The sequence below is a fragment of the Bufo bufo genome, chromosome 1, assembly GCF_905171765.1.
Source record: "Bufo bufo chromosome 1, aBufBuf1.1, whole genome shotgun sequence".
In the NCBI taxonomy this organism is placed as follows: domain Eukaryota; kingdom Metazoa; phylum Chordata; class Amphibia; order Anura; family Bufonidae; genus Bufo; species Bufo bufo.
The window spans coordinates 770,751,678-770,869,435 of NC_053389.1; the positions used below are offsets into that span (position 1 = coordinate 770,751,678).

Here is a 117,758-nt window from a genome sequence, read left to right on the forward strand (position 1 = left end):
TGTGGTCGGGCACTGCTCCTGTGCAGTCAGGCAGTACCCCCTGTGTGGTAGGGCACTGCTCCTGTGTGGTTGGGCAGTACTCCTGTGTGGGCAGGCAGTGTGCCCCCTGTGTGGTTAGGCAGTACCCCTGTGTGGTCGGTAGTGCCCCCTGTGTGGTAGGGCAGTACCCCTGTGTGGTAGGGCAGTACCCCTGTGTGGTCGAGCAGTACCCCTGTGTGGTCGGTTGTGTGGTCAGGCAGTACCCCTGTATGGTCGGGCACTGCTCCTGTGCGGTCAGGCAGTACCCCCTGTGTGGTAGGGCACTGCTCCTGTGTGGTTGGGCAGTACCCCTGTGTGGTCGGTAGTGCCCCCTGTGTTGTAGGGCACTGCTCCTGTGTGGTTAGTCAGTACTCCTGTGTGGTCAGGTAGTACCCCTGTGTGGTCAGGCAGTACCCCTGTGTGGTCAGGCAGTACCCCTGTGTGGTCAGGCAGTACCCCTGTGTGGTTAGGCAGTACGCCTGTGTGGTTAGGCAGAACCCCTGTGTGGTCGGTTGTGTGGTCAGGCAGTACCCGTGTGTGGTCGGGCAGTACCCCTGTGTGGTCAGGCAGTACTCCTGTGTGGTCAGGCAGTACCCCTGTGTGGTTAGGCAGAACCCCTGTGTGGTAAGGCAGTACCCCTGTGTGGTCGGGCAGTACCCCTGTGTGGTCGGTTGTGTGGTCAGGCAGTACCCCTGTGTGGTTGGGCAGAACCCCTGTGTGGTCGGGTGTGTGGTCAGGCAGTACCCCTGTGTGGTTAGGCAGAACTCCTGTGTGGTAAGGCAGTACCCCTGTGTGGTCGGTTGTGTGGTCAGGCAGTACCCCTGTGTGGTTAGGCAGAACTCCTGTGTGGTAAGGCAGTACCCCTGTGTGGTCGGTTGTGTGGTCAGGCAGTACCCCTGTGTGGTCAGGCAGTACCCCTGTGTGGTTGGGCAGAACCCCTGTGTGGTAATGCAGTAATGCTTGGGTTGAATAGTGAAATAGTTACACCTACTGCTTACCCTGTATATGAGTGTGTGAACAGGTAACATGCGGCAGAGACATCATGTATCCACAACGTAACAGTCCTACACATACGTCCTAGCGGGCACCAAAACTTCTGCCTATGAGATTATTAGATACAGAAGTAGCTCGTCTGCTTAGATACAATGTCATATGCTTCTTATTAGATATATCACTAGCTGCTTTAGATACAGCAGAAGCAGTTCACTTACTTGTTCTTAGATACATTTTCATCTTTCTTATTTGATACATCATCAGTAGCTCACCTACTTATGCTTAGATACATTTTCATCTATTTCCTACTAGGTACATCACTAGCTGTTTTAGATACAGCAGTAGCTGATCTAAATAAATCACTAGCTCGACCAGTTGTGCTTAGATACATTATCTATTTCTGATTAGATACATCAGCTATCTCCTTAAAATACATCAGTAAGCTCAACTATGTGTGCTTAGATACATTTTCATCTATTTCTGATTAGATAGGTTACTATCTCCTTAAGATACAGCAGTAGCTCATCTACCTGTGCTTAGATACATCAGTAGGTCAACTACTTGCCCTGAGATACATTTTGATCTGTTTCCTATTAGGTACATCACTAGCTGATTTAGACACCTCGGTAGTTCATCTACCTGGACTTAGATACATCAGTAGCTCATCTATTTCTGCTTAGATACATTTTTTATCTGTTCCTTGTTAGGTACATCACTAACTGATTTAGATGCCTTAGTAGTTCATCTACCTGTGCTTAGATACATCAGTAGCTCATCTACTTGTGCTGAGAATACATTTTCATCAATTTCCTATTAGGTCCATCACTAGCCGATTTAGATACCTGGGTAGGTCAATCAGCCTGGACTTAGATACATAAATAGCTAATCTACTTCTGCTTAGATACATTTTCTACATCACTAGCCGATTTAGATACCTCGGTAGTTCATCTACCTGGACTTAGATACATCAGTAGCTCATCTACTTGTGCTGAGATACATATTAGGTCCATCATTAACTGCTTCACATCCACCAGTAGCTGATCTAGCTGTGCTTAGATACATTCTCCTCTGCACCCGATAGACGGTGCCCCCCATGCCCCCCACTCACCTGCAGACATGGCGGAGTAATGCTGCTCGCTGCCCCCACCAGGGTAGATGGCCAGGGCTCCGGTCAGGTCCTGCCCCTCCTCCGGGTACAGAGTCTCCGGTAGAAGAGATGTCATATTCACGGGGAGTTTCTCCAGCAGCTTCCCGGTCATAGGGAGAGAAGTGGTGCCCACCTGGGATCTGAGCTCTGCCTTATTATCAGCCCCCGACAGGAACGAGAGGGGGTCTAACTGTGCTCCATGGCGGAGATCTCAGAGGTCTCACAGGTGCCCCGTGCCCACAGCTGCCAGCCTCCTCCACCAAGCCCCTGGCAGAGGCATAGAAGGGGGGGGGGGGGGGGGGGGGGCTGGGAGACGGTGAATGGATAAAATCAGGATCTAAGACGCTACCCCATAAGATGGTGGAACAGGTCTCACCAGAAAGATGCACTAAGAAGGGGCAAGCAAGGTGTCTGGCATCTGGAGGAGGCGGGTAACAGGTGTCCTGAATGGATGATGAGGGCACCTACCCTGGAAAGTGGCCAGCGGGGTGTATTATGGTGGCATTTATGGGGTGTGGTTATTTGAGGTGCCCCCTAAGATCCGGTGTAGAAGTGGCAGCTGAGGGGTTAACTGACCTCCCCTCCTGGGAGATGCTCTAAGAATTATCTCTTCTGTCCTCTCTGAATCCCGATGCTCTGTCCGGGGACTCCGGCTGCTTTTTATCCCCGCCTGGGGAAGCTCCAGTGACGTAACTGTCCATATATGGACACACCGTGCTGTGACGTCACAATGGAACCTCCTCATAATGGAACTGTGAGAGAATGCAGGAAGCTGCTGCTCGCTGGATCCACGTTCCGTTCTACCTATAACCACATATATGTACTGTATATACTGTATGTTATACCTATAACCACATATATGTACTATATATACTGTATGTTATACCTATAACCACATATATGTACTATATATACTGTATATTATACCTATAACCACATATATGTATTGTATATACTGTATGTTATACCTATAACCACATATATGTACTGTATATACTGTATGTTATACCTATAACCACATATATGTACTATATATACTGTATATTATACCTATAACCACATATATGTACTATATATACTGTATATTATACCTATAACCACATATATGTACTATATATACTGTATATTATACCTATAACCACATATATGTACTATATATACTGTATATTATACCTATAGCCACATATATACTATATATACTGTATTATACTTATAACCACATATATGCACTATATATACTGTATATTATACCTATAGCCACATATATATAATATATACTGTATATTATATCTATAACCACATATATATATAAAATATATATACTGTATATTATATCTATAACCACATATATGTACTGTATATACTGTATGTTATACCTATAACCACATATATGTACTGTATATTATACCTATAACCACATATATGTACTGTATATTATACCTATAACCACATATATGTACTGTATATACTGTATGTTATACCTATAGCCACATATATACTATATATACTGTATTATACTTATAACCACATATATGCACTATATATACTGTATATTATACCTATAGCCACATATATATAATATATACTGTATATTATATCTATAACCACATATATATATATAAAATATATATACTGTATATTATATCTATAACCACATATATGTACTGTATATACTGTATGTTATACCTATAACCACATATATGTACTGTATATTATACCTATAACCACATATATGTACTGTATATACTGTATGTTATACCTATAACCACATATATGTACTATAGATATATATATATACTGTATGTTATACCTATAACCACATATATATGTAATATATATATTATATTTTACCTTTAACCGCACATATATGTACTATATATACTGTATATTATACGTATAACCACATATATGTACTATATATACTGTATATTATATGTATAACCACACATATATGTTATACTGTATATTATACCTATAACCACATATATATGTAATATATATATATTATATTTTACCTTTAACCGCACATATATGTACTATATATACTGTATATTATACGTATAACCACATATATGTACTATATATACTGTATATTATATGTATAACCACACATATATGTTATACTGTATATTATACCTATAACCACATATATATGTAATATATATATATGTATATTATACCTATAACCACACATATATGTACTATATATACTGTATATTATACCTATAACCACATATATGTACTATATATACTGTATATTATACCTATAACCACATATATGTACTATATATACTGTATATTATACCTATAACTACACATATATGTACTATATATACTGTATATTATACCTATAACCACATATATGTACTATATATACTGCATATTATACCTATAACCACACATATATGTAGTATATATACTGTATATTATACTTATAACCACTGTGACACAGTGAGAGGTTTGGGCTGGGGAAAACAGGTATTTTCCTCCCAGCATGTGCTGCTGGGCTGATTTACAGCCAGGTGAGGTCAAATACCGGACGGGATTTTAAGTACCGATCCAGGTTTTGGCAGCACCTGGCTGTCCTTAAATAGGCAGCTGGGCTCAGATTTGTGTTGGGATCTGGGAGCCTTGTGTCTGGATGAAGGCTGCTACCTGTTTGGCGTGAAAACAGGTTGGTGCTGCTATGCTCAAGGACTCTTTGAGGCAGAATTGCCGGATGGTGTGAATTACCACCAACACCGCAAGGTGACTTTTTGCTTGTTTGAATAAAACACTGAACTGTTTGATCCAAAGAACTTGTTGTTGCCTCTATACTGCGTCCGTTAATCCTGTCTACCAGAGCGAGTCCCCACAATTGGTGGAGGATGCGGGCAAGAGCAGTGAGGCTGGCGTGAACGCTGATATTTTTGAGACACTGTTGTATGTCGTACATTAAACCAGCTGTATTAAAACCAGTGCCCCACGACAAAATGGAGGCTGTTGTTAAGGCCCTCATGGAGGCTAATCTGCAGCAGCGAGAGACAAACCTGCAGCAATGCAAGGCTAATAAGCAGCAGCAAGAGACCAACCAGTTGCTGCTACAACACGTGATGGCTTTGCAGACAGCAGGAGCAACCCCGAGCGTCCACGATGCCCAAAAAGCAGTCCATGCCGTGATTTCTAAGATGACCCCCGCGGGTGTATTTCGACTTTCCGGACGATCAAGCGGCCGACTACCAGAAAGTCAAGTCTGAGATTCTGGCAAGACTGGGGGTAAATGTGTTGATCCGGGCCCAGCGGATTATAGTCAATGGGGACAAAGCGGCAGTCCGGGGGCACACCTGAACTAGCGGCTGGACGGATCCGACATGCTGTTCATCCGCCGGAACAGCCTGCCGGAGTCTCAAACAGACGGTCTGGTAGAACGGTTTAACCATACATTAAAAAATATGTTGAAAAAGGTAGTGTCTAAAGATGGGAAGGACTGGGACCTCCTTCTGCCCTATCTCATGTTCGCAGTGCGAGAGGTACCCCAGGCCTCTACTGGGTTCTCACCCTTCGAACTGCTATATGGCAGACGCCCTCGTGGTCTCTTGGACGTGGTCAAAGAGGTGTGGGAACAACAACCCACTCCACATAAAAGTGTCATTGAGTATGTTACCCAGATGCAAGATCGGATAGAGACAGTGTTGCCTCTTGTTAGGGAGCATATGGAGGCAGCTCAGTGAGCCCAGAGTCGGGTCTATAATCAGCAGGCTCGGGTCCAGATCTTTAACCCGGGTGATCAGGTTTTGGTTCTGGTGCCAACCGTGAACAGTAAGTTCCTGGCTAGGTGGCAGGGGCCCTACGAAGTACTCAAGAAAATTGGAGATTTAAACTACAAGGTACACCAGCCAGGGCGGCGAAAGCCGGAGCAGGTTTACCATGTAAATTTACTCAAACCGTGGAAAGATAGGGAAACCTGTACAGAAGACAGCCCGCGGCCGGGTTTTCTAGGAGAAGAGGTACCGGGCCCTCTGTCTGATGCAAGAGAGGCGGCTGCCACAGTAGAAATTGCTGACAGCCTCTCCTCTAAACAGACTCAGGAGGCCAGGGAGTTCGTTAGTCGAAACACGGACGTGTTCTCAGACCTCCCTGGACACACATCCATAATCCAGCATGACATTGTCACTGAGCCTCAGGCAAAAGTCAGATTAAAACCATACTGGGAACCCGAGGCTCGGCGACAGGCCATATTGGAGGAGGAGGAGCTAATGTTGCAGCTAGACATCATTGAGGATTTAAAAAGTGAGTGGGCCAGTCCTATAGTATTGATAGCTGGACGGGACATTGCGGTTTAGTAATGAATTTCGAAAACTTAATGAGGTTTGCAAGTTCGATACGTATCCCATGCCCCGGGTGGATGAGCTCATCGAGAGGTTAGGACAAGCCCAGTATTTTTCTGTTTTGGACCTCATGAAAGGGCACTGGCAGGTGCCCTTAACGGAGGCTGCCAAAGAGAAAACTGCCTTCATCACGCCTGAGGGGCTTTATCAATATAAGGTCTTACCCTTTGGTCTGCATGGCGCCCTTGCCACTTTTCACCGACTAATGGACATTGTGCTTCGTCCACATCGTCGGTACGCTTCCGCTTACCTGAACGATATTGTCATCCACAGTACCAACTGGGAAAGTCACCTGCCCAAAGTGCAGGCTGTAGTGGACTCCCTTCGGAAAGCTGGTCTAACCGCTAACCCCAAAAAATGTGCAATAGAGTTAGAAGAGACTAAGTACCTGGGGTATGTAATTGGGCGCAGAGTCATCAAACCCCAAATGAACAAAATAGAGGCAATATGGAATTGGCCCGACCTGTCACCACTAGGCAAATAAAGTAATTCCTGGGAATGGTGGTGGGCTATTACATGAGGTTTGTTCCCCACTTTGCTACTCCAGCCACGCCCTTGACAGGACTCTTGAAGGGACACAAGTCAATGATGGTTCGCTGGGATGATTGGGCGGAAGAGGCTTTCTCTGCTTTGAAGTCGGCCCTGTGCGGGTCTCCGGTTTTGGTGACGCCCGACTTTAAAAGGGAGTTTATAGTATAGACCGATGCCTCCGAAGTAGGCCTCGGTGCTGTACTGTCTCAGGAAGTCAACGGGGAGGAGCATCCCATTGTCTTCCTCAGCCGTTAGCTCACCCCAGCCGAGACCCGGTATAGTATAGTGGAGAGAGAGTGCCTGGCTATCAAGTGGGCACTGGAATCTCTCCGCTATTATTTATTGGGGAAAAAATTCCGCCTGGTGACTGACCACTCTCCTCTCAAGTGGATGAGCCAGGCCAAGGACAGAAATGCCCCAGTCACCTCATGGTTTCTCTCCCTACAAAACTTTAAGTTTTTGGTCAAACACAGGGCAGGCCGGTTACAGGGAAACGCAGATGCCCTGTCCCGGGAACACTGGCGTGTTTTCACCCCCTCAGGGTTGAACAAGAGGAGAGGGGGGGGGGGGGGGGATGTGACACAGTGAGAGGTTTTGTCTGGGAAAACAGGTATTTTCTTCCCAGCATGTGCTGCTGGGCTGATTTATAGCCAGGTGAGGGCAAATACCGGACCGGATTTTAAGTGCCGGTCCGGGTTTTGGCAGCACCTGGCTGTTCTTAAATAGGCAGCTGGGCTCAGAAGCGAGGTCTCTGTGTTGGGATCTGGGAGCCTTGTGTCTGGATGAAGGCTTGCTACCTGTTTGGCGTGAAAACAGGTTGGTGCTGCTATGAGCAAGGATTCTTTGAGGCAGAATTGCCGCATGGTGTGAATTACCACCAACACCGCAAGGTGACTTTTTGTTTGAATATGACTGCTTGTTTTGTCACTTGCCTAAAGTGTGAATAAAACACTGAACGGTTTGATCCAAAGAACTTGTTGTTGCCTCTATACTGCGTCCGCTAATCCTGTCTACCAGAGCGAAACCCCACGCCACACATATACAGTACAGACCAAAAGTTTGGACACACCTTCTCATTCAAAGAGTTTTCTTTATTTTCATGACTATGAAGGCATCAAAACTATGAATTAACACATGTGGAATTATATACATAACAAACAAGTGTGAAACAATTGAAAATATGTCATATTCTAGGTTCTTCAAAGTAGCCACCTTTTGCTTTGATTACTGCTTTGCACATTCTTGGCATTCTCTTGATGAGCTTCAAGAGGTAGTCCCCTGAAATGGTCTTCCAACAGTCTTGAAGGAGTTCCCAGAGATGCTTAGCACTTGTTGGCCCTTTTGCCTTCACTCTGCGGTCCAGCTCACCCCAAACCATCTCGATTGGGTTCAGGTCCAGTGACTGTGGAGGCCAGGTCATCTGACTCAGCACCCCATCACTCTCCTTCATGGTCAAATAGCCCTTACTTTCAAAGTTTTCCCAATTTTTCGGCTGACTGACTGACCTTCATTTCTTAAAGTAATGATGGCCACTCGTTTTTCTTTACTTAGCTGCTTTTTTCTTGCCATAATACAAATTCTAACAGTCTATTCAGTAGGACTATCAGCTGTGTATCCACCTGACTTCTCCTCAACGCAACTGATGGTCCCAACCCCATTTATAAGGCAAGAAATCCCACTTATTAAACCTGACAGGGCACACCTATGAAGTGAAAACCATTTCAGGGGACGACCTCTTGAAGCTCATCAAGAGAATGCCAAGAGTGTGCAAAGCAGTAATCAAAGCAAAAGGTGGCTACTTTGAAGAACCTAGAATATGACATATTTTCTGTTGTTTCACACTTGTTTGTTATGTATATAATTCCACATGTGTTAATTCATAGTTTTGATGCCTTCAGTGTGAATCTACAATTTTCATAGTCATGAAAATAAAGAAAACTCTTTGAATGAGAAGGTGTGTTCAAACTTTTGGTCTGTACTGTATATGTACTATATATACTGTATATTATACCTATAACCACATATATATGTACTATAGATATATATATACTGTATATTATACCTATAACCACATATAAGTGTACTATATATATACTGTATATTATACCTATAACCACATATACGTGTACTATATATTCTATATCATATTGTATATTATACCTGTAACCACACATATATGTGTACTATATATTATACATATAACCACATATATGTACTATATATACTGTATATTATACCTACAACCACATATATGTGTAGTATATATACTATATCATACTGTATATCTATAACCTCACATATATTTACTATATCATACTGTATATTATATCTATAACCTCACATATATGTACTATATCATACTGTATATTATATATATATATATATATATATATAACCTCACATATATATATATATATATATATATATATACTATATCATACTGTATGTATACCTATAACCACTTATATATGTACTATATCATATTGTACACTGCTCAAAAAAATGGGATAGACAACAGGTGGATATTATAGGCAATTAGCAAGACACCCCCAATAAAGGAGTGGTTCTGCAGGTGGTGACGACAGACCACTTCTCAGTTCCTATGCTTCCTGGCTGATGTTTTGGTCACTTTTGAATGCTGGCGGTGCTTTCACTCTAGTGGTAGCATGAGACGGAGTCTACAACCCACACAAGTGGCTCAGGTAGTGCAGCTTATCCAGGATGGCACATCAATGCGAGCTGTGGCAAGAAGGTTTGCTGTGTCTGTCAGCGTAGTGTCCAGAGCATGGAGGCGCTACCAGGAGACAGGCCAGTATATCAGGAGACGTGGAGGAGGCCGTAGGAGGGCAACAACCCAGCAGCAGGACTGCTACCTTCACCTTTGTGCAAGGAGGAACACTGCCAGAGCCCTGCAAAATGACCTCCAGCAGGCCACAAATGTGCATGTGTCTGCTCAAACGGTCAGAAACGGACTCCATGAGGGTGATATGAGGGCCTGACGTCCACAGGTGGGGGTTGGGCTTACAGCCCAACACCGTGCAGGAGGTTTGGCATTTGCCAGAGAACACCAAGATTGGCAAATTCGCCACTGGCGCCCTGTGCTCTTCACAGATAAAGCAGGTTCACACTGAGCACATGTGACAGACGTGACAGAGTCTTGAGACGCCGTGGAGAACGTTCTGCTGCCTGCAACATTCTCCAGCATGACCGGTTTGGCATTGGGTCAGTAATGGTGTGGGGTGGCATTTCTTTGGAGGGCCGCACAGCCCTCCATGTGCTCGCCAGAGGTAGCCTGACTGCCATTAGGTACCGAGATGAGATCCTCAGACCCCTTGTGAGACCATATGCTGGTGCGGTTGGCCCTGGGTTCCTCCTAATGCAAGACAATGCTAGACCTCATGTGGCTGGAGTGTGTCAGCAGTTCCTGCAAGACGAATGCATTGATGCTATGGACTGGCCCGCCCGTTCCCCAGACCTGAATCCAATTGAGCACATCTGGGACATCATGTCTCACTCTATCCACCAACGTCACGTTGCACCACAGACTGTCCAGGAGTTGGCAGATGCTTTAGTCCAGGTCTGGGAGGAGATCCCTCAGGAGACCGTCCGCCACCTCATCAGGAGCATGCACAGGCGTTGTAGGGAGGTCATACAGGCACGTGGAGGCCACACACACTACTGAGCCTCATTTTGACTTGTTTTAAGGACATTACATCAAAGTTGGATCAGCCTGTAGTGTGTTTTTCCACTTTAATTTTGAGTGTGACTCCAAATCCAGACCTCCATGGGTTGAAAAATTTGATTTCCATTTTTTAATTTTTGTGTGATTTTGTTGTCAGCACATTCAACTATGTAAAGAACAAAGTATTTCAGAAGAATATTTAATTAATTCAGCTCTAGGATGTGTTATTTTTGTGTTCCCTTTATTTTTTTGAGCAGTGTATATTATACCTATAACATATATATGTACTATATATACTGTATATTATACCTGAAAGTAATGGCTTTCTTCTGGCCACTCTGGCATAAAGCCCAACTCTATGGAGCGTACGGCTTATTGATGTCCTATGTACAGAGACTCCAGTCTCTGCTGTGGAACTCTGCAGCTCCTCCAGGGTTAACTTAGGTCTCTCTGCTGCCTCTCTGATTAATGTCCTCCTTGCCCGATCCATAAGTTTTGGTGGGCGGCCGTCTCTAGGCAGGTTTACTGTTGTGCCATGTTCTTTCCATTTGGTTATGATAGATTTGATGGTGCTCCTGGGGATAATCAAAGATTTGGATATTATTATTTTTTTTATCTAACCCTGACTTATACTTCTCAACAACATTGTCCCTTACTTGTTTGGAGAGTTCCTTGGTCTTCATGGCAGTGTTTGGTTAGTGATGCCTCTTGCTTAGGTCTTGCAGCCTCTGGGGCCTTTCAAAAAAGGTGTGTATATCTAATGACAGATCATGTGACACTTAGATTGCACACAGGCGGACATCATTTCACTAATTACGTGACTTATGAAGGTAATTGGTGGCACAAAAAAAGTCAAGAGGGGGGGAAAATACTTTTGCAAGGAGCTGTAATATACCTAGAAGCACACATATATGTACTATATTACTATATCATACTGTATATTATATCTAGAAGCACATCTATAGGTACTATATCATAACCACACACACATGTATTCTATATCATAGTTTATACAGTGCCACACTGTCCTTTAATATAATTATTACTTGATCATTTGTATATGATAGTTTTAGGCTCACTCCTTGTGGATTTTTATCATGTTTTTGGCTCTTTTGTTTGGTACATGTGTTTTAATGTGTTTCTTCACAAAAATTGATTATTTAACCCCTTAGGGACCAGGCCATTTTTTGCAAATCTGACCAGTGTCACTTTATGTGGTGATAACTTTAAAACGCTTTGACTTATCCAAGCCATTCTGATATTGTTTTTTCATCACATATTGTACTTCATGACACTGGTAAAATGGAGTAAAAAAAAAATTCATTTTTATTTATAAAAAAATATCAAATTTACCAAATTTTTTTAAAAAGTTTCAATTTCTCTACTTCTATAATACATAGTAATACCTATCAAAATAGTTATTACTTTACATTCCCCATATGTCTACTTCATGTTAGGATCATTTTGGGAATTACATTTTATTTTTGGGGGACGTTACAAGGCTTAGAAGTTTAGAAGCAAATCTTGAAATTTTTCAGAAATTTTCAAAAAGCCACTTTTTAAGGACCAGTTCAGGTCTGAAGTTACTTTGTGAGGCTTACATAATAGAAACCACCCAAAAATGACCCCATTCTAGAAACTACACCCCTCCAGGTATTTAAAACTGATTTTACAAACGTCGTTAACCCTTTAAGTGTTCCACAACAGTTAATGGCAAATGGAGATAAAATTTCAGAATTTAGATTTTTGGGCAAATATTAGATTTTAATCAATTTTTTTTCCAGTAACAAAGCAAGGGTTAACAGCCAAACAAAACTCAATATTTATTGCCCTGATTCTGTAGTTTGCAGAAACACCCCATATGTGGCCATAAACTACTGTACGGGCACACGGTAGGGCGTAGAGGGAAAGGTGTGCCGTGTGGTTTTTGGAAGGCAGATTTTGCTGGACTGGTTTATTTACATCATGTCCCATTTGAAGCCCCCCTAGAGTAGAAACTCCATAAAAGTGACCCCATCTAAGAAACTACACCCCTCAAGGTATTTAAAACTGATTTTACAAACGTTGTTAATCCTTTAGGTGTTCCACAACAGTTAATGGCAAATGGAGATGAAATTTCTGAATTTCGATTGTTTGGCAAATTTTCCATTTTAATCCATTTTTTCCAGTAACAAAGCAAGGGTTAACAGCCAAAAAAAACTCAATATTTATTGCCCTGATTCTGTAGTTTATAGAAACACCCCATATGTGGTCGTAAACTGCTGTATGGGCACACAGCAGGGCGCAGAAGGAAAGGAACGCCATTTGGTTTTTGGAAGGCAGATTTTGCTGGATTGGTTTTTAGACACCATGTCCAATTTGAAGCCCCCTGATGCACCCCTAGAGGAGAAATTCCATAAAAAATGACCACATCTAAGAAACCACACCCCTCAAGGTATTCAAAACTGATTTTAAAAGCTTTATTAACCCTTCAGGCGTTCCATAAGATTTAATGGAAAATGGAGATAACATTTCAGAATTTCACTTTTTTGGAAGATTTTCCATTTTAATAATTTTTTTCCAGTAACAAGGCAAGGGTTAACAGCCAAACAAAACTCAACATTTATTATTCTGATTCTGCAGTTTACAGAAACACCCCATATGTGGTCGTAAACTGCTGTACGGGCACACAGCAGGGCGCAGAAGGAAAGGAACGCCATTTGGTTTTTGGAAGGCAGATTTTGCTGGATTGTTTTTTTTTTTTTTAAATCAGATCATTTTTATTGTAAAAATGTACAACAGTAGAACATTGTTACAAATACAAGCATATTATATCTCATATTTTGATATACAAAGTCAGTTCCACTGGTGAGTATAATACAACAGGTATCTATATAAATTATAATACTACCGCAACATACCCTTCCCACCCCTCCAACCCCCCAACTCCCACTTTAGCACTTTATGGACCTCTCCGATTTAGACTCGGTGCTAAACCTCCAGCAGCCCCACAATTTTTTTAATTTTTGCGGGCATCCTCTCTTCTTAAACACCATTTTCTCATAAACTAACATCGTGTTTACTTTCCTTCTAAATTCTTCAATGACTGGAGGGCATGACTGAATCCAATGTAGGGCAATCAACTTCCTTGCCACATATAATAGTCTGCTAGCTACAATCCTATCTGTCTCCTCTTTCCCAATATCTGACACATAACCCAGGACACATACTTTTGGTTCCCGAGGTATCTGCAGTGAAAAGATATTTTGAATCATTGCCAACACGTCCGACCAGAAGCCATCTAATTGTGAACATTGCCACAGCATATGCAATAAATCCGCCGATTCTGCTTGGCATCGTGGACACTTTGCATCCGCTCTGATGCCAATGCGGTGTAAAAAGACCAGAGTTTTATAGACTCTGTGTACAATGAAAAGTTGAGACAACTTCCCACCTTCGCTCAATGATGCTGGATTGGTTTTTAGACACCATGTCCCATTTGAAGCCCCCTGATGCACCCCTAGAGGAGAAACTCCAAAAAAGTGACTCCATTTTGGAAACTACGGGATAAGGTGGCAGTTTTGTTGGTACTATTTTAGGGTACATATGATTTTTGGTTGCTCTATATTACATTTTTTGTGAGGCAAAGTAACAAAAAATAGAAATTCTGAAATTTCATCTCCATTTGCCATTAACTCTTGTGGAACACTTAAAGGGTTAACAAAGTTTGTAAAATCAGTTTTGAATACCTTGAGGGGTGTAAATGGGGTCACTTCTTGGAGTTTCTACTCTAGGGGTGCATCAGGTTGGCTTCAAATGGGACATGGTGTCAAAAAACCAGTCTAGCAAAAACTGCCTTCCAAAAACCATATGGCGTTCCTTTCCTTCTGCGCCCTGCCGTGTCTCCGTACAGCAGTTTACGACCACATATGGGGCATTTCTGTAAACTACAGAATCAGGGCAATAAATATTAAGTTTTGTTTGGCTGTTAACCCTTGCTTTGTTATGGGAAAAAAAGGATTAAAATGAAAAATGTGCCAAAAAATAGCTGTTTTGGCACCGTTTTAATTTTTTATTATTTACAACGTTCCTCTGACAGGTTATATCATGTGCTATTTTTTATAGAGCAGGTTCTTACGGATGCAGCGATACCTAATATGTAAAATCTTTTTTATTTATTTAGGTTTTACACAATAATATCATTTTTGAAACAAAAAAAATCATGTTTTAGTGTCTCCATAGTCTGAGAGCCATAGTTTTTTCAGTTTTTAGGCGATTGTCTCAGGTTGGGTATCATTTTTGCTGGATGTGATGACGTTTAGATTAGCACTATTTTGGGGTGCATATGACTTTTTGATCGCTTGCTATTACACTTTTTGTGATGTAAGGTAACAAAAAAATAGCTTTTTTGACACAATAATATCATTTTTGAAACAAAAAAAAAACATGTTTTAGTGTCTCCATAGTCTGAGAGCCATATTTATTTATTTTTTTGGGCGATTGTCTTATGTAGGGTATCATTTTTTGCGGGATGAGGTGACGGTTAGATTGGCACCAATGTGGGGGGCATACGCCTTTATCGCTTGGTGTTGCACTTTTAGTGACGTAAGGTGACAAATCAAATGTTTTTTTAGCACAGTTTTTATTTAATTTTTTCGACAGTGTTCACCTGAGGGGTTATGTCATATGATATTTTTATAGAGCCGGTCGTTACGGACGTGGCGATACCCAATATGTATACTTTCTTTTATTTTTTTAAGTTTTACACAATATCATCATTTTTTTAACAAAAAAAATCATGTTTTAGTGTCTCCATAGTCTGAGAGTCATAGTTTTTTCAGTTTTTGGGCGATTGTCTTAGGTAGGGTATCATTTTTGTGGGATGAGATGACGGTTAGATTGGCACTATTTTGGGGGGCATACGAGTTTCTGATCGCTTGCTATTACACTTTTAGTGATGTAAGGTGACAAAAAATGTTTTTTTTGACACTTTTTTTTTACGGTGTTCACCTCAGGGTTTAGGTCATGTGGTATTTTTATAGAGCAGGTTCTTATGGACGCGGCGATACCTAATATGTCTACTTTTTTTTTTTTTACGTTTAACATAAAAAAGCTTTTTTGAAACCAAAACAATCATGTTTTAGTCTGAGAGCCAGTTTTTTTTATTTTTTGGGCCATTGTCTCATGTAGGGGCTCATTTTTAGCTGGATGAGGTGACGGTTTGATTTGTACTATTTTGGCGTACATATGACTTTTTTGATCACTTTTATTACCTTTTTTGGAAAGTAAGGTGGGCAAAATTTCAATTTCATCATAGTTTTTATTTTTTATTTTATTTGGCGTTCACAGTGCGGGGAAAGTAACATGACCGTTATATAGATCAGGTCGTTACGGACACGGTGATATCAAACATGTATGGGGAATTTTTTTTTTTATTTTTAATCAGTGATAAATGTATTTTCTTATAAAAAAAAAAAAATTGACCCAGACCCACTTGGTTCTTGAAGATCCTGTGGGTCTGATGTCTGTATAATACAGTACAGTACAATATATAGTGTACTGTACTGTATTTTCACTTTACAAAGTCTGATCACACTTCTGCCTTTAGCAGAAGTCTAATCAGCACTATGGACTGTGAAGCCTGTGAAGGCTTCCGGTTGCCATGGTAACCATCACTCGCTGCCACAACAGAGCAGCGGGTGATGGGGACGGAGGGGGGCCCCCCTCCCTCTCCCATCGGGGGCTGAAAAGGCACACCAGCCCCCCGATGGGAGAGGGAGGGAGCTCCCTCCCTATTAACCTCTTCCATACAGCGGTCCCTACGGACTGCGGCATGGAAGGGGTTAAACGGCTGACATCTGTGCCAGCACAGATGTCAGCAGTTTAAAGCAGAGTGTCAGCAATGTGCTGACACTCTGCTAAAACTGTTCGGCCATCCTGAGAGAGGGGGCGGGCAGATGATCGCGCGCCTGCCCGCCCACCCTTAGCACTGCCCGCACCCCCCCTTCCCAAACAAAGAGGGCAGCAGGGGGGGTTAAACAGAAAATCAAAGTATTTTTAAGTTTCTGATCCCCGTGGTCTGTGACCGCGGGGATCAGAAACTTCCGAAAGCGCTGCAAACCGCAGGTCTGAATTGACCTGCGGTTTGCAGCGATCGCCGATACAGGGGGTCACAGGACCCCCCTTGGCATTGACCCAGGGTGCCTGCTGATTGATTTCAGCAGGCACCCAGTTCCGATCACAGGAACTACGTACCTGTACGCCCTGTGTCCTTAAGTACTGGAACATCAGGGCGTACAGGTACGCCCTGTGTCCCCAACAGGTTAAATCTTAGAATTGCAGGGCCCAGCACCTTTTTTGCTTTGGTTGCATATTATCGTTTGCTGCGTTGTGACCTGTATTTACTTAGGTCCCGTTCACAGTTGCGTTGAAAATTTTCGGATACAACCATATCTCCAGATCCCCTTTGACTATAATGGGATCCGACGGAGACTTAGCCACTTTCTGGCAAAAGTTCAGGGAATTTGCTGGGCAAAAAACATTGCATGCAGCGTTTTTTGTCCGGCCAAATCCCGGCATACTTGCCGGGTAGCTCCCGGACCCCACGGCTGTAGACAGCTGTGAGCTCTGGTACCCTGATCCTTAGCCAGATTCCAAACACAACTGTGAACGTATCAGGATTTGCAATATGTAATATCTTACATAGAATTGAGGTTCAGCCACAGTAGTAAATGTGGGGACAATCAATATGCAGGGGTGCACCTGGCCTTTCTGCTGCCTGAGGCGAAAACTGAAACGGCGCCCCAAACTCTCAATGCCAATTTCTTAACCTAATCCCTTTTCTCCAGTCCTACTGTTAAAGACATACTTAAAAACCATTACATGCAGAGCTACAAAACATACAGGATAATAGTGTCACATACTGTGCTTCCCAATACTATACTGCAGAAACAGATAATCCCCCTTCTGCTGCCCCCCTCTTGCCCCTACCTGGCGTTACCTGAGGCAATCACCTCGCCTCATTGGTGATGCACCTCTGCCAATATGTGTCTATTGTGGGGACAGTGTGTCATGAGCTGTATCTCTGGAAAAACTTCTGACATCATTGGTATGACTAGGACTGGGACGACTTAGCATCCAGTGCTGGTTTTGGTAGGAGGGGGCTGTGGTGGAACCTAAAAGGTATGGCCCATGTATCTGTGGTTCCACGTGGGAGTCTGCTGGACAGCAGCTTGTCACTCATTATTTGTCTAGTAATAGTCACACATTACAAGATGCCAAAGTGACGCCGACTTCCACTACTAGCAACTTCCCTTTAAATAATGAAAGTGAAATAAGACCACGCAAATAGTGGAATTTCTAGAGTCCGTTCAGCCTGCCAGCTGTTATGTACTATTGTAAGCAATATAGTTTTGTAAAAATGATGGCTACAGGGAAGGAAAACAGTTACTAGGCAATTTGATTTCATGTCTTACCTTTGGTCGTGTGTTTTCACTTTGTTGTTCTTGTGTTATCTTCTTTGTTAAAGGGATCGGTCAGCAGGAACTTCACTGATAAACCGGGCAGAATACCTTGCAGGACAACTAAGCTGAATGTAATGTTGTCTTTTACTTAGAGATCCATTGATTCATATGCAAATGAGCAGTTAAGTGCTCCAAAGTCAGGCCCAAGGCAGGCACCCTTGCTCCTTCTGCTTCCTCTGCCTGCCCCTCCCTCTCCTTCTTGATTGAGAGGATCAGGATTCTGCAGTAATCTTGCCTGGCCGTGTCAATAGCAGAGGAAATAGGAAGAGCAAGGGTGCCCGCAGTGTCTTGGCCCCACCTTTAGTGCACTTAAGGGGGTTATCCCATGACTAATGTAAAAAATAAAAATCAGACATAATCTAGTTCATGACAGTCTCTTTCTAACAAAGCTAGAACCAGCCCTGTACCTCACATGGATCCAGAGATCTCCTCATTCATTAATCTGCTAGATTTATATAAAGCTGACAGCTCAAGGGGAAGGTCTATTCTGCTGCAGTCTATGATCTCCCTATCACAGCTCAGGAGGCGTGTCTCAGCTCTCCCTATCAGAGCTCAGGAGGCAGTTAAAGGATGGAACTGAGCATGTGCGGCCTTCTCAGTGAGCAGGTCAAAGAAATAAGAAAAAGAACAAACAGCAGGTGGCGCTATGCAGATACATTTTATTGAATAACTCGGTGGCTATACAAAATTTTTAATTACATGCAATTACAAAAGTATTCAGATCCAGGTGCGAGTTTGAAAACTGTAGAATATTTTTCATGGGACAAACCCTTTAAACGGGTTTTCCCGAGACATTAATACTGATGACCTATTCTCAGGTTAGGTAATCAGTACCTGATCAGTGTCTGAAACCCGGGACCCCCACCTTTCAGCTGTTCGAGAAGGCAGCTCATGATTTTACTATGACATGTGACGACACGTTCATCAGTCACATCGCCTAGGCGCAACTCAGCCTCATAGAAAGTGAATGGGGCTGAGCGCGATACCAAACATAGCCGCTATACAATGTATGGAGCTGTACTTGTTAAATTGTGATAAGTTCACGGTGCTCACAGGAGTACCAGCGCCTTCTCAAACAACTGATTGGTGGGGGGTCCCGGATGTCAGATCCCCACCAATCAGATACTGATGACCTATCCAGATGATCTTTGAAAACCATTTTAACTGCTCTTTTGCATATGGATTAAAAAAAAAAAAATCTCCAGAATTAAGGCTAAGTGAAAGGTATCATTACATTCAGCTGAGCTGGACCTACAAGGCATTGTGCCTAGTTTATCCGTGAATTTCCTCTTGACAGATTCCTTTTAAAGGGAACCGGTCATCATGAAAATGCATTGTAAGGTACAGGCAGCATGTTATAGAGCAGGATTTGCTGAGCAGATTGATATATAGTTTTCTGGAAAAAGATTCAGTAAAACCTATTCTGAGCTATGAAGTCACAGAGGCGGTCCTATCAGTGACTGACAGCCTTCCCTCTATGAATGTGTATACAGAGAGAGCTGTCAGTCACTGATAGGACCGCCTCTGTGACTTCATAGCTACGAATAGGTTTTACTGAACAAAATACAAGTTTTACTGAAGGTTTTCCCATAAAACTATATATCAATCTGCTCAGCTCCTCCAGCTCAGACACCATGTTCAATGTAACAGGTTCCCTTTAAGGCATCTTTCACACAAGCGATACGGATTGTGTTAGGATCTGTTCAGGGGAAAAAAAGATTCAATCAGTTTTTTTTTTGCGATTGCATTCAGTGTGAGCATTGTTTCCAGTCCGGATTGCACGTGTTTTTCATGAGCGTGAAGAAAAACAGAAGAATTACAAGCTACATCTTGCAACAGTAGCTTGTACCCAAGCTACTTCCATTTTTCATGCAGCTCCATTCACTTCAATGGAGCCAGAGCTGCGTGGAAAACGCACAATATAGAACTTGCTACGGTTTTTCCTGAAAGCAAAGATGATGTGTGCACATTAGATCTCCTCTGAATTCAGTTTCAGACAAGTGTGTTCACTGCAGGAAACATGATCCATGTGGGAGCGTGAATTCCCATAGTGGACTATGCTCTTTTGACTGGACTGCACAGCATTATCATGATTTCTAATGCTGTGTGTCTCTGCCCGACCTCAACTTAATGATTTGTAGTGACATAATTACAGTTAAGGGCGGGCGGAGACACACAGCCTTATAAATCATTATATGCAGAAAATCCCACAGGATTCTACATAATGTTCTGACAATACGCTGTATTTATTCCTCATGGTGGTAGTAGTGTAAGATATAGATCGCGGGGTGTTCACGATGCTGGTGTTACTGCCTCCCTTAGTGCTCCAACAAGTGTTTGGTCTCTCATATACTCCATCTTGAAAACCAAAGGAACCAGATACCTTCTAGCCTTTGGCATCAGTAGCCCTTCATTGATTTGGCTTGTATAGACAGGTAGTAGTGCTGTGAGTAGTGGAGTGCAGGAGGATGTGTATACAGGTAGTAGTGCTGTGAGTACTGGAGTACTGGAGGATGTGTATACAGGTAGTAGTGCTGTGAGTAGTGGAGTGCTGGTGGATGTGTATACAGGTAGTAGTGCTGTGAGTAGTGGAGTGCTGGTGGATGTGTATACAGGTAGTAGTGCTGTGAGTAGTGGAGTGCTGGTGGATGTGTATACAGGTAGTAGTGCTGTGAGTAGTGGAGTGCAGGAGGATGTGTATACAGGTAGTAATGCTGTGAGTAGTGGAGTGCTGGAGGATGTGTATACAGGTAGTAGTGCTGTGAGTAGTGGAGTGCAGGAGGATGTGTATACAGGTAGTAGTGCTGTGAGTACTGGAGTACTGGAGGATGTGTATACAGGTAGTAGTGCTGTGAGTAGTGGAGTGCTGGTGGATGTGTATACAGGTAGTAGTGCTGTGAGTAGTGGAGTGCTGGTGGATGTGTATACAGGTAGTAGTGCTGTGAGTAGTGGAGTGCTGGTGGATGTGTATACAGGTAGTAATGCTGTGAGTAGTGGAGTGCAGGAGGATGTGTATACAGGTAGTAATGCTGTGAGTAGTGGAGCGCTGGTGGATGTGTATACAGGTAGTAGTGCTGTGAGTAGTGGAGTGCAGGAGGATGTGTATACAGGTAGTAGTGCTGTGAGTAGTGGAGTGCTGGAGGATGTGTATACAGGTAGTAGTGCTGTGAGTAGTGGAGTGCAGGAGGATGTGTATACAGGTAGTAGTGCTGTGAGTAGTGGAGTGCTGGTGGATGTGTATACAGGTAGTAGTGCTGTGAGTAGTGGAGTGCTGGTGGATGTGTATACAGGTAGTAGTGCTGTGAGTAGTGGAGTGCTGGTGGATGTGTATACAGGTAGTAGTGCTGTGAGTAGTGGAGTGCGGGTGGATGTGTATACAGGTAGTAGTGCTGTGAGTACTGGAGTGCTGGTGGATGTGTATACAGGTAGTAGTGGAGTGCTGGTGGATGTGTATACAGGTAGTAGTGCTGTGAGTGGTGGAGTGCTGGTGGATGTGTATACAGGTAGTAGTGCTGTGAGTAGTGGAGTGCTGGAGGATGTATATACAGGTAGTAGTGCTGTGAGTAGTGGAGTGCTGGTGGATGTGGATACAGGTAGTAGTGCTGTGAGTAGTGGAGTGCTGGTGGATGTGTATACAGGTAGTAGTGCTGTGAGTAGTGGAGTGCAGGAGGACGTGTATACAGGTAGTAATGCTGTGAGTAGTGGAGTGCTGGAGGATGTGTATACAGGTAGTAGTGCTGTGAGTAGTGGAGTGCTGGAGGATGTGTATACAGGTAGTAGTGCTGTGAGTAGTGGAGTGCTGGTGGATGTGGATACAGGTAGTAGTGCTGTGAGTAGTGGAGTGCTGGAGGATGTGTATACAGGTAGTAGTGCTGTGAGTACTGGAGTGCTGGAGGATGTGTATACAGGTAGTAGTGCTGTGAGTAGTGGAGTGCTGGAGGATGTGTATACAGGTAGTAGTGCTGTGAGTAGTGGAGTGCTGGAGGATGTGTATACAGGTAGTAGTGCTGTGAGTAGTGGAGTGCTGGTGGATGTGTATACAGGTAGTAGTGCTGTGAGTACTGGAGTGCTGGTGGATGTGGATACAGGTAGTAGTGCTGTGAGTAGTGGAGTGCTGGAGGATGTGTATACAGGTAGTAATGCTGTGAGTAGTGGAGTGCTGGTGGATGTGTATACAGGTAGTAGTGCTGTGAGTACTGGAGTGCTGGTGGATGTGGATACAGGTAGTAGTGCTGTGAGTACTGGAGTGCTGGTGGATGTGTATACAGTACAGGTAGTAGTGGTGTGAGTAGTGGAGTGCAGGAGGATGTGTATACAGGTAGTAATGCTGTGAGTAGTGGAGTGCTGGAGGATGTGTATACAGGTAGTAGTGCTGTGAGTAGTGGAGTGCTGGAGGATGTGTATACAGGTAGTAGTGCTGTGAGTAGTGGAGTGCTGGTGGATGTGTATACAGGTAGTAGTGCTGTGAGTAGTGGAGTGCTGGTGGATGTGGATACAGGTAGTAGTGCTGTGAGTAGTGGAGTGCAGGAGGATGTGTATACAGGTAGTAATGCTGTGAGTAGTGGAGTGCAGGAGGATGTGTATACAGGTAGTAATGCTGTGAGTAGTGGAGTGCTGGTGGATGTGTATACAGGTAGTAGTGCTGTGAGTAGTGGAGTGCTGGTGGATGTGTATACAGGTAGTAGTGCTGTGAGTAGTGGAGTGCTGGAGGATGTGTATACAGGTAGTAGTGCTGTGAGTAGTGGAGTGCTGGTGGATGTGGATACAGGTAGTAGTGCTGTGAGTAGTGGAGTGCAGGAGGATGTGTATACAGGTAGTAATGCTGTGAGTAGTGGAGTGCAGGAGGATGTGTATACAGGTAGTAATGCTGTGAGTAGTGGAGTGCTGGAGGATGTGTATACAGGTAGTAGTGCTGTGAGTACTGGAGTGCTGGTGGATGTGGATACAGGTAGTAGTGCTGTGAGTAGTGGAGTGCTGGTGGATGTGTATACAGGTAGTAGTGCTGTGAGTACTGGAGTGCTGGAGGATGTGTATACAGGTAGTAGTGCTGTGAGTAGTGGAGTACTGGTGGATGTGTATACAGGTAGTAATGCTGTGAGTAGTGGAGTGCAGGAGGATGTGTATACAGGTAGTAATGCTGTGAGTAGTGGAGTGCAGGAGGATGTGTATACAGGTAGTAATGCTGTGAGTAGTGGAGTGCAGGAGGATGTGTATACAGGTAGTAATGCTGTGAGTAGTGGAGTGCTGGAGGATGTGTATACAGGTAGTAGTGCTGTGAGTACTGGAGTGCTGGTGGATGTGGATACAGGTAGTAGTGCTGTGAGTACTGGAGTACTGGAGGATGTGTATACAGGTAGTAGTGCTGTGAGTAGTGGAGTGCTGGTGGATGTGTATACAGGTAGTAGTGCTGTGAGTAGTGGAGTGCTGGTGGATGTGTATACAGGTAGTAGTGCTGTGAGTAGTGGAGTGCTGGTGGATGTGGATACAGGTAGTAGTGCTGTGAGTAGTGGAGTGCAGGAGGATGTGTATACAGGTAGTAATGCTGTGAGTAGTGGAGTGCAGGAGGATGTGTATACAGGTAGTAATGCTGTGAGTAGTGGAGTGCTGGTGGATGTGTATACAGGTAGTAGTGCTGTGAGTAGTGGAGTGCTGGTGGATGTGTATACAGGTAGTAGTGCTGTGAGTAGTGGAGTGCTGGAGGATGTGTATACAGGTAGTAGTGCTGTGAGTAGTGGAGTGCTGGTGGATGTGGATACAGGTAGTAGTGCTGTGAGTAGTGGAGTGCAGGAGGATGTGTATACAGGTAGTAATGCTGTGAGTAGTGGAGTGCAGGAGGATGTGTATACAGGTAGTAATGCTGTGAGTAGTGGAGTGCTGGAGGATGTGTATACAGGTAGTAGTGCTGTGAGTACTGGAGTGCTGGTGGATGTGGATACAGGTAGTAGTGCTGTGAGTAGTGGAGTGCTGGTGGATGTGTATACAGGTAGTAGTGCTGTGAGTACTGGAGTGCTGGAGGATGTGTATACAGGTAGTAGTGCTGTGAGTAGTGGAGTACTGGTGGATGTGTATACAGGTAGTAATGCTGTGAGTAGTGGAGTGCAGGAGGATGTGTATACAGGTAGTAATGCTGTGAGTAGTGGAGTGCAGGAGGATGTGTATACAGGTAGTAATGCTGTGAGTAGTGGAGTGCAGGAGGATGTGTATACAGGTAGTAATGCTGTGAGTAGTGGAGTGCTGGAGGATGTGTATACAGGTAGTAGTGCTGTGAGTACTGGAGTGCTGGTGGATGTGGATACAGGTAGTAGTGCTGTGAGTAGTGGAGTGCTGGAGGATGTGTATACAGGTAGTAGTGCTGTGAGTACTGGAGTGCTGGTGGATGTATATACAGGTAGTAGTGCTGTGAGTACTGGAGTGCTGGTGGATGTGAATACAGGTAGTAGTGCTGTGAGTAGTGGAGTGCTGGAGGATGTGTATACAGGTAGTAGTGCTGTGAGTACTGGAGTGCTGGTGGATGTGGATACAGGTAGTAGTGCTGTGAGTAGTGGAGTGCTGGAGGATGTGTATACAGGTAGTAGTGCTGTGAGTAGTGGAGTGCTGGAGGATGTGTATACAGGTAGTAGTGGTGTGAGTAGTGGAGTGCAGGAGGATGTGTATACAGGTAGTAATGCTGTGAGTAGTGGAGTGCTGGAGGATGTGTATACAGGTAGTAGTGCTGTGAGTAGTGGAGTGCTGGTGGATGTGTATACAGGTAGTAGTGCTGTGAGTAGTGGAGTGCTGGAGGATGTGTATACAGGTAGTAGTGCTGTGAGTAGTGGAGTGCTGGTGGATGTGTATACAGGTAGTAGTGCTGTGAGTACTGGAGTGCTGGTGGATGTGGATACAGGTAGTAGTGCTGTGAGTACTGGAGGATGTGTATACAGGTAGTAGTGCTGTGAGTAGTGGAGTGCTGGTGGATGTGGATACAGGTAGTAGTGCTGTGAGTAGTGGAGTGCAGGAGGATGTGTATACAGGTAGTAATGCTGTGAGTAGTGGAGTGCAGGAGGATGTGTATACAGGTAGTAATGCTGTGAGTAGTGGAGTGCTGGAGGATGTGTATACAGGTAGTAGTGCTGTGAGTACTGGAGTGCTGGTGGATGTGGATACAGGTAGTAGTGCTGTGAGTAGTGGAGTGCTGGTGGATGTGTATACAGGTAGTAGTGCTGTGAGTACTGGAGTGCTGGAGGATGTGTATACAGGTAGTAATGCTGTGAGTAGTGGAGTGCAGGAGGATGTGTATACAGGTAGTAATGCTGTGAGTAGTGGAGTGCAGGAGGATGTGTATACAGGTAGTAATGCTGTGAGTAGTGGAGTGCTGGAGGATGTGTATACAGGTAGTAGTGCTGTGAGTACTGGAGTGCTGGTGGATGTGGATACAGGTAGTAGTGCTGTGAGTAGTGGAGTGCTGGAGGATGTGTATACAGGTAGTAGTGCTGTGAGTAGTGGAGTGCAGGAGGATGTGTATACAGGTAGTAATGCTGTGAGTAGTGGAGTGCAGGAGGATGTGTATACAGGTAGTAATGCTGTGAGTAGTGGAGTGCAGGAGGATGTGTATACAGGTAGTAATGCTGTGAGTAGTGGAGTGCTGGAGGATGTGTATACAGGTAGTAGTGCTGTGAGTACTGGAGTGCTGGTGGATGTGGATACAGGTAGTAGTGCTGTGAGTAGTGGAGTGCTGGAGGATGTGTATACAGGTAGTAGTGGTGTGAGTAGTGGAGTGCTGGAGGATGTGTATACAGGTAGTAGTGCTGTGAGTAGTGGAGTGCTGGAGGATGTGTATACAGGTAGTAGTGCTGTGAGTACTGGAGTGCTGGTGGATGTATATACAGGTAGTAGTGCTGTGAGTACTGGAGTGCTGGTGGATGTGGATACAGGTAGTAGTGCTGTGAGTAGTGGAGTGCTGGAGGATGTGTATACAGGTAGTAGTGCTGTGAGTAGTGGAGTGCTGGTGGATGTGTATACAGGTAGTAGTGCTGTGAGTACTGGAGTGCTGGTGGATGTGGATACAGGTAGTAGTGCTGTGAGTAGTGGAGTGCTGGAGGATGTGTATACAGGTAGTAGTGCTGTGAGTAGTGGAGTGCTGGAGGATGTGTATACAGGTAGTAATGCTGTGAGTAGTGGAGTGCTGGAGGATGTGTATACAGGTAGTAGTGGTGTGAGTAGTGGAGTGCAGGAGGATGTGTATACAGGTAGTAATGCTGTGAGTAGTGGAGTGCTGGAGGATGTGTATACAGGTAGTAGTGCTGTGAGTAGTGGAGTGCTGGTGGATGTGTATACAGGTAGTAGTGCTGTGAGTAGTGGAGTGCTGGAGGATGTGTATACAGGTAGTAGTGCTGTGAGTAGTGGAGTGCTGGTGGATGTGTATACAGGTAGTAGTGCTGTGAGTACTGGAGTGCTGGTGGATGTAGATACAGGTAGTAGTGCTGTGAGTACTGGTGTACTGGAGGATGTGTATACAGGTAGTAGTGCTGTGAGTAGTGGAGTGCTGGTGGATGTGGATACAGGTAGTAGTGCTGTGAGTAGTGGAGTGCAGGAGGATGTGTATACAGGTAGTAATGCTGTGAGTAGTGGAGTGCAGGAGGATGTGTATACAGGTAGTAATGCTGTGAGTAGTGGAGTGCTGGAGGATGTGTATACAGGTAGTAGTGCTGTGAGTACTGGAGTGCTGGTGGATGTGGATACAGGTAGTAGTGCTGTGAGTAGTGGAGTGCTGGTGGATGTGTATACAGGTAGTAGTGCTGTGAGTACTGGAGTGCTGGAGGATGTGTATACAGGTAGTAGTGCTGTGAGTAGTGGAGTACTGGTGGATGTGTATACAGGTAGTAATGCTGTGAGTAGTGGAGTGCAGGAGGATGTGTATACAGGTAGTAATGCTGTGAGTAGTGGAGTGCAGGAGGATGTGTATACAGGTAGTAATGCTGTGAGTAGTGGAGTGCAGGAGGATGTGTATACAGGTAGTAATGCTGTGAGTAGTGGAGTGCTGGAGGATGTGTATACAGGTAGTAGTGCTGTGAGTACTGGAGTGCTGGTGGATGTGGATACAGGTAGTAGTGCTGTGAGTAGTGGAGTGCTGGAGGATGTGTATACAGGTAGTAGTGCTGTGAGTACTGGAGTGCTGGTGGATGTATATACAGGTAGTAGTGCTGTGAGTACTGGAGTGCTGGTGGATGTGGATACAGGTAGTAGTGCTGTGAGTAGTGGAGTGCTGGAGGATGTGTATACAGGTAGTAGTGCTGTGAGTAGTGGAGTGCTGGTGGATGTGTATACAGGTAGTAGTGCTGTGAGTACTGGAGTGCTGGTGGATGTGGATACAGGTAGTAGTGCTATGAGTAGTGGAGTGCTGGAGGATGTGTATACAGGTAGTAGTGGTGTGAGTAGTGGAGTGCAGGAGGATGTGTATACAGGTAGTAATGCTGTGAGTAGTGGAGTGCAGGAGGATGTGTATACAGGTAGTAATGCTGTGAGTAGTGGAGCGCTGGTGGATGTGTATACAGGTAGTAGTGCTGTGAGTAGTGGAGTGCTGGTGGATGTGTATACAGGTAGTAGTGCTGTGAGTAGTGGAGTGCTGGAGGATGTGTATACAGGTAGTAGTGCTGTGAGTACTGGAGTACTGGAGGATGTGTATACAGGTAGTAGTGCTGTGAGTAGTGGAGTGCTGGTGGATGTGTATACAGGTAGTAGTGCTGTGAGTAGTGGAGTGCTGGTGGATGTGTATACAGGTAGTAGTGCTGTGAGTAGTGGAGTGCAGGAGGATGTGTATACAGGTAGTAGTGCTGTGAGTAGTGGAGTGCTGGAGGATGTGTATACAGGTAGTAGTGCTGTGAGTAGTGGAGTGCTGGTGGATGTGTATACAGGTAGTAGTGCTGTGAGTAGTGGAGTGCTGGAGGATGTGTATACAGGTAGTAGTGCTGTGAGTACTGGAGTACTGGAGGATGTGTATACAGGTAGTAGTGCTGTGAGTAGTGGAGTGCTGGTGGATGTGTATACAGGTAGTAGTGCTGTGAGTAGTGGAGTGCTGGTGGATGTGTATACAGGTAGTAGTGCTGTGAGTACTGGAGTACTGGAGGATGTGTATACAGGTAGTAGTGCTGTGAGTACTGGAGTGCTGGTGGATGTGTATACAGGTAGTAGTGCTGTGAGTACTGGAGTGCTGGTGGATGTGTATACAGGTAGTAGTGCTGGTGGATGTGTATACAGGTAGTAATGCTGTGAGTAGTGGAGTGCTGGAGGATGTGTATACAGGTAGTAGTGCTGTGAGTACTGGAGTACTGGAGGATGTGTATACAGGTAGTAGTGCTGTGAGTAGTGGAGTGCAGGAGGATGTGTATACAGGTAGTAGTGCTGTGAGTAGTGGAGTGCTGGAGGATGTATATACAGGTAGTAGTGCTGTGAGTAGTGGAGTGCTGGAGGATGTGTATACAGGTAGTAGTGCTGTGAGTACTGGAGTACTGGTGGATGTGGATACAGGTAGTAGTGCTGTGAGTAGTGGAGTGCTGGTGGATGTGGATACAGGTAGTAGTGCTGTGAGTACTGGAGTACTGGAGGATGTATATACAGGTAGTAGTGCTGTGAGTAGTGGAGTGCTGGAGGATGTGTATACAGGTAGTAGTGCTGTGAGTACTGGAGTACTGGAGGATGTGTATACAGGTAGTAGTGCTGCGAGTAGTGGAGTGCTGGTGGATGTGGATACAGGTAGTAGTGCTGTGAGTAGTGGAGTGCTGGAGGATGTGTATACAGGTAGTAATGCTGTGAGTAGTGGAGTGCTGGTGGATGTGTATACAGGTAGTAGTGCTGTGAGTAGTGGAGTGCTGGAGGATGTATATACAGGTAGTAGTGCTGTGAGTAGTGGAGTGCTGGTGGATGTGTATACAGGTAGTAGTGCTGTGAGTAGTGGAGTGCTGGTGGATGTGTATACAGGTAGTAGTGCTGTGAGTAGTGGAGTGCTGGTGGATGTGTATACAGGTAGTAGTGCTGTGAGTAGTGGAGTGCTGGTGGATGTGTATACAGGTAGTAGTGCTGTGAGTACTGGAGTACTGGAGGATGTGTATACAGGTAGTAGTGCTGTGAGTACTGGAGTGCTGGAGGATGTGTATACAGGTAGTAGTGCTGTGAGTAGTGGAGTGCTGGTGGATGTGGATACAGGTAGTAGTGCTGTGAGTAGTGGAGTGCTGGAGGATGTGTATACAGGTAGTAGTGCTGTGAGTACTGGAGTACTGGAGGATGTGTATACAGGTAGTAGTGCTGTGAGTACTGGAGTGCAGGAGGATGTGTATACAGGTAGTAGTGCTGTGAGTAGTGGAGTGCAGGAGGATGTGTATACAGGTAGTAGTGCTGTGAGTACTGGAGTACTGGAGGATGTGTATACAGGTAGTAGTGCTGTGAGTACTGGAGTACTGGTGGATGTGTATACAGGTAGTAGTGCTGTGAGTAGTGGAGTGCAGGAGGATGTGTATACAGGTAGTAGTGCTGTGAGTACTGGAGTACTGGAGGATGTGTATACAGGTAGTAGTGCTGTGAGTACTGGAGTACTGGTGGATGTGTATACAGGTAGTAGTGCTGTGAGTAGTGGAGTGCTGGTGGATGTGTATACAGGTAGTAGTGCTGTGAGTAGTGGAGTGCTGGTGGATGTGTATACAGGTAGTAGTGCTGTGAGTAGTGGAGTGCAGGAGGATGTGTATACAGGTAGTAGTGCTGTGAGTACTGGAGTGCTGGTGGATGTGTATACAGGTAGTAATGCTGTGAGTAGTGGAGTGCTGGAGGATGTGTATACAGGTAGTAGTGCTGTGAGTAGTGGAGTGCAGGAGGATGTGTATACAGGTAGTAATGCTGTGAGTACTGGAGTGCTGGTGGATGTGGATACAGGTAGTAGTGCTGTGAGTAGTGGAGTGCTGGTGGATGTGTATACAGGTAGTAGTGCTGGTGGATGTGGATACAGGTAGTAGTGCTGTGAGTAGTGGAGTGCTGGTGGATGTGTATACAGGTAGTAGTGCTGTGAGTACTGGAGTACTGGAGGATGTGTATACAGGTAGTAGTGCTGTGAGTACTGGAGTGCTGGAGGATGTGTATACAGGTAGTAGTGCTATTGTGTGTTACCTTTCCGCTAGTCAGCGCTGGCTGGACAGCACCCACAACTGGTAACACCTAGCTCTCTAGGAAAAAAATAACATGAATGGCGCAATGCAGAATTATAAGAAAAGAGGCTCCAAAAGTATCCTTACATGGGGCTTAGAGTTACTTACATAAACAGTACATGTCAGGAGAGGTGACCCTCCTCTTTAAAGAGACGCTTCACCCATGTTGTCACTATAGAGAGAAATTAAAATGCACCTTTTCTATTGTCATTTTCTTTAGTCTTTCAGGCTTTGTGATAAATATTTGTGTGCTGCAGTCCAAATATCCTCAGACTGTTGCTTAGCAACAGAAGGCATGCCTGGCAGGTGACAACCCCAGATCTCCACAATAGGGAGCAACGGGATTTTCTTTGTTTCATTATATGGCGATACATCTATTGCATCAGGTAATTGCTATTTATGCCATTGCATCCTAGTATACTCTGTACATTCGCTCTAAAAGTGTGATGATAGCCATAAAGTTTTATCAACTCACAGGCAAATGGTGTAGTATTAGCTCATATATCCTGCTTTGTAAACGTAAAGGATCGGTAGGCACTGGGCCTCTTTTAAAGGGAACCACAGCGCTGTGCATTGCGTAGTGGCTGTGCTTGGTATTGCAGCTCAATCCCATTCACTTGAAGCTAGAACTTACCGCTGCATTATCTGCCAATCCCTAGGGGTTAGAAAAGCCAGTATCTACAGCTACAGGTGGTACAACCATTATTAATGGACCTTTTCATATGGATTTGGGGGAGCCAGGGTTACAGGTGAGTGAGGAACACCTGCGGCCCTCCAACTGTTGTAAAACTACTACTCCCACCTTGCCCTGCTGTAGGCTGATAGCTGATAGCATGCTGGGAGTTGTAGTTTTGCAACATCTGGAGGGCCGCAGGTTGGGCATCCCTGCCCTACACCTTCGGAGGGGCATAAAAGGCAATACACCCTGAAATATCCTGTGACGCAGAACCGTGGTAAATGAGAAGTGTCGTCCTCAGCCGATGCAGCCTAATGACTGGCGATGATGACCCAAACTCAAATATTGTGCCAAAAAAAAAAAAAAAAACTGAACGTGAGTGCACCATGGAAGTCTGTCCTCAAGTGATTGATGCAGTGAGGGTGCATAGACCTTGGCGGGGAGAACTTCACAACGTAACCCTAATTCTTACATATCTGCAGTACAGCTTTCCAGATAAGAAACATCTTCATGCACGCCAATGTCATGGTTCCCTTCTGCTTCTCTAATTTGCTACGTTTTTTGGAAGCAAAGAGAGACATGGTGTAAGGTAGATGCTTCTTATGGGACCAAACCTTAGGGTTCTGGGACTGTCCCCGCTGAGTGCAGGACTCGTGGTGGCATCACAACATTTAGAGTAAATGAAGTCTTCCCGCAGCCACCCTCTGAAATGGGTCACACACAGAAAGCATGAAATACCTACAGGCTCCCTGGTTACAAGTAGCGAGGGCTCTACTCTGACCCTCACTCATCTACCTACATAGATGAGACGGCTAAGAGGCGCAATAATATAAATTGGAACCAGTCAGGAGATTCCAGGGGCAACACAAAATATCAAGAGGCTCCGAAGTTCCAGACAACTATGCTTGTAAGGGAGCAGGTTGTTTGTTTGTTTTTTTCCTCATTTCTCTGACCCCATTGCTGGGGTGGATACACATCTTCAGTTCCATCCTTCAATGAGCGGTCATAGGGAGAGAGCTGCAGCAGAAAGGACACACCCGTCTGATTTGCCACCTCGAGCAATTGGAACAACGAATGGGCAAATCTCTGGATCCATGTGAGGTACAGGGCTGGTTCTAGATTCATTAGAAAGAGATTGTCAGGTGCTATATGATGTATTTACAGTACTCATGGGATGACCCCTTTAACACCAGAGTTCTGAAGCAACCTCAGTAGTAAATCTACCCCATTATGCCTGCTCCTGATGATGACCAATGGAGCCTAACGGTGAAAACACCCGAGCTGGTCTCTGATTATAGAGATTGTACAGCTTGCTGTAGCATACTACACTTATGCACACAGTCCTATAGGACTACTCGGCTTATTTTTTCAATGTGGCACTGACCAGAACTCCGGGGATATTGGTTCAAAATTGTAAAAATTCTCCACAATTAACTGAGAATGCTAGTTACATTTGATCCCAGAATTTGCCTTCTATTTCAGCACCTGAAGAGTTGCTCTTCCAAGGGCCACAGAATCCTTCTGCAGGGATCTTGTTTACAGCTAGAGGCGTGTAGCTATCTTCTGCATGGCCCGATGTCTTCTCAATTAGCAAAACTGGATACTGAGGGGAAAGGTGTCCCAATAGTAAAAAACCAAAAAACAACCTTTTTTTTTTACCCATAGACCCTGTATTGCCCAACCTGCACCCTTCTGATATCTGTCAGAGATGTGCAAGGCCGGGCTGGTTGTATTGTTCTTATTAATAAGACAATTTATAAATGTTATGCCATATCCCAGTTCTAGGCCATGACATTTGGTGTCATGGAATACCCCTTTAAGGCTACTTTCACATCTGTGCTCTCTGTCCTAAGATATCAATAGTGTGTGTGTGAGGGGGACGCTTCCGTTTTGTCCCCGTTCATTGTCAATGGGGACAAAACTGAACTGAAGGGAACAGAGTGCACCAGAATGCCTTCTGTTCCATTTGGTTGCGTCCCCATCACGGACGGAATAACGCTGCAAGCAGCGTTTTTCTGTCCGCGATGTGGTGCAGACACAATAGAACACTGATCTATCCCCTATTGACTTTCAATGGTTTTAAAGAACAAAGAAGACTGGCACTCGCTATATTAGCTGCTTGACAAAGACTCGTGTTTAAGTCGAAACGCGTCATTTATTCCTCCATGTGCAAATTAAAAGGATAAAGTTGCATCTAATATAGCGAGTGCCGGTCTTCTTTGTTCTTGGATTGATGGGGCGCCGACCCTGGACGCGCGCACCGCTCACCATATACACGGAGTGCCGGGTCATTTTTCTTCTGTGTTTTTCAATGGTTTTAGTGACGGATCTTTCATGGCCATGTTACAGATAATACAACCAGATCAGTTCATAACAGATGCAGACGGTTGTAATATCATGACGGAAGCGTTTTTTGCTGATCCATGGCAGATCCAGCAAAAATGCTGGTGTGAAAGTAGCCTAAGAAGGGTAAATGTAATAAAAGGAATGCGACTGTAAGAGGACAAACATTTCATTTTATTTGAGATGATCTACTGTCCATGAATACACCGAAGCGTCCACAACTATGCTAATCACATAAACTGGAGCACGCTGCATTACAAGTACATCTTTCCTATTAGATAGACCAGGTATCAGCAACCTCCAGCACTCCAGCTGCGGTCAAACTACAACTCCCAGCATGCGTACCTGCTTGGCTGTTCTCGGAACTCACACAGAAGCGAATGAAGTATGCTGGGAGTTGTAGTTTCACAACAGCTGGAGTGCCGGAGGTTGCTGACCCCCGACAGTCCTCACACACATAAGTATACGGGGTAAAACGAGCAGTAGGTTTGTTACACAGTGATCTGCAATATTCAGCAAGGACACAGCAGCAATGATCTGAGCAGAGGTGATCGCTGCTTGGACATTTTAGAGATCCTTTTGTTGGGGATTCTGGACCATAAACAGAGTGCTGGCCACTGGTATCCCTAAGCTGAAGCGCGTCGAGAATGCCTCAGGGTCGAATTTACCTGGAATAAGGAAGATTAATATGAGACACAATGGAGAACTGCTCAGTCCATGCATTACATAGTCAACCATTAACATATGGATGTCATTGAGAGGGTATTCCCTTTCAGCACTCCCCCTGCTTAATGTCCATGTGTTACACAGTCAACAATTAATGTATGGATTTCATTAAGAGGGCATTGATCTTCTTTTTAAAGGGACTGTCTAGCATTACAAAAACATGGCTGCCTTCTTCCAAAAACAGCGCCACATCTGTCCCCAGGATGCAAGTGGAATTGCATCTCAGCCCTATTCACTTCCATGGAGCTGAACAACAATATTAGACACAACCCATGGACCAGCGTTCCTGTGCCATTTGTAAAAGAAACCAGCTACGTTTTTCTAATCCTGGACAGCTTCTATAAAGGGCATCTGTCGGTGGATTTGTACCAATGAAACTGGCTGGCCTTTTGCATGTGCGCTTGGCAGCTGAAGGCATCTGTGTTCGTCCCATGTTCAGATGAGCCCGCATTGCTGAGAAAAATGATGTTTTAATATATGCAAATGAGCCTCTAGGTGCAATAGGGGCGTTACCATTACTCCTAGAGGCTCAGCTCTCTCTGCAACTGCTGCGCCCCCTGCACTTTAATTGATACGACCAGGCAGTGTAAATGTGATCACACGTGGACCTGTCAATCACAGTGCAGAAAGAGCAGAGCCTCTAGGTGTAACGGTAACACCCCCGTTGCTCCTAGAGGCCCATTTGCATAAATTAAAACATCATTTTTCTCAGCAATGCGGGCACATATGAACTTGGGACCAGTTTCATAGCTGCAAATCTGCTGACAGAGGCCCTTTAATGATATTTTAGAAGAGGAAGTGCACTTCATGAACTTCAAACTACTACTTGTTCACTGCAAGAAACGGACGGCAAAACATCCCCTGTGCCGTCATCCCAACCCCTGCTCCCATCACTCCCTTGGTGAGGACTGTGATACTACATAAGCTATAATACGAACCTCATGCTCAAGAGTCTAGGCAAGAACGTCTGGACTCAGCTCTACCTTAGACCCCATGGTCAGTCATTTGCAATGCAGTATGCCTTAAGGTGGAGAAGGGGTTAATAATGTTTCCTCAGATCAGAAAGACAGAGAGGGTGGTGGGGACATTACACTTTTTTTTTTTTGCCATCCCTGCATTTTTTCAGGAAATTCAATTAATATTATGGCAGGAGCACAAGAGATGAATGGGTCTGCACACAGGTGGGCGTTATTAAAAGTGTGGATTGTTGTGTCCCTCCAGGACCCTCCGATAGTTCTGAACATAACTGCCCCGTCACCTCTTTATTATGGGACCAATGCGCAACAACAATAAATCCCCACAATTCCATTTCCTGTCTAGAGATCTCTTAGGTAATGGATGCTGGGGTCCTATTGACACAATCTGCGTGCCCCATCCATACATCTGCACACAAGATCACGGCTCTACACCGACACTGCTGTCCCAAGTCAACCACTGGGAATCAGAAAAGTCTCGACAGTATGAATTCAATTTAGCAGTCATTTATAACCCCTTTTCATGTGGTTAGATGCAGTTACTGAGAAGATAACGTACCACGAGATTCCTCCTCAGATGGCGACAGAGAAGGGAAGGAACCTGGAGGCTGCAGATACAGATGAAATTCATATCTGTGATATCCAGTGCTTGCAGGAGGAGAGGGACCTTTGTAGTCTGGTGAGAAAAAGAGAAGTCTTATAATATAATCCTAATTTTAACTAAAATCACCTTACCTATGTTGATCTATAAAGTTTACAGACCTCAGACCCCCATGGATTCACAAAAGTAGGGGTTGTCAACTCACAAAAACCCCCCCAAAAAAAACAGAACCCCAAATTATGGAGACAAGAAAGTAGCTTGCCATATAGACTCCTACCTCCCTTCACTGGTTTCTCTGGTCCCATTGGGGCTCGTTAATAGGTGCGATTGTGCATTCTCACTCACGTTTTATTGATAAGGAGACCGATTCCTCATGCTTATACCACTATTTAAAAACTAAATTCCAGGGCTTTTGAAGCCTCATCTGGTTACACCTGGCATCACCCCGAACATGACCAGAAATGGACCATTTTGCTTTAAATTCAGATAAAACTCTGCCCTTTATGTGCTCCAGTTGGCAGGGTTGGCGCCTCTGCTATGGCTGCAATTTTTAAAGGGGTTTTCTGAAAGGGTAAAATCTTTCAGAAAAGGGACAAAAAAGGTAAAAAAAAATAGAATAAAAATAATCATTACTCACTTCACCGATCACCCACCACTGCAGTGTTGATGATTACAGGGTCCCTGCTGGTTTTCACTTCCGGGTTCCTTCTCAGCACATAGGAAATGCTGCTCAGCCAATCACTAGCCCCCTTCCCCAATGACCACCCTCAACCAGGGATTGGCTGAGACCAGCAGGTACTCGGTAAATGTCACAAATGGAAGTGGCAGGGGATCGGTGAGTGTAGCTTTTTTTTTTTTTTCTAACCCATTCTGCCCCTTTTCTGAAAACTATTATTGCCAGACAACCCCTTTATATCTCATGCAAGGATTTTTGCAACATGGCACTCTTTTAACAGAAACCTGTAGATGATCAGGTGCTTTATTCCCTAATATGCAACTAAGAGGAGTCAGAATACTATGAAATCACAAATTATAGGGAATTATTCAAACTGTGATTTATTTTAGCTAGCAAGCCTAGAGTAAGTTTATGTGTGCAAGAGGCACTCAGAGAACAAGATGGGTCACTCACTAAAAAATAAAAAGTGCTAGCACCATGAATTGTTTCCAGCAGGAGCCGTTGCCTGTTGCGACCTTTCCGATCGCAGCTTCCAGTTTCCACTGAAAAATAAGAGCTGGAATCCGGCAATTTGCTACTGGCAACTGCTGCACTTTTGCCTTGCACTAGTTTTGATATACAGTATATTTCTGCATAATCTCGCATTCGGTGATTTCATAGTATCAAGATTTACCTGTTACCACCCTTCCTTTAAGACTTTTTCCAGATAGAAGATCCTGTCCCTAAAAAAATAAAAACAAATAGACAACATTGAGACATGAACAATTTGTCTGGATATTGGCTTAAACACAGGGGTTCACAACAGTTTTTGGCCCTCAGACCAGCTTGTACTATTACAGTGATATTCCAGCTAGAGTCTTTTATCACTTATCCATTGGAGACTGGATCTTGCAATTGGTAGGGGGTCCCACCAGTTGAGCCTCCACCAATCTAGTATTTATCACTCTATCCACTGGATACTGGTTCTTTTGATTGGTAGAGGTCCCACCAGTTGACCCTCCACTGATCTAGTATTTATCACTCAATCCACTGGAGACTGGTTCTTTCGATTGGTAGAGGTCCCACCAGATGAGGCCCTACCAATCTAGTATTTATCACTTATCCATTGGAGACTTGTAATTGGTACGGGCCCAGCAATTGAGCCTCCACCAATCTAATATTTGTCACTTATTCAATGGACACTGGTTCTGGCAAGTGGATAGGGTCCCACCAGTTGGGCCTCCGCCGATCTAGCATTTATCATTTATCCACTGGAGACTGGTTCTAGCAATTCATAGAAGTCCCAGCAGTTGAGCAAGTATTTGTCATTCATTGGACACTGGTTCTGCGAGCAGATTGGGTTCTACCAGTTGAGCCTCCACCGATCTAGTATTTATCACTTATCCACTGGAGACTGGTTCTTGAGATCAGTAGGAGTCCCAGCAGTTGAGCCTCCACCGATCTAGTATTTGTCACTTATTCAAAGGGCATTAGTTCTGGCGAGCAGATGGGGTCCCAACAGTTGAGCCTCCACCTATCTAGCATTTATCCACTGGAGACTGGTTCTGGCAAACAGTGGACCATCTCACTGTTGTGGCATCATGTGTGGCTGCAGGTAGCACCATAGCCCTAGCCTAAATTCTGCTTGTGTTACTCCTTCTACCCTCTGGCCCTCATATCACCAAAGCTTAGGGAAATCAGTCTCACAACAAATGAGAGAGGATATAATGCAGTCTGATTCTCTGCAGCTGCTGTAATGCCTGGAGGTAGGGACAGACGTGGACAGTGAGCCCTAACCTAGAACCCAACCCGCTTTCCCTACCTACTTCCAGTACAAGTCCTAGGTAGGTAGACCACAACTGGTCGACAGTCCCTACGCTACTAAGGTGCAGAGACAGACAAACACCAAGAGAGAAAAACAACAAACAGGGATAGTCATAAGAAATTGCGTCAGAACCAGGCTGACAACGCAGTAATAAAACGATAGACAGAGAGTAGTGAAAAGACAAGCAGAGATCAAATACCAGATGGTATGCACAGTACAAATCAAGACAAGCGGGGGTCAAAAGCCAAATGAATCCAAGAACAAGGAACACAGTTAGTGAGCCCAAACAAGACTATAATTGGCAATGGTATATGGCCAAGAAGGAGTTAAAATAGAGCACCGAGCCCCAGGATCAGAACCTGATAGGTCATGACTTGGAGCTCCATTAGTCAGAACACTAGCACACAGAAATAGAGCAGCTGAGCAATCTGCCCACTGTTCATCTCCAGCACACGCCCGCTGCGGGGAGAAACAGAGCACTGCATCCTGTTGCCAAGGACGCTGTCGCGTCACCAGGGGGGCATGGCTTAGCAGAGCGTCTCTACCGGCACAGTCACGCCAAGGCTGGAGATCTTGCTAAACAGCTGCTAAATGCATTCAATGGGACCGATGCTCATGGTGGCATGGTGGGCCACAAACAACCCCAAGGCACCACATTGTACATGGTTGGTTTCGAATATATGGAGCTACAGGTCGCGCATGCACACTGCTGCTCATTCATTTTCTATAGGAGCACAGGATATAGCTGTGCACTGTACTCTCCTATCACCGGCGCTATCCATAGAAAATAAATGGAGAGGGAGAGTGCATACTCAACCTGTCGCTCCATTATCATGGGAAACGGGCCTCTCTGTACTAGTTTTACATGCTGGGAATCCCGAGTACAATCTCTTCAATAAAAGTCTAACCAGACAGGTCTTCCATTTAGGACCCTCATCTATTAGCCAGAGTGAAAAAAATCGGCTGCAAACAGTCTTACCCTCTGGAGGACCCTCAATACCCACACATTTCATGGACAGCCTATCAATTTCAATACAAATTGAGTAATGCTTAATTTCCCCTGTGGTGGAGCAGCAACTAAATGAAATACTTGCTGTTGGTTTTCCCTGGACTATGGATGGTCACTGGAGGTCCCAAGAGAGGGACAACTTGTTAGGTGTCCCTCATGAAAAGCCAATGTCTATAACTGACAATCCCTATAAATATGGACCCAGTGTGCGGACATACCTAATAGCTTTGCTGTGTAGGGGTGCACCACCAATGAGGCCAGGTTAGGCGATCACCTCAGGCAGCACCAGGTAGGGGCAGCCTAAGGGCCATGGGCTGAAGGGAAGGGGTTAGGTTAAAAATTTGCATTGGGAAGGGTGGGATGCCGTTTCAGTTTTCGCCTCAGGCAGCAGAAAGGCTAGGTGCACCCCTGTGCAGGTGAATACTATTTTTCCATGTTATCAGCAGGTTCAATCTGACTCCTCTGAACTCCTCCACAACGCAGCCATATATAATTTTTAACATTTATATATACAACACACGTGGCTTTTTATTTAGTGGTGATTTGAAACAGGTGACAGAAAAAACAAGGTGGAGAAATGGTCAAGAAGAGACAGAAGTAAAAACGAGAGGTTGAAAATAAGACCGGAGAATGGAAAATCAATGAAAACAGAAAAAAAAAGGCAGCATCAGGCAGTAGGTACAGAAGTGTGGGAGAGCCGGGCTGAGGGGGCAGAGGATGCACACGGGGATCCCTGACACTGGCTGTGTGGGTGCACTTGTGGGGAAGCCCCTTGATGAAGGCACATGAAGGTTCTCAATAGTTCACGATCATTTACAGTTAGTGACAACAATACTTTGTGTTTCAGTTCCTAGCCATTATCAAAATTTCTGCTTACTGTTACTGAATGTAAACCTTTACTAAAGATTTTATTTATTTTTTTACTTATTTGAAAGAAGAACAAAGTAACATGACAGACAAAAACTGCACTAGGATATGGCTCCCTGATGTTCTCCAATGCTTTCAGCCAAAAGACCCTCCAAGGGTCAAGAACGAGCTACCCTCTCAATTGAGCTTACAGAGGCAACCCAAGCATCCCACCAAGAGCTTACAACCGGGTGAAAGAAGAATGAAAACCTAGATGGCCTGCCAGACGGAATTATAAATACTTGTGCTGAAGCCTAGGCAGGAGGTCCAGCCTCAACAGGAGTGTGCACAAAAGTGTGAATGAGAAGTGCATGTTTACACAGTAACGTAGTCTGCAAGGCTGAAAAGAATCCCTCTGTCCATCCAGTTCAGACTGTCATCCTGCAAGTTGATCCAGAGGAAGGCAAAAAAAAAAACTGAGGTTGAAGCCAATATTCCTCACTTTAGGGGAAAAAATTCCTTTCAGACTCCAATCAGGCATCAGAATAACTCCCTGGATCAACGACCCTTCTCCAGAAATCTAATAACTATAACCTGTAATATTATTACCCCCCAGAAATACATCCAGGCCCTTCCTGAACTCTTTTAGTGAACTCACCATCACCACCTCCTCAGGCAGAGAGATCCATAGTCTCACTGCTCTTACCGTAAAGAATCCTCTTCTATGTTTATGTACAAACCTTCTTTCCTCTAGATGCAGAGGATGTCCCCTCGTCACAGTCACAGTCCTGGGGATAAATAGATGATGGGAGAGATCTCTGTACTGACCCCTGATATATTTATACATAGTAATTAGATCTCCCCTCAGTCGTCTTTTTTTCTAAAGTGAATAACCCTAATTTTGATACACTTTCAGGGTACTGTAGTCCCTCCCCCCATTCCAGTTATTAGTTTAGTTGCCCTCCTCTGAACCCTCTCCAGCTCTGCTATGTCTGCTTTGTTCACAGGAGCCCAGAACTGTACACAGTACTCCATGTGTGGTCTGACTAGTGATTTGTAAAGTGGTAGGACTATGTTCTCATCACCAGCATCCTTTTTGATGAAACCCATTATCTTATTGGCCTTGGCAGCAGCTGCCGGACACTGGTTTCTACAGCTTAGTTTGCTGTTCACTAAAATTCCTAAGTCCTTTTCCATGTCAGTGTTACCCAGTGTTTTACCAGTTAGTATATACCGGTGACTTTTGTAGTTTCCTTACCCATGTGATTAAGTAGACCCTACTGATCAAGTGGGTTTACCATCCCAATCTTCACCACTCCAAACACCAACTGTGGCTTTGAAACTACCTGACCTCATAGCATCTGGTTACAGCTTGTATTCTAGTCTAGACTTACATTATAAATACTGAAGCCTAAGAGATGACATTTCCCAGCATTCCTTGCTAACCCTTTGTGGAACGAGGAAGACCTACACAATTTTGGGTAGGCTGTTTATTATTACGGCAGATCAGCTAATCTATAGGAGTTGTGTCTGACGACAAGCTTTTTGACAGTTTCAACTACCAGGATTGTGAGGGTAGCTCTGGCGTATAATATAATACAGGCTAAAACTTAGGATCCGTATAAAATAGCGTCACGGTGGGTAAGATAAGGGAAGGAAACAGAACAAGGCAAAGCAAACAAAAACAACTGACTAGGCCCCAAATGCTGGGGAACAAAGGGGTCACCTCCTAGCAATCCCTAAAACACTTTCCCTAAGCTGCTATGCCCATGTGCATATCTGGATGGTAGATATGCACATGTCCACGTACCTAGGACTATAACACACTGAACCAAACCCTCAGCTGTAGGGAAGAGGGAAAGAGACACCCAGCTCCTTCTACAACCGAAGGAGCTAGCGTCATCCTAGAGGCCTAGTCAAAACAGACACAAAAGGGAAAAGGACTTATCTTGAGATGTGTTGGAGCAGACAATCCACCAAACTTCCAGAGCTCACACAAGGCAGAACTATAACCCGCAAAGGCTATAGGGAGAGAGAGGAATAAATAGCCTCACCAATTACCTAACGAACAACACCTGGGAGGAGGTGGGATTCTGCTCAAACCCACAACAAAACAAACTTTCAGATCGAGTCACGTGCAGCAATTCTGACAGATCTCCTCAGAACACCCACAGGGCAGGGAGTAACAGATAGGTATTGTAATTGTGAAATTATTTAAATACGAGAATTATCCCTATTAAACCCGGCACATTACCCGGTAGAGTTATTAAAATGATACCAGTCTTGTGAAAATAAAAAATATGTTTATTCTTATGAGGGATTCAGTGCAACAAATGGCGTGGCCAGCACTGAAAAGCATCAAAGGGGTAGGCCCCATTACTCGGTGCACTGAAGTCCTCATTTGCATAAATAAGAAAGTTTATTTTCTTTGGAATGCCACAACAGATTTTTGACAGGTATCATTTTAAGCAGCAGGATCAATCTTGTAGTACAGGTGAATATAAGAAACTTTGTAATCAATAGTATTAAAGAAAATGCCTCTTTCTCTCCTTACCAGCTCATTTCCTCCTGCCCACCCTTTCCTAAACTAACATTTACTCTGAATTCTTAGCAAAAACAGACCTGAGAGACCAAGACGGGCTGTCACCTCACCAAAGGATCAGATGACAGCTGCACATAGAAGTCTATGGAGAGGGGAAGGGGAAGAGTGAGCAACATTGAGAGAAACACAAAAGCTGCAGGAGCCAATACTAATTGCTGTATCTCACCCCAAGTGCTTTATTGACTAGGGATGAGCGGACTTGTGTTTTCAAGTTCGCCGTACAAGGTTCGGATAATCTAAGAATTCTGTTATGGATTCCGCTACCACGGACCATAAGTTATAGTAGTGGGTTCCGTAATGGTATTCTTAGATAACCCAAACCTTGTACGCCGAACGTGAAAACACAAGTTCGCTCATCCCCATTATTGACCCCACTACTTTTCTATAATGTCTTCTATGGTGGAGTGAATGAGAGAGAGTTAGGAAGCAGAATCTCCTGTTTTCTCCATGTGCAGTCTATGGGAGACATCATAACAGCTCAGAGAAAACTGAGAATTACAGACAGAACCCACAGAGAGGAAACTGCTCAAACATGCCAGATACTTCTAATGTAGATTAATTCTATATATGAATTGATAATGGAGTTTGAGCCGTGCATACCTTTTTACACCAGCGCTATTACAGCTGCCATACATTTTGTTAAGGGGTTACAGGACTTTTAATCGATTTCTTTAGCAGATATCGAATGCTGAATTCGCCCCCTTCAATGCAGAGAGGGAAAATCCACCACAAATCTGCAGGGTCTCTGCAAATTCGCAACCAAATCCGCAGGATGATCTGTGTCAGATTGTTCCACTGCCTGCAGACCTACCCTAGGCATGGTCATGAAGTGGTTAAATTTAACAGAGGGTATAAAGAATAAAGTCTACAGCGCCGAGTGTCAAGACAGATTCTTCTGCACATATTCTAATGTTAGCTGCAGAGATCCGGCTGTATGTAACAATGGATCCAGCTGTCTCCTCATCACAAGGCTCAGCTGGCTGCAGCGGGTTATTAAAGTGCAGGCTGCATAGGGCAGAGTGTAATAATGATGAGCTGGATCTTGGGGAAGCTCTTTCAGGCTCCCACTCCCAGGCCACGTGTGACAAGGAATCTCCCACTCAAGACACGTAAGCGAAACAGGAGGAAGACCAGGCGTGGGAGACGGGAAAAGTGGAAAGCTGAATACAGGGGAGAGAGTGAGGAGAGGCAGGGAGAGGACCACGGAGAGCTGGAGAATGCGATGGGTGAAGAGAGGGAGGCAGAACAAAGTCCTGCAAAACAGATGCCAACCTGACCATATCAGTTATTAAAACCATCCACCGTAATGCTCAAACTCACTAATGACTACTTTCAGACCTCCATTACCCTCGGAGGCGCTCCCCACTCTCCACATCACTTATCCTGATGGTTCCCTTGGTAACTGCAGCGAGTTCGGCTTTTGGGATGAGTCAGGTTGGTGCTGTGAGATTTGCTCCTGCATATGGGACAGGACTATTCTGTATCATCATCATCATCATCATCCCAGATATCTAGCATATGTCCAGAAAGGAGCCTGCAGAGATCGCATAGCTACTCCGAGATAGTATGGTTGTGTATAGCTTTTCTATAATGCACCCATGTACTATAGCATATTACGGCAGATTATGCAGAACCTCTTTTTACAAGGGAACAAGCTCTGATCACCATCTAAAAAGGGACATGAAAGGTCCTGTAAGAGGAGGAGAGAAAACCAGTTCAGCATTGGGACCCAATATATCATAGCACAGTATGGGGGGCGGGGGGGGGGGATTTCGTTATCTCTTATAATACTGCTGCAGTCTTCCAATGAACCACAGTTAAATTGTTAATGAATATTGAAGGGATTCTCTGAGTTTTACGCATTGATGACTTATCCTTGTGTCATCGATATAAGATCAGCGGGGGTCCGACACCTGGCACCCCCACCGATCAGCTGTTTCGCAGTAGCTCCGATACTGGAAACAGGCATCGGAACTACACATCTCCATCCACTGTATAGTGGCCGTGGCTGGTTACTGCAGTGCTGCTCTCATTCACTCTTCAAAAGTTTGTACCGCAAGTGAGGTATAAATTAAAAGTTCCAGCAACAAATACCACCATATAGTGCCCAAGCTCAATGGCTGGTATATAGTGCCATCCACAACTCCTCCAGTTTACATCAGCCTTTGTCATAAATTGTGTCACAAGTGATAATATACTTTTCAAATTTGTGACTTTTATGTCATTAATTTACTTCTCATAAAATGCTGCGGAGTTCAGAAAGTTCAAAATGCGCTAAATTTAATAAGAGGCTTCGACCTGTTCTGTACTTCCCTCTTGTAACCCTTCTTTACTTCCGTAGCCACCCCCGTTCCACTTATAGTGTTTGTGAAATTTTAAAATCCAATGAAATGGTTAAAAAAAATTTTTTTTAAAGTGTCACTGGGGGTCATTTACACCAGTCTTTTTCTCCCCCTTTGCCGGCCATAGATGCGCCTAATTTATGAATAGGCGTGCACCTCGTGATAAATAAGGTGCACCTTCAGCAGTCCGTACACCTGGCAGAAAAACGAGACCAGTCCCTGGCTGGAGTAGTTTTTCGCCAACATTTACACCTATTTCCACACGTAAACATTGGTAAATTTGTCAGGCTGAAGTCCCTTCTCCAAGCACAGCCCCGCCACATCGATGTGTGTCCTGTGCTTAAAAAAAAATTGTAAAAATAGTTATGCACATGGGAAGGAATAATGCAAGTCACCCGTACATACTAAATGGTAAAACACTCGGTAACACTGACATGGAAAAGGATCTAGGAATTTTAATAAACAGCAAACTAAGCTGCAAAAAACAGTGTCAGGCAGCTGCTGCCAAGGCCAATAAGATAATGGGTTGCATCAGAAGGGGCATAGATGCCCGTGATGAGAACATACTCCTACTACTTTACAAATCAGTAGTCAGACCACACATGGAGTACTGTGTACAGTTCTGGGCTCCTGTAAACAAGGCAGAGATAGCAGAGCTGGAGAGGGTCCAGAGGAGGGCAACTAAAGTAATAACTGGAATGGGGCAACTACAGTACCCTGAAAGATTATCAAAATTAGGGTTATTCACTTTAGAAAAAAGACGACTGAGGGGAGATCTAATTACTATGTATAAATATATCAGGGGTCAGTACAGAGATCTATCCCATCATCTATTTATCCCCAGGACTGTGACGAGGGGACATCCTCTGCGTCTGGAGTAAAGAAGGTTTGTACACAAACATAGAAGAGGATTCTTTACGGTAAGAGCAGTGAGACTATGGAACTCTCTGCCTGAGGAGGTGGTGATGGTGAGTACAATAAAGGAATTCAAGAGGGGCCTGGATGTATTTCTGGAGCGTAATAATATTACAGGCTATAGCTACTAGAGAGGGGTCGTTGATCCAGGGAGTTATTCTGATTGCCTGATTGGAGTCGGGAAGGAATTTTTTATTCCCCTAAAGTGGGGAAAATTGGCTTCTACCTCACAGGTTTTTTTTTGCCTTCCTCTGGATCAACTTGCAGGATGACAGGCCGAACTGGATGGACAAATGTCTTTTTTCGGCCTTATGTACTATGTTACTACAAAAAGGGAGTTGTGCAATATTTTTGTGTAAAAACGATCATAAATGACCCCGATAAATTTGGAGCAAACTACGATCCAACTACCTAAAAACGGTGGTCTTAGTAAATATGGGCTTATGGCTCCCATACAGTCTGAGCCAGTGCCCTCAAAAAGTGCTAGCCATGGAGATCCCTATATAGTGCCATATGAATATGACCCCATACAATGCCAGCTCATGCACCCCAAGAGTGCTAGTCAGGGTGCCCCCAAATATAAAAGTTGCTTATACTTTGCTCCACTCCCTTGGACCTACTCTCCTCTACCCAGTTCAAAGGGAGATCTTCCCACAGGATTCATTTAGATCACACGAGGATGCATGGCAATAGAAGCAGTCCATGACACTCTAAAGCTCTCCTATACATGCACATCAATGGGCTGAGTCCACCATATCTTGTATCCGCCGATTTTGCTGTAAAAAAGGTTAAAATGAGAACAGGTTGATACATTTTCACAGGAATGGGTGGCCGCGGACCTGCACTCCACCACTGTCTGTCTGGGATGGAAGATGCAATCATATGGAATCGGTAGGGTGTGTAAGAGTAAGCACCAACCTAAACCGCTGTAGGTGGTATGGACGGCACAGTCTGATTGGCATGTATGCGCAGAAAACAACTGACAGATGTACAAGTATATTTTAGTGTGGGAAGAAAATGAAAACCAGCAAAACGTGGGCTGAAATACATGCAGACGTGGCCCTGGTCAGAATCACACCCCTGGGATTTTGCATGTCCAGTCATAGCAGAAAACTTCCTCCCTGCTGTTCTGCTGACTAATACACAGATAACGGAATTACTGGTTTTAGTTAAACTTTATGTAATATATAATGAAGGCATGCCTGAGGGCTACGTCAGTGCCTCTGCAATGAAAAATAAAGCAACCCTGTAAATAGTTCTTATTAAAAATATCCTATTGTTTCTTGTTTATAGCTGCTATGCAGACCTATGCGTCTCCATAGTAACAGACAACAAATAAACCCTGTGAAGTCTGATCCTGCACCCATACTCCCTTCCTTTGCTCCCTGTTTCTTCTTAAAAGGGGTTGACCCATCGTGGCTTTTCATGACTGAAATGGGAATAACCCCAGTAAGCCACGGCCATGGGAGGTGGAGTTCACAGCAAACAGTGTAGATTGCTGTGCTACGCCATCCGTGCTATGGGAGTTACGGAAACAGTGATGCACCAGCTGCCCGGATGTGTCCATAATTCTGGCCACCCTTTGCCAGCACTTACTGTGGATTACTCAACCATGAAAAGTCACGATGGGACAACCCCTTTAACAGCTGGTATATTAGCAGGAAGTTTGGGAAAGTTAGAAGGGAGCATGACGAGGATCAGACTTTTGTGGTCTGTTACCATGGAGATGTATGTCTCCATAGCAGCTGTAGACAGAAAATGGTAGGGAATTTTTAATGAAGACTTTTTTCCAAACTTTCTTGATTTTTTTAAATTTATTTATGCACTGGAGCAATAAAAAAAAAAAAAGCTGTGAAGGTGTTCATAGCAGGACATAATATTTGCACATCATATTTCACTAGAGGGGATATGCAACAACTGGGACTCCCATTATTGCTTTTCTCAAGGGAAAACAAAGGATCCAGACTGGGGCACAGAAAAATGATTTGTCTTGCTACACTCACTACCTAGTGGCAACTACCAAAGGGAGCAATGCCAGTTCAAAAACAGTGAGGTGGGATCTTCATGGGTGGAGTGCCGTGGTGCGGCAGCCGCACACAAGCCTTGGATCACCGGCTACACTGCCAAGCATTAGCTGGTGGGATTTTAAAGCACGGTGCCATCGGATGCTAAAGAGAAGAAAATGTTTAAACCTCTAAGACTGTATATGTATGATGCATGGTCACGGGCTTTAACCATGTGGTATTGTAAATGAGTGACTTTAAAAAGGCAGGAGAAAGTCATACATCCGGCTTTAGAACAAGAGTACACAACCCGCAGGAACTATGTCACTTCCTGTGTTGGACCCAGTGATCAGGCTTGGTGTCTTAGTCCTGAGCAGAGCTGCTAGTTTTGGCAGACCCTAATCAGCTCTATGTATAATACTCCCACAGGGCGCTGTTTTCCCCTGTAACTGGGGCTGCTTCGGATGCAGTTACAGTGGAAATAGTGAGAAAAAAAACTCAGTTTTTCCAGAGGTCTTTAAATTACCTTTAAAAGTAAAAAAAAATTATAATAAAACATCATAAAATACAAATGAAAAAAACAAAAAAACAAAAACAAATTTCAATTTCTCCCAGAGTTCTATAAATGACCTCTTGAAGGACATTTTATGTGGCAAAAATATATATGTATATAAAAAAAAAAGCTAAAATAAAAACAAAAACAAAATGCAAATAAAAGAAAGAAAAAAAAAAAAGTGTGAGTGACCCCCCAGAGATCTTTTAATTACATCTTGGGGGGGACATATTATGTGGGAAAAATATATATATAAAAAAAAAACTAAAAAAAAACATCCATGCCAAAACTGTCGCCATTATCACCCCGTTCATGTGAAACTATAGATGTATATCAAAACAATTGACACAAAATAAAGAACTAATTTTAATAGTTTATTTTGGTCAGTTTGCATACAAGAATAAGCAGCTAAAAATAAAATAAAAAAAAGAATAAAAAAAAAAGACTAATGCCCCTTGCAGACGAGCGTTTCTCCCGCAGCGAGTCCGCATCGCAGCACCCGACCTGACCTCCCAGAACTACCGGGATTCACATAGCATTATATTGATTTATGATGCTATGTAACCCTTACAGTTCTGGAATGTATCAGGTGTGTATAATTATTAGGCAACTTTCCTTTGGCAAAATGGGTCAAAAGAAGGACTTGACAGGCTCAGAAAAGTCAAAAATAGTGAGATATCTTGCAGAGGGATGCAGCACTCTTAAAATTGCAAAGCTTCTGAAGCGTGATCATCGAACAATCAAGCGTTTCATTCAAAATAGTCAACAGGGTCGCAAGAAGCGTGTGGAAAAACCAAGGCGCAAAATAACTGCCCATGAACTGAGAAAAGTCAAGCGTGCAGCTGCCAAGATGCCACTTGCCACCAGTTTGGCCATATTTCAGAGCTGCAACATCACTGGAGTGCCCAAAAGCACAAGGTGTGCAATACTCAGAGACATGGCCAAGGTAAGAAAGGCTGAAAGACGACCACCGCTGAACAAGACACACAAGCTGAAACGTCAAGACTGGGCCAAGAAATATCTCAAGACTGATTTTTCTAAGGTTTTATGGACTGATGAAATGAGAGTGAGTCTTGATGGGCCAGATGGATGGGCCCGTGTCTGGATTGGTAAAGGGCAGAGAGCTCCAGTCCGACTCAGACGCCAGCAAGGTGGAGGTGGAGTACTGGTTTGGGCTGGTATCATCAAATATGAGCTTGTGGGGCCTTTTCGGGTTGAGGATGGAGTCAAGCTCAACTCCCAGTCCTACTGCCAGTTTCTGGAAGACACCTTCTTCAAGCAGTGGTACAGGAAGAAGTCTGCATCCTTCAAGAAAAACATGATTTTCATGCAGGACAATGCTCCATCACACGCGTCCAAGTACTCCACAGCGTGGCTGGCAAGAAAGGGTATAAAAGAAGAAAATCTAATGACATGGCCTCCTTGTTCACCTGATCTGAACCCCATTGAGAACCTGTGGTCCATCATCAAATGTGAGATTTACAAGGAGGGAAAACAGTACACCTCTCTGAACAGTGTCTAGGAGGCTGTGGTTGCTGCTGCACGCAATGTTGATGGTGAACAGATCAAAACACTGACAGAATCCATGGATGGCAGGTTTTTGAGTGTCCTTGCAAAGAAAGGTGGCTATATTGGTCACTGATTTGTTTTTGTTTTGTTTTTGAATGTCAGAAGTGTATATTTGTGAATGTTGAGATGTTATATTGATTTCACTGGTAAAAATAAATAATTGAAATGGGTATATATTTGTTTTTTGTTAAGTTGCCTAATAATTATGCACAGTAATAGTCACCTGCACACACAGATATCCCCCTAAAATAGCTAAAACTAAAAACAAACTAAAAACTACTTCCAAAAATATTCAGCTTTGATATTAATGAGTTTTTTGGGTTCATTGAGAACATGGTTGTTGTTCAATAATAAAATTAATCCTCAAAAATACAACTTGCCTAATAATTCTGCACTCCCTGTACATTCCAGAACTGTAAGGGTTACATAGCATCATAAATCAATATAATGCTATGTGACCCGCAAGCAGCGCTGGGAGTTCAGGCCGGGGGCTGCGTTGCGGACTAGCTGCGGGAGGAACGCTCATCTGCAAGGGGCCTTAGGGGGAGATTTTTCTAACTGGTGTAAAACTGGCTTAGTTGCCCATAGCAACTAATCAGATTCCACCTATTATTTTTCAGAGCTCCTTTGGAAAATGAAAGGAGGAATCTGATTGGTTGCTATGGGCAACTAAGCCAGTTCTACTTTACATCAGTTTAATAAATCTCCCCCTAAGTGTTAAAAAATAAAAATATAAAAGCCCTATGCTTCACAAAAAAAAAAAAAAAAAAAAAAAAACAGTGCAAAAATGATTTTGGTAGTCCAACAAATAAAGTTACAATTGTTAAACTACCACATGCACTAAATCACGAAAAAGTGTCTGTTCATTAAGGCCTTTTTGGGCCTGTCATTAAAGTGTTAACCAATGAGCACTTTCCCTGCTAGGCCTCAAGCATGGGCAACATCCATGCAGATTCCGCAGGTGGATCCAGACCCCTTCAACTTGAATGGGTCCGTGATCCGTCCGAACTGAAAACAAAAAGAGATAATTACTCTTACCGGTAATTGGTTTTCCAATAGCCTCCACAACGGCACTCACAGGAGGAGGGTGTCCCCGCCCCCAGGAGTGGAAACAACGTAGAAGCCCAAGATTTAAAAGGCCTCCTCCCCTTACCTATTCAGTCAATAAGAGAGGACACGGAAGTGATGCAAGAAAAAATAATGTATTAACCAAAAACAATTACATCATTATATAACAACAAAAAATAAAAAGGGAGGGAAAAAACCAATTACCGGTAAGAGTAATTATCTCTTTTCCCTGGCGCCTCCACAACGGCACTCACAGGAGGATTGACAGAGTAGTCTTTCTAGGGGAAGGGGGGGGGGGACAGCAGCTGAAAGAACTCTACGGCCAAAGGACAATTCTTGTTATGGATATTTAACTTATAATTAAAGAAAGTCATAGGGTCGGGCCATGTGGCTGCCTTGCAAATTCGATCCAATGAGACGGATGCAGATTCCGCCCACGAGGATGATATCGCTCTAGTAGAGAGTGAGCCCTTCTACTGGCTGGAGGAACAAGAACCTTTTGAATATAGGCAGAGTTAGATACTTTTCTTATCAATCTTGCAGTGGAGGATTTGCTGGCTGCTCGTCTTTTGTTAGGACCCTGGTACTGGAGGAAGAGTTGATCAGATCGCCTGAAGGTACTGGTAGCATCAAGGTAGGATAAAACGCTTCTTCTGACGTCCAGATTATGGTACTTTTTTTCTTTTTCTGAGGATGGAGATGAGCAGAAGGAAGGGAATGAGACCTCTTGTTCGCAGTGAAACCTGGAAATGACCTTTAGAAGAAAAGAAGGGGAGTGTCTGAGTACTATGCGATCTTCTAGAACTACCAGATATGGAGGTTTGCAGGAAAAAGCTTGTATCTCCCCCACTCTTCTGGCAGCTGTAATAGCGACTAGAAAAACTTCAAGGTGAGAAGTTTAAAGAGAAAGTTTTTCAACAGGTTCAAACGGAGGTTCCATCAGGACTGAAAGAACCAGGTTAAGATCCCAAGGTGGAACGATCGACCGGGAGATGGGCATACTTCTTATAGCACCTTTCAAAAAGTGTTAAATTTATGGAGAATCAGCAAGCTTTATGTCTAAAAACGCGCTTAAAGAGGACCTTTCACCGATTCTTACCCTATGAACTAACTATACAGATATGTAGAGCGGCGCCCGGGGATCTCACTGCACTTACTATTATCCCCGGGCGCCGCTCCGTTCTCCTGCTATGCCCTCCGGTATCTCCGCTCACTAAGTTATAGTAGGCGGAGATACCAGTCCCTAAGTTATGGTAGGCGGAGTCTGCCCTAGCGCTGGCCAATCGCAGCGCAGAGCTCACAGCCTGGGAGGTTATTTTCTCCCAGGCTGTGAGCTCTGCAATGCGATTGGCCAGCGCTAGGGCAGACTCCGCCTACCCTAACTTAGGGAACGGAGATACCGGAGGACATAGCAGGAGAACGGAGCGGCGCCCGGGGATAATAGTAAGTGCAGAGAGATCCCCGGGCGCCGCTCTACATGGCTGTATACTTAGTTCATAGGGTAAGAATCGGTGAAAGGTCCTCTTTAAGGCTGATACCTGTTGCAGGTCGTAGGCCTTTATCTAGTCCTTCCTGTAAAAAAAAAAAGTAGAATTTTTGGAATTTCTGAGGAAACCACATTACCAGAGAAGGATAGGAAAGCATTCCAGGTTCTTAGGTAGATTTTTGATGTTATGGGTTTTCGACTTAACATTAATGTGGAGATTACGGCGTCAGATAGGCCTTTCTTTTTTAAAGTGAGGCTTTCAGTCTCCAGGCAGTCAAATTTAGTTGGCTTACTTTGGGATGATGTATCTGCCCTTGGTGGAGAAGGTCTGGTGATGATGGGAGAGTCCAGAATATTCCTGCCGATAGAAACATAGAATGTGTCGGCAGATAAGAACCATTTGGCCCATCTAGTCTGCCCAATATACTGAATACTATGGATAGCCCCCGGCCCTTATCTTATATGAAGAATGGCCTTATGCCTATCCCATGCATGCTTAAACCCCTTCACTGTATTTGCAGCTACCACTTCTGCAGGAAGGCTATTCCATGCATCCACTACTCTCTCAGTAAAGTCTGAGATAGTCTGAGTAGGAGTGGAAACCACAATCTTCTTGGCCAAAGGGGAGCAATTAATATTACCTCGGCCATTTCCTCCTCTATTTTCATCTGTGACTTTGGGATCAAACTGAAGGAAGCGAATACATAAAGAAGGGACTTCGGCCATGGCTGAAAAAGCGCATCCACCCATAGTGGCTGATCCCGTCTGTTGTTTTTCGTGCCAAAAAGGTCTAAGTCTGGAACTTCCCATCTTTTGCAGATCTGTTGAAAAATCTAGTGATTCAAAGACCATTCTCCTTCTTTTAATGTCTGGCGACTGAGGAAATCGGCTATTGTATTTTCTTCTCCTCTGACATGTATTGCCGATAGAGATGTGAGGTTTTTCTCTGCCCAAAGAAAGATGTCTCTTGCCACAGCTGCTAATGAACGACTTCTGGTTCCTCCCTGCTTGTTTAAATAGGCGACTGCCGTGGTATTGTCTGAGAATACCTTTCTGTCTTTTGGAGATGAAGGAGTATGAAGGGAGACGATGACATGATAAATGGCTGTAAGTTCCCTTAGGTTGGATGAAGTGTCTTTCATGTCTTCTCCCCAAGTACCTTGAACTATTCTCCCTGACCTGAGGGCATCTGTGGTGACAATCATCTGTCTTTCTTGACGCCAATACACCCCCGTCTGCAGATTTTTTTGTATTCTCCACCACATCAGGGATTTCTTTACTGACCTGGGAATGAAGACACGTTTGTCCAGCATAGAGTTGGTGCCGTCCCAGGAGGATAGAAGGAACGATTGGAGGATCCTGGTGTGGCTTTTGGCCCATCTGACTGACGGGATTGTGGCCGTCAGGAGACCCAGGATGGTCATAATGTTTCTTATGGAGGAGGTCTTCTGGCTGCAGAATTAAGAAACTTTATGAAGTAGACATTTCTGTTTTTGTAGGGGAAGAAAAGACATCAGATGACCGGAGTCTAGGAGTACTCCCAAAAAGATTTTTCTCTGGTCTGGAACCAAGTCTGATTTCCTGAAATTTATCACCCAACTCAAGGTGGTGAAACATCTTTGGATTTGGGAAAGGTGGGACTGTAGGATTTCCTGTGATGGTGAGGCAATCAGGAAGTCGTCCAAATATGGGATGATTTGGATCCCCTGTAAGTGTAGGTATTTTGTTACCTCCGACGTAATTTTTGAGAATACTCTCGTGGCAGCCGAATGGGAGGGCTGTGAATTGGAAATGGCATATTTGATCCTTTATGAAGACAGCGATTCTCAGAAATTTTTGGTAGTGGTAGTATATTGGGACGTGATAGTATGCATCCTGAAGATCTATGGTCGCCATAAAGCAGTCCTGTGGTAGAACGTTTATTGTTGATTTTATTGATTTCATCTTGAATCTTTTGTAGATGATGGACTTGTTTAAAGACTTTAAATTTATTATTAAACAGAATGATCCATTCGGTTTTTGTATAAGAAATACTGTAGAATAATACCCTTTTCCCTGTTGATCTTTTGGAACTGGCTGGATTACATTTTTGTGTACCAGGGATAGTAACTCTGATTCCAGACAGGCTTGCTTTATCTTCTGAGGCAATTTTGTGTTTAACAATAATCGGTCTGGGGGATAAGATAGAAACTCTAGTTTTAGGCCTTGTTTTAGAGTATTTACCACCCATGGGGAGGCTCTGATACCTCCCCAGATGGGAGCAAAAATCTTTAGTCTGCCCCCCACCTGGTGTATGGCGTCATTGCTTGGCGCTGGAGGAATTCTCAGGGTTAAAAAGGAATCCTCTTCCTCTGCCCCTGGATGGTTGCCACTTCCTTGACCCCTTTTTCTTCTTTTGATCCAACTTAGATCTTTTCTGGTTTTGAAAGGACAGTCTCTGATAAAAGTAACGGTTTTCCAGTGGAAAACCTTTTTTCTTATCAAAGGCTGTGTCAAGAATATCATCCAGGGTCGAGCCGAATATCCTGTCTCCCTCACATGGTATTGAGCACAGGCAGTTTTTAGAACTTGCATCCCCAGACCATGAACAAAGCCAGATAGCTCTTCTAGTTGCATTAGACAGAGCGGCAGATCTAGCCGAGAATCTGACTAAGTCCGCCGATGCATCTTCACAAGAAGTTTGATGTTTTTTTTTTAATGTGGGTAAGGAGGCTAATATTTCCTCTAGGTGTACCTGTCGCTAGGTGTTCCTCTAATTGGTCTAGCCAGACAGACAAGGTTCTAGCTGTACAAGAGGATGCTATGCTGGGAAGTAACATGGCAGTATGTTTCCCATGATTTTTTCAATAAATACAATTTTTTATCAGGAGACCCATGTCTTCAAACGGGAGGGAAGTTCTTTTAGAAATACGTGCCACTGGGGCATCTACTTTCGGTGTTTTATCCTACAGATTAGAGTCAGACTCTGAGAAAGGGTATTTTCTTTTGAAGGAATTCGTTACGGCTGATCTTTTTTCTGGGTCTCTCCACTCTCTGGATATGAGGGTTTTAATATGGTTATGTATGGGAAAGGATCTTTTCTTTCTCTCACCTAAACCCTGAAACATTTGATCTTGGATGGAATGGGTCTCTTTGACCTCTTCAAGATTCATGGTGGCTCTTATTGTTTTTAGAAGCCCTTCTGTTTCTTCCGGAAGAAATAAGGGTTTTCCAGAGCCATCACCAGAAGAGTAGGAATCCGGATCGGATACTAACTCCCCTTCATCTAGAACAAAGGCTGAATCAGAAACAAGAGACCTATGAGAGGTGGATGGCCCAGGGGACTGTGGCATGACTTTTAAGTCCACCGCTGCATTAACTTCTTCCTTTATCATGGCTCTCATGGTTTCAAGGAAGGAAGGTGACTCTTCTATAACTACCTTCTCGGTGCATTTAGGACACAAAGGTTTTTGGGATTTTGAGGAGAACGACTGGCGGCATACGGCGCACTTTTCGCGGCCTGGGTCTCTACTTGCTGGTTTAGGCATCAAGGTCTCTCTGCCCTAGAAGGATCAAGATAAAACTTTTATAGGGCCAATGGAGAGATAAGGAGACCGACACCTACACCAGGGGTGGATAAACAAAAATCCTAAAGCACACAGTGAAGCCAAAACAGTTGAACCCAAGGTCATAAAGAGGAAAAGGTTGATAAAGCATAAATGCCAAATACAACCCTGAATAGTAGGCTCACCACCCCAATCACAGTTAAGTGAAAAACACATGTACCCTCTTAAGGGAGGAGGCTTGCCAGGCTGTGGGCTGAGGCAGTGGGATCCACAAGTTTCTTAGCGATGTCAGCGTCTACCGGAGCGAGCATGGCTGCGAGTAGAAGGCGAGGACAGCTTGTGCAAATTCCTCACTCTGCTTTTAATTCCGAAAGCCGCGCCACCGGAAGCGCTGCAATATCGCGAGATTCTCTTGCCCAAGGAGAATCTCGCCTTATGATGTCATAGCGTCGGATCCCCCGCAAGTTCCCCTCACCTAGGAACTACGCGCGCACGCCTGGGGAAGCCTGCAAGCAGGCTTACTCCTAGGAGCAAGTAAGGGAGGCCATGCGTCCCCGGGGTACTTGCTCCATGCTCCAGCCCTCTCACTTATCGTGGGGCGATATGAAGATAACCACAAGGCTGGGCGATAAAGAGGTGTTCCTGGTGCTCCAGGAGAGGCTTCCACGCATACCCGAGGACAGGAAACAACGACTGAATAGGTAAGGGGAGGAGGAGTTTTAAATCTTGGGCTTCTACGTTGTTTCCGGTCCTGGGGGCGGGGACACCCTCCTCCTGTGAGTGCCGTTGTGGAGGCGCCGGGGAAATATGTTTTTGTTTTTTTTTGCAGTGCGGAGGCACGTAGAAAACCCCACGGAAGCACTCAGTAGTGCTTCCATGGGGTTCTGTGCTTCCGTTCTGCACCGCTCTTTCCGGATTGTGGACCCATTCAAGGGAACCAGGCTGCAATACAAGCACGGCCGGGCAACTGCCGCGTTCATGAGGCATAATGCAAAGTTCTTACTCGGTGCAGAAGGAGGTAATAACCAGTAAGTGCCGCCCTCTGCAATGAAGGAAAGCGCTCATATATAAGCAGGAGGGAAGTCAATGTTAACCCGCTATTACGCTGCACGAATATCGGACCGATTACTAATAAGAATGCTCATTCCTGATAACTGGCCGTATAATTGTGCCGCCGATAAATGAGCAATCATTTTTTATCTGCTTTATATCCATCAATAAAAGATGTATGATTATTGTCAGCTCATCTCCCTGTGTAGTCAGGTAATTAAAGATGTGCAGCTGATAATCAACAGAATAGAGTGAAGGAGGGGCCGCACAGCGATCACTCCTCCCCATTCACTGTGCGGCCTGTTGAAACAGAGCAATGTGACAATGCTGTCCTCCTCCCTGCATTAGAACCACTTCCTCTCTTCTCTTTTGCAGGGTACATAGTGTGCAATTAGCGCTATGTAATGAACAGGGGCAGTGTCAATGCTCCCCAGCATGAGACAGCTGATGGATCTTAGCAGACCCAGATCAGCTATGCCAGTAACCAATCTCATTATAGGGGGCTGTTTTTATAAAGTAATAAAGAGGAAAAACATTTCTATAACTTAGGGTGCATTCACACGACCATATATTTTGTCCGCGTCCAATCCACATTTTTTGTGGATCGCATGTGGACCCAATCATTTCTATGGGGCCGCAAAAAAAATGTGGACAGCACACGGAGGTCATCTGTGTGCTTGTCCGCATCTGTGCAGTGGAGCCACAAATTATAGAACGTGTCCTATATTTGTCCGTTTTGGGGACAAGAATAGGCATTTTTGTAATGGGGCAAAACGGACCGCATCCGTATTTTGCGGATCTGTGATTTGAGCACAGCAAAACGGATATGGTTGTGTGAATGCCACTTAAAAGGGTTGTCCGGATTTTTACTATTGATTACCAGTATCAGATCGGTGGGGGTCCGACAACCGGCACCCCCGCCGGACAGCTGTATGAGGAGTGCACATGTGCCGTCTCCCTTCTCTCTTCCTCTCCGCTGCTGCTGTCCCATAGACATACAGCAGAGAAGCCCGGAGAACCTCTTTAACACAAAGGTCTGAAAACAAAGTCTAATGCTGAAAAAATGATATTCTCAGTCCAAGGGAAAAATCAATACGACCATTTAGGGCGCTCTCACATGTGATCCGCAACATAATGACTTCCCCCTTGTTATCCTATGGGGCTGAAAAGTATCGATCAATGCGCTGTGTTCCGCTGCGGAATAACATTCCTCGGCGCAAATATAATGATTTCTTAGGGATTTTCTGAAGCTGAATGTCTACACTCCTTTGAGTGGGGGATGTAACACGTACAGAAATCTGCATCTAAAATTCACAAAGAAATCTGCATCCTATTCTGTTCGGAAAAAATCCGCACCTTTGTATTTTGCGACAGATTTTTCCGCCACGTGTGAGTGCACCCTAAAAAGGGTTGTCCAGCGGTGCCCCGGCTTAGCCAGTCATTGGCAGAGTGGGCACTTCTCAGTGTTAGCTGTGTGTCACGTCTGGACCAGAAAGACCAAACAAGACCCGGTGTGCACTGGAACGGGAGTGTTGGGGGATCAGTGAGTTATCACTATTTTTTTAACCCCCTCCGAACCATATTTTTTCCCAACTGGACAAGCACAATGGAGGGTGTCCTGACATCATGAGACCACCCATTAATACACATGGTTTTAAAATCAGAGGCTCAGCAGGCCCACATGGACGTGATTTCTGGCCATGTAGTGCATCTCTAGTATACGTTTCATACATATGTGTGAATGATATTAGCAGACCGCCCTATAAGATGTCATTACGATGCCTGCGCTGGGAAAGGGGATTTGCACATAATCAGCTTTTAGTTAGTAAGTCTTAAAAAAAAAAATCATTGAAATTAAACAAATTTTTACGCCGCCTAATTATTCTAGTAATGTCAACTCACTAGAATATCTCATTAACCCCCCAATGGGAGGAGCGATAGCTGTAATTACATCGGGGAAAAACAATGAGACGAGGTGGGTAACAGGTTGGCACAATTAGGAGCTATTATCTATCTATTGTCATCATTAGCTTGTGATAGGAAAATGTAAAAATAATCGGAGTGATCTGTGGTTACACTCTCCGCTCCACCCCTCCCCCCATCCATTATATGTGATCAGAGGCATGCATTATGTCACGGTAGTATCTATTATTCCACATGTCAGCTTGCTTTGCGTACTTGGCGTCTTCTGGGTCTCTAAGGGTGTCTCGGCGCAGAGATTTTGCTATGCTCCAACATAATGGACTGATGATCGTAGCGATTCTGGTGTGACCGATCGCTTCCATCCCGCCAGCGCTGCAGAGTAAGGCCAGATCCACACACAGTGGCCGGCTGGGTTCTTTGCCATGTTATTGTTGCTATTTTTTTATTTTTTTAAAAGCTTATTAGTTTAGGAAAAAACGCAGAGGCCAGATGTCACATTAAAGGGGTTTTCCAGGATTTCTATGGTGTTTAACAGATGTCCCCTTACTTTATGTGCATCCTCCCCATGCTTAACCCCCCCCCCCCCCCCCCCCCAAAATTCTCACAGTGTAGACCAGATGCAGTACCCCTACGCGGCCACTACACAATGGGCAACACTTTCTGCTTAATACAGGTGATCGGTGGAGGAGCCGGGTGTTGGACCCCCACCGCCCTGAGGATAGTTTATCCAAGTCCTAAAAAATTGGGGGTCTCCAAGTTAATTATTAATTTGGCCCATGCCACCTAATGCTGCATACTTAAGTCACTGGTCTGGTCCTCCTCTTGCTATTTGGAGAGGGAGGAGGCAGGAGAAGCAAGGCTGCACAAGAGTGGCCTGGGCCCGCCCTCGGTGCACTTAACTGCTCTTTTGCATATGGATTAAAAGTATGTTTTCTCGACAATGAAGCAACAGCTGAGATAGAAATACAGAGCATTGGGGGAGATTTATCATAGACTAGCATTTTACACTGGTCTATAATATCCCTTGCGCTGCCGGAAGATGCGCCTAATATATGGTGAGGTACAGTTCTCGCCATCTATTAGTCTCGTCCTCCGGCAGTCCATGTGCCTTATCTGAAATATATGGCACCTCGGAGCCACAGAAAACTGGTGTAAAGGAAGATAAATGTGCCGCTGGTAGGGAATGCCCTTCCCCAGGATGTAGTAATGGCAGATAGTATCTCAGCATTTACTTTTCTCCTTCCCGCTTTCCAGGAGCCATAACTTTTTTGTATAAAACTTTTTTTTTCACATAGTCATATGACAGCTTATTTTGTACAGGACTAGCTGTATTTTTAATGGCACTATTTGGCCAACATATTTGTATTATATATTTGTGGAAAAACATTTAAAAAAAATTGTTGCGATTGAAAAAGAAAGAAAAAGAAAGAAGGGAATTCCACCTTGGTTTATGGGTTTGGTTTTTAAGCCATTCACTGTGCACTAAAAATGCCGACCTTATTCTGTGGATCGGTACCATTACAATGATACCAAGTCTCCAGTGGCAGCAGGGTTCTTTTTTTTTTTTTTTTTTTTTTTTACAAAAAAGGTCTTCGGCCATGTCTGGATTTCCGTGAACTCAATTGGATTACTGTCCCTGATCCTTACCCCCTTCCTTTAATTCCTGATTTGTTTAACCAGATTGTTGATGCCAAGGTGTTCTCTAAATTGGACTTAAGGGGGGCATATAATCTGGTCAGGATCAAGGAAGGGGATGAATGGAAGATGGCTTTTAATACCCCAGAGGTTCACTTTGAGAACCTGGTCATGCCTTTTGGGTTGACCAATGCTCCTGCGGTTTTTAAGCATTTTGTGAATAACATTTTGTAGTCGTATATTTAGATGACATACTAATTTATTCTCCAGACATGGAGACACATCAGGATCACGTCAGACAGGTGTTGCAGATCCTTAGGGATAATAAGTTGTATGCAAAATTAGAGAAGTGTGTTTTTACTGTACACGAGGTGCAATTTTTGGGCTACCTGCTGTCATCTTCAGGTTTTCGAATGGATCCAGAGAAAGTCCGTGCGGTATTGGACTGGGATGGTCCCGACAATATGAAGGCTCTTATGCGTTTTTTAGGGTTCACCAACTATTATCAAAAATTTATTCACAACTATTCGACAGTGGTAAAACCCTTAGCTGACATGACTAAGAAAGGCTAGTTAGACGGGAGAGTTGAATGGCACACCTCTAGAGTGAGGGTGGTGCTCAGTAGTACATAAAATCTTCGTAAATTCAGAATAAACCACGGCACTCATAAGTTCTGTTGCATGAACTTCTTGTTTTATTTTGTTATAATTTTTTTATAATCCATCCAGAAGTAATATTAAGTCACTGGCCAACGTTTTGGTCCAACCTAGACGTTGTTCACAGCCTGGTATAGATATAGATAAAAGTACAAATCATAAGAATTTTTTTTTTAAAGGACATTTAGGGTGTATAACCAGTAGATGATAATGATGTTACATGATGCCATAGCAGAGAGAATAACAATCATATATAAAAAGGAACACTATTGTTGCAGAGAGTTATTGCAATGGTAATATAATTTATATTAGGAGACCATCTTAGGATGAGGTAATAGGAACGATGAAGATTCCTGTATTTCTATATATTCAGCATTTGTGTCTTTATAATAACTGTTCTCTTAAAAGGGTAAGTATAGTATCATCATACCTTATAGCCATATACATATAACCAGTGACTTTCTACAAGAGCGGCATTTGTGCCTTTTCCACTTAACTGGGTAATGTATCTGTGCAGGTACTATGTATCTTGATTGAGATGAATACATTAGGAAGGAGAGTTCGGTGTGGAGAAAGATATGTAGGACACTGGGAGGGGAGGAGGTAGTTTAATATCAACCATAGGAAGAGCAATAAAATATATATGGAGCGCTAATTTAGGTAAAGTATGAGTAACGCTGATATAAGTAATCAGTTGTTGTAGTTTATAGGTACATTAGTGGTCAGTGGGTACATACCTTAGAAATTGTAGGAGGTAGTGTGCAGGATGACGTCTGAGCGCCATTGCCCTGCTTGGATTTAATAAAGAGTGGCTGTTTGGTGCGCACCGCGTGAAGTCTGACGTCATCGCGGGCAGGCGCATGCGCATTGGTATTGTGATCGGATCGGCTAGCAGATGATGAGTCCTAACCTTAGCAGTGGGGGTGTGGCGGAACTGCTTGTGTAAGGAAAGCCTAAAGGGGGCCACCTTGGAAGGAGGATGTGTGAGTTGAGGGCTGTGGGTGGGAGGGTGAGCTGAAGCTGAAGACCGCGTCACCCGGGAGCTCCCTGCTCCCACCTTTTGTAGTGGTGCTGGCGCCTCCCCTCACACAAATGCGGCGTCTACCGCGCCTATACTTGTGATCGGATCGGCTAGCAGATGATGAGTCCTAACCTTAGCAGTGGGGGTGTGGCGGAACTGCTTGTGTAAGGAAAGCCTAAAGGGGCCAAAAATGACGCGTGAGACACGGATGGTACAAAGGACTCATGTTACGCACTTACAGTACTACCTTCTGAAAAGCGCAAGACATTTCGGAGCGTGGATTGGGAATGTACCCGGTATAGAAAGAAGACCGCCATCGACCTAGTCTCTCTACGACGTGCACCAGAGTGCTATATTTTGAAGCTGCGGAAGCCGCGCCCGTCCTAAAGGAATGCCCCGCGATTGATTGCGGGTTTACCTTTACCTTGGAGAGGAGGCTCCGGACATGCTCTAGGAAGACCTGAATGCTGAGGGGAATGGAGCCAAGAGCTAGTAGGGGAGATCAGCTGAATCATCGTCAGCCTGGGCCCACAGGTGCCTATGAATAGCCTAGTAATCAGCCAGCCTGGGCCCACAGGTACGTATAATCAGCCCAGCGGTCAGCCAGCCTGGGCCCACAGGTGCGTGAAATTAGCCCTGTAATCCGCCTCCCCTCCCACAAATGCAGCAATATATTTGCTTGATACCTGTGGTCGGACAGGCCGTCAGAAAGGTGAACCCAACCTATCTACCCCAGTCCATGACAAGCAGTAGAATCACGCCACGACTGCCGCGGTATGGCAGCCCTAAGGGGCCAAAAAGAGCAGCCCTTGTTTAGAATAAATATATACATACCGTTACGACACCCGATTTTGAACGGAAAAAGACCTTTCACGATGGAGGTGCGGAATATACCGTATATATCACAGTGACTACCATCTACCTTACCTCTTTGTCATGTGAACCGCCACCTCGTTCTTGGAGATGGTTAATGCGATGTAATTGAAAGAGTGGCCAGTAACCAGAACGATTTACTCCTATGTTGACTAACGTATGACCATATTACGAGAAGGTCTGAATCCTGAGAGCTGCAGACTGAAACAAATAATGGTGAATCTGTTGGTAGGGCCTAGATGAATTCCAACCATCCGCCCAGGGCCCTGATCGGGCACCCACTGTTCCTGGTGGCAAAATACTTTACCTCTACTTATTCCCCAGGCCACACTTCCTATTAAGGGCCCATGAGTCAGAACATGGTGTCTGCCGTCTTACAGTAGTAGTAATTTAAGTGAAATGTGTGACCCACCAGGCCTGGGGAACCATCCACCGGAATACATGGCTATTTGATTAACGAGCTAATGTTGCCTGTAATGAGGGCAGAACGTACACGATGCCTGCAGTTGTGACAGAAAATGCTTAAGGTCGTGATGAACTGTGTATGCTGCGCCTGTAGTCGTGATAGGACTGGTCGTGTCAGAAGACATGACAGACTTCGTAAGCTGCGCCTTATTACTGTACCTTCTACTGGAAGATGGACCGATACTCAGGACTTAGGCCGGACACCAACACCCTCAGCCCGAGTTTGTAGCTGAAGTAAGCATGCCTGGGAGAAGATGATGTCCGCAAAGGCAGGCTGGGATGACTGCTAATAAAGAAAACAATGAAACCCAACAACCTAGAAAATAACAGTCAAGGTAAACAATAACGTGCGTGAGACTCGGTTGGCACGAGTCACACGTGCGAGCCACCACGAGAAATTTGTTTTGCGAACCACAGATTGCCGAGCCATGCGAGCGGGTCTGAAGGCAGAAAAGACATGGGACTTACTTGTTGTGGGACTGCGCAGCCGGCCTCGAATGGCGTTGTTGTGTGTAAAATTTGAACGGAGAAGCCATACGTGAGAGACTCTAATGGCGGAGCCATGCGTGAGAGACTCTAATGGCGGAGACATGTGTAACACTGAAAAGGAGAAGCCAAGCGTGCGAGACTAATGGCGGAGTCATATGTGTAAACTAAACCGGAGAAGCCATGCGTGAGAGACTAATGGCGGAGTCATATGTGTAACACTAAAACGGAGAAGCCATGCTTGAGAGACTAATGGCGGAGTCATACGTGTAACACTAAAATGGAGAAGCCATGCGTGAGAGACTCTAATGGCTAAGCCATGCGTGAGAGACTCTAAAGGCTGAGCCATATGTAACACTAAAGGGGGGAAGCCATGCGTGAGAGACTCAGATGGCTAAGCCATGCGTGAGAGACTCTAATGGCGGAGTCATATGTAACACTAAAGGGGGGAAGCCATGCGTGAGAGACTCAGATGGCTAAGCCATGCGTGAGAGACTCTAATGGCGGAGTCATATGTAACACTAAAAGGGGGGAAGCCATGCGTGAGAGACTCTAATGGCTAAGCCATGCGTGAGAGACTCTAATGGCAGAGTCATATGTACCACTAAAAGGGGAAAGCCATACGTGAGAGACTCTAATGGCGGAGCCATGCGTGAGAGACTCTAATGGCAGAGTCATATGTACCACTAAAAGGGGAAAGCCATACGTGAGAGACTCTAATGGCGGAGCCATGCGTGAGAGACTCTAATGGCAGAGTCATATGTACCACTAAAAGGGGAAAGCCATACGTGAGAGACTCTAATGGCGGAGCCATGCGTGAGAGACTCTAATGGCGGAGTCATACGTGTACCATTAAAACGGAGAAGCCGTTCGTGAGAGACTAGTGGCGAAGTCATATGTGTAAACCTAAACGGAGAAGCCATGCGTGAGAGGCTCTGATGGCGGAGTCATGTGTGTAAACCTAAAATGGAGAAGCCATACGTGAGAGACTAATGGCTAAGCCATGTGTGAGAGACTAATGCCGGAGTCATATGTGTAAACCTAAAACGGGGAAGCCGTGCTAGAGACTAATGGCGGTGTCATATGTGTAACCAAAAACCCGAAGAAGCCATGGTGCGAAACTAATGGAGAAGCCATGCGTGGGAGGCTCTAATGGCGGAGTCATGTGTGTGAAACTAACCGGAGAGCCATGCGCGAGAGACTAATGGCGGAGCAAAGCGTGAGACCCATGCGGAGTCATATGTGTAACCTGGAAACGGAGAAGCCATGCGTGGGAGACTCTAATGGTGGAGCCATATGTGCAACACTACAACGGAGAAGTCATGCATGAGAGACTAATGGCGGAGCCATGCGAGAGATATTCTAATGGCGGATTTTTAATTATATTTTCATTTTTTTTATATTTTTTTTTATGACCACTTATGCAGCTCTAGTATGACTTGGGGACTCGCATATATGTGCCCCTAACGAACGGTCATCGGGCCCCCTAAGCCACGAGGCCCCCTGAAGCCAAGAGACTGACCTGGATGACTTTACAGTGACGATAAGTACTTTAAAACGTGAGCCAGACCTAATGGAAAATGCATGACATTAGTGATCCGAACCACTTGTATAAACGAAACATTAACCGACCGCAAGATTGAACAGATGGGAGAAACCAAGAGCCAGAGGCATGCGTTTCGCTAAGCAAAGACCCTTGTCATGACAACCAAAATGAACAGCTGTGAAAACATAGTAGGAACTTACTCCTATTGGCCCACTATCCGCTAGGGAGCTATTTAGTTAACTGGGGCGGGGGATCAATCTGAGTGAATACGAACCAGAAGTAAAGAAGACCAGTCTGAGTGAATGCCAACCAGTATTTAAAGAACACACCGAAAAAGGTAGGCCTAAGGAATGTAACAAACCACCGAGGAAAGAAACGTAAGCCTGAAAAGAGCAGCTATGTTTATTGGAAGAGCAGTATCAGAGCAGTGCGCTGATAGCCCTAGTAAGAATACGGAGTAACCCTTATGAAGTAATGAAAGAAATGCAGCTTTAAGTGGAAACCGAGTATACCACATGATGTAAGAACAAGTGGGTAAATGCAGCTCTGGATGTGAGTGGAGCCTTAAACATAGTATGGGCACAGCTCTGAGTGAATATGCGGAGCATGGTATGGAGCAGCCGTATGAATGCAATCTGAAGTGAGCAGAGTATTAATGTAATGCAACAGCGAACGCTGCTCTAGTAGTGAATGGCGTATAGGACAAAAGTAAATGCAGACACACGGATGTAGCTTTGAAGGTAACCATCCTAACCACGATCATTTGAACATTGGAGCCCAAACCCCTTCGCCCCAAGCGCTACACGTCACGGACCGCTTTTAAACCATTGACCGTTGATCCACGTTTACCATTACTTGACCCAGCATGCGTGCTTGAGCCAACTGCAACACGCGCCCCGCGTGCGCTAAGCGTATTTGGGTACTCAGAGGGGACTGACAGACACGTGAGCCTGACAATACGTGGTGATGCGCGACTGGCGCCCCAGCAATGGGGGGGCGCAGCTGATTGTTGCAGATACCCGGGCCGTACTGCCCCCTATGAATATTTCCCCTACACGACCTATCATGCAGCAGGATAATGTCACCTTCGCCCATATTTCCCCCCCCCCCCCCCTCCCCCACAGGCAGATACTCCCTTTTTATTATTTTTTTTTTTTTTACTGAGACTGGCGCCCTGTAAAGGAAGATGTACTTTATGATCAAATCCCAGAATTGCAGTGCCACGGCCCTAACATCCCCAGACAATACCTGTAACACCCCACAGTAAGGGCAGCTATAGTGAGGGATGCCGGACTGCCACTAGCGACGACCTGTGGAAAGAACACATGTGAGGAGGCGGGTGGATGCGGCGCAAGGATCGGGCGTGCGTGCCAGTGATCCGGCTGCCGCTGGTGAGTGTGAACCTGTCTGGCTGGTGTCAGCGCCGTGCCGCCCCCCCGCCCCACTTACCCTCCGTGTGTACCGATGTACGGCCCCTCGCTTCGGCTGCACGCCCTATACTTACCCACCGGAGGAAGTATCGGGGGATCGCGTATCCACGCCGACGCCGGAGCAAGAATGGGAGCAGGAGAATCCCGGAAGTGACGTCAGCCGAGCTGAAGCTGAAGACCGCGTCACCCGGGAGCTCCCTGCTCCCACCTTTTGTAGTGGTGCTGGCGCCTCCCCTCACACAAATGCGGCGTCTACCGCGCCTATACTTGTGGAGCGCAGTCAGGGAACTGGCACGCTGTCACTAATACTGGGTAAGCGGATAGGTGTATATCGCTGCTGATTCGTAGGGGGAGTGGCTGACCTCATGTTATAAGGAGAAGCAGCTTGAATGTGTAGATATGTAAATATATATAGACATGGAGAGAATGAATTATTGTGTTTGAAAGGGGGGAATATAGTGGACATAATTAAGAAAAATAATGAAAAAAGCAATGAAATAATGAAAAAATTGAAAATTTAAAAATGTATGAAAGTAAATGTGCAATTTTATAAATAAATAAACATATGAATGAATAAACATGCACAATCTTATACATGAAATGGTGATATAGAATAGCCCAGGTAGTAAAGAGGTTAGTGGGTATTAGTTTATGATTGGTCTTATGGGTATATTAAGTATATATTATTCTGTTGTTACTTCTACCTGGGTATATACTACCTGGCTGAGTGGGGTCACTTCATCTGTATGCAGAAAATATATAAAAAAAAAAAAAAAAAAGAGTTAAACATTTAGAAGAGTAGGTGCACTACTGTGGTGGATGCAATCAACAAAATCTGACTAAACCCTCACACTGATGTTAAAATGAGACTTTAGCCAATATATCCTTATATGAAGGACATACCGGAGCCCGCACACCACATCAAGGTATCTCAGGTGACACGGGACCTAACGCTAACCTACCTGTGCCATATGGGCAGTATGAGGAGCCAGCGGGCGAATTATAGACGCGTAAGGTCCGACTCACAGCAAACAGCTCCCAGTTCCCTCCAGTGAGAAACACATGCAATGGGAGGAGGGAGTGAGTCCCACCCAGAGCTGTCAATTACATCCACACATTTTGCTATCTGGTGTAGGATGTTTATGTGGCACTTGTGGTCCGCTGCGGGCATCCTCCATTGTACGCATTTCTTGCTGGGGATCGCCATTAGCGACGTACCACATGTGCAGGATTTGCTCCCCCGGTTATAAATGCACAACTGCATATGGGGTTGAGCATTTCCTGGTTTTTGAGACCACGTTATATTATGTCATTTGTATATGTATGTCTGGAGGTGTATAAACTCCAATTTGAATGTGCCTGATTTTCATCTATAGGCAGCATTCGGTGCACCTGTAAGGCCTGCATCATATCAGTCAGCTCTGGGTGGGACTCACAGCCTCCTCCCATTGCATGTGTGGTTTCACACTGGAGGCAACTGGGAGCTGTTTGCTGTGAGTCGGACTTTACGCTTTTGTAATTCGCCCACTGACCCCTGGTACTGCCCATATGGCACAGGTAGGTTAGCGTTAGGTCCCGTGCCATCTGAGATACCTTGATGTGGTGCACAGGCTCCGGTATGTCCTTCATATAAGGATATATTGGCTAAAGTCTCATTTTAACATCAGTGCGAGGGTTTAGTCAGATTTTGTTGATTGGATCCACCACAGTAGTGCACCTACTCTTCTAAATGTTTATTTGATATAGTCAATTACATCCACACATTTTGATATCTGGTGTAGGATGTCTATGCGGCACTTGTGGTCTGCTGTGGGCATCCTCCATTGCATGCATTTCTTGCTGGGGATCGCTATTAGCAACGGACCACATGTGCAGGATTTGCTCCCCTGGTTATAAATGCCCAACTGCATATGGGGTTGAGCATTTCCTTCTTTTTGAGACCACGTTATATTATGCAATTTGTAAAAAAAACTGTTAGTAACAGAGAATGTTATTTTTGTATTACAAATTGCAGGAGTAATCGTATAGTGCAATACATATAGTGCCCAGAACAGGAAGAGTCATAGAATACAAAAATCTAAATCTCTATCTACCAGTGCTACTCATACTTTACCTAAATTAGTGCTCCATATATATTTTATTGCTCTTCCTAAAGGCACAAATGCCGCTCTTGTAGAAAGTCACGGGATATATGTATATGGCTATAAGGTATGATGATACTATACTTACCCTTTTAAGAGAACAGTTATTATAAAGACACAAATGCTGAATGTATAGAAATCCGCCTCTCTGACAATTAACTCATTGGGTATATATGTGCGTTGATACAATACTTACTCGTGGTTGCATTATGTTCATTTCAAATCCACAGGAATCTTCATCGTTCCTATTACCTCATCCTAAGATGGTCTCCTGTCTACCACCCTGGGATATCCTAATATAAAGGATATTACCATTGTATTAACTCTCTGCAACAATAATGTTCCTTTTTATATATGATTGTTATTCTCTCTGCTATGGCATCATGTAACATTTTATATTATCATCTACTGTTAATACACCATAAATGTCCTTTAAAAAAAGTTTATGATTTGTACTTTTAGCTATATCTATACCAGGCCGTGAACAACGTCTAGGTTGCACCGAAACGTTGGCCAGGAACTTATTACGGCTGGAATATAAAAAAAATTATAAAATAAAACAAAAACTTCATGCAACAGAACTTATGAGTGCCGTGGTTTATTCTGAATTTACGATGACTAAGAAAGGGACGGATGTCTCAGTGTGGTCTGATTCGGCGTTGCGAGCCTTTTCTGCGGTTAAGGAGTGCTTCGCTTCTGCCCCTATATTGGTGCAGCCGGATGTTTCACAACCTTTCATTGTGGAAGTGGACGCATCCGAGGTGGGGGTAGGAGCAATTTTATTGCAGGGCCCGTCACCAGGTAAATGGTGTCCATGTGCCTTTTTCTCTAAAAAAAAAAAAAAACCTCTCTGCCGCAGAGAGAAATTATGATGTGTGTAACAAAGAGTTACTGGCCATTAAGTTGGCTTTTGAGGAGTGGCGTCATTGGTTGTAAGGGGCGATTCATCCAATCACTGTTCACAGATCAAAAAAATCTGGCTTACCTGGAGACGGCTAAACAACTGAACCCGAGGCAGGCCAGATGGTCGTTTTTTTTTACTAGTTTTAATTTCACTGTCACTTATCATCCAGGGGTTAAGAATGTCAGGGCGGATGCCTTGTCACAGTTTTCCTGGAGGTGGTGATTTTGAAAATTTGGGTCCTATACTGGCGGAAGGAGTGGGGATATACGCTCTTTACCCCGACCTAGAGGTGAAGGTGTTAGAGGCTCAGGGAGACGCACACGGATTCTTGCCCCTCTGGGAAATTGTTTGTGCCATCAGAATTGCGGCACAAGGTGTTTGAGGAACATCACTGTACAGTTCTTACGGGACACCATGGGAGTAGATCCACTGCCGACCTCATCTCTCGTAGATTCTGGTGGCCGGGGTTGTGTAAGTGTGTTGAGGACTATGTATCGGCTTGTGGTACCTGTGCACACGCTAAGGTAACACATACTCAGCCTTCCAGATCTCTACTTCCGTTACCCATCGCGTCCAGACCATGGACCCACTTATGGATTTTATCACGGATCTGCCTAATTCGTCAGGAAAGACAGTCATTCTGGTGATAGTTGATCGTTTTAGTAAAATGGTGCATTTTATTGCATTCCATGGCCTACCTAATGCTAAACCACTTGCACAAGTGTTTGTTCGCAACATTGTGAAACTTCATGGCATTCCCTCTGATGTGGTCTCGGATAGGGGGACTCAGTTTGTGTCCAGATTCTGGAAGGCGTCCTGTACTCGGCTGGGGGTACACATGTCTTTTTCTTCGGCTTTTCATCCTCAGTCGAATGGAGAGACGGAGCACACTAATCAGAATCTGGAGACTTACTTAAGATGTTTTGTCTCTGAGAACCAGGAGGAGTGGTCCCTCGTTTTTGTCCCTGGCAGAGTTTGCCATAAATAATTGTAGACACTGGGAAGTTGCAGTTTTTTTGGGTCATATGGGTGTCACGGCTGTGTCATGCTCTGGTGGTAGTGGACCGTGACACTTTAGCAGTGCATGCTTGTTGCCGGTGGCAATGTGTAGTTTTTAGCATGTTTACAAACTTCCCCTTTAAGGTTGTTGTCCCTTCCCATTCTGGTGGGTATGGGGTTAAAGTGTGAGCAAGGTGGAGCTGGGTGTGAGCTCTTATAGTACTTGGGCTTGGAGCCTGAGGCGAGTGGGACTTCAGCTTCTTGTGGAGCTGGAGTTATGCTGCCATCCTGGACCTTACCATCTGTCCACAGTTTGAGGGCCATCTTGTTGGACATAGTTTGTCATCCCTTTGTATCCTCCATGTTCCCTACCTTACCTGTATTGTTGTTTGGTGTGGGTTTATGTTCAGGGTGTTGTTCGTCTAAGATGTATGCAAGGCGTTTCCCTGTGTGTTGTGCCTCCGGTGAGGGGGCTCCTGGGTTCCTCGGAGGGGGAACAGTGTTGACCACCTGCCTGCGGAAGTGGGCTCCAGGGTTTCCCAGAGGGGGAACCACTAGTCAGTAGCAGTTGTTTCATCCAGTGGTTATGGCAGGCAAGTGCTGTTGTTCCAGTGCGTCTTGTTTGCGCTGGGTGCTTACCTGCCAATTTGGTTTATGCTACTGTCTGCTGGAGACTCCGGTTCATCCGTGTCATGGATGAACAGGTCGTTTCCTAGCCCTGACATTATTACCATGGATCTCTAGGGTTAGTAGGGCCCGAGGTTACGGGTTTGAGTCCTCCCACCATTAGGGTTTGCTCATACAGTTAGGAGGTCAGGGCTAGGATTTAGGGGTGTGTTAGAAGGTGACCTGCTCCCTTTATTCCTGTTTCTAGGCCTAGTGGCATATCCCGCCAACCTACATTGTACGGTGTGGATTTTCCCCCCACTTCCCACCGTGACAATGAGTTTCACCCACAGTTTGGAACATTTTATGGTTCAGATACTTCTGGTATCCCTGAGGAAGAAAGTTTTTCGGCATCATTATCATCCATATGGCGGAGAATTCAAAATAACTTGATGTATATGAGCAACAAGTATAAATGTGTGACTGACAGGAAACGAATGAATGGTCTGGACCTAAGAGTGGGTGATTTTGTATGGCTGTCCACAAAAAATATTAAGTTGAAGGTATCTTCTTGGAAGTTGAGTCCAAGATTTATTGGTCCATATAATATCAGTGCCATTATTAATCCTGTAGCTTTTCGTTTAGAACTTCCTCGGGCCCTGAAAATACATAATGTTTTTCATAAATCTTTGTTGAAGAGATAATGTGGAACCCTTGGAGCCGTCTTTCTTGCCACCCACTTCTGTCATGGTGGACGGCAATTTGGAATTCCAGATTGCCAAGATTATTGATTCTCGAGTCCTTCGTAGATCTCTTCAGTATCTTGTTCACTGGAAGGGTTATGGACCAGAGGAAAGGATGTGGGTACCGGCATCTGACGTTAATGCCACTCGTTTGGTGAAAGCTTTTCACAGGTCTCACCCGGATAAGGTCGGTCCTAGATGGGCAGGTGGTCACCCGTAAAAGGGGGGATACTGTCACGCGTGCTTTAATCTGACAGGTTTTCTTGTGGATCAATAGAAGTCTGTGTTGTTTTTGATACTGGCCACACCTCTAACCTCCAGGTGTTGCTATTGTGGTCATTTAACTTTCCTTATTTATAGTTGCTTCTCCCACAATGCTGTGCGGTTTATAGCTTCAGTGGTATCTGTAGTCTGCTGATGTTTGGTTCTTGGCTGAGTTCCTGTTGCTGCCATAGCTACTGGAAAGTTAAGTGTTTCCTTTTCCCTTTTGCATTTTGTTTTGGTTTTTCTGTGTGTTGTTTTTCCCTTGCCCTTTGTTGTAGGCCTGAGGGAGACTCCTGGTCGTCCTTTCCTTTCTGGAACAGGTAATCTAAGTCCTGTCACTATCGCCAGGGTCTTATAGGGTTAGGACTCTAGGTACTCCTGCATATGAACTCACCTACCTTTGGGGTCTGTTCATACTGATAGCCAGTCAGGACTGTGACTAGGGATTTGACTAGGTGTCCTTCTTTCTTCCCTTGCGTTCAGGGCTTGTTCCCTCTCCTTCGTCCGGCGTGGTGTCTCCCTCCCACACACAGGCGTGACAGGCAACCAGTAAAGTGACTGGCATAGACTAGTAGCATCAGTGTAGCAGTTGGATGGATAGATGAGCCTGGCTGCAGCATTTAGGTCAGACTGAAGGGGGGGAGAGTTTAGTGAGAGGGAGACCGATTAGTAATGCGTTGCAGTAGTCAAGACGCGAATGAATCAAGGCAACAACAAGAGTTTTTGCCGTTTCTACCATAAGAAAAGGGCGGATTCTGGAGGTGCAGACGACAAGAGCGTGTAGGTGATTGAATATGGGGAACAAAGGAAAGAGTCAAATGTGGCCCCAAGACAACGGGCATGTTGCACAGGAGTTATGATAGTGCTGCAGACCAAAATTGAAATACAGTGATCCCTCAAGATACAATGGCCTCAGGATACAATATTTTCAACATACAATGTCTCAGACTCGGATCCAACCAATTACAATGGTTTCAACATACAATGGTTGTCCTGGAACCAATTAATATTGCAACTTGAGGGACCGCTGTATCAAGTTTAGGTGGGTTTGTAGATGGGGGAAAGACAAGAAGTTTAGTTTTTGAGAGGTTCAGTTTTAGATACAGAGAGGAAATGATGTTAGAGATAGCTGCCAGAAAATTACTGGTGTTTTGGAGTAAAGCAGTGGTGATGTCAGGGGATGAAGTGTATAGTTGGGTGTCGTCAGCATAGAGATGGTATCGAAAGCCAAATCTACTGATAGTCTGTCCGATGGGGGCTGTATAGAGGAAGAAGAGTAGAGGACCTAGTACTGAGCCCTGAGGAACGCCAACATCTAGAGGAAGAGGAGAAGAAGAGCCAGCGAATGATACACTAAAGGAGCAGCCAAACAGATAGGAAGAGAACCAAGAGAGAGCAGTGTCCTTAAGGCCAATTGAGTGGAGCATGGTGAGGAGGAGTTTATGGTCTACGGTATCGAACGCTGCAGAGAGATCCAACAGAATCAGTAGAGAATATTCACCATTTATTTTTGCTGTTAGGAGATCGTTTTTAATAGTTGGGGCATTTTCAGATGAAATTATAAAAATGATGGCCTCCTGAACATGTGTTTTGGGGTCCATGTTTGATCTGCATTTTTGAGGATTGCACACAGACCCATTCATTTCGATGGGGCTGCAAAAAATGCAGACAGCACACAGATTTAATCCATGTCCTATTCTTGTCCACAAAACGGTTCTAGTAGATAATGCTGAATGCACATTGCAGTGGTTTGTAGACTGCAAAACGGACACAGTGCAGGAGGCCTAATGTTTAGCTTAGTTTTAAATCTGCAACACAGCTTTCCGGCAGGCTTTTCTGGCAGAGGACAGCCTGTCGGAGTTCTCTGAATCCAGCATTGCTGGATAGTGCCGTCTGCTTGCCAGACCTAATTGACTATAATGGGATCCAGCCACTACCCTTTAAAAAACAAAACAAAAAACAAACACTTTCTTGCACTGTAATATTTTGTCCCTTTAGGAGACTTGGAAATTGCAATCTTCTGAGCACTTGTACCATAGACTACAATAGTATACTATTGCACTTTATGGGATTTTGATAAGCTTCCTGTAAGTCATGCCGCAGGCAGAGCTTAAAGGGGTATATTGCTAGGACATGCCATCAATGTCAGGAGCGGGTCCCAGAGGTGGGAACCACACCTATCTCCAGAAAAAGCCCCCACAAGCACAGCCACCCTCCATTCACTGCTATTGGAGGTGTGAATATACAGTACCTGAGCTCTAGGTCAGCTATTTCTTGCATTCCCATAGTGGTGAATGGAGGGGTGACCATGCATGCGTGGTACACTCTCCATTCACCGCTATGACTTGGATTTAGACTCCTTACTGGGGTTTCATTCTTATTTGGACAGATTAGTGGACCACTTCCCAGTTTGTTTTACCTGTATGTCAGCGAGCAACCAATGTCTCCAGTACTTAAAACTGGGATTTTCTCTGCTGGGAGCATCTGGGTCGACCATCATCAGGAGATAAAGCTTATCCTGGAATGAGAGAACACGTGTAAAACTGCATTACAATAATGAATTTAAAGAGTTCTCGGTTTTATTAAGTTAAAGGGGCCCTCTGCTTCAGAAATCCCTACTTGTTAAAAAGGCCCCTTCTGAGTAAGCTGATCACAAAGCTCCCCCCCCCCCTGGTGAAGAGACAAGGATCCGACGCAGAGGACCCCTCTTTTATTTTTATCCTATTCTGAGTTGATAGACGGGGCCTCTTAACTCAGAATAGGAGAAAAATAAAAATGGGTTCTTTAAGTTGGACAACCCCTTTAAATATACAAGCCAGGAACGGGTCACTGAGGATACTTTCTGTATCCAGTCTTAGCTTTGGATTCAAACACTGCATGTAAATACCTAAACGTCTGATAACACTGTCACCGACAACAGTAATTTGTGTCAGTGAATTAGAAGGCGGTGGCCCTTTAATAACCGGGAAAACAAAGTAGATAATCTATACAATTCATGAAGAGCCAAAATTAACACAAGAGCTGACACTCTAATGATAGAGAAAACTATTCATATACTTGGTGTAAAAGAGCTGATATGCCATATTGTTTGAGAATAGACCCCCATCTGTTTCCACCCCACTCCCCCAGTCATTAAGTGTGCGGAGAGTCAGGGAACACACAGCTTTCTTGCTGGGAATAAACAGGAAGAGAAACACTGGCAGCGACAGAGTACACCAAGCACACGGAGAGGCGCTCCCGCCGTATGATGAAACGCACAGCCTATGGGCGGATATGTAGCAGTGATCACACTTTGTGGCCAGTAACAGACGTAATGGAGGCCATAGTCATAAAGATCTGGCCACCACTGCCACTTCTAAAGACTGGAGGGGCTCATAGTGGCGAGACCCCCAATGATCGGAGATTGATGTCCTATGTTACCAATAGGTTTTGGGGTATACATAAATTTGCCATATCCAATGCATGGAGCCGATTTCCAGGCACATAAATTTCTGCCACATGTGAATATACCCTTTGAAGGGGTTAGGAAATGACTGATGTAAAAAATTAAAAGATTAGACGTCATATAGTACATGGCAATCTCTTTCTAAGCTCACATGGATCCACAGATCTCCACATTCATTGCTTTTCTAGATTTTCTTCAGGCTAGTATCTCAGGGGTGTGTCCTTTATGGGAGAGTGTGTCCTTTCTGCTGCAACTGTCTCCTTATTACAGCTCGTAGGGCATGTCCTTTCTGCTATAGTTTTCTCCCTATTACGGCTCAGGGATATGTGCATTCTGCTGCAGCGCTCTCCATTTTACAGCTCAGGCGGTGTGTCCTTTCTTCTCCCTATCACAGCTCAGGCGGTGTGTCCTTTCTTCTCCCTATCACAGCTCAGGCGGTGTGTCCTTTCTTCTCCCTATCACAGCTCAGGCGGTGTGTCCTTTCTTCTCCCTATCACAGCTCAGGCGGTGTGTCCTTTCTTCTCCCTATCACAGCTCAGGCGGTGTTTCCATTCTGCTGCAGCTCTCTGTCCGAAACAGTCACAGCCTCTAACAGTAGATATGGCTGATGGCAGTTCAAGAATAGTACTGAGCATGTGCGACCACCTCAGTAGGTGGACAAACATTTATACAAACACCAGGGGGCAAGTAAAGGGAATCTCTCACAACTGGAGTATTTTAGGAACAGTAAGTAAATTGCAGAATTAAGTTGTTTTTCATGCTGAATTATATAAAACATTTAATGGTGGCACAACCCCTGTAAGTGACAGTCCAGCATGATACTTGCTTTGGATAGGAGGTCAGGGATGACTGGTTATGGTCCACCTGGAAGTACCTTTCCCCTTAGTATTGCGCTACTCATGTTGCACGTTTTACGGTTTCGTTTTTCACCACTAAAACTGATGTAGAAGTCTCCTGACCAAGCCATGAAACAGAGGTGCGTGGACTAGAGTTGTTGCGATACCAAATTTTTGATTCGGTTTCGATACCATGAAAAAGTATTGCGATACTCGATACCATTCGATACCACGCGAAAAAAATAAACAAAAAAAGCCACGTGCATTCCTCATTTTTAAAAATGGCGAATCGCGCAGTTTTTATTTTATTTTTTCTGTTCCGGCATTCACCACCTAGATTTTTTTTTTATATTTTAATAGTTTGGACTTTTCTGACGTGGCGATGTAATATGTTTATTTATATATTTTATATGTGAAATTGGGAAAAGGGGGGTGATTTATACTTCATATTTTAGTGTTTTTTTTTTTTTTTCACTTTTTATTTAATAACTATTTCCCCCCTTAGGGGCTAGAACCTGGGATCTTTCATCCCTTTTCCTATTCACCCTGATAGATCTCTATCAGGGTGAATAGGACTCCACACTGTCCCTGCTGCTCTGTGCTTTGTGCACACAGCATCAGGGATGTTACCATGGCAACCAGGGCTTCTGTGGCGTCCTGGCTGCCATGGTAACGGATCGGAGCCCCAGGCTTACACAGCTGGGGCTCCGATCAGAAGCTGCCACTGCACCACCAATGAGGGGGAGTGGAGAGGTCCCTGTGGCCACTGCCACCAATGATTTTAATACTGGAGGGTTGAGAGGGGCCGGCGCACTGTGCCACCAATGATTTTAATGGGATGGGGGGATTGAGGGGGAGGGCACACTGCACCACCAATGATTTTACCCCTTTATACAGGAGGCGGGTACTAGCAGATCAGCGGCAGTTAACTGCCGCTGATCGCAGCTCCCTGTCAGGGGCAGGGTGCCGGCAATGCGATTCTGCTGCCGGCACCCGCCTCCTGTATGTGTTAAAGACTGACTACTGTATATGAGTCCAGACTTTCACTATTAGGCCACACAGAGCGGCGCCCAGCGATGTCTCAGCACTCACCATTAGTCCTGGGCGCCGCTCCGTTCGCCCGCAGTGCCCCATTACTGTCTCCTCTCCTGCTCCACATGCTGCTGATTACTATCGGAGCGATGGGAGGAGACATCAGCTTCACTAGTGGGCGTTCCTTCTCCCTGGCTGTAGCGCTGTCCAATCGCAGCGCAGGGAAAAGGAACGCCCACTAGTGAAGCTGATGTCTCCTCCCATCGCTCCGATAGTAATCCTATCATTGGTGGCGCAGTGCGCCCGCCCCTCCTCCGCCCCTCTCTTCTCATTGCCGCCCCTCCTCCAGCCCCTCTCTTCTCATTGCCGCCCCTCCTCCGCCCCTCTCTTCTCATTGGTGGCAGCGGCAGCAGCACAGGGGGAGGGAGGACAGCTTCCTTCTCCCCGTGCTGCTGAGAGAGAACATGAGCGCGCCGATAGCAGCGCGCTCATGTTCAGAGATACTAGACTGCGCAGAAGCGCAGCCCAGTATCGAAAAAACGGAAATCCCGGTATCGTATCGATACCGGGACAAAAGTATCGATTGGGTATCGAAATTTCGATACCCGCAACAACCCTAGCGTGGACACTGCGTGGCTTTTACAAAAATCACTGCATTGTGTGCCCGTGGCTTTTCATTACCAGGTAACACAGTGGTAGATGACCAGCAAAAAAAAAAAAAAAAAAAGAACGGCACGTGTGAGCATATCCATAATGGAGGGTTCAGGACCTGATCAGATGACACTGGTCTAATATCTATGGGCCTCTGTACTGCCCCCAGTCCTGAAAAAGCAAGGCCTCAGATCCAGGAATGCATGGATTCAGCTGGTAGGCTTCAATATATGTCACTAAACAATGTATTCGGAGGCTTCAGGCCTTTTCATTTTTTTCACTTTTTGTTATGTTGCTCCTTGTGCTAAAATTAGTCTGAGTTTTCCCCCTCATTCTGCATTTAATACAAAATGTTAGAAATCTTTGCCAATTTATTGAAAAGGAAAAACTAGAATCTTGCATTGACATAATAAGTACACTGCTCAAAAAAAATAAAGGGAACACTTAAACAACACAATGTAACTCCAAGTCAATCACACTTCTGTGAAATCAAACTGTCCACTTAGGAAGCAACACTGAGTGACAATCAATTTCACATGCTGTTGTGCAAATGGGATAGACAACAGGTGGAAATTATAGGCAATTAGCAAGACACCCCCAATAAAGGAGTGGTTCTGCAGGTGGTGACCACAGTACACTTCTCAGTTCCTATGCTTCCTGGCTGATGTTTTATCAGGAGACGTGGAGGAGGCCGTAGGAGGGCAACAACCCAGCAGCAGGACCGCTACCTCCGCCTTTGTGCAAGGAGGAACAGGAGGAGCACTGCCAGAGCCCTGCAAAATGACTTCCAGCAGGCCACAAATGTGCATAGGTCTGCACAAACGGTCAGAAACAGACTACATGAGGGTGATATGAGGGCCCGACGTCCACAGGTGGGGGTTGTGCTTACAGCCCAACACCGTGCAGGACGTTTGGCATTTGCCAGAGAACACCAAGATTGGCAAATTCGCCACTGGAGCCCTGTGCTCTTCACAGATGAAAGCAGGTTCACACTGAGCACATATGACAGACGTGACAGGGTCTTGAGACGCCGTGGAGAATATTCTACTGCCTGCAACATCCTCCAGCATGACCGGTTTGGCATTGGGTCAGTAATGGTGTGGGGTGGCCCTCCATGTGCTCGCCAGAGGTAGCCTGACTGCCATTAGGTACAGAGATGAGATCCTCAGACCCCTTGTGAGACCATATGCTGGTGCGGTTGGCCCTGGGTTCCTCCTAATGCAAGACAATGCTAGACCTCATGTGGCTGGAGTGTGTTAGCAGTTCCTGCAAGACAAAGGCATTGATGCTATGGACTGGCCCGCCCGTTCCCCAGACCTGAATCCAATTGAGCACATCTGGGACATCATGTCTCGCTCTATCCACCAACGTCACGTTGCACCACAGACTGTCCAGGAGTTGGCAGATGCTTTAGTCCAGGTCTGGGAGGAGATCCCTCAGGAGACCGTCCGCCACCTCATCAGGAGCATGCACAGGCGTTGTAGGGAGGTCATACAGGCACGTGGAGGCCACACACACTACTGAGCCTTATTTTGACTTGTTTTAAGGACATTACATCAAAGTTGGATCAGCCTGTAGTGTGTTTTTCCACTTTAATTTTGAGTGTGACTCCAAATCCAGACCTCCAAGGGTTAAAAAATTTGATTTCCATTTTTTTTATTTTTGTGTGATTTTGTTGTCAGCACATTTAACTATGTAAAGAACAAAGTATTTCAGAAGAATATTTAATTAATTCAGATCTAGGATGTGTTATTTTTGTGTTCCCTTTATTTTTTTGAGCAGTGTATTTGAACCCTTTACTCAGGACTTAGGTGAAGCCCCTTTGGCAGTGATTACAGCCTCCAGTCTTCTTGGGGATGACGCCACAAGGTTTCTACACCTGGATTTGGGGATTTTCTGCCATTCTTCTCTGCAGATCCTCTCAAGCTCTGTCAGGTTGGATGGGACTGTCGGTGGGCAGCCATTTTTAGATCTATCCAGGGCTCTGGCTGGGCCACTCAAGGACATACATAGAGTTATTCTTAAAGGGGATGTCCAGGTTCAGAGCTAAACCCAGGCATACCCTTATTTTCACCTGGGCAGCCCCCCTGATGTTGGCATCAGAGCATCTCATGCTCCAATGCGCTCTCCCTTGCCCTGCGCTAAATCGCGCAGGGCAAGGTCTCTTGTTTTCAATAACACACTGCCGGGCGGAAACTTCCACCCGGCAGTGTGTTCAGTGACGTCACCGGCTCTGATGGGTGGGATTTAGCCCTGCCCTAGCCGTTTTACTGGCTAGGGCAGTGCTAAATCCCGACCATCAGTGCCGGTGATGTCACCGGGCTTCCTGGCAGCCCCATGGAGAGCCCCGGTATGTCTTTGGATCTCCAAAAAATGCCTTTGCCCTGCGCGATTTAGCGCAGGGCAAAGGAGAACATCGGAGCATGAACTGCTTCGATACTTAAGTCAGGGGGGCTGCCGGGGTGAAAATGGAGGTATGTCCGGGTTCAGCTCTGAACCCGGACAACCCCTTTAAGCTACTCCTGTGTTGTCTTGGCTGTGTGCTTAGCGTCATTGTCTTGTTGGGAGGTAAACCTTCGTCCCAGTCTGAGGTCCAGAGCACTCTGGATCAGGTTTCCATATCTCTGATGCTGCCACTACCATGCTTCACTGTAGGGATGGTATTGGGCAGGTGAAGAGCAGTGCCTGGTTTCCTCCAGACATGACGCTTAGAATTAAAGACAGAGTTAAATCTTCTTTCTCACGACCCGGGAGTCTTTTAGGTGCTTTTTTTTCTTTGCAAACTTCCATGTGCCTTTAACTAGAGAGGCTTCTTCCTGGCCAGATTGGAGGAGTGCTGCAGTGATGGCTGACCTTCTGGACGTTTCTCCCATCTAAACACAGGATCATTGGAGCTCAGCCAAGATGACCATTGGGCTCTTGTTCACCTCTCTTACCAAGGCTCTTCTCCCTTGATTACTTAGTTTGGTGGGGCGGCCAGCTCTAGGAAGAGTCTTGGCTGTTCCAGACTTCTTCCATTTAAGAATTATAGAGAGACCACTGTGCTCTTGGGAACTTTCAGCGCAGCAGAAGTTTTTGTCCCCTTCTCCAGATCTGCGGCTCCACACAATCCCGTCTGTGAGCTCTACATGCAGTTCTCTCCTCATGGCTTGGTTTTCGCTCTGATAAGCATTGTTAGCTGTGAGACTTTATACAGACAGGGCTGTGTATTTCCCAATCATGTCCAATCGCCTGAATTTACCACAGAAGACTCCAACCAAGGATCCAATCTAAAAAATTATCAAGAAAAATGGCAGGCCCGGAGCTTAATGTCAAGTGTCACAGCAAAGGGTCTAAATACTCCTATCTATGCAAAATTTTTGTTTTTCTTTTTTAATAATTTAGCAAAAAATGTCTAAAATTCTGGTTTTTACTTTCTCATTATGCAGAAGGCCGCAACATAACAAAAAGTGAAAAGGGTATAAAGACTGAATGCACTGTATATCATGCGGTTCACAATTTATTTTTGCATTTGCCTTCTGTATAGGACAGTGTGGTCCCCTGCCCTTTCCTATACAGTAGAAAGACGGGTATACCAACTTATACCACGCCAAAGGAGGCCAAAAGGACACTCTTTTGGCCCCTATGAAAACACTTGACATATACGTCAGGAGCTTTCCCGGCCCATAGGGTAAACTCAGGCCTCAGATGCAATGTGAACAGAGCCTTACCAGGTTACAAATGGAAATGTACATAAGCATGGAGACAGCCTAGAGCAGGGATCAGCAACCTTCGGCACTCCAGCTGTTGTGAAACTACAACTCCCAGCATGCACACTTGCTCAGCTGTTCTTCTAACTCCCATAAAAGTGAAAGGAGGATTCTGGGAGTTATAGTTTCAGAACAGCTGCAGTGTTGGAGGTTGCTGATCCCCAGCCACCAGGCCGTAGACCAGTACCGGGACACGAATCAACTAGTACTGGTCTGCAGGGGGCACCGGTGTTGAATGGTGGGAACTGAAACTATTGAGACAATGAGACAGTGGTACGGTGCAGGATGGTCACAATTACATCATCGCGACCTCCTGCATCGGTTTACAGTGGGAGTCAGGGTTCTTTTTGTGGGGACACTACTGGGGAGGGGTTGGGGCATTATCTATACAGAGGACACTACTGGGAGGGGGGCCCTATATGTGAGAAGGCCACTACTGAGGGGCATTACATGTAAACAGGCCACTACTGGGAGGGCATTATATGTGGAGAGGGCAATGCCATGGGTCATTATATGTAAAGAGGGCTCTACTGGGAGGGCATTATATGTGGAAAAGGCAATGCCATGGGTCATTATATGTACACAGGGCACTACAGGGGGCATTATATTTACTGGGGCATAAGTGGAAATTACTACAGAGTGCAACTGGGGTCTAAATGGGGATGATTACTGGGGGGGCATAAAAAGAGGTATTATTACTAAATAGGTGTGTTCCGTGTGTCCAATTATGCAGAAATAAGTTGTGGTCAGGAGATATCATCATGGTGATCAGTCACTGAGTGGGGGCCTAAACTGGAATAATGACTGGGACCTACATGGGTATGGTCATGGTGAAGCGGTATAATTTGACCTTTATATAGTGTCATTATTGGTAATTATTGACCACTGACCCTGTAATATGCACTTCATTGTGTTTTGTTATGCGTGTGATTTCGTTGAAACTGGTGTGTGGTGCAAAAAAGGTTGGGGGCCCCTGGCCTAGATGATAACTTTTTGCTAGAGGATAGCACCGCAATACTTAACCAGCTATGTTGATCCCTGTGATAAGTACATAATAGGCGCCACACTTAGGCAGGAGAGTAGACGAGTTGGGGTAGGGGGGGGGGGGGTGTAATCGGTCTTCACTTCTCCTTCCATGTTCTGCTGTAATTGCATTATTTAAAGCCGTGTTTCTGTGACAACTGCTCAGCCTGACACATGCAGAGCGTGCTGCTCACAGGCAGCGCATGGCAACACTGCAGAGGATTCTGGGAGAACCCGGAGCATGCTTTCCTTTGTCTCACCCACTTCCATGCTTGCTTGAGTAGAAGTATTAACCACTTTTCTGCTGGCTGCAATTAGGCGAGGAATTCAGGAGCAATTCTGTCTGCACAATGAGTGGGTAAGGGTAGTGCAGCGTGTGAACTAGCAGTGCAGGTACTTTGTCCCTCCAAGTATCAGACCTGGGGCACTAAAAGGTTAATATTCCTATGGAATAATTTAGTTTTTTTAGCTAAAAAATAAAAACGTTTTTACTCTTCTTCTTCTTTAATATGCATCTATTGTCTAACTCTAGTGCATTATTTTCAGTTATTTTTTCTTTATAAATGTTGCCATGTATATCCGCATATTCAGTTATCATATCGTGCAGGATGTTTTGTATCTTTCTCTGTGATGATATGTAGAAAAAAGGCAACAGGAGCCGCACTGCGAAAAACGATGTCAGCGGAGTGCAAGCGGCTATGAAGGCGGTCCCCCTCCAAAGCATATAACAAAAAGAAATTCCGCAGCACTTCCAAGGCGTAAAATGAAAAAAATAGTTCTTTATTTACCAGACAGCAACGTTTCGATCTTTCTCAAGCACTGCTTGAGAAAGATCCCAGAGAGAAGGATCGAAACGTTGCTGTCTGGTAAATAAAGAACTATTTTTTTCATTTTACGCCTTGGAAGTGCTGCGGAATTTCTTTTTGTTGTTTCTCTGTGATGAGTGAGATGGGCCAACCCCTTTATTATCAATTAGCAAAATGCAAAGAGAAAAAAGAAAAGAAATGTAAATCCTATCCATATTCGGTGTCACCACCCTTTGCCTGAAGAACAGCCTCAGTTCTTCTAGGTACACTACACCTGCTCACAGTTTCTGAAGGAACTCGGCAGGGAGGTTGTTCCAGACATCTTGGAGAACTAATCACAGCTCTTCTGTGAATGTAGGCTTGCTCACATCTTTCTGTCTCTTCATGTAATCCCAGACAGATTTGGCGATATTGAGATCAGGGCTCAATGTGGGGGCCATATCATCACTTACCCAGACTCCTTGGCCCTGATTTATCATACCTTCACGCCAAAATTCTGGAGTCAAAAAGTCACAAAGTAGGGCCTTTGAGACTTATTTTGCACTCGCTTAAGCGTTTACGCAAAAATTTGCGACTTTTTACACCACTCATTCCAGTTTTGGATTATGGGTGGGGAAGTGGATGTGGCTAGCTATGTTAATGAGCTTCACGCCAGATTTATCATTGAGACTTTTTTTTTTTAAAAAGTCACAATCTCACTCCAGTAGCAGGCGGAGTAGGAAAACTGGAGGAGCTTCTCTAGGCAGAAGTGCTAGGTTTAACCCCTTAAGGACTCAGCCCTATTTCACCTTAAGGACCAGGCCATTTTTTGCAAATCTGACCAGTGTCACTTTAAGTGCTGATAACTTTAAAACGCTTTGACTTATCCAGGCCATTCTGAGATTGTTTTTTCGTCACATATTGTACTTCATAACACTGGTAAAATGAAGTAAAAAAAAAAAATCTTTTTTATTTATAAAAAAAATACCAAATTTACCAAAAAATTGCAAATTTCCAAGTTTCAATTTTTCTACTTCTGTAATACCTAGTAATACCTCCAAAAATAGTTATTACTTTACATTCCCCATATGTCTACTTCATGTTTGGATCATTTTGGGAATGATATTTTATTTTTTGGGGATGTTACAAGGCTTAGAAGTTTAGGAGCAAAAGTTTAGAAGCAAATCTTGAAATTTTCAAAAACCCAATTTTTAGGGACCAGTTCAGGTCTGAAGTCACTTTGCGAGGCTTACATAATAGAAACCACCCAAAAATGACCCCATTCTATAAACTACACCCCTCAAGGTATTCAAAACAGATTTTACAAACGTCGTTAACCCTTTAGGTGTTCCACAAGAGTTATTGGCAAATGGAGATGAAATTTCAGAATTTCAATTTTTTGGCAAATTTTCCATTTTAATCCATTTTTCCCAGTAACAAAGCAAGGGTTAACAGCCAAACAAACTCAATATTTATGGCCCTGATTCTGTAGTTTACAGAAACACCCCATATGTGGTCGTAAACAGCTGTACGGGCACACGGCAGGCACAGAAGGAAAGGAATGCCATACGGTTTTTGGAAGGCAGATTTTGCTGGACTGGTTTTTTTGACACCATGTCCCATTTGAAGCCCCCTGATGCCCCCCTAGAGTAGAAACTTACTTACATATGATTTTTGGTTGCTCTATATTACACTTTTTGTGAGGCAAGATAACAAGAAATAGCTGTTTTGGCACCGTTTTTATTTTTGGTTATTTACAACATTCATCTGACAGGTTAGATCATGTGATATTTTTATAGACCAGGTTGTCACGGATGCGGCAATACCTAATATGTATACTTTTTTATTTTATTTCTGTAAGTTTTACACAATTATTTCATTTTTGAAGCAAAAAAAGAAAATCATGTTTTAGTGTTTCCATAGTCTGAGAGTTATAATTTTTTCAGTTTTTGGGCGATTACCTTGGGTAGGGTATGATTTTTGCGGGATGAGATGACGTTTTTTTTGGCACTATTTTGGGGTGCGTGTGACTTTTTGATCGCTTGCCATTACACTTTTTGTGATGTAAGGTGACAAAAAATGGTTTATTTAGCACAGTTTTTATTTTAAATTTTTTACGGTGTTCATCTGAGGGGTTAGGTCATGTGATATTTTTATAGAGCCGGTCGATACGGACGCGGCGATACCTAATATGTATACTTTTTTTTTTATTTATGTAAGTTTTACACAATAACAGCTTTTTTCAAACCAAAAAAAATCATGTTTTAGTGTCTCCATATTCTGAGCCATAGTTTATTTTTTATTTTTTGGGCGATTGTCTCAGGTAAAGGCTAATTTTTTGCAGGATGTGGTGACGGTTAGATTGGTACTATTTTGGTGGGCAAACGCCTTTTTGATTGCTTGCTGTTGTACTTTTTGTGATGTAAGGCGACAAATAAAATGGTTTATTTAGCACAGTTTTTATTTTTTACAGTGTTCATCTGAGGGGTTAGGTCATGTGATATGTTTATAGAGCCGGTCGATATGGACGCGGTGATACCTAATATGTATACTTTATTTACCAATTTTTTTTAACTTTATTTGGGGAAAATGACGTTTTTGTTTATTTTTACTTGAAACTTTTAATTTTTTTTTGGGGGGGGGGGGGGAAACTTTATTTTTTCAACTTTTTTTTTTACTTTATTTTTTGTCCCACTTTGGGGGGTATATTCCTTTACAATGCATTCCAATACTTCTGTATTGGAATGCATTGGCTGTATGAGTAATACTGTGTGTATTACTCATACAGCTTCTGGGGCCTGTGAGATCCAGGGGGCTGGATCTCACAGGCTCGTCACCGGAAGGCAGCGCAGATGCCTTCCTTAGACATCGTGCTGCCTTCCATGCCATCGGGTCCCCCCCACAGCCGCATGGGGACCCGATGGCACCGCCGCACAGCTGCCGCAACCGCAGGTAAAGCCGCAAACCGCAGGTCTGAATTGTCCCCCGGCGTTGTGACAGGATGCCCACTGAATGATTTCAGCGGGCATCCTGTTCCGATTAACCCCCGCCGCGCCACAATCGCGGTTTAAACCCATGACGTACCGGTACATCATGCGTCCCTAAGGGGTTAAAGGGAGTCTGTCACCACAATTTGACATTATAGACCGCTTACATAGCGCTGTAACATAACTATACACACGAGTCAAATGGTACCTTTGTTGTTTTGTTCTGAAGTTCACCAGAGGCAAAAATCACTGTTTTATTCATATGCAAATGAGGGCTCACAAGTGCCCAGGGGCGGCGTTCGGGCTGTAAGTGCCCAGGCCACTTTGCCATCTTCTCACATAACCCCCTCTCCAGCCTGTTGCTTGGCTCGCCCTGTAAGCTCATCTAGTGTACTGGCCGAGATCGTGCCAGCGCATGCGCACTTACAGCCCGAACGCCGCCCCTGGGCACTTGTGGAACCTCATTTGCATATGAATAAAACAGCGATTTTGCCTCTGGTGAACTTCAGAACAAAACAACAAAAGGTAGCATTTGACTCGTGTATAGTTCTGTTACAGCGCTATGTAAGCGGTCTATAATGTCAAATTGTGGTGACAGACTCCCTTTAAGGACAAGCCAAATTTATCAAACAACCTGTGACATTTGATAAATGTGACATAAAGTGCGCTAACACAGACTGAAGCAAAACAGACTTCAAATATTCCCCTCATGATAATTCCCCCCCCTGTTCTTAATGCTGAAGACATATGAATGGCTGCTTTCACACAGTCAGTGTTTGGTCAGTGATTTCCATCAGTTATTGTGAACCAATACCAGGAGTGGCAGCTACAAAGAGATACGATATAATGGAAACATTTACACCTGTTCTGTGTTTTTGACCCACACCTGGTTTTGGCTCAGAATTACTAATGGAAATCACTGATCAAACACCGACTGTGTGCAAAAGGCCTATGGCTCTATGTATGGGGTTGTCCTGCTGCAGAACTATGACACTGGCTGACCTGTTACTTGGCAGCTGAAGGGATCTGTGTTGGTCCCATGTTCACATGTGCCCGCATTGCTGAGAAACATGAAGTTTTAATATATGCAAATGAACCTCTAGGAGCAACGGGGGCGTTACCATTACACCTAGAGCCTGTAATGGAACCCTCTACCCTTTGATCGACAGCAATGGTCTGCACAGTGTGATGGGGTACAATTATGGGACCCAGCTCAAAGAACTGAACGGCAGTGAAGAGAATTAACCCAACAAACAGATGGGCATACATGATTCCAGCAGACATGGACCTTAAAAATGGATTGCTCGGGCGCAGAAATGGTGCCCCCACATTGCCTACAATTGGCAGCGGGAGGGAAGCTGTGATTGACAGCTCCGGTCCAGTCAGTCCCTAAAGCATCCCAAAAATAAGAAAAAACAAAAACAAATGTATGTATGTATCCCAAGATGGTGCCAATTACAAATTACAACTTTTCCCATAAAAAAACAAGCCTTAAGCTAAGGCTATGTAAAATGAAAAAAATAAAAAATAAATAAAAAGCTAGCCCTTGGAAATTGGCGACATAAAAATGTGATAAACATGGACATGTCAAAGTCAGTGGTAAATGTATCAGATGGGTTTAAAGGGGACCTCTCGCCTCCCCTGACAGGTCTATTTTAGTAACCTCTTGCATTACCCGTGAATTAACAATTCTGGGGCATCTTATTACTCTGTGTTGTGACGTTCATCTGTTATTCCTTCTAGAAATGTATGAAGAATTGACAGCTGGGTGTAGTTTCCCTAGCCAGGCCAATACTGTGCAATCAGTGCCAACAGCATCAGACTATACGGATAAATCCCTGTGATGAAGAGCAAACCCAGTTGTCAAATTATTCATACATTTCCAGGAGGAATACCAGAGGAACACCACAACACACTGATCTAAGAAAAAAGAATGCAAATATTTATTTCATGGTAAATTATAGAACTTAATAGAACAGACATGTTAGGTGCCAGTTCTTCTTTAAAGGGGTTGTCTCATCTAAAACATTGGTGGCATATCGCTAAGATAGGCGACCAATGTCAGATAGGTGCGGGTCTCACCTCTGGGATCCGCACCTACTTCCATAACGGGTCCACTGAAGTGAGCGGAGAGAAGCCACCTGCCATTCACTTCTGTGCTGGCTTGGCCATCTCCGGCAGTCCAATAGAAGTAAATAGAGGGGTGGCTGCGCTTGTGCGATGTAATCTCCATTAGATTCTATGGGACTTCCGAAAATCGCCAAATGCACTCGCTCAGCTATTATTGGAACTCCCATAGAAATGAGTGGAGAGCACGCCGTGCATGCATCACTTTTGAGGGCCCGTTCTGGAGAGAGGTGCAGGTCCCTACTCAGACACTGGTGGCATATCGCTAGGATGTCAAAGATGAGACAACCCCTTTAAACCAGCATTGATCAAGCAAGCGAAGGTCAGTTGTCAGAGACTGCTGGGCACCAAAATGTGGCATCTGAGGGAGTATGCCATAATTTTATGTTTTTATACAGTATCCAATAAATAAAAAAAAAAACAAAAAAAAAAAAAAACCTTAACACTTTTTGTATCGGCTTCGAATCGTTTTCAAGATCTCTGCTTGCTGCCACTTATCTGGAACATTTTTTGTTTACTTCCTGGTCATATGAACATAGGTGCACAGCTCGTTACAATACAATTACCAGAACTTTGGAGGGCATTTATTAAGGTTTTACCCGCTGATCTTAAACCGGGTTGTCCGGGTTCAGACCTGAAGTAAGACCAAACCCGATCTGCACTCATTCACCATGAATAAGTGGAGCATCAAAGGTTTTCACGCTCCGATGCTCACCCTTGCGCTGCGCTGAATTGCGCATGGCAAGGGAATTTTCTTGAGATCCAGTGACGTACCGGGCTCTCCATGGGTAAGCTAGGCGGAGGCTTCAGCCTAGCAGTGAGCCCGGTGACGTCACCGGCACTGATGGGCGGGCTTTAGCACTGCCCTAGCCTGTTTTTACATGTCCAGCTCTTACCCTGCTCCACTCATTCATTCTGAACCTGGACAACCCCTTTAAATTGGACGATATTACAACAGATAGTCGGGAAGGAAGCAATCTGCAAATCACCAGCGGAGGAGACCGATGTATTTACATGCAGCGATCTCCTCCACAGTATGGGGAGCAGTGATCACTAATGCCATCGCTCATCTCCATACAGACTCTTTTTTTGCCGGCAGCATTTCGTATTTATAAGGCACGATCGGCCAGCGCAATTTTGCTTATTCATCGGGTAATCGGCGGTACATTTACACGCCCGATCATCGCTAATGAGCGTTACTGTGAACGCTTGTTAGCGATAATCTGTGCGATTCTCGGCCTGTGTAAAGGGCCCCTTTAATAATTGCAGCAGGGGCGTGCGCCAGATCTGAGCTGGTATAGATTTCAGGTATAAACTATAATCTGGCTCTGCACCACCCACTTTTTGGAAAGGTGCCGATTGGAGCACAACCCCAACAAACGGGGCATGCGCCAAACTTTTTGACTCCAGTTTTGTGGCGTACAGGAGATGATCAATGTCCCCCTTTGTCTTCTAACAAGCAGAGCACAATGTGTCCAGGGTGGATAAAGCAATGATGATTCTTTTTGGATGACAGCATGCAGAGATCTTGAAAATGGAGGAAACTATACAGAAAGTATATCAGAACATGAAGCCGTTTTTGATGAAAGTGTAATGTTCCTTTAAGAGCTCGGTGTTGCCACAATATATCGTTACTACGCTACGGGTTATCGTACTGTTATAACTACAGTCTGTCAGCCTATCCAGCATTATCTAATTATGCAAACAGGACGACGAGCGATCTCTGCAATTCTATGGAATTAAATTTGACTGTAACATAAAAGTGCAATGTCACTGGGCCGGGTGGGTAGTGCAACGTCCATTAAAGGGGGTGTCATGGATGAACTGCCCACCAGCAGGAAATGGTATATACTGGTATTAAAAAAAAAAGAAAAAAAAAAGTAACAGTTACTCACCTGCTAAAAATCTCGCCAATCCAGTGGTCACGCCAGTACTGCAGTGATGATATGGTTGGTCATTTGGTTGCCAGGATTTCAGGTCTTGAAGCCTGCTGTTGGGGCTATCCCAGCACAGCCCTAAAAGGGGTTTCCTCAGGATTGGTCATCAGTATCTGATTGGTGGGGGTCTGACACCCGGAACCCCCACCGATCAGCTGACTGAAGAGATCGTGGCGCTCTGGTGAGCACTGCAGCCTCCTCACAGTGCCGCACATTGTATAGTGGCTGGGCTTGGTATTGCAGCCCAGGTCCATTCACTTGAATAGGGCTGAGTGGTACCTAGGTTGTGTGACCGATAAACCGAGTAACTGGCCTAGGAAGAAGCCACAGCGTTGACTGGAGTGCTATAGTCTCTTCAACTGGCTGAGTGTTGAGCGAACCTGCCTTTTGGCAAGTTCGGGGTTTAAGTGAATTACGTAATGGATTCCGTTCTCACAGAATCCATAACGTAATTCAATGCCGCATAATACAGGTGTATGGCCAGCCCCGAAGGTTTCGTTCTGCTGGTCATACACTTTTATTATGTGGCATGGAATTACGTTATGGATTCTGTGAGAACGGAATCCATTACGTAATTCACTTAAACCCCGAACTTGCCAAAAGGCAGGTTCGCTCATCTCTAATCTCCCCCACTGAGGACAGGCCTTCAATATCAAAATCCCAGAAGACCTCTAACAGAAAACTCTCACGGTTAGGCCCCTTTCTCATGAGCGTGACGGATTAGGTCCGGATGCTTTCAGTGAAACTCGCACCATTTTGCAAGCGAGTTCAGTCAGTTTTGTCTGCGATTGCGTTCAGTTTTTTCCGCGTGGGTGCAATGCGTTTTGATGCGTTTTTCACGCTTGTGATAAAAAACGGAAGGTTTACAAACATCTCTTAGCAACCATCAGTGAAAAACGCATTGCACCCGCACTTGCTTGCGGATATAATGCGTTTTTCACTGAAGCCCCATTCACTTCTTTGGGGCCAGGGCTGCGTGAAAAAAAATATAGAACATGCTGCGATTTTCACGCAACGCAGAACTGAAAAAAAATGCTCATGTACACAGACCCATTGAAATGAATGGGTCAGTATTCAGTGCGGGTGCAATGCGTTCACGTGATGTATTGCACCTGCACGGAAAACTCGCTTGTGTGAAAGGAACCTAACTGGGCCCATGGACAGGAAAAAAAACACCTGCTACTTAACACGTGAAATACAGCTAACCCCTCTCTGGTCCTGAAGGCACAGCTCTCTTTGGGTTATAGTTTTTTGGGTGCTGATCCTTCCCAGTGACCTTTTCTCTGTCTGGTGTTAAACACTATATCATATGGTACTAGAAAATTGATCTGAATGGGCGCAGCTTCCCAAAGATGGTCCGAGATCTCCCATTTCAGAACGTGCTTTTATTTTTTAATTTCAATTGTTAAATTACTACGCGTTTCAGACTGAGGCCTTCGTCAGGAGTCAAGTAAAAATATTGTTGTGAAATAAGAGCTCTCTCTAGACCAGTGATGGCTGACCTCTGGCACTCCAGCCGTGATACAACTACAACTCCCAAAATGCACATTTGCTTGGCTGTTCTCAAAACAACACAGAAATGATTGGAGCATGCTGGGAGTTGTAGTTTCACCACAGCTACAGTGCCGGAGGTTAGCCATCACTGCTAGACCATCAATGGAAAGCAGTGCCGATCCACATCTATTTTGTAGTACTGTATAGTATTGTAAATGTTTATGTCAGAACTTCGCTCTGCTAACAAATGACAAGATAGGGTCCCTAGGTGAGAGATGGCAGGAGGGGCTATAGCACTGTGTAGGGGCACAGCTCTAGCAGGCAGTTGTAATGAGGGCAGTGTGCCCGTCATTGCTGCGGAGCACCCTATGGTGGTTTTCTGCTGCCAGTTATGGTGGGGATGTATCGAGGAAAATGGAGAAGAAAAGGAAATCCAATGGCTACAATCAGGGATGGCGACTGTGATTTACTGGATTTATCCGTTTATTGCGTTACGCTACTGGAATACAAGCAATACTGTATTCCTGTACACCCTCTAGACTGTGTATATGGAAGCACTATAATACCCTGCAGACCGTACACATGGCAGTGCAACAATAACCTGCGGACCGGACACATGGCAGTGCAACAATACCCTGCGGACCGGACACATGGCAGTGCAACAATACCCTGCGGACCGGACACATGGCAGTGCAACAATACCCTGCGGACCGGACACATGGCAGCGCAACAATACCCTGCAGACCGTACTCATGGCAGCGCAACAATACCCTGCAGACCGTACTCATGGCAGTGCAACAATACCCTGCGGACCGTACACATGGCAGCGCAACAATACCCTGCGGACCGGACACATGGCAGCGCAACAATACCCTGCGGACCGTACTATCTGGCCACTGTATTATTCTGTCACTTCACTGCAGTACTACATGATCACTGTATTGCTTCCGTTATCACTCTATGGAAATATTTGGCGTATAAATAATTGCATTGTGTTTTTTTCTAACGGTCAGTAAGACACCGCACAAAGCCGAAAGAGGGTGACGAATATTCACCACACATGCAGTTATAGGTCTCCTCACCCTGACCCACACTATGGGAAGCCCTTGACTATATAGGTGCCTCTGCAGCCGGAGTAACATTTTTGATGCAGGATTTGATGAGATCAGGAGCTTCTTATTCTGATGCCCATCAATGTGATCCACGCAGACCTGGAAGGTGTCTTTACTAGGAATGAAGACTCAGTAATACGGCTGCAGGGCCCCCTGCTGTCACACTGCGTGTATTACACTGCCTATCGCAGCAGTGAGGAAAGATACAGATGATTAAGGGTGTATTGATTTTATTTTTTTTCTTCTTTAGGTGTGCTGTCCGGGTGGAGGCGGAGGGACCCCGATTCCACCCACTGCCCCCTCCCTTCAATTTCATGCTATCCATCCTCCCCCGCTATGGAGAAAACCATTCGGGCTTCCCCTGCCTGCGGGGGCTGTAGGGAAGATACCAGAGAAGTGCGGATGGGAAAGGGGAAGCTACATTAATAAAGGCTTTGTTACAGCAAGAATGATTTCCCTAGTAAAATAGGCTAAAGGGCAGGGAGGAAACCACCGGAAACCCTCTCCAGCTTGGCCACCTACTCACTGCATGCTGCAACTTGTAGTTCCACGTTTTATCCACCTTTGAAGAATGTCGTCCATTGTGCCCCGTTACCAGCCACAAAGACTGGCTATAGTGTTCTTCAGTAGGAAGACTGAACAATCCCAGTTGTTGCGGTCACTACTTCAGTTGTACGAGTGATACCACCAAGGTAAGCTCCGACGTGTCTGCAGTCCTGCAGAAATTCAGTTCAAGGGGTTATTCTGGCAGCAAGTTATGGATTTCTGCAAGCCCCATTCAGTTGGATGGGAGAGGTGAAGACATTTCTGCAGCTAGTCTACAGAGTGTGAATTCACCATTTGAATGGATAGATTTAGATTTTGCACTCCGCGTGCCCGCTGCCGTTCCCTATTGCTGCAGCAGCAACCGTTGCAACCTTCCTGAAAAAAAAAAAATAATGAAAAATCCCACCATATCACAAACATTGGAAATGTCAGCAAACCCTTTCTCACTGATGGATGGTCCGATACGGCGGCAGGGAATGTACCGCAAGTTTATTTTCCCATTTCTTTTGACCCGGACAGGCCCAGATCATCACTCTCCCTCCATTTACAGCCCCATAGCTCCCCCCTGGTGCAGATGGATTGTATCAGTGTCCAGAACGGAATAAAGTAAACTCAGCAGCAGCTTTAATATGATCCATACATCAGGCAGTGGACGGCGGGAATCGGTGCCATTTATCAGCACTGAGTGGTCATTGCTGAGCTTGGCAAGGCCGGCAGGATGAACTCATCATTAACCCATATACTGAACGTGCCACACGGAGCTGCGCTAGAGAAGGGTGGGCGTCCCCAAGGGAGAATGGAAAGCAAACAGCACAATGATTTAAAGGTGATCTGACACCAAACTGATGCCCTTTCAATTAAGGAATGTTAAAAAAAATATAAAATAAAAAAAACAATAAAAAATAATATCATCTTCAAAACTAGGGGGTTCAAATGCATCCCCCAAACTACCTGCCGATTGAGAGACCAAAATTAAGGAGCACTCCAATCTGCTGGTTTGTGCTTAGTGCAGGGCCTGAAGGGGTGGAGCATGACAGAGGCGTTCCTATCTTTGGAATCCTTGTTTCATGCCCCGCCCACTCAGGCTCTGGATCTTGTCTGGAGTGTTCCTTTAAGGGCTCATGCACACGAACGTATTTTCTTTCCGTGTCCATTCCGTTTTTTGTTTTTTTTGCGGACCGTATGCGGAACCATTCAGTTCAACGGGTCTGCAAAAACAAAAATAAATATGGAAGTTACTCCGTGTGCATTCGACTTCCGTATTTCCGTTCTGCTAAAAAATAGAACATGTCCCATTATTGTCCTCATTACAGACAAGGATAGTACTGTTCTATTAGGGGCCGGCTCTTCCGTTCCACAAAATACGGAATGCACGTGGAGGTCATGCGTATTTTTGTGGATCAGTGTTTTGCAGACCGTAAAATACAGACAGTCGTGTGCATGAGCTAACCTCATACATTAGTGGCATATCGCTGAACCCATCTCTAGAACAGCGTGCCCAAAGTTTGGGAGAGCACACCGCGCATGCATGGCCGGCCTCTATTAATTTCTATGGGAGCGCTGAAAATAGCCTCCAGAATTCCCAAGATAATGAGAGCACACCGCGCATGCGCAGCCATGCAGAGGATTCATAGCTGGCTCAGCCATTTTCGGAAGTCCCATAGAAATTAATAGAGAGCGCACTGCACAAGCGCTGCCACAGCTCCATTCACATCTATGGAACTGCTGGAAATAGCCAAGCCATCGATCATCTATTTTCAGCACTCCCACTGAAGTAAATGGAGGGCGGCCCCAAAAAACTGTGCTCTCTCGTTATCTTTGGGAGCTTTGTTTTAGAAATACTGTAGGTACGAGTCCCAGAGGTGGGACCCACACCTATCTGGCATTGGTGGCATGTTCACCAATGTTCAAGGCGAGACGACTACTTTAAAGACTTGTCTCATCTTGACCTCTTTGCTCATCAAGGATAGATGATGCGAGTGGGTCTATAAGCCGTCGTTCTCAATGTTAGACAACCATTTTCAGATAGCAGGCATGCTTGGTTGGTATTTCTCCTTCCCTTAGGACTGTGGTCTCCAACTTGTGGCTCCGCGGCTGTCAGGACATGCAGTGAGATGTAGTTTTGCAACAGCTGGAGGGCCACAGCTTGGAGACCACTGCCCAGAGCGTATAGTCACACGTGGCAAATTTGGTGCAGGAATTTCTGCCCGGTGGGTCACTGCAAAAAGGGTTAATTGTATTATGTAAAACAGTTCACCGATAAAGGGGCTAATGTATTTTATGTGTGATGCCAAGAACTGTATAGGGGAGAAAGGGTTAATTTACCAGCCACAGAGGCAGTTAAGCCTCATTCACATGTCAGTGTTTCACGTACGTGTTCTCCGCGGACAGCACACGTCCCTATTCATTTGAATGTGTGTATTCAGACAGTGTTTTAGCACAGTCCATGTTTTCAGCACGGATGCATGTCCCACCTCGGTCCGTGTTCCCGGATCCCTCACGCCCATTATAGTCTATGGGTCTGTGAAAACCACAGATGCCATCCGTGTTTCATGGATCATTAAGAAGGGATGCTTTGAAAATTATTTTTCAGCTGTTCAGTCTCAGTGAAACATGGCTGCAACACGGACAGCAAAAAACGGACACACGGATCCTTCACTGACCACCTGCTCACGGATTTGAGCGCGGACGTGTGAATGATGCTTTAGGTGTGGGCTGACCCCACCCCTCTGATATGCTAGCTATAGGCTGTCTGTGGACCTGTAGCTGCTGAGCGAGGAGCTGTATACAGCATGTGCAATGGCGAGGAGAAGCAGGAGCCAGAAATACAGCTGCCTTGTGGACCTAGAAGATCCAGCAAAAGTGTCTAACAAGTGGCAACCTCTGAGGGAGAGCGAGAACTGCGTCTTTACAGAAGGTTGAGGGATAATTTAAAGGGAAAGTGCATGGACTAAAACCAGTGAAGGTAAAGTACGCTTTAGGGCTACTTCACACAACCGTGCCGTTTTTTGCGGTCCGCAAATTGAGGCTCCACAAAAACCAGATGCCGTCCGTGTGCCTTCCGCAATTTGCAGAACGGAACAGAAGGCTCTATTATAGAAATGCCTATTCTTGTCCACAAAACAGACAAGAATAGGACAGGACTCAATGTGTGCGTGGCCACGGAACAGAGCAACGGATGCGGACAGCACACAGAGTGCTGTCCGCATCTTTTGCAGACCCATTGAAATGAATGGTTCCGTATACAGACCGTATGCGGAACGCAGAAAACAGGCCGTATACAGAATGCAAAATACGTTCGTGTGAACAAGCCCTTCGGTTATGGGATTCACTTAATTTGGTTGGGGTAGTAGCTTAAGGCACCCTTACTTACAGACTGGCCACCTGTTAAAAGACTGCATACTGCGCTGCCCATTGAAGAATTATTGATTGAGAGAGCATTTGGCCAAATCAGAAAGATTATATTGCTATCAGAAAAGGGACACAATCTTTGGTATGTGGGGAATCCTGTGCTTTATTCCCTTGCATAATGCCTTTACCCATGGCTTGAATGCTCAATGTTTGTTCCCGGGTCAGGGTTGCATTTTCAATATTACCTTCTCCACCTGCCCTATACACCACCTTTGCGAGAACTGCTTTATGCAGTCTAAAGAGACTGTGACTACCCTTGCAAGTGTGTATGTCTATGAACTGCGAAAGTCTACAGTAAGACTGTTTAGTGGTTGCACCCAGATTCGCCTCCACAATGGGATGTGTATTGCACCCCACAATGTACCAACACCAAGGGCACCTCAAACCAACACCAGGCAGGAGACCCCAAATTAGAGTGGGCACCCCTCACTTCACTGTGCATCATTCCATTCAGAGCTGGAGATGGAGTGCCACCATGAGTACTACCATCACCACCATCTTTGACACAGCCACCACTCCCATCCTCTACACCTCCCCTGCTACACACAAGCTCTGCACCTTTTTCTGGCCAGCCCCTCCCTGATAGCCGATTGACAGCTGCCCCAAAATCTCACACATACACTGTTCAATTGAATTTTGCAGAGTGCGTGGTGTAGCCTCTCCCCAGGACGCAAAACAAGTTACTGTAGATGCGCAGAAATGCGACTGAACAGAGCTAGGCTCTGTCAGTCAACTATCAGAAGGGGCTGGCCTCAGAATGAGCAGAACATGTGTGCAATAAGAGCAACGGTGCTGCCCTCGTTGCACTCAATGCATAATTTGCATATTTATAAAAACTGGATTTTTTTTCTAAAAAAGGAGAGAAAACTATATAGGGAGGATTTATGACCTCATTTACACTATTTTCTTGATGAAGTAGCTTTTTTTTTTTTTTAGACAAGACACATTTTGCACAAAAATTTGCAACTTTTTGCTGTTTTGTACTTTTCTCATCACAAGAATAATGGGGGCATGGCCTCCCGCGAATAGACATATATTGTAAATTATTACATAAATCTACACATGCACATAGCGAGCAAAGATTTGCTTTTCTCTTGCAGAAACAACCCAAAAAGAAAAAGCTCTAACATTTATTAAGAGGTGGGCATCGATTAATTGGGCACCATATCTCCTGTTATGTGCAATGTCAGGCCCTGCTTGGAGGATTGACATTCATTTCTGATTGTAAAGTGCTGCAGAATATGTTGGCGCAATATAAAGATTCTTATTATAACTAATTATGCATTTATAGTGCCTTTTCTTCAATATTTCCACCAACAGACACGGCACTACTGCCATCTAGTGGACAGATCAAAAACTTGTTCTTAAAGCGCTCCGCTATAGTCACTGCTCGAGTGATCCTGCACGCTATACACTGCTGAGGCAGAGATTCTGTGGGATTATTATTCCAACTAGAAATTCACTTACTGACTTGACAATTTACAATATAATTAGCTTGGAGCCTAAGATTGTAAACGTGCAGGTATTTTTTTTTAATAGTGTTTTTAGATCATGCATCATCAGAATGTGACCTGTGGTCTATGCTCATGCGTCTTTATGCAGGTCACCTTATGAATTTTTCCCATAAAAGATAGCTGGACCACTGTACAAAACAAACCCTTCACGGATTGTAAGCTCTTCGTTCCTTTTTAATGAACTGTTGATTAGTTTATTACTATTTAATGTCTGATTGCGTTTTTACATGTTCCCTCTGATTCGTAACGCCTTGTGGCTTTTTTAGGTTGTTTTTTTTTTTACTTTTTTGTATTTTAATTCTTCATATCACTATCTTGCAGCTTACACTTCGGCCACTGAGCCCAATGGTAAGGCCTCATGCACACGACCGCTGTTTGGGTCCGCATCCGAGCCGCCGTTTTGGCGGCTCGGATGCGGACCCATTCACTTCAATGGGGCCGCAAAACATGCGGACAGCACTCCGTGTGCTGTCCGCATCCGTGGCTCCGTTCCGCGGCCCCGCTAAAAACATATAACATGTCCTATTCTGGTCCGCGCTTTGCAGACAAGAATAGGCATTTATATTGTCGGCGCCCGTTGCGGAAGGCAACACGGGCGGCTTCCGTTTATTTTGCGGATCCGCAAAAACGGAACGGTCGTGTGCATGAGGCCTAAGGCGGATCTCTCTACAGAATGGGAAGTGACTTCCCCGCAGGGTTGTCTCTCACCATCACAGACAGGATCACACTGAAATATAACAAATATATATTTATATTTTTCAGGGCTGTGGAGTCGGTAGATAAATGGTCCAACTCAGACTCCTCAGTTTTTGGTACTTCCGACTCCTCTGTATTTAATATGCGAATATATTTTATACATTCCTTGAAGGAAAGAAAGGCAACATCCATGTCATTACCACAGAACTACTGGCTAGGAAGCCGCTGCCTTCTCCTTTGTGTGCTGATCTTCTGCTGAAGATCGGGCAGTGGGGGGGATCCAGGACGGGGAAGGGGCATTTATTGTAAAACATGATTTCCCCAGTAGAATCCCATAGTCATGTTTAAAGTTTAAGCTACAATCTGAGTTTACACGTTTTTATAGCCTTAGCTGAATGACAGCAGTTTTTCTAATGGTTTACAGCTTCAGTCTTGAACTATTGACCATCCATTCCCTTCACTTATACAAGTGTCTAGTCCTGCAAAAAACATATTTACTTAATCAGTTATCAGTGAGAGGCGAGGTTAACCCTGTAACAGCGGAACACAACACAATGAAAAGTATAGGTATTGCCGCTCCTTAACTGTGCGCTGCGTGCCATATAGTGAAGCATATGAAAAGCATGCTTCTTCATGGTCACTTAACGTGTTAGTTTTGCGGTAACGTGACGCACTGCATGCATTGGCCTTTATTCTTACAGTAGAGAAGTACCGTATTTTTCGCAAAAATGGGGGAAAAATAGCAGTGCGTCTTATGGGGCGAATGCTGCGACCGTCCGGTGAATAGGCTGAGAGGGAGGAGGGGCTGGGAGTCGGCATCTGTTTCTGTAATGGCAGCGGGGCCCGGTGCAGTCACTGTATTCTACTACACCGGGCCCCGCTCACTGTAGTATACGGTAATCATATCTAACTTGTGGGTATTGTTAAAGTATTCCAATCATCTTAAATCTAGCGCTGTACTACTTACTACTAACTTCTTGGCAGTCAGGAGGCCGGGTGGGCGCTCGTAGCGTAGCTCACTACGTCACGCGCCTGCGCCGCCCACTTTATGAATGAAGCAGGCACCGGGCCCCGCTGCCATTACAGAAACAGATGCCGGCCCCCATTCACTACACAGGGACACTGTTATGGGGGGGGGGGGATCTGTGGATGACACATAAGATAACATGAAGTATATGTGTCATCCACAGATGCCCCCACAATGATCCCCCATAACAGTGCCACCCACAGATGCCCCCATGACAGTGCCACCTACAGATGCCCCCATGACAGTGCCACCCACAGACCACCATTAGTTCAAAACCCACCAAAAGCACACCTTTTGGTTAAAAATTTTTTTTTTTCTCATTTTCCACCTCAAAAACCTAGGTGCGTCTTATGGGCAGGTGAGTCTTATAGGGCGAAAAATACGGTAATTAATTATAACTTTTTGCGAATTGGGACATTTAAACTTGCTTTTTTTTATTCCAATTTAAATCTAGTAGGAGTCGGAGTCGGTTTTTTTGTTGCCGACTCCACAGCCCTGATATTTTTGTAAGGGATTAGGTAGTGGGGATGTTGTCTCCTGCGTAGACAGGCCCAGTTTAGCAGGCACACCGTAGAAATTACAGTCCAAGCAGCAGGAAGTTTTACTGTCAGGTTGAGGTACAGAACATAAAATAAAACATAACAAACTAAATTCTATGCCTGTCTGGCTCTAGCTATACAGCGGGAATCCACAGTGAATGTCCCATTCACACGTCAGTGTTTTATCAGTGATTTCGAGCCAAAACCAGGTGCGTCTTTAAACACAGAACAGGAGCGGATCTTTCCCTTATATCTATCTCTGTGTAGCCTCCACTCCTGGTTTCGGCTCACAATCACTGATGGAAATCACTGACCAAAACACTGACGTGTGAACGAGGCTTAACCCAGTGCCGGCCTAATACCGGGCACCAAACAAAATAGCAAAGTCCATACCTCTTGAAGTGCTCTCACAGGCTCCAAGCAGAGAACCTGTTCCCAGGCTGAGAGTAAAGTATGACTGGGCACCAGACTTTAAATAAGGCCAGCACACCTGAACACTAATTAATATGGACAGCCCAAAACCCGGACTGTCTGGATGGAGTGGGGGGGCCACCCTTCTCTCCCCACTCCAGCAAACCAGGCCCTGAATGTGGGCTTTCAACAGACAGCAGCAGATCTCTGCCGTTTACATCCTGGTTGCTTTTATTAAAACCATGAAGTGAGGAACCTTGGACAGATATATATCCCATCCACCACTTCTCCAGACACTCTGTCACATTCCCCTCCCCCCAATTTCAGACCCAGGGCTGGAACACATCTGGACACAAGACAGTGTATTCTGGATAATGCATCTACATTTACCATTTGGGTTCCTTGCCTGTGCTTCACAGTAAGGGCTCGTTCACACGACCGTGTGAAGCCCGTGCCGTGGACCACAAATTGTGGTCCGCAATGCACGGGCACCGACCGTGGCCCAGTATGGGGATCATGGACCCATTCACTTGAATTGGTCCACGATCCCTCTGTTCCACAAAAAGATAGAACATCCTCTATCTTTTTGTGGTGCGGAGGCATGGAACGGAACCCCAGGAAGCACTCCGTAGTGTTCCGTTCCGCATCTCTGGATTTGCAAACGCATTGAAGTGAATGGGTCCGCATCTGTGATGTGCGTATCCACAATACAGCAACGGGCAGCACACGTTCGTGTGAACGAGCTCTTAAGTCCTCTTCCGTTCTTGCAGAAAATATATCCATATGGCTTCCGTACTTGATCTGGTTTTTTTTTGCGGATCGTATACAGAAACAGTAACTTATTAAATAACCAAACACATGAGCAATATGGATTCGCAAAATATGGATGTGTTCCGTGTGTGTTCCCTATTTTTTGTGGACCTATTGACTTAAATTGGGCCTCGGACTGTGATTTGCGGATAATAATAGGACACGCACTACTTTTTTGGAGGAGGAGGACGAGAATAATTTATTTATATAGCGCCACCATATTCCGCAGCGCTTTACAAATTCATAGGGTTCATGTACAATACAAAAGTAACTGGCCAATATACAACTGAAACACTAGGAGTCAGGGCCCTGCTCGCAAGGGCTTACAATTGGGGGTGACACAAGGTAGTTGATTTAATGGCTAGGTACTCTTTTTCAACAATCGCACATTTGCTCTCATGGTTATTGAGCTTTCTACTCAAATACTGTACGGGGTGTTCTTCACCATTCTGTACCTACTGCCCCTAGTCCCACATCAGATGCATCAGTTTGAAGGACATAACCCCAGATAAAAAATAAAAAAAAGGCGCATCAGCTGTGCATACACAATGGTTTTTAAGGGTCTGAAATGATTTTTCAGTCTCCGATGTCCACTTGACCATGACAGAGTCTTTACCTTTTGTCAGGTCTGTCAAAAGGGGCTGCAAGGGAGGCAAAATTTGGTAAAAACCTTCTTAGTAGCCTGTAATCTCCAAGAAAGCATGAACTTTCTTCTTGTTTACAGGCTGAGGCCATCTCTGTATAGCTTCAATTCTACACTGCTCAAAAAAATAAAGGGAACACTTAAACAACACAATGTAACTCCAAGTCAATCACACTTCTGTGAAATCAAACTGTCCACTTAGGAAGCAACACTGAGTGACAATCAATTTCACATGCTGTTGTGCAAATGGGATAAACAACAGGTGGAAATTATAGGCAATTAGCAAGACACCCCCAATAAAGGAGTGATTCTGCAGGTGGTGACCACAGACCACTTCTCAGTTCCTATGCTTCCTGGCTGATGTTTTGGTCACTTTTGAATGCTGGCGGTGCTTTCACTCTAGTGGTAGCCTGAGACGGAGTCTACAACCCACACAAGTGGCTCAGGTAGTGCAACTTATCCAGGATGGCACATCAATGCGAGCTGTGGCAAGAAGGTTTGCTGTGTCTGTCAGCGTAGTGTCCAGAGCATGAAGGCGCTACCAGGAGACAGGCCAGTACATCAGGAGACGTGGAGGAGGCCGTAGGAGGGCAACAACCCAGCTGCAGGACCGCTACCTCCGCCTTTGTGCAAGGAGGAACAGGAGGAGCACTGCCAGAGCCCTGCAAAATGGACATTTGGCATTTGCCAGAGAACACCAAGATTGGCAAATTCACCACTGGCGCCCTGTGCTCTTCACAGATGAAAGCAGGTTCACACTGAGCACATGTGACAGACGTGACAGAGTCTGGAGACGCCGTGGAGAACGTTCTGCTGCCTGCATCATCCTCTAGCATGACCGGTTTGGGTTTGGGTCAGTAATGGTGTGGGGTGGCGATTCTTTGGAGGGCCGCACAGCCCTCCATGTGCTCGCCAGAGGTAGCCTGACTGCCATTAGGTACCGAGATGAGATCCTCAGACCCCTTGTGAGACCATATGCTGGTGCGGTTGGCCCTGGGTTCCTCCTAATGCAAGACAATGCTAGACCTCATGTGGCTGGAGTGTGTCAGCAGTTCCTGCAAGACGAAGGCATTGATGCTATGGACTGGCCCGCCCGTTCCCCAGACCTGAATCCAATTGAGCACATCTGGGACATCACGTCTCGCTCTATCCACCAACGTCACGTTGCACCACAGACTGTCCAGGAGTTGGCAGATGCTTTAGTCCAGGTCTGGGAGGAGATCCCTCAGGAGACCGTCCGCCACCTCATCAGGAGCATGCACAGGCGTTGTAGGGAGGTCATACAGGCACGTGGAGGCCACACACACTACTGAGCCTCATTTTGACTTGTTTTAAGGACATTACATCAAAGTTGGATCAGCCTGTAGTGTGTTTTTCCACTTTAATTTTGAGTGTGACTCCAAATCCAGATCTCCATGGGTTGAAAATTTTGATTTCCATTTTTTTATTTTTGTGTGATTTTGTTGTCAGCACATTCAACTATGTAAAGAACAAAGTATTTCAGAAGAATATTTAATTAACTCAGATCTAGGATGTGTTATTTTTGTGTTCCCTTTATTTTTTTGAGCAGTGTATTTATCTGAGGCCAGTACCCTTTGGTTAAGTCTAGAGTGGTTATATACCGTGCATTTCCGAGCCCATCAATGAGCTCGTCAACTCGTGGCATTGGGTAAGCATCAAACTTGGAGATAGAGTTCAGCTTACAGAAGTTATTGCAAAACCTCCAGCTATCGTCTGGTTTTGGGATCAGAACTATGTGGCTGGACTATTGGCTATCTTCAATTACTCCAAGTTCCAACATTTTCCTCACTTCCTTAGAAATAACCCCTCTCCTGGCCTCCGGTATTCTGTATGGCCTCAGCTTAGAGTGTAACTGTCCTTCTTGTTTTTATTTTTGTAATGTGTAGAGGCAGTGATAGCGACCATTTTTGTAGTACACATTAATTACTGAAATCATACATTTGTATTAGAAAAATAGCTCTAAAGTGTCCCATTCTGAGCCTTAGCAACGCTCCTCTGTCTACATACTGTCAGTGTTAGCAAGTCTCCACTGTTATGTAAACAGAAGACAGAGGAGCGTTGCTAAGGCTCAGAATGGGACACTTTAGAGCTATTAATCTAATAGAAATGTACAATTCCAGTAATTAATGTGCATTACAAAAATGGTCAGTATCACTACCCCTATACATTACAAAAATAAAGAAAAGAATGAAAGTTACACTTTAACCTTTTCATGAGATTCAGTAATGATGCCATGCTTAATGAGAGAGGTGTGACCTGGGACTTCAGAGAAAAAGTCCCTATTCTTGAAGAGGAACCCTTGGACTTCTACCTTTTGTGTCTTTGAATGGGAGTCGGATACTGTTACCTCTGGCAACAAAGGTTTCTCCGAGCACCGCTGCTCTGAAGGGAATGAGGTGTCTGCAGCAAGTGGTAGTCGATCTTTCCAGGGATTGATAAGATTTATATGGTACACTTGCTCAGGCTTCCTCTTATCAGGAAGACTAATTTAGTAGTTTACCTCATTTATTTTTTCTATGACCTTAAAGGGTCCTTGCCACTTCGCCAGAAATTTACTTTCCACAGTACGGATAAAATACCAGAACCTGGTCCCCTGGGGCAAAAGTACGTACTCGGGCACTGCGATTATACACCCTTTGTTGTGCCTCCTGAGCCATATGTTCTTTCACGATAGGCATTACAGCAGATATCCGATCTTGCATCTGTGCAATGTGTTCAATGACATTTCTATATTTTGGGTAGCTTCTCCTTCCCAGGGTTCTTTGGCTATATCTAGAAGGCCCCTAGGACGACACCCATATAGCAACTACAATAGAGAATACCCGGTGGATGACTAAGGGACCTCACGGATGGCAAGCATGAAATAGGGGAGAAGTCCAAGTTTTTCCCCCCATCTTTGATCACTACTTTCTTTAGCATGGCTTTTAATGTTTTATTAATGTATTGCGATTGTCCATATGGTCTTTGCTGGCTAGACTCATTTTTCTTTCAGATTATACTTTTCGTTTCCATAGTTACGACCACCCTGCAATCCATCAGTGGTGGCCGTGCTTGTACACTATAGGAAAAAGCTCTGGCCTCTCTGGTGGCTGGGATCGCGGGAGTGATCAGAGTCCAGCATTTTTTCCCATAAAGTGCAAGCACGACCACCGCTGCTTTTTTCTATAGTGTACAAGCACGACCACTGCTGATGGATTGCATGGTGGTCATAACCATGGAAACAAGCAGTGTATAATGTGATGGAAAAATGAATCAATGGGGGCAGCCCTGCACTAACCACCTCCGTCCACTACTGAATGTGTTGTTGCGGAGCTACTGCAGAACAGCGGATCAGCAGAGCCGGCGTCAGTACCCGGCAAAGCAGGGAAAGTGCCAGGGCCCACTGCTCTTGGGGGGGGGGAGTGAGACACCACTCAGGTCTAATGGCAAATCGCTGAACATTGGGGGAATCCCGAAGAGTCCAGACTCTTCCTGGCTTAGAAGGCTAAGTAAAACTTAAATAGACACCAACCTTTTTAATTAGTGTAACTTATTTTTTGTTGGGAAAGGTGGCAAACCTAACAGAACCCCTACTCCCCGGTGACCCCTATAACTTTTTTTATAGTTATGTCTACGGAGATGTGTGGGGGCTCATTTGAGGGAAATCTGTCTTTTTTGACAATACCATTTTGGGCTGTGTATGACGATCACTTTTTATTCAATTTTCTTGGGAGATAAAGTGATGAAAAAACAGGAAACATCCTTCACCATATGGGCTAACTTTTTTATATTTTAATATTATGAGTGTTTTCGCATGCGACGATGCCCATAATGTTATTCTTTTTTTGTTTATTTTTATTTTGGGGGAAGTGGGGTGATTTTACGTAACTTTTTTTATATTTTCAAAACTTATATTTTCACTTTTTTTTTTTTTTACTTTTCATTAGATTGCAACTTATACAGAGTAAGGCCTCTTTTACACACGAACATTGTGCATCCGTCCCGTGCATCGGGGACCGCAATTTGCGACTCCCAATGCACAGGCAACGTCCGTGCGTCGGCCGGGACAGATCGAGACCCATTCAACTTGAATGGGTCCGTGATTCGTCCCCACTGCAAAGAAACAGAACAAGTTCTATTTTTTTGCAGTGCGGAGGCACGGACAGAAACACCACGGAAGCACTCCGTAGGGCTTCTGTGGGGTTCCGATCCGTTCTAGTGAATGAGTCCACATCCGTGCTGCGGAGTGCACACGGGCCGGTGCCCGTGTATTGCGGAGCCGCAATACGACCACACAGCGTTCGTGTGTAAAAGTCTTAATGAAAATTGCTCCATTTGTCTGTATAAAAATCACTATATCACAGTTTAGTGCTGCCAACTAGTGGCCTGAACTGGGATATACTAATGGTGAGCCTGGAAGCCTAGTCATTTTTAGACCAGGGTGCTTTCCCTGATCTCCGCTGGGGGAAGGCGCGTCTGAGCAGTAAGCCCGCGCTTCCGTTTTTTTAACACTCAGATGCGGTGGTGACATTTCACAAATGCCACAAAGGGGCCCACTGAGATTTATCGCCCAAGGGCCCACATGAACCTGGAGCTGGCCCTGAGCAGAGGGACAGGGGGTTGGGCCCCTCCAATCACATAGCTAAAGATAGGCAATCACTTGTAAAATCTTGGACAATTCCTTTAAATGTAATCCACCAATCAGCTTACAGCCTGTTCCTGCATTTTTCACATTTACATTGTGGCTCCCATTCATGACGGAAGACCTAATGGCACTTCACCATAGGGTCCATCAGGGTTCTATGATGGTGTCAGTTTAAAGTGGTTTTCTCTGGTAGGTCATCAATATCTGATTGGTGGGGGTTCGACACATGTCTTCTTGTAACTCGTTCAACTCACCTTCTGGGCGTTTGAGTAGGTAACCACCGGGGAGCCCCACTTCTTAATCAGGTCTCGGGTAAAGTTCTGACAGAGTGGAATATGTGTGCAGGACACATCACCCATGTCTGAATATACAACGTGGAGATCATCACTATGAAAAAAAGAGAAAAGAATAAAAATAAAAATAAAGTGAATATGTACGAAAAAGGACTTTTTTTTTTAATTGCCTAGATTGATAGATTATAAAAATAAAAACATAACCTCAGCTACATGAACAGAATGGATTTTCATCCTCCAAAGATAAAATAATATTTCCAGGAAGCAGAGAGAACTACTAACAGCAATTCTAGTACAGCGTGCGCCCTGTTCCCAAACATGTCCCACTCTAGTTTGGAATACAGCGCCGTTTTTTTGCCAGACATTTAGGCCCCTTTTACACAACCTTTTTCTTTTTCGTTTATGGGCCGTTTTTTGCGTTCTGTATACAGAACCATTAATTTTAATGGTTCTGCAAAAAAAAAAAAAAAACTGAATGCAAGATCTATCCTCTGGATAGATCATCAGCTTCTGATCAGCGGGGGTCTGACACCCGGGACCCCCGCCAATCAGCTGTTTGAGAAGGCAGCGGCGCTCCAGCCTTCTCATTGTTTACCACAGTCCCAGTGACATCACGACTTGTATCAACTGGCCTGGGCGGGGCTAAGCTCCATTCAAGTGAACAGAGCTTAGCCCCGCCCAGGCCTGTGATACTAGTCGTGACATCACTGGGCCAGCGGTAAACAGAAGGCCGCGCCGCTGCTGGAGCGCCGCTGCCTTCTCAAACAGCTGATCAGCGGGTGTCAGACCCCCGCCAATCAGAAGCTGATGATCATCATCAGTATAAACAAAGTGCAGAACCCCTTTAAGTTATGGGGATCCTGCGCGATCCTATGACTTATCTATACAGTCTCAAGAGATTGTTTTTTTATTTTCATAAGATGACAAAAACAGCAAAACAGAGTAAACAAAAAAAAAAAAAAACACTGAATGTACTCCGTATTCATTCCGTTTCCGTTCAGTTGAAAAATAGAACATGTCCTATTATTGCCCGCAAATCAGGTTCCGTCGCTCTATTCAAGTCAATGGGTCCGCAAAAAAAGGGAACACATACGGAAATGCATCAGTATGTCTTCCGTATCCGTTCCGTTTTTGCAGAACCATCTATTGAAAATGTTATGCCTAGTCCAATTTTTCCCTATGTAATTACTGTATATGCTATACGGAAAAACTGAACAGAAAAGGAAACACAACGGAATGGATCCGTGAAAAACGGACCACAAAACACTGAAAAAGCCATACATGCGAAAGAGGCCTTAGCCTGACCCCGACAATTTCCTGCCTGCACCCCTGCTCCTATTAGCTAAGGAAGGGCAAAGGCTCCACGTTTGAGCAGATGCTGCTCCGAAAAAGAACCTGTGTCTTTGCTCTGCTAATTGGAGCTGTGGCGCAGACAAAAAAAAATTGTCAGGGCCGTGCTAAATGTCTGGCCCTGTCAATCAGGTGGGCGCTTCTTCACCTGTGGGGGCTCATCTCTAATCTGGATGTATACAGCAGATCAGAGAGCTGAGAGGAAGGAAAGCTTCTAAGTTTGAGAGAGGACAGATCACAACAGCTGTCCATATCAGAGTGTAGATAGTAAGGAAAGAAAACCTAAGGCAGTCTGCAGGGATGATGGACGAATCATATAAGCCATGTTTCAGAGTAACAATAGCAGAAAGAACCCAGAGCAGAATCTAAAGCGGGAAATCAAACACTTCTCAGCATCAGAGCCTGTCAGCACAAGAGAGATTCCTTATGGGCTGTACAAGAAATCAGTTCAGGAGAAGCTGGGCTGATTCAAGAGAGCTAGTGAAGACAGCAGCATCCCGGACACACATACTTCACATCCAGCAAGTACTACTGGGACGGGAAAGGACACATGGGGAAAAAAAAAAAAAAAGTGTGAATCTGGGAGCAAGTTTTAAACTGCATATTGTGGGAAAGGGACATCAGGTGTCCATATATACTACATATTGTATGCCTCACTCGCCCACGTGATAAAGCACTTCATTTTACAAACTAAGGCCCCATGCACACAACTGTATTTTTGGCCCGCACTAGATCTGCATTTTTTGTGGATCGGATGCAGACCGATTCATTTCAAAGGGGCCACATCCGTATGTTTTTTCTGAAAAGATAGAACATGTCCTATTCTTGTCCGTTTTGTGGACCAGAATAGGAGTCTTTAACATGAAGTGACACACGCAGAACGGGAAAATGTGGAATGCACATGGCTGGTAACCGTGTTTTGCGGACTGCAAAATGGATACGGTCGTGTGAATGGGGCCTAATTTGAAGTAATGCTTTTGATATTGTATTCAATGATAAATCCTGCTTCAACTTACCCACAAAATGTAGCATCATCACCAGTAATAGGTTGAAGATCACATGTGGCATGGATCACAGAGAAAAGGCTCACTAACGACAAGTGGCACATAAGAAGCAGCGCCTTCCACATGATCACCTGGAGAAAGCACAGTCACATTACATACAGGTACTAGGGATTTTGAAAAAAATAAGACTTCTCATAGTGCCAAGTGCTCCACCCCTTTAATAATCATTCCGTTCCCATATAAAAACACACAGGGCCCAGAAAATAAATCTTTCTTGCCTTTATGTCTAACCTAGACTGTAAGACTCTAATTATGGGGTAACAGAGGGCAGGGTGCCCCTTCAGTCCTGCGGTGACTACAGAGATCTAACGCCTACGCCAATATTTGAAACAGCTTGGTAGATGGAGCACCTTTCCACCAATAACATCTGGACTAGAAATCTTTCCCGTTATATGTTAATTACTATGCGATTTATTTTCCAGGGGGCAGTGATGGGGTCCTAAGTTAGAGGGATCATGAGCCTTCATATGAATAGAGAGCGTCAGCATGTAGGAATTTACTGTTACTCTAGAAGAGTCCCCCAGCCTTCTCTAGCTTGAGAGCCATTCTGAAACATGGAGTCGCGTTGAGCCACACTGTATATTATGGGGAAAAGTCATGGCTAAGCTCTATTCACTTGAATGGAGCTTACCTATGCTTAGGCGGAACTGAGCATGTGTGACCACCTCAGCAAGGTGGAAAAAGAAATAAGGATAGAAACAAACAGCGGGTGGCGCTATACAGATATTTTATTGAATAACAGAAACTATTACTAAACACAGGAGAGGTGAGGACTGATTATCTATCACCACTAGAACACCCTGCTTATCACTGATTATAGTATAAGGACAGGGGAGAACACAGGAGAGGTGAGGACTGATTATCACCACTAGAACACCCTGCTTGTTACTGATTATAGTATAAGGATAGGAGAGGTGAGGACTGATTATCTATCACCACTAGAACACCCTGCTTATCACTGATTATAGTATAAGGCCAGGGGAGAACACAGGAGAGGTGAGGACTGATTATCTATCACCACTAGAACACCCTGCTTATCACCGATTCACAGAACATAAAATACGTTTCACCAACATTTCTAAATTTTTACACAATTACACAATATTCGCAACAAATTGTGGGTCAGTACAGAAAAAATAAATAAATAGGACCCCTTAGAGTACACCAAGAAAAACAAATTGCCCAACGGCAAGCTGTCAAAGCAAAATAACAAACTGATCTACTTCTTACATCCACGATGCGGTGCAGGACACAGGCCTATTTCGGCCTTTTTCCTGAGCTGTATGCAGCCCGGATCAGGCAGTGAATGATGATGATGTCATTGCGCCGCCTGCGCTGGCCTCTGATAGGCTACAGGCAGTAAGCCTGTAGCCTATCATAGGGAACAGAGGGGCAAGGAAATATTGCTCCCGTGCCCCGTAGCAGCATTTAATAGTCGAATATCCAGAGGCCCTGGCAATCAGCAATAAAACATTGCTGGCTGCTAGGGCATTCTTGTGTACCCCCTAACCCTGCGGCGCGTAACCTTTGGGGTATGTGTACAACAGGTTGAGGACCTGTGCTCTAGAACATATTGAGAATCACTCAGAATCTAGGAAGCAATGTTACTCTAGAATATGAGTATCATTCGATATATGGATATATCACCATTAGGGCTCATGCACACAATTGTATTCTGGGTCCACATCCTATCCAGCATTTTGCGGACTGCAGACAGACAATTTCTATGGTCCGTAAAACATACAGACAGCACACGGATGTATCTGGTTTGTGAACCACAAAACATACTGTCATGTGCATGTTGTCTTACTCTACAATATAACGAGAATCACTCAGTATACTATCTGGGAATCACTGTTATTCTAGAATATAATGAGAATCACCTTTATCTAATATATAAAGCTGAGGGTGCGGATTCCTTTAACGGACATACACACATACACACAATCGCATTTACAATCACAAAATTTGGCACAAAGGTGTCCGGAAAGGTTTTAAACTGGGTCTCGGCTCTATCTATTTATGAAGTTATTACGTGAAGTCTAGCCAGACTTCGCAAAGCAATAACTTCTGCTCATTGGAGCCAATACATTCTAATAGTGTAGAGCTCCTGCTCCGTACAGTATTGGAACGAAGTTTTATGCGAATCGACTTCGGATGTTTCATCCGAAGTTGATTCGCTCATCCCTAGTCGTGACATCACTGGGCCTGAGGGAAACCGAGAGAAGGCCGCGGCGCTCGTGGAGCGCTGCTGCCGTCTTAAACAGCTGATCGGCGGGGGTCCCAGGTGTCGGACTCCCCGCCAATCAGATGCTGATGATCTATCCAGAGGATAGATCATCAGTTTATAAGAACTACAGAACCCCTTTAAGGGGCAGATTGCTGTAGAGGCCACTGTTAAGGGGACGGTGTGTTGTGGAAATAACTGTTAAGGAGATGGGGTACTGTGGCAGTCACTAATAAAGGGGCGGCCGCTGTGGAGGTCACTGTTAAAGGGGCGGGGTACTGTAGATGTCCCTGTTATGGGGGATACTGTCGATATCTTTTAACGACACACAAACATTAAATGAAATATACCCGTGCGAAGCCGGGTCCTACAACTAGCAGAAGAATAGAATGAGAATCACTTACTGTACAATATAATGAGAATCACCCTTATTGCAAAATATAATCAGAATCACTCGGTGTCTGGGATTCATCCTTACTCTAGAATAGGGGTACTCAATGGGAATCCTTATCCGGACCATGGTTGCCATTAGAGATGAGCGAATTTCAGGTTATGAAATCTGTTCGCGCTTCGTTTGGTGGTAAAAGCAGAATTGCGTTACGGATTCCGTTACCACGGACCATAACACAATTCTATGACGGACTGCATAACGCAATACCTTTAGAGGCATTATGTTATTCATTCCGTCATAATAAAAGTCTATGGGCTGCAAAACTGATCAGGAGAGGACTCGGGATCAGGAGAGGACTCGGGATCAGGAGAGGACTCGGGATCAGGAGAGGACTCGGGATCAGGAGAGGACTCGGGATCAGGAGAGGACTCGGGATCAGGAGAGGACTCGGGATCAGGAGAGGACTCGGGATCAGGAGAGGACTCGGGATCAGGAGAGGACTCGGGATCAGGAGAGGACTCGGGATCAGGAGAGGACTCGGGATCAGGAGAGGACTCTGTTATGCATTCCGTCATAGAATTGTGTTATGGTCTGTGGTAATGGAATCTATAACGCAATTCTGCTTTTACCACCAAACGAAGTGTGAACGAATTTCAAAATATGAAATCCGCTCATCTCTAGTTCCCATCTGTCCAAACCCCTGCATGCCCCGCCGTCAACTGCATCTGCGCCCCCACGGAGCGACCTGCTCCACTCTGATGTGTGGTCTGTGACTCAGTGTGGACACAGGGGGGGGGGGTAGGTATTTTGGAGGCAATGCAGGGCATCACTCTGTGTGGGGCACCATATTGTGCAGGAGCCACTTAAGATCACTGGGAGGCCACTGAAGTGAGCATTACTGTGTGGGGGGCTACCTAAGGAGACATCATACTGTGAGGGGGGTACTTAGAGGGCATCACTTCTTGTGTGTGTAACGGATCATCCTGCTGCATGGTGGGCCCTAAGGGGAAATCATCATATTGTCTGGGGTGGCACTAAGGGGCTGCACTTTTTGTGAGGGGGATCTTAATGGAGGGTCACCACATTATACTCTGTGGTGGGCATTAAGGGGCATCACCCATCCCTTGGTCAGTGCAACTGTGTCTGATATGTTAAGACTCTTTTTGAGAACCAAACAATTATTATTGCAAAACCCATACAGAAAGGGAGAGTATGTAATAATACCAGCCCATACCGAGGGCATTCTGTGCCCACTGACATGTGCCAGTCTGAGGCTACCAGACCCCCCCTTCTACAGAAAAAATGTGCTGCATGCACCATCAGAGTTCATTATACATGCACTGTGCATATCACACAGCTTGAGACCCTCTTCTATCTGCCCTGCTGTAAACAAGACGCGCTCCTGACCTGCGGCCGTCTCCCTCCCTGCAGTCTCCGGGTCCTCGGCCGTCTCCGCCCACCTCTCAGCGCAGCTGACTGTTATTTTCTCAGTAGCCCCGCCCCTCCACGTGGCTAAGAGCCGATTGGCTGTAAGTATCTTCTCTCTCATTGGCCGGGGCTGCTGTCAATCACGGTCGGTAGAGAACTGGGTGAGGTGGTGGAGGAGGGGGGAAGTAGTGTTGGACCTAGGTTACACTGTACATATAGGCGGCTTTTTATTTGACTTCTGAAGTGTTGGTGCTAATGTGTGTGTGTGTGAGGAGAGAGAGTATATGTGTTACAGGCAGTGACATTTCCCAGGCATTCTATATAATGCCTAAAGCCAAACTGGCAAAGTATAAAATACTCCAGAGGTTGTCTCTCAGCAACAGCGCCATAAAATCACCATCATACAGCGACATAAAATCATCATACAGCGCCATAAAATCACCATCATACAGCGCCATAAAATCACCATCATACAGCGACATAAAATCATCATACAGCGACAGCGACATAAAATCACCATCATACAGCGCCATAAAATCACCATCATACAGCGCCATAAAATCACCATCATACAGCGACATAAAATCATCATACAGCGACAGCGACATAAAATCACCATCATACAGCGCCATAAAATCACCATCATACAGCGACATAAAATCATCATACAGCGACAGCGACATAAAATCACCATCATACAGCGACATAAAATCACCATCATACAGTGACAGCGCCATAAGATAACCCCCATACAGCGTCAGCGCTATAATATCATCCCATACACCGCTTTTTGCAGCCCACCACGCTTGTGTGCATGAGCCCTAAATGGTGGTAATGAGGTGTCGTCAGTACGTTGTGCGGTAGACATGGATTACTTATCATCTTCATTCATTGTGTTTCCAATTTGACCATAAAACATGTCTGCTGTCCCTGATTTTAGGATAAGCCGTCCAGAAAAAAGAAATTCTGGATCACAACCCCGGGCAACACGTGTCGCACGATACTACAGGGTAGTGCTGAGCGACCTTGTGTTTAAAGTTCTGCGTCCAAAGTTCGGGATCGGGTTATCGAAGAATCCCGTTATGGATTCCAAATTCCGTTATGGTCCGTGGTAGCGGAATCCATAACGGGATTCTTCGATAACCCGATCCCGAACTTTGGACGCAGAACTTTAAACACAAGTTCGCTCAACACTACTAAAGGGTATGTCTACGTGGCAATGTGTGTCACGTGGAATTTCATAGAATGTATTTCAATGGTATCGCAACGTGACAGGCCTCACGATGCGGCTGCGGAGCGACAGTCGCAGAAAATCTATCCTTGTCGGATTTTTTGCAACACCATTAAAATACACTGCTCAATATGTCGCCGTGTAGACGTAGACTAAAGGTGTCTTAGCATTTCATACTTTGCCTAAGGCCTCATCCACATTTCCGTTTTTCACTGATGTGTGCTGTCCGCATTTTCCACGGACAGCACACGCACCCATTGATTTAAATGTGTCTGTTCACATTTCAGTATTTTTTTACTGACCGTGGGTCAGTGAAGATAAAATCACGGAGACATGGACTACTTTGATCCGTGATGCGGACCAAGCACTGACACACATCTGTGGTGCGTCCGTTTTTCACTAAAGACTGATATGTATTTTGTGTTTTCCATTCTGCAAGATCCCTGTTTGCTGTCAACAAATAGATATATTTAGGCCCCCTGCACACGAACGTGGCGTTCCGTGGGCATTCCGCATCACGGATGCGGACCCATTCACTTAAATGGGTCCGCAAATCCGGAGATGCGGAATGGTGCGGAACGGAAGCACGGAATGGAACCCTACGGAAGCACTACGGAGTGCTCCTGTGGGGTTTCGTCCCGTACTTCCGTTCCACAAAAAGATAGAACATGTCCTATCTTTTTGCGGGACGGCTGGATCGCGGACCTATTCAAGTGAATGGGTCCACGATCCGCTGCGGCTGCCCCACAGACTGTGTTCGTGCATTGCAGGGGGCCTTAGTCTATTAAAACGGGCAAAATAGGACACCTCCTATTTTTTGATGGCCTTTATTCCTTCAGTTGTTCAGTTTTTTTCTGCGCGAGTGCAATGCGTTTTGATGTGTTTTTCACGCGCGTGATTAAAAACGGAAGGTTTACAAACAACATCTCTTAGCAACCATCAGTGAAAAACGCATTATATCTGCACCTGCTTCCGGATGCGATGCGTTTTTCACTGAAGCCCCATTCACTTCTATGGGGCCAGGGCTGCGTGAAAAACGCAGAATATAGAACATGCTACGATTTTCACGCAACACAGAACTGATGCGTGAAAACCAACGCTCACGTACACAGACCCATTGAAATGACTGGGTCAGGATTCAGTGCGGGTGCTATGCGTTCACGTCACGCATTGCACCCGCACGGAAAACTCGCTCATGTGAAAGGGGCCGGTAGTGACATGGCTTCTGATGATGAACCGCATAGCGGATATTGAGCCTCAGCCACCCGGTCCCTGAACCTCTTGCAGTTCTTCCATGATATCTGCTGCCCCCGTGTGGTGAATTCAGTTAAGTTCACATTTTTTTCCTTGTTTTCCAGGTAATCATGTCCAGCAGTTACAGGTCCGGCTTCAGGGGAGGGGGGGGATGATAAAAACTTCAGGTACGTGTAGAAAGAAATCCTGCAGATTTTTTGCCGTCAGGCTGCA

The 117,758-nt window shown here is 44.9% G+C and overlaps 2 protein-coding genes across 2 annotated transcripts in view; both read right to left on the bottom strand.

Moving 5' to 3' along the window:
* EGR3 (early growth response 3) overlaps window positions 1–2,320 on the bottom strand; it is a 7,925-nt gene extending 5,605 nt beyond the window's left edge. The window contains exon 1 of the mRNA XM_040414794.1: window positions 2,120–2,320. Coding sequence (XP_040270728.1) covers window positions 2,120–2,270 — 151 coding nt within the window. The 5' untranslated portion in view covers window positions 2,271–2,320. The remainder of the gene's footprint in view (window positions 1–2,119) is intronic.
* Window positions 2,321–33,587: 31,267 nt separating this feature from the next.
* PEBP4 (phosphatidylethanolamine binding protein 4) lies at window positions 33,588–115,127 on the bottom strand. The gene is made up of 7 exons (XM_040414795.1): window positions 115,040–115,127; window positions 110,967–111,085; window positions 108,562–108,694; window positions 75,307–75,405; window positions 37,077–37,125; window positions 35,686–35,802; window positions 33,588–34,094 (listed from the first exon to the last, which is right to left on the bottom strand). The coding sequence occupies exons 2-7, from the start codon at window positions 111,077–111,079 to the stop codon at window positions 33,994–33,996; spliced, it is 612 nt and encodes a 203-aa protein (XP_040270729.1). The 5' UTR covers window positions 111,080–111,085; window positions 115,040–115,127; the 3' UTR covers window positions 33,588–33,993.
* Between the last annotated feature and the right edge of the window lie 2,631 nt (window positions 115,128–117,758).

What these genes read in the sequence shown, in the direction of transcription:
- PEBP4 (XM_040414795.1), bottom strand. Translation starts at nt 111,079, where the DNA reads ATGTGGAAGGCGCTGCTTCTTATGTGCCACTTGTCGTTAGTGAGCCTT. An exon ending in TAAAGGAAGGGTGGTAACAG is followed by an intron (nt 35,803 to 37,076) that starts GTAAATCTTGAT and finishes TTTTCTCACCAG; the next exon opens with ACTACAAAGGTCCCTCTCCT. An exon ending in ATCTGAGGAGGAATCTCGTG is followed by an intron (nt 34,095 to 35,685) that starts GTACGTTATCTT and finishes TCCTTATTCCAG; the next exon opens with GTAAATTCGACCCTGAGGCA.